Raw genomic sequence first — 144,179 nt, forward strand, 5'->3', positions numbered from 1 at the left:
AGCACCATTATACCGTGCAAACATAATATATTCAAGTGATATAAAAATTGTCCTCACTGTTACAGAATATCTAGTGACTATATTTTAACATCCCTAGACCTAGAAAATATAAACTAATCTGGAGTTGTGTAATTATATTCAATATGATTTTAAATTTTCTTAATAATTGGAAATACATATTTGTACTGCACTCTTCATAGCTCTCGTTCATCCCTAAGCGACCATCCTATCATCTCTGTCTCTCATATCCCTAACCAGTTTAAGTGAATTGGCAATTCACTAGTTAGTTATTCTCTAGTCGTCAAAAAGGCTTCTTCCCTGTAGCTTTGCATTTGGGACATAGTCACTGATTGTTCCTGTGAGTGGTTTTAGAAGCGATCAGAAGGAAAGAAAATGCTGACCATCATCCCCCAAATCTTTCTGCATTGATTGCATTCTGAGTTGCATCCATTTCAAATATGCAAATGAGCGCCAGGTGACAGTGGGGGAGGCTCTGTAGAAGTGTTGTTGTTCTCTTCAAATTGTCGTGCTTCCTGACTCCCTCAGTTGAATGGTAAAGTATATCTCCCTTGTTAACTCACTGCCCCTAGTAAAAATTATGTGTATTCTTGAATCTCTCTAGTTTTCTTAATAAGAGGTTAATTAGGCTCAGTATTCTTTATCTCACTAAAAAATGACTCTAAGTCCCACTGGGAATGCTATAACTCTAGTTTAAAGACAGTGAAGAAAGTAAAAATACTCACTATTTTAATTAATAAGAAAGGTGTGTTACTTACCTCCATAGATATGTGTTCTCGCCTCATTTTTTCACTTCAATAATATCATAGCCTGGATTAACCCCTGCTTAGCATCCTCCTTCACATGAGGTAACCTGTTAACTATTTCATCTTCGTTGCTAAATTACGACTCGCCTTTCACATCTTCCTTTGCCTGATTTTTCATCCACGCAACGCTGTCACCTAAAACGTTGTCATATCTCTGTATTTAAAGTGTAAACAGAGGAAGACTAGTGGTCCTCTCCCCACAAAATATGGCAAAAATAAGATAAGTGGGATGAGAACTAGAGGTGTACAGTGTCACAGAGGCTAAGGGAAAAGACAACTCTAAGAAGAGAGGCGTGGAAAAGCCCAGAGATGTGAAGTCAGACAAGAACCAGTGGTGAGGCGCAGGCAAGGCTTTGATTCCCATTTAAGTGATAAATAGCCTACTGGCACTTTTATCAGGTTTTTTACAGCTGGTTCTACACAAGACTCCTTTTGAGGAAAGGTTCCCTTGAATTAGAACAAAACAAAAGAAAAGTTTGTAAATCAAACCCTTGGTAAAGAGCATGTGGAGGAGGTCATAAGATTGTGGCTGCTGCACTGCCCCCATCTTCATTAACTTTCTATTTCATTTTGTGCTTCAACCACATAATGACGAATTTGAGATAGGCCAGCCTTTACACGTCTCACACTCCCGATTTTGACCACATGAGATGCAGGATAACAGCGGCGAGTTGCACAGACCTTAGAGACAGTGGACTTGGATAAATACTTTGGTTTTAAGACTGGCTGTGTGATTTTGAAACATTTACTTGACCTTTCTGTGTCTCAGTTCCCTCATCGATAAAATGCTGACAATAAAAGGACACAACTTATAGGCTTGTTGTGAGAATTAAATGAATTAATACAGAAAAAGGTTTGAAATATTCTGACATGGCAGGGGATATGTATATATAAATGTTTAAGTCATAAGCTATATGATTTAAAAATTCAGGTCCAATAGAAAGGCAGTGTAAACACCGAAGTCAAGGGTGAGTGGAGTGAAGGGAGCTTGTCCCTACTTCTGTGAATCCCTCTACACAGCAGATCAGAGGGATACCCTCATATCTAAACTTGAGAGAGGCCGGCCCATTGGTATAGCAGTTAAGTTCGCACGCTCCACGTCGGCAGCCCCTGGTTCGCCAGTACGGATCCCAGGTGCGGACATGGCACTGCTTGGCAAGCCATGCTGTGGTAGGCATCCCACATATAAAGTAGAGGAAGACGGGCACAGATGTTGGCTCAGGGTCAGTCTTCCTCAGCAAAAAAGAGAAGGATTGGCAGCAGATGTTAGCTCAGGACTAATCTTCCTCAAAAAATAAAAAAATAAATAAATAAACTTGAGAGAAATTCAGAGTTGGAGGGAATGAGTAAACTATAGTATGAATTGAAGAAATCGTGCATTTCCTCACAACAGTCCTCACCAATGTAAGTCCAGCGTGTCTGAGCACAGACAGTGAAAATTAAATTACGATTTCTTAAGGAATGGAAATGCATTTACAAATAGTTTACAGAACTAGCTGGACCACAAAAGGTGAAATAGTGAAACAATTTTGTTTTTCTACCCACCATTGCTTTTTAAGCCTACTATGTTGGATTTCTTGTCTCTGATGTTGGAGAAAATATGGGGTAGAAGGCAAAGCCCCCAGTCAGTCTCAATCACATTGTGGAAATGAACAACCTAGCCCAATGTAAATGAATTGTGATTCACTATTCCAATTAAAAAGTCTCCCTTCCCTCAGAGTTCCCTGACACATCAATGCTGAGAAATCAGCAGTGGAAAAAGTAGTTATAATTTCCTCTTTCTTCCTTCTTCCACCTCAACCCCACTTCCTCTACCCAGGGTCAGGGCAGCACAATTTGAGGCAAAAGCATCAAAATTTATTGCTTGATTGTTGCTATTATAGTCTGAGGTTGAAATCCCCTGTTTGGTAGATTTCCAAATACTGGCTCCTTCTTTCATGGGATGCTCTCTTGATTCTTCAGAGGTGCCCCCTTGTGTAACAAAGAACACGATTAAAATTTGTTCCGGGTTTCTGCGAGGTAACTCTGAACCCCTGGAATTTTCCAAGTGATTGGAATGTCTTTGTTATTCCTGGTGGGCCCCTCAGACCACAATTGACAGCTTTTACTAATGAGGCCATCCATGGTGAGCCCTACGTAGTTTATGCTAAGACAATGACTCAGGCTGAGGTCTGGCCATGCCAGAAAGACCAACTACATGATTAGAGGGTTGGGGCTGAGTGATATCAGCCAGACCACGGCGGAGGGGAGGAGACTTGGAGATTAAGTTCAACAATATGGCCCCTGATTCAATTAATCACACCTATGCAATGAAGCTGAAACTGGCAGAGAGTTAGCCATTGATGATTAAGTAGCTAGGAACTAAAGTTTTTCTTTTCCTTTTTGCAACTACTGATTATAGGTTTTAGCTGTTTAACTTACTATTGTTAACTGTGCTGCTTAGGCAATATGCTATCTGACTCCCACTAGGCTCCTATAAATAACATCTCCCTGGAGCCTGGGTCATCATGGCAATGTGTGTGTGAGCTGTTTTTCAGGAATTAGAAATCCTTGTCCACTTCAGGCCAGTTGAGACCACCAACTCATCAGCTAGCCCAGGCAGATGTCCAATAGGTGAACTTTTGATGTCAAGAGGCTAAAAACTCCACCCTCAGATCATGCTAATGTCACTATTTTGTGAACATAGGTCCTATGAAGAGGCGTTAAGTCTGACCACGCTTGCTCAGGTCATCAATTGCCTCACGTCTCCTCACCTCCAATTACCTACCTCCACATTTCAGACCACCTTACCTGCCTATCCTATAAATATCCCTGAGTCCCTATTTTCAGGAAAGCAAATTTGAGGCTCATCCTCTCGCTTCCTCACATGGCTGCCTCGTGATGAAACTCTCTCTCTGTTGCAATCTCGTCATCTCAGTGTTTGGCTTTTTGGGTGGTGGGCAAAAATGAACCTTGTTCAGTAACAAAGCCTCAATAAAACTCTGGACTCTGAAGCTCTGAAGCTTGAATGAGGCTCTCTGGTTGGCAATACTCTTTTGAGTGTTGTCACAGGTCGATGCTGGGAGGGTAATGCATTCCTGAGCATGACAGAAGATTCAGGTTTGGAACACTCCCAGACTTCACCTTAGAAATCTCTCTCTTTGGCTGATTCCAATTTGTAACCTTTTGCTATATTAAAACTGTAATCATATAGTACTTTCCTGAGCTCTGTAAGTCATTCTAGCAAATTACTGAGGCTGAGAGCTGTTGTAGGAGCCCCAAATTTGTAGCCAGCTACTCAGAAGGGAGAGTGGCGCTAGGCACCTGAATTTGTAGCTGGTGTCTGAAGTGAGGGCAGTCTCGTGCCCTTAACTTGTGAGATTTACAAACTCGTCTGTGAGCACCTCCCATTGACACCATTTCTGGTACTGGCGATGTACACTTTGGGACCTTGTTAGAGTCACCTTACTCTAGGAGTCTGACTTCTTGGCTTGCGCATATATCTTTTTGCAGTATCAATTCTGGACCACATAAGACACCTACTGCTTTCAGCCTCCAAACTTTAGAAGTGTGGACCACCTCTACAGGAGTCCTGCCTCCTTCCTCTGCCCTCGAGGTAAGCTGTAGTCAGAATCTCATCTTTATCCCTTTTTCATGAGAGCCTTCTGTGCCTTCTGAACTTAAGGGGACATGTGTCAAGTTCCACCAGTTATGAAATTCTAGTCTAAGAAGGAGCATTCCTCTCCACCAGGAGTGACGGGGAGGGAAATGCCCTGAACTCTTACAACACTTTCCAAAGAGATAACCATTCACCCGTATTCTTCTCATTTTCCTGACTTTTCTATATATTAACTAAGAGGGATGGTGGACTTTGGCCCCTAAACTGACTTGTGCAGCAATCTAGCATATTTCTTTAGGAAGCTAGAGAAGCTGAAACCCAGTATCCTCAGATTCTGGCTCAGCAAGCACAGAGACAAAAAAGAAAGTCTCATTTCATTTCCTGATGCACTTTGGGCTAAGTCCAACTGTTAGAAATAAAAATGGACCTGAGTTTATTTAAAGCTCCTGATTGTTTCACAAATTATTTCAAGATATACTAATTCCATAGGATGTTCATGGTTGCTGCATAAGTGTACATTCCACAGCCTCATAAGCTTGGAAAATTCCGGGCTAAACAATATCAAACAGTTTTCATTTTGACCCAACGTCCCAGATTCTTTAATAAACAAATAAATTGGAAATTTCTGAGAGAGTTTGATATTCCATTTTCTAAAATTATTCCATTTTCTAAAATTACCTGATTTTAAGGACATTTTTAAAAGTAACATCTGATGGGACAATTCTGTGGTACACCAAACTGAGAAAAAAAGAGATATACATCTCTGCTTATTTACCTTTTTTTAACTCTTTGTGATTATGCAGCTTTTGTTTATTAGAACTTCAATTGATTGAAGAACTAAGTTATGCATATTCCAAATGTCTTCTTTGGCCCATTTTTCCTTTGAAAGATTTTGAGTGGCTTCACTATTAAAGATTTCCTCTTTTCTTAAACGAAACACAGATATTACAGTATTCAACTGTGCTTTGGCTGGTATAGGGTAGGGTGATATTAACAAATCTAATCCTATATAGTTTATATTATATGTATAATATGTTTTATTAATTTATTATTGTTACATAATTATAATTAAAAATACTTATATATTATTTTTAGAGTGGGATAATCCCTTTACCTGGTTGCCTGTTAATGAGCTTCCTATTAACTAGAAAACTCTAGGCCTTTTATCGTCCTGCGGCTAACAATCATTCATCTTTCATCCTTTTTTGGTGCACGGTACTTATGTCTACAGCACTAATTTGGAAACAGTTTTTGAAGCCTGAAAAATACCCAGTTAAACTCATTTCACAGATGAGAAAAAATAAGTGACAGAATTTTAGTTGTCCAGGGCCGTTGAACCTATCCTGCCTGGTCCAGTGATGTGATATTCTAGCAGGGCATGGCTTTTCATCTTAATTACATTTTACATTTCTTGAAGTCTTGGAACTATATTTTTTTTACTTCACAGCTTTAAGTCTTATAATAAGTGCCAAATTCACATTTTCTGTATAAACGAACAAATAAAAACTTTTTTTGCTCTAATAAAATTTGACCACTTATTCAACACAAATGATAAATGGTCCTTTATAAAAACACAAGGATAAACTGAATTATATATATGGACAACTGCTTAAGTTCATGTTCCAAACAACTAAATAGAGGCAAAATATAAAGCTAAGACTTCAAAGTCTGTTTAATGTATTATTTTTATATTTAAATATATGAGCAGATTAGAAACACTGCTTGAAGGTCTTGCAGTCTCAAACCACCTACTACATTAATCGACAGTATGTCTAATTCTCAATATTAGCACATACAGTGGTTGTACGAGTTCAATTATTTGTAGCAGGTAAAACAACATTTAATATGCTTGGTAACATCAGGATTAATAATAGATATGTTCTTTTAATCTGTTTGGATGGTATGCTCAGGTTTTGTAATAACATCTTCCTACATTCTGCAGCTATTTGTGTTTGAATTATAAACAAAGGATGGATGAGAACATATATTTAATTTTTATGTACATGTGGAATCTAAAGAAGGACAATGTTAATCTTTGTTAACAGGTATCTCAGAATGGTACTGAGTTGTGTGTGTCACCAATGAAAAAAACGATGTAGAACCATATGTATGGTGTGTTTAATGTCTTCCTGATTCAGTATTTTATAAATTTTCATCAATATGACTGATTTTTTTCATTGTTATGATTAATAGGATGAGCTATATATCTCTAAAATAGCATGGTCTTTTTTTGGATTTCTATACTAAAGGTAATTTTTAGAAAATGAAGTACTGGTGGTTAAAGCTAAACTTTCATTGCAATATATCTAAAAATTATTTTCTCTAGAAAGGAAACTGTTGATATTAATTTTACTCAGTTTCATAGTCTGTCAGCCATTTCCCATCAAGTAAGACTGATTCTATTTTGTAAAAATATCTTCAGGGGGACAAATAAAATCTTCAGAACCATCTGACTCGTCAGAAATTAAAATCCCTCAGGGCTGGCCCAGTGGCTTAGGGGTTAAGTTCGCATGCTCTACTTCTGCGGCTGGGGTTCGCCAGTTCAGATCCTGGGCACGGACCTACACACTGCTCATAAAGCCATGCTGCAGTGGCGACCCTCATAGAAGAACTAGGAGGATTTACAATTAGGATATACAACTATGTACTGGGGTTTGGGGGAGAAAAAAAAAATTACCATCTCTATACTGGGATTTTTCTGCTTCCCACATGACAGGATATGTCCACTGTGGGCTGTCCTTCCTATGGATTACAACTAAAGACTAGATAAAATGCAAAAAAGTAATTATCTGAGGGGATGGAAAAATAAATAAGAGCAGGTAGATTGTGGAAAGGAGTCAAAATCAGGAGAAGTGGCCTAAATAGGTGAGAGTCTTCCTTCTTTTCTGTGTTTTTGTTCTCTTCTCTCTTATGACTTTGCCCCAAAGACAAGAGTCAGTAACGTAACGCAGATGCGCAAAGTAGCAGCAAAGTGGGAGGCTAGGGGCTGGCCCGGTGGCACAGCAGTTAAGTTCACACGCTCCACTTCTCAGCGGCCCAGGGTTCGCAGGTTCGGATCCCAGGTGGGGACATGGCCCTGCTTGGCACGCCATGCTGTGGTAGTGCCACATATAAAGTAGAGGAAGATGGGCACAGATGTTAGCTCAGGGCCAGGCTTCCTCAGCAAAAAGAGGAGGACTGGCAGCAGTTAGCTCAGGGCTAAGCTTCCTCAAAAAAAAAAAAAAAAAAGTGGGAGGCTAAAACTCAGACAACCCAGTGGAACTGGCTAAAGGGAACTGTGTGGGCCAGAGAGCATGGGGACAGCTAGAAAAGGCAGTCCCCAATTATATGCATGAATCCACACCAATCTCAGCCTCACCTAGGAGCTCTACATAAGTGCAGTAGACCCAATGCAACATTGAAAAGGCTCTGAAAAACTGAGATTGTCAGAACCAGCACTTAAAGAAGCTAAGACCAACCTCGTGGTTTGAAACCACCTGGGTTTATTACCTGCAAAAATTTTTAAAAACCCATTCTCCAGGGTCTGGCCCAGTGGCGCAGTGGTTAAGTTTGCACTTCTGCTTCTCCATGGCCCCGGGTTCTCAGGTTTGGGTCCCAGGTGTGGACATGGCACTGCTTGGCAAAAGCCATGCTGTGGTAGGCATCCCACATATAAAGTAGAGGAAGATGGGCATGGATGTGAGCTCAGGGCCAGTCTTCCTTAGCAAAAAGAGGAGGATTGGTGGTGGTTAACTCAGGGCTAATCTTCCTCAATAAAAAAACAAAAACCCATTCTCCAGAGGATCATAACAGAATCCATCATCTAAACGTAATATTTAAAATGTCACTATACAACCCAAAATAACTCAACTCACAAAGAATCAGGAAAATGTGGCCAGTTTTCAGAGGAAGTGAAAATCAATAGATGCTAAGATCAAAATGACATGGATCTTGAAATTACCAGACAAGGACTTTAAAACATCTATTATAAATAGGCTCCATAATTAAAAGATAAACATACTCAAAATAAATGAAAAGACAGGAGCTCTCAATGCAGAAGTAAAAACCATATAAAGAATCAAAAGAAAATTTTTGATCAGGAACAATCCCGGTTTGCAGACATGGCACCGCTAGACAAAAGTCATGCTGTGATGGGCGTCCCACATATAAAGTAGAGGAAGATGGGCATGGATGTGAGCTCAGGGCCAGTCTTCCTCAGCAAAAAGAGGAGGATTGGCAGCAGTTAGCTCAGGGCTAATCTTCCTCAAAGTAAAATAAAATAAAATAAACAGAGCCTCGGGGATCTGTGGGAAAACACCAAGAGATCCAATATACATGCCATCAGAAGACCAGGAGGAGAGGTGAAGAGGTGACAGAGATAAAGCAGAAACATATTTGACAAAAATTCCCAAATTTGGAAAGAAAAATTTAAACTCACAGATTCCAAAATGTGACCAAACCCCAAATAGGATGAACTGGAAGAAAACCAGCCAAGAACCATCTTAATCAAACTTTAAAAACCAAAGATAAACAGAAAAAGTCTTGAAGGCAGGTAGGGGAAAATAAGATTTGATATACATGGGGAAAGTTAGATAAATGACTGGAAATGTCTCCCCAGAGACCCTGGAAACCCATGGATAATGGAAACATATCTTTAAAGTACTGAAGGACGAGAACTGTCAGCCTAGATTTCTATATTCAGTAAAATTATATTTCAGGAATCAAGGCAGTATAAAGACACTATAAATGAAAGAAAAGTAGGAAAATTTATCAGAAGACCTGTCCTAAAAGAATGTTAAAGAAATATCTTTAGGCTAAAGGGAGAGAGAAATCTGGATACTCAGAAATAAAGGAATAGTAGCAGAGACAGAAAACATCCAGGCAAGTTCTTCGAAAGATAAACTTTGAAAGCAAAAATTATAATATTGTTATTATAGTATTTTCTAGTGGTGATATATGTAAGTATAAACACATAAATTTACATTTATAAAATAATTATGACAACTATGACAAAAAGTTCATGAAAGGTCAAAGGTATCTACATAGTTGGAAGGTTTCTAAATTTTATTTGAAGTCGTATAATTTTAAATCTAAGTAGGGAATGAAAGATTAGGCAAGTATATTATAACCTATAAAGGAACCACAAAAAATAATATAAAAAGATATGACTAGAAAAAAGTTAATATAGCAGCGTGCCACTTAACAATGAGGATACATTTGTAGAAATGTGGTGTTAGGCAACTTTGCCATTGTATGAACATCACAGAATGTACTTACACAAACCTAGATGGTATAGCCTACTACACACGCAGGCTGCATGATACTAATCTTATGAGACCACGGTTGTATATGTGGCTCATCATTGACCGAAATGTCATCATGCAGCACAAGACTGTATAGCAATCAAACAGAGTACAAAAACTATTCAAACAAATGCAGAGAAGAGAATAATGAAAGTAAAAAGGACATAAAGAAAACAAATAATGAAATGATAAAGCTAAATATAACCATATAAATATTTGCTCTAAACATAAATGGACTGGGGGCTTCGGTTCCAGTAAGATGAAATAAACGCACAGCATGTTGTGTCTCCCATTGGTTATACTTAAAAACTCTGGACAGGGGCCAGACCAGTGGTGTAGTGATTAAGTTTGTGCACTCTGTTTTGGCAGCCTGGGGTTTGCAGGTTCAGATCCCGGGTGCGGACCCAGCACTGCTCATCAAGCCACACTATGGCAGCATCCCACATAAAATAGAGGAAGATTGGCACAGATGTTAGCTCAGCAACAATTTCCCTCAAGCAAAAAGAGGAAGATTGAGAACAGATGTCAGTTCAGGGCCAATCTTCCTCACAAAAAATAAAAAGAAAGAGAAAAATCTCTGGACAGAAAATGTAAAACAACTACCTTATGACTCTAAAGAAAATAACTGCAAGCAGACTGCGGAGAGTAATGAAATGTAAGAGAGCAAGACAGCAAGGAGTCTTCTAGTTTATTTCCCTTCTCTATCTTCTGGCTGAGTGTCAGTGCTGCCCTAATATCAGAACTGCCTAACAAGCATGACCAATAGAAACTCTCCTCTCTCTCTCTCTCTCTCTGCCTCTTCTGTGACTGCAAAGTGTTGTGGTGTTGTCAAACAGGAGGGAACTGAGAAGGTATAGTGTACTGAATAGTATTCTCCCAAACTCCTGTCTACCCAGAATCTCAAAAAGGATCTTTATTTGGAAACAAGGCCATTGCAGCTGTAATTAATTATGTTAGATGAGGCCATAGTGTATTAGGATGTGCTCTAAGTGCGATGACTGGTGCCCTTTTAAGGAAAGGACACAGAGATATTCAGAGCCACATACAGTGAAGAAGGCCGATAGAGGTGGAGGTGGAGATTGAGGTCCCATAAAGAGAGAAGAATGACATTGCTGCAGAAAAGGTATTCGATGAAAAGATATAAATTTAAAATTGAAGAAACTGGCAAAACTCAAACAAGACCCACCATAATCAAATTACTGAAAATCAAACATAAATAAGATAATGTTTAAAGGAATCAGAGAAAAATGACACATTTTATATAGGGGAACAATGATGTGAGTCACTGAGGATTTCTCCAGAGCAACCCTGGAAGTCAGAAGACAAGTCTAACAACATTTGTAAAGTGCTGAGCCAAAAAAAAAAAAAAAAAAAATGCTTACTCATAATTCTGTAATAAGCACAAACATCTTTTAGGAATGAAGGCAAAACAAATTTTCCTTCATTCTAAGATGGAGGAAAATTAAGAGAATTTATCACTAGAAGAATACTTTAAAAGAAATGTTAAAGGAAGTTCTTCGGGCCAAAGAGAAGATACCAGAGGGAAATAGGGAACTTTAGAAATGAAATCCAATGGAAATTGTAAATATTTGGGTGGACATAGTAGACTATTTTTGAAACAAAAATTATGAAAATGTCTGGTGGTTTTTTCAATATATACAGGTGATGACATATGACACCTACAGAAAAAATCCACATTTTATTTAAATTAGGAGAATCTTAACTATAAGAACACTGCGGAAAGTTACATGTGAATATTGTGAACAGAGCAACCACTAAAAAATACACAAAGGTATATTTTAAAAAAAAGACTACTTAAAACAGAATTAAAAAATATTTCAATAGTGCAAAAGAGAGTATAAAAGGGAAATCAGAGAGATGAAAAGCAGAGGAGAAAAACAGAAAAAACTGCTATCCCTAATCCAATAATTTAAACATTTAAGTATATTTACTCATCTAAATATACTAATTAAAAGACAGGGATTACCCCTGACGTCCACTTCTGGGAAGATGGTATAAATATAATTTTTCCCTATTCCTCCCATTAAATTCAAATAAGAACTCTGAGTGTTTATATATAAAACAACCACAAGACGACTTTGAAAGGTGGCAAGCAAGGGGTCCTTGGGATGCAAGAAACGACATGGTGGTGAATTTCCCAGGTTTTCATTTTCTTCATACATTCCAGATTTGGAGATGAAGCAGCCAGCAAACTAGAAATGCCAATGAGCATAGACAAAAAAAGACCCACAAAAGCCAGATTCTCTCTAGACAAAGGACCAGGAAACAGACTTTCTAAGGGGATGGAAAACTTCTGTGTAATCTATGCACTAGTCCAAATAAACGCTGCGGAAGAAAACTGAGGCCCCACGCCGACCAGAGCCCACAGCACTGAGTGAGGAGCCTAGACGTCCACCCTCCCCAGGCTGTAATGAGGCAGCCCAATGGGTTAAAGGGATATTTTTCCCGTTATGCAATACTTTGTAATAAATCACCCCAAATTTACTATATTAAAATAACCATTTTATTATAGCTTCTGATTTTGTGTGTGAGGAATTCTGATCGGGTTTAGGTGAGTGAATCTTCTGCTTCAAGTGGCACTGGGGTCACCTGGCATTTGGCTGATGGCTCGTCTGCAAGATCTGTGACAGCATCTCTCATATGTGGACCACTTCTGGGAATAGCTGGAAAGCTGGATTCGTCTGTGCCCCTCTCCTTCCTCGAGGCCTCTTCACATAAACTCCTCAACAATATGGTCAGCCATCTTACATGGTGGCTGAGTGCCCAGAGAGAACAAGACAAACGGTCAGTCCTCTTAAATGTGCAAACAGAACTGACAGTAACATCACTTTCACAGGGTGTTGTTGTGAAAGCAGTCACAGGCTAGTCCAGATTTGAAGAGAGTTGGAATACATCTTACATCTTACAAGAAAGTGTGAAGTAAACTACAGCTATCTTTAATCCACCATTAAGTTGATACTAAATATTTCATCATAATATTTGCTTTTTAAAACTGAGAATAATCAAGAAAAGGGGGAAAATGTGAAGCATAAATGAATATATATTAAAAGAAAAGGAAATAAAATCTTTTTTTATCATATCAAAAATTAATAGGAGCTTAGAAGTCACCACTCTGTCTTAACAACAAGTAAAAAGCTGAACAAATTGAAAAATTAACAACTCGTCTTAGATCCATCAGAGAAACGAGGTCACAGGACAAACTGCTGCCTCAGTAATTGGAGAGACAGACAGACAGATACAGAGAATCATAACTTATTGGAGCAGAAACCCATGAGCAGAAACCTACTTAGAAACTAGCGCTGAACTGTAGCTGAAGAATTGCTGGAGGCTCAGTGTGGACAGGTCTGAGCGTGACAAACTCCAGGTGAGCACAGGCATGGAGGCCCCCACACTTCAGTGAATTTTGCCCGCAGATGCTCTCCCAGGCCCTTACAGCGAATATCAAAGGAAATGCCCCTCATGCTTCCAGCCAGGGGTGGAGTGGGGCAAGTAAAGGAAGCGTCTTGAAATCCACCAGAGCATTCTGTCCTTCTGAACAACACCTTCGCTCAGGAGAAACTGCTTTAGCAGAGCCTAAGCTGCCTGGGGGGAGGGAAGTATCCAACTGCAGCCCCTTCCAGCCGCCCTGTCCAACTGAAGCAGGGAAGAGAACTGAGGAGCGTTTGTGGAGTTCACAGTCCAGGGGCACAGACTCAACAAAAGACTGAGACCTAATCATGGGGCTATGGGCGATCCCCCTGCCACCCGCATATTACTAAAGGCATATTTATTGCAGTTCCTTTTACTCAGTACGTCACATCCACCTTTCAACAAAAAGTTCCGAGTCATGCTAAAAGGCAAAAACACAGTTTGAAGAGACTGAACAACCATCAAAACCAGAGTCAGTATGGCAGGAATGTTGAGATTATCCAATCAGGATTTAAGAAAACAACAATTATGGGGGCTAGCCCAATGGCATAGCGGTTAGGTTCATGCACTTTCCTTCGGCAGCCCAGGGTTCGCCTCTTCAGATCCCAGGCTCTGACTTAGCACCCCTCATCAGCCACGCTTTGGTGGTGTCCCACGTACAAAATAGAGGAAGATGGCATGGATGTTAGTGCAGGGCCAACCTTCCTCAGCAAAAAAAAGGAGGACTGGTAGCAGATATTAGCTCAGGGCTAATCTTCCTCAAAACACCAAAAACAACTATGATTAACATGCTAGAGTTTTAATGGAAAAAATAGACAACATATAAGAACAGATGGATAATGTAAGCAGAGAGATGGGAATTCTATGAAAAAACAAATGCTAGGTGGGGCTGGCCTCCTGGCCTGGTGGTTAAGTTTGGCACATTCCACTTCAGCAGCCCAGGTTCGATTCCCTGTCACAGACCTACACCACTCCTTAGCAGCCATGCTATGGCAGTGACCCACATACAAAATAGAGGAAGACTGGCACAGACGTTAGTGCAGGACAAACCTTCCTCAGCAAAAAAATAAATGAATAGAAGAAATAAATGCTAAAGATCAAAAACATTGCAACAGAAATGAAGAGTGACTTTGATGGGCTCTTTAGTAGACTGGACACAGCTAAGGGGAGACTCTCTGGGCTTGAGGATGTGACAATAGAAACTTCTAAAACTGAAAAGTAAAGAGAAAAAAAGGTCTAGAAAAAGAACAGAATATCCAAGAACTGTGAGACAACCACTGAGTTGCATGTATGCCATGGGAATGGCGGAAGAAAGAGAGAAAGGAACAGAAACAATATTTGAAGCAATTATGACTGAGAATTTCTCCAGATTAACGTCAGACTCCAATCCACAGATCCAAGATGTTCACAGAACATCAAGGGGGAAAAATGCCAAAAAAAAAAAAAAAAATCCATTAAAATATTTTCAGTAGGGACGTGACAAGATCGTATTCTCCTTTTGAATGGTTTACCCAGGGCTTCTGTGGAGCCGAGATTTTTGAGAGTTGAAATTCAGGAGGCTGTGTTAGGAGGCTGTTTCAGTTGTCCAGGTGAAAAAAAATGGGGCCTGGAATTAAGACAAAATGAATAGAATAGAGAGAACCAGGTTGGGGCATTTCTACTTTTTGAAAAGCTTCTCAGTTGATCCTAAAGTGCATCAAAGGTTGAAGATCACCCTACAAGAAGCTGATAGCAGCAGGTGAAGACTGCCCGTGGTGAGAGACCCAGAGAAGTGAAAGCAAAGTAGAAATTTCAAAGAGCTCCTGGTCCAAGTAGCAAATGGCACAGACCTGAGACAAGCTTGCGACAATTTTTCAGACCACTTTCCCCTTTTTAAAGGTTGCAATTCTAACCCTACTTGAGACTATATCCTACCTGACATCTACAACAAGGAAGAAACAGATGAGATACTATGAGTTTTGGGTTTGAGTGTAGTTTTCCCGGCATTGTAAGCAATGAGTGTGATAAGCCCTAGGCACCCAACGATATCTTGAGACACAGCTCTTAATTCAAGGATCCTTAGAAATCCTTCTTTCTTCTCTCTCCTTCACTATCAAACTTCTTAAAAGATGAGTCTGCATTTGCTGTGTCTACTTCTTCATCCCCTTGCACTTTTAAGCCCCCCACATAAGGGTCCAGCCCCCACCTCGCAGACAAGCTCTACCCTCTCTCGGATCAGGTTAATCATCTATAAGCAGAGATCATTCCTTGTCCTTCATTTCTAGTCCCGACCTTGTTCCTGAGTCTAACTGCTCTGCAGTTCCAACCGCCCACTGAACTGATCTTTCTGTATCCTGTTGGCATTTGAAATTCCATGTTATGTGGCTGGCCCACGGCCTAGTGGTTAAGTTCAGCAGCTCTGTTTGATGGCCCAGGGTCTGTTCCTGGGTGCAGACCTACACCACTGTCAGCAGCCACGCTGTGGCAACAACCCACATACAAGATAGAGGGAGATTGGCATAGATGTTAGCTCAGGGCGAAATCTTCCTCAGGGAAAAAAAAAAGAAAAAAAAATTCCATGTTACTATATTGAATGATCAGATTCAATATTTTTATCTCAAATCTGCTTTTCTACCTATGTCCTTTCATCTTGGTTAATGATATGTAGTCAGTCATTCAAGCTAGACTCCTTGGAGTCATTTTTGACTTCCCTCTCCCACACCAGTTTTTAGCTCTAACATATGGATAAACGGTTTCTGAACTAATACCAAAATTTAAACAGTATATGACTAGAAAATAGTTTAAAAAATGAAAATGTAATGGAAATTACACACTAAATTTCCAAAATTGTTGTACTCTCCAGCATTATTAAAGTAACAAGAGGAAACAGTTCTTTATTATTCCTTTTACCGAAAACATATTATGATATATGTTTACTGTGAGGTACTCAAATCAAACTTAATTAATTCTGTTAAGATAATTTAAAAGTATATGTTATAATCATTGCAACAATCTGGGTGCTCCAAACCCTGAGAAAGAGCACACTGTAGAAAGCACTATGGAAATTGTCAAATTGTTATTTTATATTTGGTGTTGGCATTCAGTTCAGAACAGAAGGTACACTAAATTCATATGTTAGTTTTAAAAATATTTTCCTCTTTTTCTTCACACTGAAATGAAAACAACTATACTCCCGTCTCCTTAACCTTTAATATAAAGCATAAGTTGCTGTCAGTGTTTGTTGATGAATCTATACAGTTTTGAGAGGAGAAAACCTGAAATTAAGCATCGCTAAGACTCAAGTTCACATTTTCTTCAACTAGGCCTACATCCTTATCCCAAGCCACGTTATGAACATGGCGTTGGGAGAACTGAATAACGTGGGGACACAGTGATGTGTTCAGAGGTTAAGTATAGGAGCTTCTACAAGCACTAATGAGCTCTCACTGCCCATTCCTGGGGTGGCTCGCTGCAAATGTACTGTTCTATGTCTGCAGCACTGTCCTTCTCATACAAAGTGGAAGCAAATGAATAGTTGCTGCTCCATAAAGCTTAATATCTAAGTAAGGCAATCCCAGGTCTATTTCAGACTCCACATCCAAGGTGATCTCTGGGAATTGTTGATTGAGTAACTATGGCATGTTGTACATCATTTTTATTAATAAGGGAGAAGTCATGGATGCGGCATCAGTAGTTTTAAGTTCTAAGTTGCTTTAAAACAGTATGTTTTAAAATAATCTTAAACATTCGGTTACACATTTATTCAAATTATTTTCTAGAATACGATTTTCCTGTCACTAGCCGCCAACCCTGATATCAAGACTTTTGGTGTCTTTGCATTATTCTTTTAAAATGGTGAACTTAAGTCTGAGAAAGGATAACAATACTTTTTGTCAATCTGGCATAACAGTCTTTGGTGATACCTGGATTTTCTCTATAGTCCTTGCTTGAGCTAATATTATTTTAAAGAGATATTTCAGAAGAACATAAGATTTATTCTTTTTATACTAAATAATATAATGTCTTTAATATGTAACTTTAAATATGCAAATAGATCATTACTTTACCTGCAGAGTTTTCTTTGATTTATTCATTGCAGGCACGTGCCAGGCAGTTTTAGGCCCTAGGTATACAAACTCGCTGCCCTCGTTGAACTTAGTCCCAGCATGGGGAAAATGAAAAAATAAACATACAATTGATAGCAGGTAGGGATAATGGTTACAGAAAGAAAATAGGATGATGAAGGAAAAGGATAATGATTATGCAGCTCTCTAGGAGGGGATGATATATGAAAGAGGGTAGAAGAGAGTGAGAGAAAAATCCATGAAAAAATCTCGTATAAGACCACTGCAGACAGAACAAACAGCAGGTACAAATGCCAGAGACAAGCCTGAGGCATGACTTCAAGGAAGCCATTGGAACTAGAGAAAAAGGAGACAGATGGCCATTGGTAGGAAGCAAGCTTGGAAAGATAAACAGGTGTATCAGTTAGGCATTGCTCCATAACAAGTCACTGAAATTTTAGTAGCCTAAAACGACCACCAGTTATCATTTCACATGAGTCTATAGGCCTAGTTCAATCAATCTCTGTTGGGCTTGATTACACATCTGCTGTCATCTGGTAAGTCGCCTGGGGCTAGTTAGTTTAGGTCGGCCTCCACTGGGATGGCTCATCTCTGCTCCATGTGGTTTGTCATCCTGCAGTGGGCTGGCTCAGGCTTGTGCTTATGACAGAGGTAGGGGTCTGAGAGGGAGCAAAGTTGCAAGGCCTATAGTGTTGTAAGTGTGCAATTGTCACATATTCAACTTCTGCTGCCTTCTCTTGGGTAAAGTAAGTCACAGGACACCCCAGGTTTATGGGATGAGGAAATAGATTTTATCATTTATTGGGAGGATTTGCAAAACATATCGTAAAAAGAGAGATGAAGTTCTAGGAATATTTTTGTCATCAACTGACCACAGCAGGAACCAATTCATTAAAGATCTCATAGACCATGAGATGAATTAAGATTTTTCACTCTGTATCTATTGAGAAATTATTATGGTTTTGAAAGAACAAGGGAATGATTTTATTTCTGTTTGAGTAACATTACTTTGGTGAATGGAGAAAGAATTTTATGTGAGGTGGGATGTGAGTGGGGGAGAAAGATCAGAAATGAGACTTAGTGGTCTGGAAGGAAAAGGATGGTAGCATAGACTCTGCTGATATCAGTGAAGATAGTGAAACTATTTCAGTCTAGGTTGTATATTGATATCAACACTGACATGATTTGTTGAATGATTGTGAGTGGATTAGGAGTGAAAACAGTATCCTAGGTTTTTGGATTGAATATTTTGAAAAGTAACTTTTTTTCAGTTTGGATACCTTTATCTTAGTTCTGAATTGTAACAATTTTGCTGCTCATTCTAGTCAGTGAGCTGATTCTGATTGAGTTATTTATGCTTTGGGAAGGATAAACACCTCCATTTTTAAGAGACTGTCTTTTATAGAATCAGCTTTATAATCTTGAGTAGTAACTGGGTTTTAAAAAATATACATTTTGAAGATGATATGTAATATCTTTTACATTGATGTTAAGGTGAGGAAATAAAATATAAAAAAAGGAGGAATTCTCCTGGACAGTTCTAAAGCTTTTTTTATCTCAAGGCCCTTTACACGCCAAAACTTTGAGGAACCCAATGATCTTTTCTTTATGCAGATTATATATATCAACAATTACCATAAAAGATGTTAACGCTGAGAATGCTTAGAATATTTAATTAATTCAAAATAAACATACGTTAACATAAATAACGTATTTATGGAAATAACTACAATTTCTACGTTTCTAAAAATGTAATGAGAAACATGGTGGTATAGTACATCCTTGCAAATGTCTTTAATGTCTGACTTAATAGGAGATAGCTGGATTCTCATGTCTGCTTCTGCATTTAATCTGTTGCCAAAATTGTTTTCCTTTAAGTTGGAAAAAGAAGACATCAAAGATCCCTACCAGGGTGTCATGGATCCCCAGCAGTCTTCAGATCCCGACCCGAGAACTCTTATCCTAGAACCACTCTTCTGGAGAATTCGGCTAGTTAGTCAAGTTTTGTGAGGACACATTCCTTTTCCTAGAGACCCTAACACAGCACCTCTTAGTTTAGTCCTCAGGGCACTTTTTAGTTGTTGACACGGAAGAGGGGTGTTTGAAGGCTGGCGTGGCACATGATTAACTTCCTTTGACATGTATCCTGAATCCTGGATGAATTTGTCCTTATTGTCAGAAACCCTTATATTATTACAAACTTGTATTCTGACTCCGGTGTTAGTTTACTTGGGTTGGAAAACAAAATGCCACAGACTAGGCAACTTAAACAACAGAAATGTATTATCTCACAGTTCTGGAGGCTGGAAGTCCAGGATCAAGATGTCAGCACGCGTGGTTTCTCCTGAGCCTCTCTGGCTTACAAATGGCCGCCTTCTTGCTGTGTCCTTGCATGGTCTTTCCTCAGTGTGTTCTCATGCCTGGTATCTATTTGTGTGTCCAAATTTCCTCTTCCTATAAGGACACCGTTAGACTTTATTAGGGCCACATTAATGGCCAAATTTTAACTTAATTACCTCTTCAAATGGCCATCTCCACATGCAGTCACATTCTGAGGCATTGGAGGTTGGGATTTCCATATGAATTTGGAGGGGGTCACAATTCAGCACATAGTACAGTTTCAGTCTCCAGTGGGCTCTTGCTCATCTGCCTCCACCCATCCATAGTATTTTACTTGGTTTAGAAGTACAAAAGAAAAAGAGAAATTATTCTGTATTTTGTGCCAGAAAAAATCATAGTCTTCAAGATATGTAATGCAACTGCAACATTTTTTTGACTAATTGAAGCTTATGCTTTGACTAAAAGATGAAATGATAACATAGCAGCAAATGTCTGTAGAAAACTGCTTGTACTTGCATAAAATTTAGTAACTGATGCTGATAGTAACATTATGATGCATAAGGAATTCCTAAACAATTACATCGGTAAAAAATAAAATTCATTTATTTATTCATAAGACATTTATTGAAATTCAGCTGTAATGCTGTTCAGATTCCAAGTGCTGGGTATTTGTTCATAAGTAGAAGCAACAAGGTCCTTGTCAGAAAACATTAACAGTCTAATGCAGGAGACGCTCCATAAAAAATGGAAACGAGTACAAATTGTCATGAGCGCTGTACAGATACTAATGATCTATGCTGTTCAGCTTTCTTTTCAACACAATCTCAATTAACAAAAGATTTGATGTATTTATATTTTTATATATTTATGTTTGCCAGAAAGTTCCAAAAAATATAGGTTTATTATAAAATAAAGATGTGAGATCTCTCACGCTTTTAGGTGAGTGTTGAAGGTGGCATAGAATGTTTTCTTTGAAGACGACCTAAAGGAGGCAAAAAAGAATCGTTGATTACCAACCGGAAATGTGAGTGTTTTCAACTTAAAACTCCCTTTTTTAGAGAACTTCTCATATTTCTACTGATACATATGTATAGATATAAGGGAAAAGTCAGGATGGACAATTAGATGTAATTTTTTTAAAATTAAGCAATGTATGTCATGGTAATAATACAAATAATGTACTCTGAATAAGAAAAATAATTCATTTGTTCATATAAATGTGTGAAATATAATGAAATAAAAGTATGACATCATGCATTGCCTTAGTATTTTGTTATGATACCTATACTTATTTTTTTTTGACAAATCTTTTCACAAATATTGAGAGCACAGGTGGAGAATACTAAGAAATTTATCCACAGCACAGATTAATTAGAAATACACATCTGCGAATGCATTTTATTGGCTCTAAAAATATAATTTTCATAATATTACCAAAGTTTCATTTCATATATTTAAATTTTAATATCTGTCATCTATTTGCATATTTAAATACTGCCATAGCTGTTCCAAAAATTTCTGCTGAAACAATTTTGTTTCCATGAAAATCACATTAATTGGAGAAAGAAAAGTAGAAAGAAATGCGTTAAGTTAAAGTACATTTTTTCTGTGTCATAACGTTTGAAGACAGAAGGAAGAAAAGGTTATGAATGACATTTAATTTGGAATCAATATGCTCAGGTGAGAAATCTTGAGCAAAATTGATTGAAGGCCACTTCACCTAAAGGGAAGTAAATTAGTTTGCCGTTCTTTAGTTCCCTGGTTAAAGGAAACATTAGTATTTGACAAAAATACCCCTCAGAAATATAAATATGAATCTTGAAATCAAGATAAACTCAGGGACATCTTAAAAAATTGGATTTATTGGTTCTTATGACAGTAATTAGCTTTTGATATAGAAATTTTTAGTGAGAGATATTAAGAAATTATAAAATTAGTAAATACTTAATTTTTAAATGTCAATTACATAAGACAATATTTCATTCCCATCTCCACCTATTAGCTAGAATTTCTTTAACAAATTATTTAAGCACTTTAAATTCAGTTTGTTTTGCATTTTTAATTTGGAAAACTGGGGGGTAATCTTTTTCTTCCTCACCTATGATGCAGAGCTGTTTGGCAGATTATTTTGACTTCATGAAATAAAAAAATGCATCACTGGACATAAATAAAGTCTTATTAAAAGCTATCTCTAAATGCATAACTATGTTTGAGAAACCATTCTAGGTGATGCAATGATGACTAGATTTACTTCAACACTTATTGATAGAGATATTAGTAGATGTGATAAGAATGATAACGTGTGTGTGTGTGTGTGTGTGTGTGTGTGTGTGGATGGAAGGGGGTTGTTTGTCATAAAAGCAAATTGGCCATCATTTTAGGGTATTCTTCCATAATAAACATAAAAACAGTTTCACATTGAAGCATGCCGAGATTTCACTTCAAAGGCTGGCCCATAATCAGAGTTTCTTTTGATCAGAGAGAAGGAGACACTCATGCAGAAAACAGGTGCATCTTAAGGTGGAGACAGTGCAGAGGGGATAGGCAAATCACGATGACATCTTTTTCTTTATTTTAGAGGGTTTTGTGACCTAAATGAATCTATCAGGGTGGGTTTGAAATTTGCACTGGCAAATAAATTAGTTTATCACAGCCTTTTCTTTAAGACCACAGACTGAAAACATATTTCATTATTACAAGAGCTTTGAAGAAGGAAGTGGCCACTCGGTCAAGCTCTGGAAGGTTGTGGGAGCAAGTGATGCCCTTTTTTGTTGTCTGAAGTTTCTATGAGCTCATCTCCACTTGTCACACCTTTCCCAGGAGCCCTTCCCAGGCAACCTTAAAACTGGGACAATAATGATGTAGTCAGCTACTTTATGGATGGAAGAGGAAATGACGCAGCTTTTTAAGAGAGTAATTTAATTACCATAATTACTAAGACATATTCTACCATTTCTGACCCCTGAAAAGATGGGAAAAATGGAGATGATATCAAGGAGAATTTACTTCTGTTTTTCAATGAAAATGGAATGTCTAAACTCATAATAAGAGAGACGAAGACAGAAAACGTGCACAAAGTATGCAAAATGCAGTTGAGAAATCCAATCAGGAAGAGAAAACCTAATTCAAGGAATGGAAACAGATTCCCCAGTTGTGATTTGTTTCATAGACAAATTGAATTTAATATGTATTCGGTAAATCATTTTGTTCAAATACAAACTGATAAAACAAAGAATGTGTGGAAACAAGATTGCAGAGCTATGAAAGTGAAATGAGAACCAACCTAATACTATTATGGTACTAATGAACAATTTAGAAAAGAGGGACAATATATAATGTGTTTAAAATGAAACTAATGGGATGGAAGAAATGACTGATATGATATGATCATATTAAAATCAAGGAATAAAAGACAATTTGATTATAGTCATTAGAGGTAACATAGTTTGTATGGAGGACAGAAAAGACACTTCAACATTTCCTGAAGGGGAGACTCCCAAAAAATTGGCCTTGAAAATCTATTTAGAGGAAACAAGAAGTCTACCCAGAAATAAACGTCAACTGGGAATAATCGCTGTAGACCACTGACCTTGAGGCATATTACTTTTGAGATACTGACGCAAGTAAGAAAGACAAACTAATTTAGACATCTCATACTAAAAGCAGCTCATTACAACTGGCCTATATATATAATTTAGGAATACAAATAGACACAATGAAACTAAATAAAAAGAGAACAAGGCAATAATGAACGTGGAATTCAGGTAGGAGTAGATAAAGCAGAGAGCTGGGATGGTAAGGGGTGGCATGATTAGATATATGTCATTTTCAAGGACCTGGCTCTGTTTTGGGTGATGGATTTGGAAGCACTTAACACATAATTATGGTTATTACTATTATCATTGTACTTTTTAATTGGGGTATAGCATAATGCAGGAAAGTACTGTAAAATCTTAAACTTGAAAACATCATATATCTATATATAAATATTCTCCCACATGTAACCACGCCTCAGATGAAGATAAAGAACATTTCCAGCATCAGAGAATGTTCCTTTGTGCCTGAAAATGTTATTTCCCTCTGCTGGATAAGGCAGAAATCAAAGGTTTCATCTACCTTTCTGGCCTAGACAAGGCTCTTCCTGGCAGGTCTCTGCTTCCTGGGCTCCGAAAATTCGAATCTGCTGTGATTTTAAGTTTAGCATTTTTAGCTAGCCTTATGTCCCTGCAGTTTCAAAATCCGGCAGTTATCTTTCATTTGTTTGCTAGAACTCCCATACTCTAAAGGAGCTTTTCTTCTTAAATCTCTGAGTCTGCCCCAGCTCTTTCTCGAAGCTTCCCCACTTCCTGTCCTCTATAGATCCCAACTGCCTAGGCTAGTGGCTTTCAACTGGAGAGGATTTTGCACCCCACCTCCCTTTCTCATCTCCATATTTGTCAAGGTCTGTTGTGTATTTAGACCCGTCTTCCTTTTGTAGGCTTCTAATCATGTAGTTGGATAAACATGATTATGCTTATTCTATCTGTAACCTGTTAGCTTCCAACCATTAATTGGGAAAATTATAACGAGAAAAGTTCAAGTTGCTTATCTTATTCAGTGACAAGGTTGGAAAGGTATTTATTGCTAAGTAACAAGCTCATATTAATGAAGATCTTTAATGGTGTGAGGAAAGAAAATGATGGCACAGGTCGTAAAGCATCAATTCTACATACATGTCTTGTAGTGACAGGACATTCTCTGCATGAGCTTTTAATTTACTTAGATTTGAATTGTATAACAGTTGATAAGGAAGCGTTACAGGATGTTAGGAATAGATATCTGGATAAATCAAATTTTTGGTTAAAAGAATTTATTTTTAACGAAATTACTGCATATCTATGTTTGTGATATGGCTGCTTTGCTGAATAAGTTTGGGCAACTTTATTCTTGTGACGAGAAAAATCTGAATACCTGACACTTGACTGAACAAGCTCACACTTTATTTTTATTGCATGAGAAAAACTATAAAATAATATTTACTCACAATGATTAAAATATTAGACAAAGATTTTCATATATGAGAATAACAAGAGAATAATAGAATATGCTCTACTTTTATATGATGTCTAAAAGCTGACTGCTCTTAATTACATGCCAGTAGTTCATTGAGATGTGGAGATGAGGACATTCAATTTGCACTTTGCAATAATCTACACTCCGAAGGTGGTATGGGGAGTGATGAAATAGATATTTTCTTAAAAATCTGTATTAGCTAAAACACTTTAATATTACATTATTCTTATACTACAGGGAACGAGGTTGAGTGATGAATCTTTTGTTCCTTCTTTTTGGTAATCAATGGCACATGAAACAGTCTTACTTTAACGTTACCAAAACAGGCCTGTTTTGCCTGCTGTGCAGTATGCCAATCACTGAAACAACGAGTTTTGCAGTGGAGAAAAGGTTTATTCAAAAGGCAGCCAAGCAAGGAGATGGGCGAATGTCTCAAGTCTGCCTCCATGAAAATGAAGATTGTGGACATTTATGGGATACAGGGGCAGGGTGGTCTGATGTGTGTACGGATAGATGATTGGAGGTGAGGAAAAGTGAGATAATTGATGATCTACGCAAACATAGTCAAGCTTCACAGGACTCACGTTCACAAAATGGCAGTGTTAGCATGATCTGAGGGAGGAGTTTTTGGCCCTCCCAATGTCAATGGTCAGCTACTGGACGTTCATGCAGGCCCAGTTGATGGGTCGGTGGCCTCAACCAGCTTAAACTGGACAAAGTCCACTCTCAGTTCCTGAAAATCAACTTAAGCAACGGTTACCCTGGTGATCCAAGTGTCAGAGATGTTATCTATAAGGAACCTAGTGGGAGTCTGATAATATATTTCTTATCCACTTGACTTTTGAGAACAATTATTAATGGCTGTCTGGCCACCAGCTTCTTTAAGAACTTCCCAACATGAGACCACTTTACTGTCACCTTGCTATCCTCTTTTTAGGCCCACCACACATATGTATTTGTTGCCCCTTCAAGTATGGAATTACATTAGAAAATAGTAGCATAAATTATCAAAAAGGAAAAATATTAAAACACTTAGAAACGTAATTATATTTTAAAATACTGGTTGAGTGGAATCCATCAATATAAATTTCAATACTCAAACTATGTAATCTTCTATGTCTTATTGTTTTTGTTGATTATGTATAAACACAAAGTTGAATTACACTACAAACTTTGTGATCTCGATAATCAATATATTTTTTCATTATATCATCCTTTTGCTTTTCTGTAGTTTTAAGATTTTGCTGAACTCCAAGTTTTTCTCATGCGTTAAGAAGATAGTAGCACCCTGCCCTCAGGGAGCTTCTTAAAGTTTCCAAATTTCACTCTCCAGCTGCCAAGTCATTTCCATAGAGAGCAAGAATGGAATTCTTCCTGACTCAAATCATCTCAGGAAGAATTAGCCCAAATGCTTGTTGAATACTATATGCCTGTCATAGGAGTGGAGTGAAGTTTAAAATTATCTATGCCACAAAAGTTATGAGAGTTCTTGAGACTTGCAAATATATCAGCTACAACTCTCCGAAACTGACTACACATTGGAAAATGATATGAAAACACATGATCAGACTTGTAGGTAGCAATGCTGTGTTTATTTTGTGGGCTTAACTGCCATGGAGATGAAGCCATCATTTAAGTTTGGTTTTGTTCCCTAAAATTAGCAATGTTCCTCCTTGGCATTTTTATCCCAAAAGATGTTAATTGTTCTTCCAGCACTTGGTTTAATTTCTGTGGGGTTTAATATTCTGTATGTCATCTGTCTTCCTGAGGCTCTGTCAGTGATCTATGAGGCAACTGATTGTTCCTGTCAGCCCACCTTAAAGATCCAATGAAAATGAACACCTCTGAAACCGTGCTCAAGCAACGCTGGCTTCTGATGTGTTCATTTTCACGCCCTTCTTTGGCTACACTCTATTACTTTCATCTTATGTGCTATTTTATAATGTGACCTTAGTCATAAAAAAACTCTACTTGAATTTTAAGTGGTAGTTGAGAGAAAGCAATGTTGTGAAAAAGGAGGAAAAAAGGAAAATAGGTTTTCATTTTAAGGCATTGCCTCTAATATGCAAGCATGTTAATCACAGCTGGAATGAGACTTTCAAATCTCAACAACATAATACATCAGGGTCCCTGAGTCTCTGGTGGGGGAAATTTGTTTTTTATTTTATAGAAAACATAACTTCTTTGATAACCTTGTTTTTCTTTGTTGTATAAAATCTGATTTTACATATTTTTATTTAGTTTCTGGTTGACTTAGCTTACTAAAGTGTTGTAGTGTTTTACACGAAAAGAGCACATGCTATTAACAATATTGTCACCTCTAAATAAGGGAGCATATGAGAATATATGTTTAAAGTATTTCAATTAACTTCCTAAATTTTCTTTTGAATGACTTACTGCTAACTGGTATGTGCATTAAAATTTGACATTTTCCTCTTAATTTTACCCATTTTTTGCATTAAATGTATACCCAGCTAACATCTGCTTTAAAAATTTTATGAAGTTAAAATGGTTACAGAGTAATTTATTAAAGGAGTAATTTGCATTTTGGTCTTGGTATTTTCCTCTCCAGCTTTCTACAAATTGTGGTTGTTTTTAGGCATCACTGCTTCAGTAATGTTTTGGCAGGACAGGATGCAGTACAAAGTCAGGGTTTGTCCTCTATCTTGTAAAAGCCCAATCCCATTGAGAAAATGAAGCTACTGGGTCTGAGAAGGAAGGCAGAAGGAGGAAGTCTTTGAGGTCAAAGGGGTGGAAAGAAAGGGATTTGATTTTAAGAGACAAGGAAGAAGAAAGTCTTATAGGATCTGGCCCTGCTTCTTCTCAGAGGTGGGAGAAAGCAAGACTTGAGATGGAAGTGGAAGTATGGAGCTCTCAGAACCAACTAGGCAAAGGCATACATACCCAGACTCATCTAAGAGTCCCATGTCCCCAGAAGGCACAGAAGATGACTGGAAGGGGCCACACTAACAACCCAAGAACCAAGGACCTCCCCCCACTGAAGTGGGACTATGTAAGGCCTTTTATAATCCTAGTGGATGTGGAAGGCAGAATACGGCTGTCACAGTCTATTCGGGCTGCCATAACAAAATACTATAGACAGGATAGCTTATAAACGGACGTTTATTTCTCACAGTTCAGAGGCTGAAATTCAAGATGAAGTCACCAGAAGTTCCAATGACTGGTGATGGCCAGCTGGCCACCTTCCTCACAGTAACCTCACGAGATGGAAGGACCAAGGGAGCTTTCTGGAGCCACTTATATGGGTACTAATCCCATTTGTGAGGGCTCAGCCCTCAGGACCTAATCAACTCCCAAAAGTCCCACCTCCTTGTACCATCACCTTGAGGGTTAGGATTTCAACATGTGAATTGGGGGTGGGGGGTGGGGACACAAACATTCAGAACGTAGCAATGGCTTTTGATTTTAAATCAAGTGGATTTAAAGACAGTAATGAAATGCAGTATTTCTCACACCTGAATATAGCTAGATATGGAGATAGTGGGAGAAAAATGGTTTGTGCATCTATATTTCTATACCATTTTTCATTTCAATAGCATGTACCACTTCAAGTTAATGCAAACAAATGATCAAAAGTGCTTTAGAGGTTTTGAAAATACAATGCAATAAAATTCTACAATTCTGGTTACTTCTGTAATTGTTAACTAAGTTTTAAATATTTTCTTTGTAAATATTTACAGTGAAAATATATGAGGCTAGTAATCAATTTTCCAGAGAGAAATTGTTGCTAATGTCATGAAAAAGTCCTTAAGATAAGACTCAACATAAAGTTGAGGTGGGAACTTGTCCATGTTCCCTCCTGTAGTTACTGTGTCTTCCGTGATACTGACAGCCTTACCTATGGCTTATGTCATCCTGTGATCAATTTCCCCTATAGAACATTTCCTTGCCTGACATTAGACTCAGCACAATAGTATTAAAGTTGTTTAGTATCTATTATCTAAGCAATGAAGTATTTTTCGGTTAGTGTCTGTCCATTTGCCAGTCTACACAGGAGTGTGCATGGCACTCACATACAAATTAAAATGATTGCATAGGTTCGGTTCCTGTTTCCTGGTTTTTCTATTTCTCCTCCACTAACTCTCCTGGATTATTCAGGCCAGGTTTTGCTGCTATATCCATATGTGACTTTCTGCATTTGTGTCCTTCCGTTCTGCTAGGAATATTTTATCCTACAGCTGTATCAAAAAACCCAACCTCACTACCCTTTTCCTTCAGTCTTCAAGAACTTAGCCAAAAATCAAATGGCATTAGGTCTGATGCAAGTTTAGAGCAAAACAGGCCATGACTGTGGGCTGACTTGGAAACCTGATGGCTGACACTCACGCAGTGATTGTCAACTTGAACACAAGCCTGAAAGCCATCACAAATGTCAGTTTAATCCTAGAAATTGAACCCATAGTAAGGGATCAGACAAGAAAATTCTTATGGACAGGAAATGTTAAGTGGCAGTTACTAACAGAGTGTAGTGTGTATATATTCAGAAATAACTCGAAAAGTATAATGGTTCTTACTACTGTCAATTTTTACCCTGCGGGTCTTTTATGAGTTTCCTCCCACCACTAAATCATTGTTAAGATATCTGCTGGTATGAGATGCATTACGATGATACAAACATTTAACATTTTGTAAATGGTAGTGATTCCAAAGTGATCCATAACGTTATGACTTAGGTTGACTTGGGGTACTACTATGGTGTTATCGGGGCCAAGTACCTAGGAATGTCAAAATTCCATACTGTAATCTCCTTCTAGTGCTTTCCAAGATATGATGTGTAGATGAACGCAGGAAAATAAAACATATCAAAGAATTGTTTGTTACAATTAACAAAAAGCCATTTATTCCAATTTACAAAAAGCTTTCTGTTAAATCTGATAAAACTTCCATTCAGGGCTACCTAGTGAAAGATCTATCTGACTGAGAAAGAAGGCAGGAGGGAGGGAGAGGTGGATATGGAGTGGAGTGGGGTGAGAATCTCTCATCTACCCTTCTGCATGGAGTAAAAGGAAGAAAAAAAATAGCTGTGCTGCATTAAGAGGCCAGACCCCACCTTGGTCTGAGTCAGGGCAGCAAAGAGCAAGATTATCCCGTGTGGCTGTGTGTTAAATTAGAGTGTCCTGAACTCAGACCCATTAGATAAGTAACTCAGAAGAGTTGGGTGTCTTTTTTGCTTACATTTAAGAATTAGGTAACAAGGGAAACAAAGTCCTGCCTTTAACATCTAAACAGACAAAGTGTAAATGTAAGTGAAGTATTTTGTTAATTAAGGGCAACGAAAAAGAGATTATAAATATCTACCTGGCCAGGTGAGGAACATCCTGTCCTATACCAAATGTACTAAGGAGAAAACTTATCGTCTCCATCTTACCTTGTTCACCCCTCAAATTCTGCAGAGAGGGGTGAGGATGGATTCCTCTGGGACCCCAGAGAAGGGAGCACAAGAGGCAGAAAGAAGGCAATTACCTTCCAAGCACTATTTATGCAACGTAGTGGCGAAGTCACCACAGCACTCAAATGCTTGTCGTAGACACAGCTCTCCCGTGAGCCCGTTTACTCTCAGTCCCGTTCAAGGGTTACAACACACTCTTTTGATTCTTTTTCTACAGTTTTCTATAGTAGAAGAATATTCCCCTCATACGTTTTTTTTTCTATTTTCACATTCCCCTACTTTCAAATATATTATAGTTTGTTTTGTGTTTTGCTAACATTAGGAGAAAAAATGGAAGCACATTGTCCAGCTGGCAGTGGTAATTCTCATTTTAAAAACAGATATTATTTATAATTAGATGGGGATCTTGGTAAGCTTTTTCTCCTCCCTGCAAATGTATACACGCCCTGAGTCTTCAGGACAGGAGAGCAGACTTCCATCAGTGTAGTTATCACAGAGGTCAACTCTGCCCTGTGAAATATCTTGATGTATTAGTTTTCTGTCAATGCTGTAACAAATTACCACAAATTTAGTCGCTTAAACAACGCAAATTTATCGTCTTCTGTTGTGGTGGCCAGAAGTCTGAAGTGGATCTCCCTGGGCTAAAGTCAATGTGTTGGCAGGGCTTCATTCCTTGTGGTGCCTCTTGGGAAGAACTGTTTCCTGCCTTTTCTAGCTTCTAGAAGTCACTTGCATCCCTCTTCTGCCATCTTCAAAGCCAGCAATGGGAGGCCTCATTCTTTTCACACTGCCATCCCTCTAGTTCTTTCTCTCTTGACTCCCTCTTCCACTCATATGGATCCTCATGATTACATTGGACCCACTCGAGTAATCCAGGTGTTATGACATTGTTAAATTAACATTTGTTAAGCGGAGAACAGGGTGCCAGATGGTGGGTTGAAGTTCAACAACAGATCACAAGAAAAACTGAAATAGAGAAGTTTATTACTCACAGGTCCTGGGGGAAGCACACAACACAACTCAGGGGCCACATAGGGATTTCAATGTAGAGTGCAGACAGACAGAGAGGCGGGACTTGGCGCATTGGTCTTTATTAGGGTCCATGGATAGAATAGTGTAAGGTTCTGGGCTAACGCAGGATTAGTCAATCCATACCAGAAAGAGCAGGGTTTTGAGAAGCTCCATAGGGGTCTTATCTAAGGAGCAAATGGGAGAAACTCCCTGGGAGGTGGGGGAGACCTCGATTACAAAGGCGGTCGGGGAAGTCACATCAGGAACTTACATTTGCTGTGACTCTGTGGCTGCTGTCTAGGGTATGTGCTTGCATGAGGGGGCTAGTGTCAGTTTCAGGCTCCCACCAGCCACTTGACCAAATAAAATGGATGCTGAAGCAGCAATACCATGGAGGAGCTTAGCTCAACTCCCTGTGACCCAGTACTCGCCTCACTTCAAAGTCAGCTGATTAGCATCCTTAATTCCATCTGCAACCTTAATTGCCCTTTGTCAAGTAACTTAACATAATCACAGGTTGTAGGGATGAGGATGTGGGCATCCTTGGGGGGCCTTCTCTACCCAAACTGTGTCAGAGAACAATCACATCATATACAAATCTAACATGGAAGTAATCATTTATTTCTCAATAGTATTGATCACAGTGAGCAATTTTCACTCCAAAGCTTAAGGTGTTGATTAGAATTACAAAAAGGTGTGCAAAGTAGGTGATGAGAGAGAGAAAGACAAGTAGCTCAAAAGTGAAATTAAAAGAAAAAGTATCTCTAAAGAAGCTATCAATATAAAAACCCTCAGGTGATAGAGATTAAGTGACCTAGGTCGTTGGTGTCACCTGGGAGTGGGTGGAAACTGCAGAACCTCAGGAGCCACCCCAGACCTACAGAACAAGACTCTGCATGTTGACAGATGCAGGTGATCTGCGGCTCAACAACAGGTGAGGAGCCCAGGCCTAGATAACAATGCTGCCCTCTCTACAGTGCATTGTTTAAACTCGCAGGCTCTAGGGTAAAGGATACCTAATTTGAAATCCATCTTTGTATGTAAAATAGGCTTATTAATTACCTACTTCTATGGAGAGTTGAAAGGATTAAATGGACCAGTTCATGGAGAATGATTCTAACACCCGATAAGTCTTAGCGGTTTGTATTATTACTTCTTCTGTAGAGGAACCATGATGTAGCTGAAAGTGGATGAATCCAGGAATTTAGATTCTTAGACTCGTGTTTAGATGCTTACTGGCTATGGGAATTTTGACAAATTGAATATCCATTCTGAGCCTATGTTTTTCTCAAGTATTAAAATGGAATATTAATGTTTATGTAGAGTGTTTTAGAAAGGAACACTCTAAAGTGTTCTTAAAATGATACTTTTTAAAGCACCCTTTAAAAGGATAAATAATAATATAAATGCAAGCCAGCCCTGATGGCCTGTGGTTAAGTTCAGCACACTCCTCTTTGGCAGCCTGGGTTCAGTTCCTAGGCACAGACCTACACCACTCGAGGGTCAGTGGCCATGCAGTGGTGATGGCTCACATGCCAAAAGAGGAGGATTGGCAGTGGATGTTAGCTCAGGGTGAATCGTCCTCAGAAAAAAAAAAAAAAAAATATATATATATATATATAAATGCAAGCTATTATTATTATCTATGCTAATAATAGCTACTAGGTTCTAATCTGTTTCATATCAGACAAGGATTGACTCCAACTATAGGTGGGTCAAGTGACATTTTAATACAACTGTAACTTAAGAAAAGCACAGGCACTTAGCTAACTCATATCCGTGTTGTCTGTGATGCATGGAGGAATCTGAACATGGCCATGGGCTGGTGAAATCCAATTTGGGACACTCTCACAGTACAGAGTCCAGACATCTGGCTCATAATTTTCAGAATCCTCAATGGATAGAATGTCTTACAGCAGATAATGCTATAAACAATTTATATTTTTTCATACGTGAGAGGAAATGACCTTGATAACTTCCTTGTAGCTTCATTTCTTATTACTTACAAGTCATTCAATAAATGATAGGAATAAATTATATTGTTCAACTGCCCTTTGTTATATATTCCCATTGTAAATGGATATTTTTCATTGTCCTGACATATTTGCAACAATAATGTGTTTTCAGGCTATAAATATTGATAGAGCAAAGACGTGTGTGTTTGCACTTTGAATATTTGATAAGTTTTGCGAACACCTATAGAATGAACATTAGCAGTTCTAGGAGCTCTACTTATCCCCCAAAGGACAGTTCATGCTGCAGGGGTTTAAAAAATATCCCTCATTAAATGAGTTGTTTCCACTAAGCAATTATTTAATTTTAACTGATTTTTAACTAAGCTTGAACTTTATCCTGAATATTAATCATTGCAGGGAAATTTACAGATATGCCACATTATGTAATCCCTTGAGTGAGTAAAATGTTTTAAAATTTAATCTAGAATTATATAAAGGCAATTTTTATGTGGAATGATGTCTTTGCTCATTGACATTTGTCTTTAGTCAAAACATGATGGAAAGGTAGCTGTATGGTCTAATTGCCGAAGGATTTGGTCATGTGACGTGTGCAAAATAGGCAGGTTGGAATAGAGGAGAGGGATTGAGAAGAAAAATGGAGTAGCTCTCTTTCACATCATAATTGCTGTTATTTATTTTGAAATAAACTCAACCTTTCCGTAATTTTTTAAAAATAAAAATTCTGTAAATTCTGTCTGTTCCTTTAAATGGCCTAAGAGTGGACTTTATTAAAAAGCAGATGGACATCTTTCCCTGGTTAAACTTTTAATTTTTTAGGGCTTTGAGCAATTCATCTCTCTAACCAATCTCACCTCCTTCTTACACTTCTTCCCCTCATCCTCCTATGGCTTAAACACACAACAAGGAAAACAATTTATTTGCCTTCTCTGCCCTTTCTTGAGCCCACTTTTGTTTCTGGCTTTCACAGGTTTTTCTGTCAGTAACATTATTTATGAGATGGTACTTGAAAGATAATCCAAATGTTTCGAATAAACTAAAAATCCACTGCCTAAATTTAACACACTTTCAAAAAAGGCAAACAGAATATTTTACATTGGCGCCCCATGGAATTACTTGTAATGCATTTCAATCTCTGCCTGTATTGAGAAACGTTAAAAGACACATCATTGTGAAGATTTCCACTTTAATTATTGCAGGAATTTCATTCGTTATAGGCAGTGTCCCCTCCTGCTTCTAACCATTGGAAAACTTTCCATTAGTTTCAATATCGTTTCCTCAGTGGTCATCGTAGTTTTGCCTTTTGAAAGCTATCATGAATATTTCTGTCTGTGAGTTGATTACCAGCAAATGAAATCAAATTTGGGGCTCTTTTCTATGCAAGTTTTCAGATTTTTATTGCAAACTCTATACAGTCTGACTTTATCCTTTCTCTATCTTGCTATTCTATCCACAGCTTTCCTTTCCTCCTGACTTTACATTTTTCTTGGCATATTCTGTGCATATTTTAAAGCTGCCCTCCATTTTTTTCCCACAAAGGCAGAAAACAAATCTATGTGGCAATCATCTCAAGAAGTTTCAGGTATAAAAAAGAAATGGATTCATTTTCTAATTTTTTCCCTTTCACTAAACATTTTACAATTACATAATATCCCAAGAATTGTGGGAAATACATAAACATGAGAAGTAAGGGGAATTTGGAAAGAGTTGAAAACAACTTGTTGAACTTGGAAATGATAGAATTTTGTTACTTCTTTTCAATGGAGCTTCGCTTGACAGATTTTATGTGTTGCTCCTGGAAAATTGTGATGTGTGAACTACAGCCTTCCATGATTCTTCATGTATTTAACCAATAGAAGTGGTGTTATTAACAGCTCTATTTGAGGAAGCTAGCCCTGAGGTGTACTTCTAAGATAAATATCATTTCAGGGTCTGTTTATCATGGCATTGGGGACACTCGATGAAAGTTTAATAGGGCCAATTCTACAGTCAGGTAGGCCTTTCCCTTCCCCATTGGAGGGGGTTGGAGTTCACTGTCTCCCAAGCGCACGGTTAAGGAGGCAGCTGCCATACATCCAGGGCTTCACTATAATCCTGTCAAAGATCATATTGGAAAGTTTAAAGGGAACCCAGCAATCATTTTTCCCAATAATAGCACTTTGTGGAAAAAGGTAGAAAATTCTCATTCCTGCTGTGAGATTTTTTCCTCTCAAGGTCAGGAAAGGTGATTCTAAGGTACAATTTCACACTGTGGTGGCTGAATTGAGGAATTAGAAAGTGTCCCAGTGGAGGCATTGAGGAAAAGGACTGAGCTTGACAAAAGACCACTCACGCTTAAGACAGAAAAACATGGAATGTGTGAGGCTATCGAGATGCCAACAGTCAGAAATCTCCCTATTCTCGTCTCCTAATCATGGCTTCAGGTTGAAGCAGAAAGGAATAGAAAAAAAATGACTGATCTAATGTCCTAACGGACAACATCCAGGTCTCCGCTCTTGAAATTTTGAATAAACATTGAGAAATGAGATAACTAATAGAAATAGAATTGGCCCAGATATTAAATTTAAAACAAGAAAGAAAAGGGGCCAGCTAGTGGTGAAGTGGTTAAGTTTGCATGCTCCGCCCCGGTGGCCCAGAGATTGCAGGTTCAGATCCCAGGCATGGACCTATACACTGCCTGTCAAGCCATGCTGTGGCAGCATCCCATGTATAAAATGGAGTAAGAGTGGCACAAATTTTAGCTCAGGGCCAGCCTTCCTCACTGAAAGAAAATAAAACCTTTGACTATATATTTAGTTACTACATCATAGCAATTTTGCCCCCGAAGAAACCTGAAATCATCCTTTCCTCTTCACTCCCACTGGCACTGTCTAGAGTAAACTACCCATCAGCTTTTACCTGATGCTTGAAATGGCTTCCTAACTGGGTTCCTTGCCTTGAGTCATGTTCCAATTTATTCTCCCTACTGTTTAGATTCTGAAGGATCTAAAACAAATTTCTTATAATTCCACCTTCAGTTTTGAGACATCCTTTGACGTCTCCCCCCAGCTTTTGACAGAGCTGGCAAGATGTTTCCTGACCTGGACCTTCTCTATCTACCCAAGTTCATTGGAAGGCTGCCGTAGCACAGGGGTTGTGAACACGTACTGCAATCCCCCTGCTGAGGTCTGAAGTCCTTCAACTCATGAAGCTGCATGTCCTTGTCCCTTAGTTTGATAATAAGTAACAGAGGGACAGGAATAGTATGTGTCTCATACTGTTGCTATGAGAATCGGAGAGAACCAAGGCAATATGTGTAAATGCTAAGAGCAGTGTTTGGTATTAGGAAGCACAATTCTACCCATTTTTTCCCTACTCCGTATAGTCAATCTCCCAATGCTTAAGTCCCATTGAATTATGTCTAGCTCCCTGAATGTGGCACGCTAGTTCCCTGCTGGTGCCCTTTCACTTCTGCTGTCTGCATTTCCGTGCCAGACTTCTCCTCCATCTAGTTTCTCTACAGGCCCCCATTGTCCCCAGTGTTCACATACATAACACATAGACTTGGACATTTCCCACTCATCTTGCCAGACTCATCTCAATCCTTCTTAAATATCCCAATTTTTCATAGAAATTCTTTAGCTTAAATAACAGACAAGGAAGATGCAAGTGAGAAACTGGCTTCGCAGAAAACCGAATCCAGGAATCATCGAAGACTTCTCTCTTCTCTTCCTCATCATTCTCTCCCAAGGCAGATGGGCTTTTCATGGTACACAGCTCAGGGCTGATATCCCTCAGATTTAGGGACCCCAGTAAACAGAAAGTGTCAAAACACAAAAATCACAATGGCATTATCGTAAGAATTCACTACAATTGACATTTTAGAGCCAGCTTTAAGCAATGGGTCTTATTGTAATAACATAATAAAAGGTGTATATGTAATTAAGCAGAGTTCATTTAAACTTGTCAACACTTGTGTTGAAGTATTAACTCTTTCACAGGTCAGTAGCCTAGGCGTCAAAGGGTCAAGAAATGGTTAACTCTTGTCCTGCAAAAGGAACATGCACACAAAACACTTACACACAGGATATAAAATAGGGTTTATTCGAGGAAAGCTTTTAAGCAGAGATGTAGTAAAGTGTATACGCTTCCTTGAGATCTCTTTTGCATAGCGATGTCCTCAGGCTGGATCTGACCCTGCACATCAGTGGCCAGTGTCCACTCTAAGAGTTCTTTCTCTAAAGATCTCTATGTGGAAGTGGATAATATAGAGACTTTCTGTATGACTATGGAGCAATGAAAGCTCCGTGTTCTAGAAGGTTAGACCTTGTTTGGTGAAGTTTCTATAGGCCAGCGTCTGTGCTTCTGTAAGCTCTCTTTGACCTGCTATTTCTGCTAAGCTGCTGAAAAGGTAAAGAAACGAGCCTCCAGAGTCATTCTGATCTGTCTCTCCAATTTTCCACAAAGCTCCAGGTGACCTGGAGTGCTTTCCAGCCAAACTATTCTCAAAACAGAAGATTTCAGGGGCCGGCCCGGTAGTGCGGTGGTTAAGTGCACTAACGGTTAAGTGGTTAACACCTTCTGCTTCGGCTGCCTGGCGTTTGCTGGTTTGGATCCCGGTCATGGACATGGCACCACTTATCAAGCCATGCTGTGGTAGGCGTCGCACATATAAAGTAGAGGAAGATGGGCACAGATATTAGCTCAGGGCCAGTCTTCCTCAGCAAAAATAGGAGGATTGGCAGCACATGTTAGCCCAGGGCTGATCTTCCTCAAAATAAATAAATAAATTAATTAAATTAAATAAATAAATAAAAATAATAATTAAAAACCCAATAGATTTTAACATATTCAGAGGAGTAAAAACTTACTGAAAGTTGACCTAAAGGTTAAAAATTATTGTTGCTTAAACTCTTAGTTAAGATTGTGCTAACACTATTTCATTTATCTTTACAATCAGTCAATCATTAACTGAAAGTGGACTCTTAGAAATTTGCTCTGCTTCCATTTGTATATTTTCCGTCATTTTTGTATTTTTTTTTATTGCATTTGTATGTTTCAATACTTGCAATCCTATGCCCACCTTACCTTATTTAGCACTGGCTCTTTCACACTTCCTTCAAAACAATCGCAATCATGCAATCAAATGACCTTTCCTTGAGAGATTGTATATCAAACTCAGGATGCTCAACTGACGATACGGTTTCCATATCGTGCTCTACAACATATCAGGTTTAAGCTCTGCTTCTCAAAAACTAAAAGGTTTTGTTTCCCTTGCAGCCATTTGCATCTAATTAATACAGTCTTTGTAAAATCCATTGCTATGGTGATAGAAGTTCTGTGCCGAAAAAGAAACTTTTAAAATGCCAGCTCAGTATGTCATATATTTACAACTCTTTGATAATGTCTCCATCTTATCATTCTAACCTTTTTATCATCCCCAGATAAAGACAAGTGTATCTTTTACTTTGAACTTGCCTGTAGTTGCCCTAAACAACAGATTTTATAATGAACTGCATTGATTACTTTTGATGTGACTTGTAATTGTGCACTTCAGTTTTAGCAACAGCTCTGTCATGTCATGTTTGCACCTTTGACAAACTGACCCAGTTTCCGAAATGCTTTGAAATCTATGGTTGAGTTAATGACCTAAATCCCTGTCTTGATAGGTTCAGTGCATTTGACATCTTTCTCATGGAAGCAGGGAGCTGTGATGGCTGGACATTATTCATAGCTGCCTACCCTTACTAGGAAATTAACTGCAGCACGGTTTGCAAATGAGAACAAGGAATCAACTGAAGAATGCTGTCTTCTCTTAACTGTATTCATGAAAGTTTAACTATAAAGTTTACTCTGAACTATAACTTAGCACATATCAATTTATCTTAGAAGCAAATTATTTACCAATTAAAATGCACCCAAGCACTTTAACTATATTTAAATTGCAGGAGATCTGGGGATGTGTGCCGTGCTACCAGTTTTACCGCGATAATGTCATAAGGATCTTTAGCATACAGAATTACAATGAATGTGGTGGTTCAGGGATTAAAATCTCCTTAAATACTCATTCACATGACAGACTGGAGCAATTAGTGTATAGTAACAATGGTGCATGGATAACAAGAGTGTCTCATACATTTCCGCTGAGAGTCATCTTCCATTATAATCCTCCTAATGAAAAAATCACAGTGGTTGAATGAAACTGCTATTGGTATAGCATTAAAAAAATAAAAAGAAATGAACACTAAAAAACGTCATTAAAGTCACATTAAGGAACTGATTGAAATTGACCAGAAAGGGGATAATCATGGAAATGTCATTACTACCAGTTTCTCAAAGCTTTGCGTCCAGGTGTTACATAAATCTCATGTCAGTGGGTGCCTATGCTATTATATCTTCACTGAGAATTGTGTGTAGAGAACGAAATGACAGACTTAATGATTCTCGTAGCTTCAGTTTGTCAGCTCAAGTTTAATCTCTACCGTGGAATCTGTTCTCCATGTAGAGCTTCCATCCATGTTTGGAAACTTACATGAAAGAATTGAATAGAAAATCATGCTATTGTTGGCTATGTCAACTTACAAAAATTGTTTTTCCTTTGGAAACTGGTTGTATTTAGCATATTCAAACATATTTTCAAGTGATTTCTCTTCCTGCTCCTTTAATTTTTCTCTTTTCATAAAAATAACAAATAAAATAAAATCTATGCCCCCACTGAAGATAAAAAGTCAGAAGGAGAGATTTTACTGAGATTGATGTCTAGAGAAACAGAGTGTAAATCAATATATGGGGTGGACTTGGTTTGTTGTAACATTCACCCGATGTGCTAGCTGATGGAAGAACGATGTGTGTGTGGACTTGGGATGAGCGGGTTCAGGCCAGGAAAGGCTGATGATGTTGCAATGAGAGAACATGTTGACAGGTAGGCTCATTTCGCACCACTTTTCCCCTGATCCTTGAACAATGGGCCCGGTGTTCAGCTGCCACACTTGACAGGTAACAAATCGAATCAAGTTCATCTGCAAGTGAAATAGCCTCACGGAATTAGCCAATCTGATGAGGTCCTTTGCAAGTGTATTACTCTAGTATATCAAAAACCTGCTACTGATGGTTAGAATTTGAAGGTGATATTTCTATTGGGATTCTAAGTTTGGGCAGAGGGAAAAGTGGGGATAAGTTACGTAAAATTGATAAGCCACAGAATATTTAACATAAGTACAATGGCTACTTTTTTCATGTATTGTGGTTGTTGTGATTGCTGAATGGGATATTTGAAATATTCAGCAACTCAGCCAAAAATGCTTTGAGTTCAGGTACAGGGGCCTTGCTGTATCATTTTGGTATTCACCCTCTCTTCTTCCAGCAGGTTTAGGACCACCCTCAGGACGTTCCTGTGTTCCTCACCCTTTATAAAAAGAGCAGAGTAAAGATTTTGATGGAAAGTTTCCTTTCTTACCACCTCTTTGACTTCTTTGTTCATTACTACACTACTTCCTTTTGCACAAAACTCCAATTCCACCTTCATCTGACACAATTGAGTGGTATATAACCTTGGAATGAGCAAGCGATGTCAGCATATATCAGATAAACAAGAGAATTCATGTTATAGAAAATTGGAAAATGCTTGCATATAAAATCAAGGACCTTAATGTGAATGTAGTGAGAGGTCCAGAAATCAAAATACGTCTGTCCTTTAAAAGTTTATGATTCCTATTTGATGCCCTGCTGCTTGACTGCCTGTTTATAACAGCATTGCGGAACTTACCCAGACTATTATTATGTTGGTGATCACTAATATGAAGCAATCAGAGATTTTACAATGTTTCCTTAAAACATTTGATATCAATTTTATTTGTCAGTGTGTCAGTTTCCTAGGATTACTCTACAAATGGAGTGGCTTAAAACAACAAAAACGTGTTGTCTTACAGTTCTTGAGGTTAGATATCCAAAATCAAGTTGTTGGTAGGGACATACTCCCACTGAAGGCTCTAGAAGAGGATTCTTCCTTGCTTTTCCAGCTTCTCGTGGCCCTAGGTGTTCCTGGGCTGCATAACTTCAATCTTTGCCTCTGTCTTCACAAGACCGTTTTCCTCTGAGAAAACTTTTGGGGATGATGGAACTGACCTAAATTTTGATTATGGTGATGGTTTGAGATGGTATACATTTGACAAAACTCATCAGTTGATGAGTTTCAAGTACACTTGAAAAGAATGACTTTTACTTTGTGAAAATTATACCTGAAACTGACTTTTTAACAAAGGAAAAGAAGTTTACAGCTATTGAACACCTAGTATGGGTTAGATTTGAAGTTGTCCAGGTAGGCAGGGACTCAATTTATTCCTGAGTTCATGACATTCACAAGAAAATGAGTTCCTAGATAAAAACATAATATTGAAGCCTGTCATAGGCTCCAAATAACTTTGGGTTTTGCTGATTTTATAGTTCAAAATCTAGATCCTTTACAAAATATATATGCGAAGTTTAAAACAATGCTGTCAAGGGTTTGTAAGAGTCACTAATGTTTCTGCAAATCTATTAACTTAGCACTGCACTTTGAATTCTCAATTACCTATTTTTTTCTTCTCCTGCTACTACTTCACTTCAAAATTGCATGATTTTTGTTAATTTAAAAGCCATTGTATAGTACATTGGAAGGTAGATTGTATGCGTCTTTTTTACAAAATAAATGTGTATTTTTTCCTTTATATTGCTACACACTTTTATTTCAAAACTCCTAAATTCCTTTTTAGCTTAACTTTCTGGAACATAAATCGCTATGAAACAGTATTTATTAAGCACTCAGGGACAATGAGCACTGTGCCTGAAGTCAAACATCATCTTAGACCTCTTCTTTGGCCCCATCAAGGAGGTTCTTTTGTGATGATTTGAAGGATATGTGCCTGGTGGTTATGACAGCCACAATTTAACCATTTTCAAGTGATGGTTTTAATACTGCACCTTCTCCAGAGAGAAAAGGAAAATGAAATCGGACTGAATCCGAGAAAGCAGAAATCTTCGCACAGTCTAAATTGGACTAACTCTCTAAGATTTCTATCATTTAGCCATTTCCCCGCATTTGCTTATGTGATAAATATATAAAAGATCTTTATTTCTTCTCTCTCTTCTTTTTTGATGTTACTTTCAGAATGTTTTTGGTTTTTGTCTCTCTTACTCTAGTCTCTGAGTCAGGTACTTCATACTCTATGAAACAATTATGTGCATTAAGGATGTTTCTTTAAGGAAAATGCGTCTATTGAAACTGAACTCAGAGAGAGAACAAATCCAGCCAGGAGTTTGAAGTCCTTTATTTTTGTCATATTTCTTTCACCACTAATGTGTGGGTTCTTGGATAAATACCTCGTCATCAGTGTCCCTGTTTGCTCATCTGAAAAATTAAAGGATTGAGTCAAATGACCTCTTCTAGCCCTTCAAGCTCTAAAATGACTTTATATTTGGTGTGGGATAAATATATATATATATTTTGTACTTGAACTTTTTGGATAAATTGTAGGTTACTGCTATAGAGATTTTTGAAAAATGACTATATATATACATACATCGAATATATCATTTTTTAAAGAATTTACAAAGGAAATGGCAATTTTGAAAGATACTGATGGTTTGTGAGAACATATCATCTCTCCATAACTCCGCTATAATTTTTGGATATTTATGCAAGCATGTTAAAGTGTCTATTTTCTGTTTTAGACTGTCGCCACTTTTGTCATTTAAATATTTAGCATTTTCTCTTTTGATTAAACTCACCATAGTTTTCTTTACTTCTATTTCTTTGTTCTTTACTTTATTTCTACTTCTTTGTTCTTACCCATTCTTTCATCTTTTCTCTCTCTGTTTTATCCACTCCCCAAAGTCTTTTGCTATCTATGATTTGTGTTTTAAACACTGAGACAACCTTAGGGCATAGATTCTTTCATTCCATATTTTGCATATTTTGTAGACTATAGAAAGAATCTTGGGGCTTTTGCACTGGAGGGAGCCTTAAGAAATCAACTCATCTATTTCATGTTCACCATTTGGCCGTTGTACCACTATCTTCTACATTTTGTAAAACTATTTCTATGCAGCACAGCCTCGAGCCTGGCCCAATGCCCTACTGAGGAAAATCATGCCATGGCATCCATTGCCAATCCCTTCCCATGTTAAATAAAATCTACTATTCTGTCATGAACACAGTAAGCTGTTAAAATATACGAAGACTCCATGAGATTACTTGCAAGAGAATCAAAGTTTGCTTTCACAGGGACTTCTGTTGTTTTGCAACTACCTTTCTTATACAGTTGTTTCCCCACAATTCAACAAGGAAATAAAGATTTCTTGAGCAAGAAATGAACCAGAAGTTTAAGGCTGAGCCTTAAGGCCAGTTGTGGAATCTAAAGAGTGATGACCTCTAAATTCCATTAGTCCTCTTTTCAGCTACACAACAACCCAGAGAGAAAAGAGGTTGACAATCAGAGAAAACTATCACTGGCTTAACCCTGGCCTGCAAAGGAAGTAAATATTTCATATAATCAGATTGTATTAGAAGTGCAGCATTCTTCAGAGTTTCCAAAGCACTTTCATACATCCACAAATAAATAAAACAATCTAAAAGAAAAATACTGAAATATTGCATTATCTATAAAACAATGATGTGTCATTTTTGATTACTAATGAGTAACAGAGTAAAACTGATATCGACCCTGATATCAGTTTCCCCACATTAAACACAGCATATATAGGGTTAAAACCAAAACACTCATTCCCTACTTACTCTCTGGCTTCCTGGCTCCAGAATCCACTATCCTCCATGGAGACAGACACCATCAAGGACAAGCACCTGGATTATCTCCTGCCCACAAAGAGATACAGACTAGTGGGAAAGCTGCTGACCAGCAAGGTCACAGGCTTCCTCCTCTCTGTAAGTGTCTCAAGGCCATAGACAGGCTGGTGGGAAAGCTCCCACCAGCAAGGCCATATGCTCGCCCTAACCTACCTAAAACCCCAAATAAAAACCCTTCCTTTTAGCTTTTCGGGGAGTTTGGGATTTCAGCGTTAGCTGCCCTTTCTCCTTGTTCAGCGCAGTGCAAAAATAAAATTCCTACTTTCTTCCACCACCCCCAGTGTCAGAGATTGGCTTGCTGCGCAAAGGGTGAGCGAACTCACTTCAGGTTCGGTAACAAAACTGGAACTTGAGTTTCATATACTAATTCTTTCACAATTATGTCCTAAGATCTTTCATGTAATCAGATTGGTCTATTCCAAAGGATAGAGAGGAAGTGCGGAGTACGGAGAGGTAAAAACACTGTTGTAAAAATCATGAGAAGTGGACTCCCAACTTTGGTTTTCCATCAACCTACCATGTGAGAAACAGGGGACAGAATAATTTTGGTCCTTTTTTTTTTTTCCTGAGTTTCTGAGTATTCACTTAGAGTAGACATGTTAAAATTCTTGTTTTTCTTAAATTTGATCATTCTATCAACTCATAGAATAACCACATTTGGGCAATTTTAATTTTAGACTCTCAGTACAGAGTTTTTTATCTAATGACTTTGCCACATTAAAATTAACCTATTTTGACCAAGATGTAAACATGGTTCTGAGCATTACTTGTTTGGTCCATTATTCTTTTCAAAATGATATTGATTCAGATATTAGAAGCTTAATGAAGCTTTTTTTTTCAAAATTATATTTAATGGAGAATTTGACCTGTACTTTATTTAGATTTCTAAGACATAGAACATGACCAAGAAACCTTCATTTTCAATTCTTTTTGCCCTCAAAGGATGCACTATTGGAATGAGACTTGCACAGATTTATTGAAAAGACAACATGTTATTTATTTCCAGTCACAGCAAGGGGATAATTTTGAGAAATAAAAAGAAAAAAAAAACACTTCACTATAATAATGATATTAAAAATAAATGATGTCCAAAGAAACAATACTGAAGAAGGGACAAAATGTTTGGCACAAAGAAAACTTTTCAGTGGTTCTCAACTAGTATCGCTAGCTTCCCAGACTCTGACTGTCAAAGTTCAGGCAGAGATGAAGCTGCTGGCACGGGGGCTGCAGCCTGCCTTGCCGAATAATGTCCTTGATGGGTAGTGAACTTCTAGGCTCAGAGCTACAAATGTGAAGACCAGCGGCAATGCCTCTGCCTTATTACCACTTCAATAGCTTATGCAGCAGGAATTAATATGTAGTTTGAACTGAGTCTTTTCCCCCTTGGCCACAACACCCAGTCTTCTCTTTTTGAATCCTTGACTTTCTCACTGTAAATTTCATTACATGAAAGGGATATGTCAAATGATATCCTTGATGGTCTAACCACTCTATCTCATGATAAATCAATAGTGCTTGCTGCTTTGGGGCAATCTCTAATTTAATATATAAAAAGGTACATTTACGTAATGCTGCTGAGCATGATAGCTCTAAACAAGTCTTTCTTGGAACCAAACCTCTTATTTCTCCCAGGAACACGAAAGGCCTTAAAACATGCGCACATGTACACATGAAATTGACTTTCCCAAAAAGACCTAGCTTGGCAAGTAGTGCAAGAAAACATCCATTTCTGATTTTGTTGTTGGCTTTTCCTTTCTGTGATTTATCAACAAAAGAAGTCCACAATAATTTGAGTCAGCAAGATTTTCCCAATCATTAAAATATTATATTGTAGCCATATTTGAAAGCATTTTTCAAATGTTCATTGAAGAAAGAATGATAGTTTATTATCTATACTGAAGTCTTGAGTATTAAGTAAATTAATGGCATGTTTTATAATAGTAATAATAATAATAAAACTTGGAATTGCCTACTTCCCTAGCATAGTGGTTAAGCAGGAGACCAGGCTCTGGATTCAGATTACTTGATTTCAAGTCTTTATTTAGCAATGTGCTAGTTATGCCATCCTGGAAATGATATTAAACCTTGCTGTCTTCATTTTTTTTAATCTGTAAAATGGGAAAAATAAATGACCTAACTCATATGTCATAAGACTTGCCATATAGAATGTTAGGCAAATTGCAAGGACTTAGGAGGTATTAATCAATTCTCACCACAACAATTTTATAACCATGTCAGGGTCTTTTGTAACTGCAAAGTCCGAACTACTTGTTTTCAAACTCTTTCTCACTTCAGTACTTCTGCTTTATGTTTTGCTCTTACAGATTTACCTTTCCTCATTCTCTTGGTAGCCTGGAAAACACTCATTTAATGCCTCAAACCAGAACTACCCCATTGTGAGATGCCTTTGGGGACACTCATCCCGATAAACTTGACCTCCCTCTTTCATTGCCCATCATTCTCCGTATGTAAGCCTGTCATAGAATATAGCGTATTTGCTTTCACTGATGTATTTACTCCTCTTTCTTCCCTGACCAGTTTTATGCTAAGTTCCTTAACTGATCTCTTTCGCCATCGCAAAGGCTAAGGTGGTTAGAATGAAGTGTAATGCAGGATGAAGGACTGGATAGTAACTCCATCATTATTAGCTGTGTAATTTTAAGCAGATAACGTAACTTCTTTTAGTTGCCTGCAGAAACGTGGGACTAATGCATTGCAGTGTTGTCCCACAGGCAAGAAAAGATACTCACCAAGTTTTTCATATTCCAAATTCATTAGCAAAGTGGTTGTTACTTTTGTTTTCTTTTAGTAACTAAATATCTTATTTAAAGAATCCTTATTAGATACTCAACAAACTAAATTGATGTTGCAAATAATACAAACATTGAATCCATTTGTTAGTTAAACAAATAGGAGCTAATAGCTACCAATAAAATATCAGCTAAATAAACCAGAATTGAGAACATAAAAAACAACCAATTTGTTGCCTATTACAGCTAGTATTTGCTGATGGAAATTATTATGTATGTGTGTCTGTGCCACACTCATAGACACATACAGACACACACACACATTCCCGTTAAACTCTTGTGTAGCTAAATCATAGAGTAAATCCCCAGTCACATGGAATTTAAGAATTTCTTCCTCCCTCCAGCCCAAATCCTTTGTGGGGCTAATGAAGCAGCTCCAGAGCACTTGGCAGTGAGAGACCATTGGTCAGGAGCACTTAGGAGTCAGAAGTCCTGAGGCAAAGTGTGTTCTCATTGACTTGTAATCACACTAGCCTATGTGTGCACAGTGCCTCCGCTTATCAGAGGCTTTCGTAGATACCATTCTGACTTGGTTCTGTCCTTCGAGCCTTTTCACATGCAACACAAAATGTCTGTAAAAAACAGTCAGAGGTTTGAAAGGAAGGAAAAAGAAAAAAACGAAAACAAAGGAGGAGAGTAACAAAAGCAGTAACAGCAATTAAAAGTTGTTATAGGATTAGTAGGCAGTGGCCACTCCGAAAGTAGAAAGGAAAGCCAGCTATTAAGAGAAAGGATAGAAAAGAGCTCTGGCAGGCAAAATACTACCTAAAATATTCTTAATGTCGTGGACCCAAGTAAATCCTGCTTCCATAATATAAATAAATTGATAAATGAATAGCTGATTGATTGATAAGTAGACACACAGATACCATACACTACAGAGTAGCAATCACTATTGAAGGATACTGTATGGTTTAGGGAATATTTCCACACGTATCATCTCATTTTATATTAATGACAACACATTAAGTGTATCACTTTAGGCTTAGTAAACCCATTTTATGGATGAAAAACTACTGTTCAGTTATTTGAAACGGCTTGCATAGTTAGTAAACAGCAGGCAAAGATTGTGTGTACACCTTCTGATCCCATAAAATATTCTTTGCAGAGAAACCTTCGAAAAATTTTACTTAATATTCATGAGCCATACTAGCAGCCCTCAAAATTTATCGAACTGCAGTAATTAACAAATTCTAATAGTTCAGCCAGAGAACGTTCCTAATCTGTGCTGTTAAAAGCTAGTGAACAATCATGATACAATTGGGTAGATATGGGACGATACACTGGATCTTCACATACCCACATCTTTTCAGGGTTGCACACAATGTGTTTGGTTCAAGTGCGGTTAACCTAAACAATCTGCCAAATAGAGCAAGCGCCCGAATGGGCCAGTGAGTACTAGCAAATACATTTTTGGATCAAAAGGATGCTGATCCTTTTTGTGGTCATTGTCAACTTTCACTACTGCTGACATGCAAAAATCAAGAGTGGAAAATATTCCCATTTACTCTCATTGTATTAAAGAAAGAATTTATTGTAATTAAAGAATTTAAAGAAAATAAAATGTTTTAGATACAAGCACTGATTGTATGTTAAACATGTAATGCTTCGCTAAAATTGGCAAATCTTATTTATTCCCTGGCTGGTTTTCAGTAAGAAGAGAAATTTAAGTGGGTGTATAGAAGGAATAAAATAAAATTAAGTATTTGTGTGCTTAGAGTTACAGGTGAAAATTACTTAAAATGTGAAATCATTGTTATTCCAAGGTCAGAAACATTTCAGGTTAACAACAAACCCTATGCAACTAGTCGTTTTGTATTTTCTATTGTACTCGATAGCTAATGGAAGGTAATTTGGAAATAAATTCTTGGAGCTTAAATACATGTTTAAAAGGTTTTCAATTATTTTCTTTAGTTCTTGTTTTATTTTGATACCTACAAGTTTAATCAATGTTAAACTCTGGTGTTTATGGTGCAGAGTCCTAAGGCACCAAACTCAGGTTTTCTTTTCTTCTCAAAGGATTTGGTCTGGTTTCCTCCCTTCCTTCCCTCTGTCCTTTCTCTTCCTCCATCACCTCTGTTCCTCCTCCTCGTTCTTCTATAATTTTATCAGAGAGACTCTTCAGTTGGAATAAGCAGCCTTAGGCTTGGGTGCCATTATTGTCTTTTTATAGACACAGACCTTAAGCAGGTCACTTAATCCATTTAGATCCCAATTTCCTCAACTATGAAATGGAGCTAACACCTGTCTATTTCTTAGAGTTATTTTAGAATGAGATGAGATCATTTGTGTGTAAACATGGGCAAATTCCAAAGCAGTGAGTAATTTTTAGATAATATCAGAACAGAATATCTTAGTTCAGAAAAGTGAGCAAAGTGCCCTGTGCTAGAGTTGGGCCAACAAGATGCAAATAATATAGTTTAAAAGATCCTCCAGTAGTTCTAATTTCCAGGTCTGCATCTGCCCCTGATCTGTCACTGACCCCCTTGAATGGGAAACTTGAGCTCTGCTCTGTAAGGATATCCCAGATTAGACTCTAGGGTTTATAGTAGCTCTGAAAATATATGACAGTTTGAATATAAGAAATGGAAATTTTAAAATATTGTGTTTCTAAATTGAGTGGACAAGAGACTTCTTCAAATTTAAGTTCACTTCATACATTTAAAATAATGCTTTTGTCTTCTATAAACTTTCCTTGTGTGTTTGTCTTTCCTTTATGTATTTTTTAAATTTCTTACAGTACTGTCCATACATTTTCATCATTCTGTCACTTCTTTTACTTTTTCTCATATCTTATATTTAGAGATTCCATAGAGCATATCCAAATGCTTCTAAATCCATGTCTCATAGAGTGATTTAAAAAGGCTTCATTATCAAAGGATCGATTATAAATCAGGAAAATCAGAGAGGATAGACATTTTGCTGGTAGGAGAATATACTCTGAGTTGATAGATTAAGCTGGGCACACCTGGTTGGCCTTTGTGATGATTCAGTGACACATTTCTCTTGGTTTTCATCTTGCTTCAGGTACATACACGTCTACAAAGGTGGAACATCCCATTTATTTATCCCAAATAACTGGCCCATATAATGATAGCATTTATTGACCATAGTTTCGAATGATCATGAAATAAATCACATATAATCTTTTATAAACTTCTTTCCACTCTCACCCTAAATACTTTAAAGCTACTCTTTGGATATCAAGCATTCTGATGAATTATTCTTTCATCCCTCTCAAATACCAGTTTAATTTACTAGGAAATCTCCATTTTTATATTCGGGATCTTTTGGGACAAAGGATGTTAACCAGTTGGTATAGAATACTATTTGATATGCATTTGACATCTACAGTTTTTCATGGTTCCAACAAACTGTTACTGCATCGTGGGTTCTGTTCGCTCGCCAGCTGCTCCTCCTGCTTGGAATCCTCCGCTGTTGAGGAGGGAGGGTTCACGTCCAACCTCTGGTGGATTGCAGCTGTGATCCGCGAGCTCATTGTTCTCTGTGAAGCTGGTTATGGCCTTCACACTATGCCTATTAATTAGAGCATATGAGCATTTACTGGCATTTTATGAGGAATTTAACAATAGATATTGAATATTAAATGTGGGACTGCAAAGATACGCTGTAGTGCTAAAGTACTAAAAGGAGAGACAAGTGAAGCCCATTTTTAACTCTGATTTAAAAGAAACAGAAAAAAGATTTTTTTAAAGCATTAGTAGGCAACATACGTATGGAAGGAGTGGTGTAATTTTGAGAGAAGAATGGAAGAAAATTAATTTCTATAATGGAATCAAGAGTTGAGAACAGTAAACATTATTATTAGAAATATGTGACTCAGGTTTGTAATCCTAATGGATCAAGAGTATAATGTGAATTTATAATGTGTTTGGCAAGGTTGGCAAGGACTTGACAAGAAGCTTTTCTGTACATTTTGTAACAATAAAACATAGTTCAAACTTTGAAGTTCCTGTGATTTTAGTGTGCAGCAGCTAAAAAATACAACTTACAGTTACTGCTGTGACTGCAGTAGGACTGTAGCATGAATACATAGTTTATATACGGCAATTTACCCAAACCTTGCAGAATGCGATTGGGTAGAAGAAACTGAGTTTTGATAAACAGTGTTTTTTAAACCCAGAGGTTTAATCTGAGTCTTAACAGTGGCCCAGTAGTCCATAAAATATTCATATTGTTTTTCTAAGTATATACATTATTTACTGAACAGTCTATAAAGTATTTAGGTTGTTTTTCTAAATACAGTATACATTATTTACATTTCACTGTACTTTTTCCTCATTCAGGTAGAATAGAATGTGTCTGAAGAGGTTCAACTGGAAATTGGAATATGGGTGTGTCGAAACATTCAGTGTCATTCTTTGCCTCTATTTCTGCTTACCCACCAAGCGTGGGGTTTTCCACTTGGTGGAGGTCCTGGAGAAAATAATATTTGAATTATACTATACAAGAATAAGGCTATAAGTTCTGTACAGATAGAACATAGAGGGTGACTCCTCCATTTTAATAAAATCCTCGCTCTCTCTTACCTAAACCATGAGTTTTATGTCTAGCTTTCCTTAAAAAGCTTTCAAATATTTAATACTAAGCATTAACATTTTAATTAAATAAAATGTATCTCTACAGAGCTTTTTGTTCCTTAGTGTTCCAAAGGACTACTAGGTTCCCACAGCAGTCATATGGTGCAAGTCGTAATTGAATACCATGCTTATATGTGGGCACATCATCATAAACATACAATATTCAATTCCATTAAAATATATATATTTATATAGCTTTTAAAAATGGTACGTAAATAATGAGTAGTTTAAAGTATTCTATGAAATGCTATAATTTGATAACCCTCAGGATTGCAGAGCCTTTTCTGAATTCCTGCAACTAAAGCAGTACTTTTAAGGCTAAAATAAGAGTTTGAAAGGGGCCTCTGAAGTTAAGAAATATGATCTTGGCCATTTTAGAATGTAACTCCACAGCCAGACTGCTCTAGGCCACACTGATGGTTTTCTTTAGAGTGACAAGTTTGGGAAAAATTTTTCTATTTGAATGTATTCGAAAGAGCGAGATTAAAACCACTGCAAAACAAGTCATCCTAACTAGGCATTAAAGGACGATACAACATAATCACAATAACTGGTAAAAGTCCAATAAATTTCTTCTAAGCTTTAATATTTGATGTATAAGGTAAAATCATTGAAACTACAAGGACAAATAAAATCCTACAGTAAAATGGTTAAATCTTTCATAGCTGGCAGACTGCTGGTCTTCAGTCGTTTACTTGGAAAAATAAAATATTTCAGTTCAATTTTTATCATTATACAAGACTCATCTGATAACTGCGCTTAATCCTTATGAAGGGCACAGTCTGTCAAAATAGATCATCTGGGTAGAACTCTTTGCTTCATGAATACTTAGTTCTATGTTACTCATGTATATAGATTTCGCTTTTTCTCCCTTACAAACGGGAGTAAGAAATAGATTTGGTGAACATCTCTCTCAAGTCTGTCAATGTCTTAGCTTCCACATGGACCTTCCTTCTGACCTCAAGTCACTATCAGGATCTCAATCTTGACCTTACGTACACTGATGTTTATTCCCACTAGAGCCAATGAGATGATGAGATGAGACCAGTCTCCCTTCCCCTTCATATACGGCCCGTTAGGCAACCTAAAATTGCAACTCCAGAATATTCAAGGCTGGGTAAAAATCTTTGCTGTGGAGGTGGGGCAACTTCAAAATGGAATTAAAACAAAGAAGAGGAAAGCTGAAAGCCTATGAAATTGGCCATTGCCCAAGTGTCCAGTGAAAGGAGGTAAAAACTTAGCGCTGCCCAAGGAACTCAACTGTCAGGGTTGCTCCTTAATCCCTTGTCTCCCTCTCTTGTCTCTAGATTCAGTCTAGATCAGTCACAAACTGCAATATCATCTCTCAAAGTTATGAAAACACAGTACGAAGAGCACTTTCCTTGGGTTCGTTGTGTGTTTCATAATGGAATGTGGATTATCGGAATACATGGAATATATGTGAAATAATTCCACAATTAAAATAATCACATTTTAATTGTTTAAGGATCCTTGGGTACTTTTGATAAACATGTAGATTCTTGGGACTCACCAGAGAGAAAACAGATCATATTGACAATAGCATAGTTACTTTGGGGTGCAGCTCAGAATCTGCATGTTTTATGAACACCCCTTATACTATAATTCTCATTCAGATGGGCTTGTGGCCAGAAGCTCCAGAATATGCACTTTGAATTATATGTTATGGATATTAAACTAGAGTTACAACCTATGAAAGTAATCTGCAATTTTGAAAAGTATTGTCAGCTAATATCAGCCAAATAGGTTTTGTACCCTAAAAGACTAATAAATACCAGGCATCACAGGAATGCATCTAGAGAAAAAAACGTACTATTGCTCTGACTGTTGCATGGTGGTTGCCAGGAACTGAAAGGAGGGAGGAATGGGGCCTTGTTGGTTAAGGGATGCAGAGTTTCAGGTTTTCAAGACAAAAAAGAGTTCTAGAGATTAGTTGCACAGCAATGTGGATATTCTTAACACTTATGAACTGTACACTTTAAAATGGTTAAGAGGGTAAATTTTATGTTTTGTATATTTTACCACAATTAAAAATGTTTAAAAAATGTAATGTATGCACATTAATGTTTTCTGCAGTACAGGTCAGCATTTCTCAAAAACACTATAACAGGTCTAGAAAATAAAATCAGACAAAGGCTAATAAAAACTGAAAAGGAATGTGGATTAAAAATAAACCAAAATGAGGGCTGCTCCAGTGGCGTAGTGGTTAAGTTCGCATGCTCCACTTCAGTGGCCTGGTGTTTGCGGGTTCGGACCCTGGGGATGGACTTACACAAGCCATCAAGCCATGCTGTGGTGGCATCCCGTATACAAAACAGAGGAAGACTGGCACAGATGTTAGCTCAGTGACCATTTTCCTCAAGCAAAAGGAGGAAGATTGGCAACAGATGTTAGCTCAGGGCCAACCTTCCTCACACATACACATACACAAAAACCCTAAAATACGGCAACAAATCAAAAAGAAACAAGTGAGATGACATTAAACCAAAATCCTACCACACAGCAAAGGAAACCATCAATAAAATAAAAAGGCAATCTACCAAATGGGAGAAAATATTTACAAATCATTTACAGTCTTGAGCCTCATAACAACATTAGGGTCAATAACAGGTCACATATACAAGGGTACTCCCATAAGATTAATAACGTATAGCCTAGGTGTGTAATAAGCTGTACCATCTAGGTTTGTGTAAGTACACTCTATGATGTTCGCACAATGATGAAATCACCTAACGATGCATTTCTCAAAATGTATCCTGTTGTAAAGCCACATACGACTGTATCTGAAAGAACTCATACAACTCAGTAGCAAAAAAACAACTTGATTACAAAATGGACAGACATGTTCCAAAGAAGGCATGCAGACAACCAACAGGCACATGAAAACATGCTCAACTTCACTATTCACCAGGGAAATGCAAATCAAAATAATGAGATATCACCTCACATCTGTCAGAAGGGCTATTTCATCAAAAAGACAAGAAATAACAGCATTAGTGAGGATATGGAGAAAAGAGAACCCTTGTACACTGTTGGTGGGAATGTAAATTGGTGCAGTCACTGTGGAAAACACTATGGAATTCCTTAAAAAGTTAAAAATAAAAAACAATTTTGTTTCTGTGTATCTTCCAGAGAAACTAAAAAAAGTAATTCAGAAAGATATGTGTACCCCCATGTGCACTGCAGCATTTTTACAATAGCCAAGATATGGAAGCAACCTAAGTGTCCCTCATGGATGATTGGATAAAGAAAATGTGGTGCGTATATATACATATGTATGTATGTACACATACACAATAGAATATTATTGAGTCATAAAAAAGAAGAAAATCTTGCCATTTGTGACAACATGAATGGACCTCAGGGCATATGCTAAGTGAAATGTCAGACAGAGAAAGACAAATACCATATGATCTCACTTATATGTGGAATCCAAAAATGAGCTCATAGATACAGAGAACAGATTGGTGGTAGCCGCACGTGGGGAGAAGAGGTGGGTGAATGGGTGAAGAGGGTCAGAAGGGACAAATTTCCAGTCATAAAACAAATAAGTCACAGGGACGTGATGTAGAGCGTGGGGGAAAAAACGAAAATAAAAAACAAACAAGGATTCAGAAGGTAAATGTGATCAACAGTTTTTTAAATTTTAGCATTGGAGTAGAATGATTGTAACTTTACCAACTTAATTAGAATTCATAATTTGGTCAGTAAACAGTAAATTAATATAATCTTTGTGAAATGATTAGTTGTGACAGAATATTCAGAATCCAAATCTTGGGACTGAGAATGCTGTCAACCATGCTAAAATATATGCACACAGTGAGAAGGGATAGCTGAAAAGCAGTTTATTATCCTTATTATTATCCTTATTATTATTATCAGGAAACAAGAAAAAGGCAGTGGATATAAGGTTGATAACCAAGGATCTCTGCCGTTATCTCTCATGAGTAACCGAGCAAACTAAAGAATGGAAGCAAACAGTGCCTGCCCCAAGAGAGAGGATGAATTAGCAGAAAGATATGTATGCATCCAGATGGATTTTCCATATTGTTGTTTGCCCATTGAACCAACCTTATTAGCGATTATCTATCTAGCTATTATTAATTATTCATTTATGATATTAGAACTTTATGCCGCTTAGGTATGAATAAAAAAGAGTCTAGGATCACTTTCACTGAAAGATGGCATTTTTCTTTTGTAAATAAAATAATAATGCAATGGAAATAACAGAGGATGCGGTTATTCCAATGTTGTCTATTTTGATGCCTTTAAGCCAACACTTTAAAGTCTTTTTTTGAATTGCCTTAAGAATCTTTGTCACAGTTTCACTTGATCTCAATATTGGCAGATCTTGGATCTCTGGGACCCTAGGAAAAGTCACTTTGCATCACCTCCTTTCTTTTTTCTCATATCTGTATCTTCCCAGGTTTATTGAAGTTGGGTTCATTTATAGAAACCCAACTTTTTCAGTATTAGAGTGTAGAGTAATAGAATCCATTTCTACTTCCTTCTCCATCTTGCCGTCAGCTGCTGATGCTGGCAATAGGTGGATTTCATACTGCTACTAATAATAATATGAATACTTATTTAAAATCTCCTCTATCTTTGACAAAGACTTCACAAAGATCATCTTATTTAATCTTCACAAGAAGCTTACTAGGTAAGAATTATTGTCTCCATTTTACAAAGGAGGAAACAAATTTAGAAAGTAAAATACACTTGGTTAAGTTCACAGAGATGGTACATCCAGGAGCTGAGATTTGAAATCAAAAGGTTAATTCCAATTCACATGCTCTTCAACACAGTACTGCAACTGGTAGCCAATCTTTGTCTGAGGAAATCTTTTCCCTCGTCAACTTCCTTGCCCATCAGACTGTGTATCTCTTAAGCTTTCATCACCATGGGGTACTCAGGCAGGTCTAGCCTGAGCTACTACTCCTCAGCTCTAGGAGGCCCAGTCATGAGGACTAGAAGTCAGGTAATATCCCTTCCTTAGTCCTAACCAATTCCGTAAGTGTAGTTCCAGTATCTTTGTCTTTGATCCCCAATCAAAGGCCGATTCCATATAATGAAATATGGAATTCCACATAATGGAATCCCTAATTCCATATAATGGAATATGGTATCACAACCACTTCTTATCCAGACTGACCCTTGCAAAATGTTTCAAATTGTTGCTAGAGTTTGAAGACACATTTTGGTTGGTTTCTCTAAGTTAACCTATGGAACCAAGACAATTCTGCCAACTTCATTCTAAGTTATTTAATTAATTTCTGCTGTTTCAATTTATTCATCCCCAAAGAGATTTTAAAAAATTATAATGGAGGATTGAAACAACCTTATGCCAATGAACCAGCAAACTTGGTAGAAATAGACAATATTTAAAAGAAAATTATCAATTAGCAAAATTTCAAGAATAACTTGAAAATTGGAGTAAACAAAAATTAATTAACCAAAATATACACTCCTTTGCATATCTGTTTTTGATAACCCAGTGAACTATGTTCCCTTTGCATTTCCTTCAAATGCTTGATGTTCATATCTGCATGTCGGTATTTCTCTCTCTTCTTTTTTAGTTATTTTGTATATTGAACAATGTCTTTATTCCGTATTATCTGGTATTTATCTGTCTTTGGAGCAGAAAGGTGTAAATAAAACATCCAGTCTACTATAGCGACATCAAATCATTAGATATATATTTTTACTCTAAGTTTTCTAAATATTTTTAATATGTTAAAACTCTATCAGGGCTCTCCAATATTGTTTGGATTAAGTAAGTGCATTTCATCACAGATCCCCATACTTTTGAAGCATTTATTAACAGCTGTCAAAGTAATATTTATATAATTTATTTAAGAAATGCTGATGCAGACCTTTTCTATATTTAAGAATTTCCCAAAATTTTGCGCAGCAGCATTCCAGTAGAATTTACTAAAGAAAGAAAAGTTCAGAGTCAAGTGTGTGTGTCCAGCATATCCTCCCTTGGAGATTCACAATGCATACCAGTATCCTGAAGGCTAGAGGATCTCTTCCAGGAAAGGAACATGTTTAATTTTGCTTTAATTCAGTTCCTGCTTATCTGACCGTGGAATTCTCCATTTATTTTGAATAACCCCTCTGAAATATTATGTGGGAAATACTGTTACCTTTAAAAAGTATTCATTGCACACGAGACTGGTTCCTTTAATGGATGTCCTTTTGCTTTTCTCTCAAGCTCATTAAATTATTCAGAAATCTCAGATCACGTAACCATCCATGAGGAAATTAGATATCGTAGAATTATGCTTCACTTTTGTATTCCTAAGGGCCCATTTTAAAAGATATTCTTAAAAACACCATCCAAGACATGGAATATTAAGAAGGCTAGCTTCCAGGAACATGACATACACAGTACATGGTTATTGATATTTTTTGATACATTTTGTTGTGCCTTAGCTTTTCAACAGGAACAGTGAGTCTTGTTGAAAGATATTTCCTTTTTATAAATTTTACTTACTTTCTTCTGAGAAGATACCCCAAAACTTAGAGTAGTATGGTATGACAGTTAGGAGAAGCTGTAAAAGCTTTTGTTCTCAGTCTGGCATAAGTTAACTCTTAAATTCTTCAGTATGAAACAATCTCTGACCCCGACAGAATTATTGCTTTAGTGATTAGATGAAAAGGTGACTGATGAAACTGTTCCCTGTGGTAACAGTACTGGAGACACTGGTGCCATATACCACCTGGGGGGCTTGGTCCCAACAGCTGTGCAGAGGCTTGTTTTCAGGGAGAGAAAAGTTGCCTGTGAGTAACTACACACCACACACCCCACTTACAACAGTCTGAATGCTGAGTACTGGTACACTTTCATGTATTACTCCCTTATGTAGCTTTCCTTTCAATTTCTATTTTTCCTGACCTTGATAATCATTCTGAATAGCGACCGCAGTGTAGAGCATCTTCATATTTTATTAGTAACAAAATGTTGCTTATCAAGGTAGCTAAATAAACTCTTATCATATTTAAACCAATTTGTATCAGTGCCAGATCCACCCCCTGGTCATAGAGTGAGATTATTTGGATGACTGCCTGGCTGTAAAGAAAGCTTATGTATATCATTGATTCTCAAATGGAGAAAAAATGTGCAAAATTTGCTTAGAACTAAAGGTTTGTCAAGAGAAATGGTGTCTGTGAGGAAAAGACTGCACAAATAGCCTCTTAGCAGCCAGAAGTATTACATACCCAGAGGAAACTATAAGCTTTTTGTACAGATGCTAGCTAAGCTTGCCAAGGCACCATATGCTGCCGCTGGAAGGATATTTTCACAGTTTGGCATCTGGATTGTGGAATTACCATTCAATAGGGAACATAAGAAGCATATGAAGATGGGGGATAAGATAGTGTCCACGCTGCATGAAAATTCAAGTTGTACAAAAGTGAATTTCAAATGTCATTTTAATGGAGAGGAAATTTAATTAATTTCTATGACTATTGCTTGCAAGTTTTAAGTGGATACAAATGCTCTCCCTTGTGGAAACAAAGGAGTTAGATAGAGGAATTAATATTAATAAACTTTTTGTATTTAGGGGATTTTGAATTTGATAGACCAAAGACTGCAAAATAGACAGATTTAGTACAAAAGAGGATTTTTTTGTATTGATTTTACTGCTTTCCTTTGATTATTTCTGTACTCCATCTTATTTTTTAATACAAAATAAGCCTAATGAAAAAACTGATTTTTCACTGGTGTTTTATATCCAGGTATCTAATAGAAAATGTAGCCCATCATTGTACTAAGAGCTCTGATGCTCATTTTAAAATGGCATTCAGAAACAAGAAAAAGTGAGTGAAAAAGAAGGGATTTGGCTGACATGTTGGGTGTCAAAATCAAATCAAAACCCCATAATTATTAGAATGTGAGATCAATGGACCCATTGGCAAAAAGCCAACGAAACAAAACAAAAAAATTGCATCATGGATTTAATTTAGTCACATTATACTGTTATAAATGTGTCTATTTGAAAGAGAATGCTGAGGTTTATGAACTGTTGTGAGAGGAATCCACAGATATCCTAGAATTTATTCTAATTGTCACCTTTTGACTACTGTACTCTAGTGGCTAATTAATAGCACTTAAAATTTTCTGTAATGGTTGTATTAGCTAGTCAGGCATAGGTCAGGATATCTGCTGAAAACAGCTGAACCATTTTCACGTCAAGAAATCTTGGGATAATGTGTGGAAAAGGGCAGACCTTTCTTTGCCCTTTGCCTGGCCATTGCTTTAGAAATAGATCCCATGTTTTTAATTACAACATAGGTTGTCACTACAATAATCAGTTCTCCATCTGCATTTGGTTTCAAATGCAGATAGATAATGGAGGTTAGAGAAAGTTAGCTTTTTCTCCCGCTGTGTTTACGTGTTGCCAAAACAACACATCTTTTCAGTAAATTTAGGGGGAAAAACTCAGCTTGTTAATTTATTTGTTGTCAGGTAGCAACCAATTGACAGAATTTCTTACCTCTGACCAGTTTAATATTGTGAAAAACACAATTATATTAGGTGGATTATTTCAGTTACTATTCTCCATCTATCTTGTTCATAACCAGTTCTAAAAACAGCTAATTAATTGCAAAACACTTTATAATTTTCACTTTGCATTCACATATATCATATCATAATGACCTTGGGTGGCCAGTGAGTCAGATCTCGGAGTCCTCATTTTTCAGATTGAAAATACTGACCCAGATAGAAGGTAAATGACTTACACAAAGTCATTTATCTAGAAGCAGAACCTGGGTTGTCTGATCTCCAGTCTGATACGCACACACACACACACACACCTGCCTTGCACACACACTTCATTTTCCCCTTTCAGTAACTCTACACAGCCCTTTCCTTACTGGAAAATTTAGTCAGATTTTCAATTTTTCTATATAGTACCACATATGCACCTTGCTGAATCAGTCTTTTAAACTTAATTGGCCAGTTTAAAAAAATAATAATATAATATGACTAATTTAATTTAATGAAGTGTTTGTTGTGCTAAGTGTATGAAAATGCAGGATTTTTCCTGATAAAATAATTTTATAGAGTAGATTTTTGGCATTTCTAGGATTTATTATGTAACAATGTCAAATGATATATTTAAACAGGGTCTAAAGAGCTCTACATCTAATCATTATAATGGTTAAGTGATTATTAATAACATTTAATCTTTAATACTTATGTGAAGAGTAGGAGAATAAGGACAGATTTAAAGAAAATGAGTTTAAAAAAAAGGATAAACAAAATATACAGATGATAAATCTGATTTCACCAAGCTAACAATCAATTCCTCCTACAAAACCTTTTCGACCAGAATTAGACATTTCAATCGTTTTTCTGTTGTCAGTCTCCTGCCTAATTCATATTGGGGTTTATGATAGTCATGTACGTGAAGACACAGCTTGGTGACTCTTGCTCAACTTAGGAATGGACGTTAGAAAGCTAGAAGTAGACATCTAAAGTTGTTTGTTCTTGTTATTGTTTTCATTATTCGAGACTCTTTTCATACTGGCCCAAAACTGTATATTTTTCTAAGGTTAAGGTAAAAAAAAATTGTGTCTAAGGCACAAAAAGCAGCCCTCCATTGAAACGCTTTCAAAGTTTTATAATTTTGTTTCTCTCTTAGTATATCCACTTTGCAGCATCCAACAATTATGCAGTACATCTCTAGGTTATATGCACTGATGTTGGTGTCATAGGATAGATGTTCAAGGACTTCTAAGTGTCACCAAGAGCAAGTTTAAAATTGTGCTCAGGGATCTTTCACTCTTTTTTCCCCTTGTAAGCCTTTTCACACAAACATGTATTATATTATTTATATATAAAGAGTATATGTGATGAGCTGTGCATGTTTTATGTATGTCACCAAAGAAAAATGTTTATTTAAAGCATGTAAAAATGAGAATATTTGGTATATTATTGTTATCTGCATAATGCTTTCCTAATCTCCTTGCTTCAAGGGAGAAGTTTGGTCATTATCATAATATAACACATCTTTATCTTTAGAATTCAATTTTAGAAATCCTTATACATAAAAAAGCAACAAATTTATCCACTTTATCACCAATACTCTTAATATTTTCTTATTCTATTACAATTAAAGTCCCTGAAGAAGAGACACGACTGTCTACCTGGGGAGAATAGACTTCATCTTCCCATCTAAGCTATGTCACCTTTCTTTGTGGCTGGCATTTTGAGGTAGGAAGGCTGCTGGGAGATTTGCCTGTCAAAAGAAGGCAACTCATGACCCCTCCCTAAAGCTATCCTTGAAAACCATTTTTTAGAAAAACGTTAAATGCATTAACCTTGTTCTGATCTTGGGCACATCACTGCAAAGCCATTCCCAGGCAGGGATAATTGAAAGCATGAATTTTGATATAGGTTTAGCTGTTAAGTATTTTTCTGGAGGCAAAGCTGAAGGCAAAGTTGTGCCACACATTCAGTTATCAGAACTGCGGGCTGGCTCCACCGCCTGCGCTCAGTGAGCCACACGTGAGCAAAAGGCTCATGATTTAGCTCTTCGTATGGTTTATATGTCTCTTTTTCCCTTCATTTTTACTAACGCTGTATAAGTTCCTGTTAGGAAAGTTGAGACTGCTTCTAAACTTCAGTTTTAAGCCAGGAATAAATAGAAGATGTTGTTAACTCGATCTTGTTTCAGATATTTCTTTCTATGTATCAATACTATAAATTCGCGTTACTAGTAATATATGACATGGCAAAATGTTGTTCATATAGAATTAAATTACACTCCTAACAGGTACTATGAAGATAGCCCATGTAATGTGGATCAATTGGATGATGCAAACTTACTGGTTTCCTGTTTTAAATGAAAACACATATTCACCAGAAGGATCACAAATATTCCAAGGTAAGTTGTCTGTAGTTTGATTTACTGAAATGCCAGTGGACTTCACCTAAAAAGACCATTACAGTGAATGCCTATTGTGTTTCATGCACACATTGGTTGGATGGAATGCAAAGGAAAGCTCCAGAGACATGAAGCTGCCACTGCCTCATAACTCTCAAAAGGGTAACACCATTGACAAAACCCACTAGAGGATTCCTGTCTCTAGTGAGGTTTTGATTCAGGAGCAATTAATAAAAGTTTTATTGATCATAACAACATCCTCATCGGAAATTTGGCTCCTTGAAGACTCAAGCACATCATATAAGAGATATATCTTTTGGAGTAGATAGAGTCAATGTGTTTCCTCCTAGAAAAATATTAAATAACAAAAAAAAAAACACCACACACACAAAATTCTATCGTCTTGCCGTATTCCTTTATTATGCTCTACGTGTTTTGTCAAAGGGTACATTTTAAGAGTGAAAATCTGGCTTGTATATGCAATAACCTTAATATTTCAAATATTCTTTTAAAAAGAATGGCATAAGAGTTTTAAATATTGTTTTGATTAATCATTAGCTATAGGCATAGACAGATTTGTAATCAGTTTAAAATTAAAGTGGTAAACTGTTGATTTTTTAAGTTAAAAAATATTCTCTAAAATACCTATAGGATTACGGAAACCATAAATCCATTGAAATACACTGAATTGCAAAGTAATAATAAACACAACATTTTCGTAATGGAAGCTGTGTTTGTGTCACTTGTACTGTAGGACAAAGTTCCTCATTGAGGTTCACACGCAATTGGTGTTGAATATTTCTTGATGGAAAATGGGCTCTTGGGCTGGCTAACGCTTTCTCATTCTCAAAACATTTGAGGAGTTGTATGAAAGAGTTCTCACAGAATAAACTACAAATATTTTGAGAAGAAAGTAGAAATTGTTGGTGCAAGTTCAAATTTTATGCTTGACTAATAAAACGCAGATAACAAAAATTGGAAGACATCATATTTTAATGCCATTTGTATTTTGATTTACTAAAAGAAATTAAGTTCTAAAAAGAATAAAAATACTATTTTGGTAAAAATTCCCATATCACTCAAGTCAGTAATATAATGGAAAGCTATATTAATTATACCTACTTCATATTCCTTCTTTAAGCTATATGCAAAGAATGTAATACCTGATTTGTTTTCTTATTCTAAATGCTTGGGATCGGTTTTAACCAAGGATCTGTGGTAAGGCAAAATAAAACTCCTAGAAGTAATCAGGACAGGATTTAGTGGGTCCAGATGAGAACCAGAAGAGTGGAACAGACTAAGTGACAACACAGCTGGCCAGAGACAGTTGAGGGTGCAACAAGACTCTCCTTCCTCAACCAGGCACTGTTTCTTTCTAAAAACTGGGAGCTGACACTTCATTGACTAGGTTTTTCTTATTGTCCTACAATTATTAATACACTGATGTTGTTGGAAATCCTATAAAAGCCCAAAGGTATTTCACTATATTTCAGTCCAAAATTGACTGGTGCTATCTTCAAGGAACACCCCCTCTGGTGAGATTATTTGTGATTGTATTAGCTCCCCAGGGCTCCCTAGGGCTGCTATAAGAAAATTTCACAAACTAGACTGCTTGAAACTACAGAAATTTATTTCTCAAGGTTCTGGAGGCTTGAAATCTGACATCAGGGTTCTGGCAGAGCTGGTTCCTTCTGGAGGCTCTGAGGGAGAATCTGTATTGTGTTTTCCCCCAGCTGTTAGTGGTTACCAACAATCCTTGGAGTTCCTTGGCCTGTAGCTGCATCACTCCAATTTCTTTCTTTCTACACATAGAGTTCTCCTCTTTGTGTGTGTCTGGCACTTGACACGGCCTTCTTATAAGGACACCAGGTGTTAGAGATAGTTGCAGAAAGAAGTTCCAATGCCATACCAGAGCTTTTTCCAGGTAGCTGAAGTAGTACCCACAAAACTTGCCTGCATGTCATTGTGATAGAGAGCCAGTCAATGCCATGGTGGGTTGTGCTTGAGTGCCCAATTGTTAAGACACAGTAGGAAATGTATTGTCCCATTCTCCATTGAACTACCACCTATGTTACAGTTGGTCTTAGAACAACTGGTGAAATATAGATGTTACCCCCATCTACCCTATGTCTACCCTACCTCTTCCATCAATCATCTTGGAACAGGAGTGGAGTCTATCCAGGTTTCTTTTATTTTCTACGGAGTCAGGCTCTTGTTTCACAAAAGGAAGGCATCATTCAAGTCTGTTCTTCATTCATTTCAGTTTGAACTGGGTTATATCAAAAAGTTTCCCTACGTCTTTAAAATATGCACGCCATCCTTTTCTACTTTCTGGCATTGAAGCAGCTTTTACTCAACAACCATTCATTCACTTATTCATCCACTCAGCAAATATATAAATACCTATTGGGGCTGGCCCCGTGGCCGAGTGGCTAAGTTCGCGTGCTCCGCTGCAGGCGGCCCAGTGTTTCGTTAGTTCGAATCCTGGGCGCAGACATGGCACTGCTCATCAAGCCACGCTGAGGCAGCGTCCCACATGCCACAACTACAAGGACCCACAACGAAGAATACACAATTATGTACCGGGAGGCTTTGGGGAGAAAAAGGAAAAAATAAAATCTTAAAAAAAAAATATATATATATGTAAATACCTATTATGTGCAGGCATTGTGAAGCATTGGGGGGCTTGCTGTGAAGCACAGAATCTTTACGTTGACAACATGCCCCTCTCTTAACGAGCCATATAATTGGGATCATTTTAGGAGTAATAGAGGTTTGCTTTCATAATTGTCTTGGGAAAAATTAGGGGAGAGAAAGGGGTCACGAAGACACTGTCTTTCTCAATCATATGTTTCTCTGTGACTTTATTGCTGTATAATTGTAGCTTAAGGGTTGAGGGAGGAGTTCGGCTATTATTGTTACTATTATTATTTACCAATTGAAAGTATTTTGTTTAATAATGATGCAAGCTGAATAATGGGTAGAGTCAAGATAAAAAATTAAAATAATAATAGCAAATGGTTTAAAATGGAATTACTTAGGGGTTTACTGAATGTTTGAGAAGTTGGGTGGTATGTTTTAGTTGAGGTATGGCTTGATGGTCTTAAATCATACACACAAATCCTCACCTTCAGCATATATTAGTTCTGTTTATTTGCCAAAAGATACCAAACTTGTTGGGAAATGTGCTAGCCCACACAGACCAGGTACTGGTGAGTCAGTTTCATCCAACTTCCAGGCCAGTAGGTATACAAGGAAGGCCTGCATCTGAGGGATACACTACTTCTTGGGGGTGGAGTCTTACTCAGTCTGGAACTCTGGAGTCACCGGGGCTGTTTGAGCACACCTGGACACTAACTCTCCCTTGCCATATCCTCTATGCCCAAGGGAAGAATATGGCTTTGCTGTGTTTCAGAACGTGATAGAACAACACTTGCAAGTGTATCTGAAAATGAGTTATATAAAATTCTAATATAAAAATATTACATAAGTGGAATGGCAGCATGAGGAACGCTGCAGAATCAGTCCTCAGTGAGCAACCATAACTGATGGAAATTATTAAAACCACCACCATTTAAAGTCTCTGGAAATTGTCCAAAGATCATACAGCAAGTGAAGAAGCAATTATTCAAGAAAGTCTAATAAATTTCAGTAATAACAGTGAGATTGTGGTGCTTGAGTGACAACATGCTCCTTCCCCAAAACCTCCAGCTCAGATTGATGGGTGCTCCACTCCAGGAACACATGGCCCAGAAGGTGGGGCTCTGTGTGCCCCCAGCTCAGTCAACTGCCATAGGATACCCCCTTTAGGGGCTCGTACCCAGTATTTCTTATCTCCCACCCATGCTGTGTTTCAGGGGCTAAAACCCAGGCAAATATGACCTAAAGTAGGGGCTCCCTTCTTCCCCCCAGCTCCAGCTCATAGGGCATATGCTCTACCTCAGACACGGCAGGTTGAAAATACAGGGTCTCTGCTGCCTTTGTCTCAGATCGAAGGGCAGAGGTTCCACACCAGGTGAGGCAAGCCAAGACCAGAGGCTACTTCCCTTGCCCAACACCTTGCTCATAAAACAGGAATTTCTCTGGGAGAAGCAGGCCACTGTCCAGCCCCTAAGCTCCAAAGCAGTGGCTTAGTGACTTTTCCCAAGGGAAGGAGCAGGTCATAAGACAGAGTTCTGAATCTCTCCCCAAAGGAACTGACTTTATTTAGAAAAGAGTATGGGGAAGTTCAAGCCTAAGGGCGCTCTAGAAAACAATGAAAGTGTTGCTGGTAAACAATTAAGAGGAGGCTGGTAGCTTCATGAAGGCCATAAGGTAGACTATAGACAATCTAGTTCACCAATGAAAACCAGGAAAAGAGATTGCTGAGGCAAGTCTTCCTGGAGGCAGAATAACCTTCACAGACTGGCCAAAGATTCTATTCTTGCAAAGAGGCCCAAATTTACCCAAATCAGACTGTGGAGTAATTTATACCGCTATTGTTGAAAACAACAGAACCAGTATTATTAATGGACGCCCCAGTTGAGGTAGGAGCTCAGGCTCAGGCTTCATACCTTGATCTGAGTACAAGCTGAATCAGTGCTGCAGGAATCTGTTCAACAGTAAACATGTGGAGCAGTCTCGGTGCCAATATTTAAGAAATACACATTTCACTCAGCACAAAAGGAAGGTCGGTTTCTTCGCAACTTCATTTACAACTTAAAAGAATTAGAAAATATGTAAAACGTTGAGTGCTTCTATTAGAATTTTGTGAATCTTTTTGGTTACTTTCATTTCATCGTTGACGTCTTTCGTTATCACTGAAATCTAATTGAAAATGTTCACTTTTGAGGGAATTTTGAGATGAGAGCACATTAAGAAGACCGCAGTGGGAAAAAGATTATTTTGTAACAAATAGTTGTGATGACCGTGGTACTGGCATCCATTGAGGGATTTCAATAAGAAGAGTATAGCTATACTTATGGAAAGAGTGACAGTTAGGGGAGAAAGGAATGGCCGTAAATATCTCTTTAATTTCTAAATTAAGAAAGGAGCAAAAAAGATGAACTGACTACATTTGAAAAAATAAACAGTACTACTTTAATAATAATAGTCTGTGAATTCCAAAGTTGCTTATCATGTATATATACCTTATGTTTCATATCTTGACCTTGGATAAATTGCCTAAACTCTTTTTTATCATAATGTCATCTTTAATAAAATTGTAATAACTTTTACCTCACAGAATTGCACTGAAAAATTTCCTTTGATTGAAATGTAGACATCTTTTCAGTCTGTTTACAACCAAAGCCAAAATAACAGATTGGTTAATTTAGTCATTGCAATAAAACACCTGTAAATTCAATAAAAAGATAAAAATTGCTATTTTAACTTGTCACTATTGAAAGTTCATGCTTTTATTTTCACTTTCTAACAACCCAGAATGCTAGATAGCACTTTGAGTATGTATTTAACTTATCCAAACTCGATGCTACACACGTGTATTAAGTTTCTGTATCTTTTAAGTCCTTTAAGACTGAGTGGACTAATGATAGTGAAATATCACCTAAATTGTGATTTTGGGTTTTATTGGCATTTCAATTTTTGTCTCAATTAATTCCTTACTGGAAGCATTGCATTTCTTTTCTTGTTGAGGAGACAGGAGAATCACAAAGTAGAGGGGCTGGAGTCAGCAAATCGTGCAGCAACACTATTTTGGACCATACGTGAAAGAGAAAAAATCTTAATCATATTAAGATGAAAATTTTGGCACTTATGTTAACCAACACACATGGCAATAAATTAGCAAATTTATGAGAATTAAAATAAAATAAATGTCTCAGTTGTGGGCATACAACCCAATTCTGGGCGATGCAAACTGAGAAGAAGTGGCTTGAAAATTTCATGATAAAATGAGAAGGCCGGACTCACCAAGAACAATTACAATTTTGATGTTGTGTATATTATTATTGCTAAAAAATGTACTTAGTCAAAATTATTATGGATCTCTCAAACCAGAAATAAAAATTATGTGATTAATTTAGGCCATAAGAAATGAACTTTAGTTTTCCATTCCTACCTATAAAAACATAACCAAATTTTACTGAGACTATGTTAACACCAGTGATTATAAATTACTTTGAAAAAAATCAATAAATTTATATATATTTGAAGTAACTTTTGTGTTTACTAATATTTGACATGCATATTTTTCCCAACTATTTACAGTAAGTCACTTGTTCCTACAAAAGTCTACTACTCAAAAAAAAAATGTCTATTTTGTGTGACTTGAATGAGTATCATCTTACTCAAATATTTTATTCATTTAAATTTAACTAATACCTCACTAGTTTAAAAAATCAAGAGTATAGAATGGCCCATTTGGATACTCTAGGATTATCTTCCTGTCTCAAGATTCTTAATTACGTTGGCAAACTCCCTTTTGCCATGAACAAATTTCAGAAATTAAGACACGGCCATCTTTGGGAGGCCATTATTCTGGCAAGTCTTCTCCTGTGGATGAGTTTTGATTTCCAAATATTGCGCACCTTTTGCCTCCCTTTTTCTCACTTCCTGTCACACTTCTACTCACTCCACTTTGGTTTTATGCCCACCTTTTCACTGTCCTGTTCATCCTCAAATCCCTAATGACTGTCTTTTACTAACTAGGATTTTAAAATGTCAGCATTCATCTTACTTGATTTCTCATTAACTTTTGGCACGGTTAACTCCCATCTTTGTAAAAATTTCTTCCACTATTTCTGCAACTCTAAAGCTCTGACTAGGTAGATGGCTTTTCAGTTTTAATTGCTGGATCTGCCTTCTCTCCCAATAACAAAATATTGGATCTCCTCAGAACTTGTTCTTGGACACTCTTCAGTTGTTATCATGTACACACTCCCCAAGGAAATATTCTCTATTTAAATATTTAGTATTTAATATTAAGTATTTAAATGTCAGTCTGGGAGATATGTTGGTTGCCTACTTCACTACCATTCTATGCCTTTCTCATACTGGAAGAATTCTTTTTTAAATTTAGATTTTAGTATCTTTCATGAATGGATGGCCTTCTCCCAAACCAGAAGATGGGTGAATCCTCATTAGTGTAACCCAAACGTGACAATTCCAGTTCCCTTGGCACCGATTGGTTTAGTTGTAGACATATAACCCAATTCTGGGCAATGCAAAAGGGAGAAGTTGGCTTGAAAATTTAATGGTAAGTTTTCTGCTTTACAAAAGGGTATATGGAAGGTGACACCCCTTTTTCTGTGTGAGGAAGTGATGGCTAGAGTGTGACAACCGTCTCAGGAACTGCATCCTTGTGGATGGCATAGTAGGTAGATAAAAGAACCCTGATGGAGCTCTGATTTATCTGCCATGCTGCCCTTCTCAAATGTCTTGTTATGTGAGATTATTTTATTTCTTGCTTAAATTTGTTGCTCGTACCCAGAAGGATCTTAAACAAACAAAAATTGTCTTACAATCAATGGTTCCCTATTAATATCATCAGATACATAACATCTTCAGAGAGGTCATGACTATATGGGCATGATTGATTAGTGTGTGTGTGTTTCTCCAAAAAAAGGAGGATTTTTCTAAGTATACAGAGAAGATATTTCTTGGGAAGAAATGATCTTGAGCAGTTTCTAAAAATATCTGTGATGGACTGCCAGTTTTATTTTTTCCTAATTCTTTAAGTCTAATATTTTCTTAATATAAGAAATCACATGCACGGAAGTCACTGTAAGTTGCATTGCTTTAAACACTTTCAAAATGTCACTTTCAAATTTTGTCCATATTTTGTAGCAGACTGGCAACAGGTTGCTGACTGCACTTTAAGAGGAACTGATCTAGTGTGTCAACGTTCAAAGTAGTTATTGTACACTTGAGATTTAAACTCTTAAAATTTCTTCCATAGCTTTGGGGGTGTTTTTGTTTTTGTTTTTGTTCTGCCCAATAGATTAATAACGTTCTCTAGAAACACAAATTCTTAATCTGAACAAATATACATAGTAAATCCAAGTATGTTATTTTTTATCTCCTCAACCGCTGATGCTGATATAAGCAAGTGTTATTTTTGTATTGTTCATACACACGCTTATAATGTGTTATTACTTTGTTTTTTTTCTCAGAAACATTTTATTAGAAAGGAATTATACATCATTTGCTCTAATTCCTCATGTAGAATTATCTCACAGTTCTTGGAAGTAGCCCTAATTTATAGTTTATATCTCTCAAGAACTGGTTGCAAAATGTTTATGCCAGGGCTGGCCCCCTGGCATAGTGGTTAAGTTTGGCATGCTCTGCTTCAGGGGTCCGGGTTCCTGGGGTCAGATCCTGGGCACAGACCTACGTTACTTGTCAGCCATGCTGTGGTGGCCACCCACAAACACAATAGAGGAAGATTGGCACGAATGTTAGCTCAGGGCAAATCTTCCTCAACAATAACAACAACAAAAAAGTTTATGCCATCAATGTTGTTCCAACAATGCACTGAAATCGACCCCATGTGTCAAGTAACTTGTTTTGATCATGCAGGTTAAGTCTTAAAGCTGGTCTAAGGGCCAGTTCACATGGTGCCCTTGAGATGTCTCGGTACATGACCTTTGTTCTAGTTCAGCAGCTCTAGGTTCAGGAAAGCACTTGACCCAGACTGTTAATCTGGGGAGATTGACAGTGATAAAGGAGGTATATATTTATGTCTGAATGTTCTGTATTGTTTGTCCCTCTGTAATGATATTCTAAATTTATAAGACTGAGTTCATAAAATGCTTCCTGGCTCAGATGAGAGCTAGCAACCCACATCCAGATTAGACTACATGCATAACTTTTCCAGCCAGATATGGATTTTTGGGGGCCAATGGAACTTTCTGAAGGTCCGATGTGTCTCTTACTCATTCAGACTTTATCATCTCAATCTGTTTCTTCATGTGTACCACCAGGTCTCCCAGGGGTGTGGCTGATCTCCTTGGCGAAACATTGACTTTGCTCTATCTCCTTGTTTCATTTATATAGGTGATATTTCTTTCTGTTTTTTTTGAGGGGCATTACAAAAAAACTTTACTTATATTTATTCACATTTTGAAAAACACTTATGGTGCTAATCAGTAGGTCAAGAAGATATTAATTATATTTCCCATGTAATTCCCATACAATTCAAGGCACAGCATACCAAGGAAAAAATCATTGGATGAGTAGTTTCATGAAAGGTAGAATTTTGTCTGTAAAATGAAATGTAACATTTACTATCTTGTTCATTCAGTCAACTATTTAACAGGTGTATGTTGTACAATGACTGCCATACAATGTTGAATGGAGAGGTCAACAAGACTCCCTAGAACTTGTTCATTTAATTGGTGGAGAGTAAGGCATGATCTCAGATCCTGAGACTGTGTCATACGGAAAGCATTTTTGTTTTTTAATTAAAAAGGAACTAAGATTTTTTAACATTGTTTCTCAATATATGTGTGTTTTGTTTCAAGGGAAATTAACCCAATTACTTCAAATTCTCAAAGTAGATATGAAAAATAGTTGATTGGGAATGATTGCTCTTTTGGTTGTTTTGTTTATGCCTGTTTTTGAAATTTTTTTGTTACGGCAAGTATTATTAAATACAGGAATTAGTTAATAAGTGGGAATTTATATTGCTATCTTTGATCTTGCCTGCCTTTGTGGTGATAACACCACCAGTCAACAATTACTGTCGGTAAAATTTTTTCTAATAATGCTCCAGGCTGACCTTAAATCTTGCTCATTTCAGGAAATCATCATGAACATGGATATGTTTTTTTCCTCACAAAATCTTAATTTCCATGGCATTTCTTTTTGTGCTATACTTTATCATTTAACTTAAGCTGCTATTTAATTCCATGTCTTTTTCTTCCTAATGAGTTTATGGATTTCTTATATCTAAAGCCTAGATTTTATATTCCTATATCTCATGCTTGCCAGAAGGTGCAACACATGGTAAATGCTCAAAAAGTAGTTTCTGAATGCATAGAAGACGATTCCCTTGGCCAACTTTGAGGAATATAACATGTGAAAGCTACGTGCTCTCTTAAGTGGTGACGATATGAAACAAGAGCACTAGTGGTTCACAAGACCGTATAGATTTACTGAGTTATGTTCATGGAGCATTGATTGTTATGCATACCTATGCATCTGTTATTTTTAAATTCTCAGAATTCAATTGAGTCTTTAATTTTTGGTAATATTCAAGAAGATAGATGTATTTTGTGATATGTAAATAAGCACAATGATTTGAATTATTATGGGATCTCCTGCAAAAGCCTAGACATATCTTTAACCCAATAGGTCAAAAACAAAACATCAAAAAGGAAGATTCCTTATTAAATGTAAATTGGTTATACTTTTCTATTGACTGATATTCTTTTCCCGTATTATACAGGCTCAAATCAGTTTCTAAGAGCAAAATATTGAAAGTGGTTTGACTTTTGTGGTTTTTCCTCTGGTACTAATTAGATGAACTCTGTGAAATGTGGCATAAGGGTGAATTGTATGCTGTGTTTTTATTTTAATTCTGTTTCAAAATATTCTGGAACTTTGCCACAGCATTTTTTATTGGGTGGGAGTGAGTAATTTCACTGAAATCTGTACTCTCATTTTGAATGCATGAGGTGTTTAAGTTATAAAAATTGTAATCAGTAAGTATCTATTAGTATGCTTTCAGGAAGTGAAACAATACAAATATGGATATTTTATGAATTCACTGCCTAGAAATAAGTTTACCTGTGCCCTGAATTTCAACTAGAAAGATCTGATTAATAGGTTTTGTTTATATACTCCTTTGGTCATTAAAGCTGATAGTTTGCAATTTTCTTGTGGTTTTTTAAGTACTATAGTTATTGGATTATGGGCTTGCTCATCAGAATGGCTGGGCTGTAATAATGAGAGCAGTGGGTAATGCTCTCTGCTGCCCCCGTATACAATGGCTGCCTGGGGCCATCCATTTACTCCTTCAATGGCAAGCAGTGATGCCAGGACCCTTGTGAAGATGAAGCCACCACATCCAACGGCTGCCACGGATTCTTTTTATACCCACTTAATTGGCAGTTATACCACCCTTCAGTTTCATTTTGCTTATCAATTTGTCCTAGGTAGAGAAATCAAAATAAGTCCCTTGTCCTTGCACCCAATCTTTCACGTAGTATAATTAACATCTCGTGGATGCACAAGAGAATGTATCAGCCACACATAATTTGAAGGAACCTTACCTTTAGTTAGAAGCATATACATCACTCTTTAAAAAAAATCCCCAGGAAAATCCATCCTTTAGAAGATTTGAAGCCCTCTTACTGAGTAACTCAGTAAATATATACTCCTAAATATATAAATAGTAAATTTTTTTCCATAACTGATTGGTAAAACGTATTTAGGCCAGAGACTATCTTTTCCTCCCTTCATAGTTTTTGAATCTAGATCACCTACTGGTTTTTTATTGTAATTAAAACATTTCTAGGATGTTTCATATGAAGGCAATGAGGTTTTTTGGTCACTTTACTCAAATGAAGTGAACTCAGAGAAAAAACTATACAAATAAAGTGCAAAATCCGTGCATTAAGATCAATATGCATCCTATGCTTAAGCAGCAGGAACAACCATAGTGATCGTGGACATCTTAATTTGTTTTGGGAGCTATAATACATATAATACACCACACTCCACTCAATATTTGCTGAAATCTATAATTAATTAATTAATCTTGTGTTTATTCTACCTTTTAACATACTCAGCCAAAATCAAAAACATTGGACTTTGCTTCCCCTTTGACCCCATAACAGATCAGACTAATAAAGGATCCCAAATGTTTGTTGAGTAGCTGTCATGTGGGAAGAACTGTTTCAGATGAAAATAGAGTCTGTGCAGATCCCCTTTCCCCTGTGCTGTGAGCATTGGCTAGTCCAGGCTCACTGCCCATCTTCCCTGGAGAATGTGCTGGCTTAGCCTGGGAGGTTTCAGACCCTGCTCTCTCCACCCCTCTCCACCAGGGGGCAGCCTGATGCACATGAGGTGGCCATACGGAGGTTGCCCTCAGTGCATGGCGTGCAGGGTGGGGCTGGGTGTGGCGATTCTGTGGGGCTGATTTCTGCTTCGGATCTGTCTGTAGTTCAGGCCAAGGCTACACTTTACCCGGGACCACATCTTCTCTCTATCCTCTCATCTATCCTACTTTCCTCACTGCCTCACAGGTTTTTCCTAAAAGACATCCCCACAATAAACCGTGTGCTCCTGAATCGTCTCTGAGTGTGCTCCTAGGGCACACAACCTACGGAAGAAACTTGAATGCAGGAGCTAAACTGTGCTCCTCACAGTGGTGCAGAGTAGCTCTTATGTCCTTTTATAGATGAAGATGATTGTATGCACAGTGAAGCCGACTGTTTCCGTCTGGACTCCGCCACTTACCAGATATGCGACCTCAGCAAGTAACTTAACCCCATGTGCCTCAGTTTCTTCATGCATAAAATGGGGGTAAAAATAGTTACTATGAAGGTTACATATATTAGTTTGTTAGAATATCCTTAGAATAGTACCTGGAAGATAGAAAATATTGTGTGTTGTTTAACATTAGGATTATGATAATGAAGGTTCAGAGAGGTCAAATAAATTGCCTCAGGTTACACAGGTAGTAAGGGGCAAGATTTTCTCCTAAAGGAGGGCATGCTTCCTTCCAGACTGTTCTTTCCATTCACCACTGTATTTATGAATTGAACCTTTCTTCAGATTAGTTCTTTTCTGTCTATCTTGCTTATTCAAGTTGGTCTTCAAATCTCTTGTCTTAGTATCATACGTTTCACTGGAAATAACTGTTTCTAGTAAAATTATAGCCAAACCCCCACTCATTCAAAGCCTGATCCATAGCTGGAAACGATCTCATGAAGTTATGAAACTTAAGCTTCAGAGTCTCTTGCAAGGTCCCTTCCTGAAATGGCCGTGGACTTCCTCCATTCCTGATTTTGGACTATTATTCTTAAAAAGTCCACTCCCCCATTTTATCAGCTTCAGGAGTCACAAAACCTGGATACACACGTGGTGGAGAGTACTATCAAGGAAGAGCATGTTGGACAATGGTTGTAGTGGTGGATTCGTTGACTTACTGCTGCTTAATGTCTTCAACTCCCTGCAGGAAAATCACCCATTAGTATGTCAGCTCTGTCCCTATGGCGCTCCGCTGTCTTTCTATTTGTAGTTCACTGATTTTTAAAAATCCAAACCATTTATTGGTGACTTTCTAAGTAAGTGTTAGAATGTGCTGGACACCAGGGGATACAAAAATGGCAATAAGTCATCTGGGAGTGTATTGGAACACAAAGAAAAGATGACAAGGGTAAGATATATTCAATAATGAACTTATTTTCAAAGAACAGTGAAAATATAGGAGAATATGCTTAAATGATCTTGGGGGTTACAGAAAGGGGTGTGTAGAAGTGGAGGGAGCACTCGAAGGAAGCGTGAGGTAGTGGGAAATAGATCATTTTGTTTAAAGGAAATAGCAGGCATAATGATATGGGGAGAGGAGAATAAAGCGTGGCGTTCCTGGCCTTTTTCACTTTGGTGTCACTGGAACACAGAGCCCGGGCTTGTGTGTACTGTCACCCAGGTAACGTTCTGCTGCAGCAGGAGAAAATGTACCTGCGTCTGGTTTAAACAGAGCCTGGTTCTCTGCGGGTGGGTGTGAAGGCCTGTGGAGGATGGTGGCCGTGGGCTCCTGGAAGGAGAAAGGTGTGTAGGGCAGATGGGCCCCATCAACTGGATTTGATAACTCTCTTCTGTTCTGCGCATGTGTAAACTCCCTTCTCTGTTCTGGAGGCCCATATATCATTGTGAACATAACTGAGGTGAAGACCAGAAATGCCCGTCAAATATTTAAGCTTTTTTCCTTAAATTATTTATGTTATGTTAAATTAGATTCTATCCTGAATTGTTTTTATATATAACAATAAGAATTTCCTCAATAAGGAAATATCTATTGTTCTAGTATTCTATTAGAGAAGGTGAGCGCCTTTTTTTTAATTTTATCGACTGCATAGATAATAGTAATATATCCAGCCTTGGAATCTTTCGTAAAAGTGGGGCCCACCAGTAATGTTCATTCTGAACGTAATGTTATGACACATTTGGCAGATGAATGCTAAGTTGCTATAATAATTTAACAAGAAGTTGAATTTACTTTAAAAATAAAATCGTGTTATATATGTACATCTGCATGTATAAATGTGTACACGTGTTTTATTCTCTGCGATAAAGGTGATTTCTGGGAATTGCTTGCTGAATATCTCTCTAACAAGATGTATATCATTTTTATTGATGATTTGGGAAATGTCATTTACGAAGCCAGGGTACATTATTTTCTTATTTGGAAAATATAAATCTATTTGACTCACAGAAAAAAAAAAACAGACTTTTATCAGAGATTTAAATAGAATTGGTAGTAGGTTATGAAATGATCCCCAAACCTGCTTTTAAGAAAGGGTTTAGCTGCATATGTCTATATATGATAATGTGTGCATCTATCTATATCTATCTAGTAGGCTGCATAATAAGTGGGAGTAAATAATTTTTCTCTCTTCCAAACTATATACATTAGTTTTAGCTTTTCATGAAATGCACAAAATGAGAGAATACTATCACTTTCTTCTTAAAGAGATCATAACTTTTTCTTCATATTTTACTCTGTTCTCTATTATTTTAATGACCTTTATTTTATATCATGTTGTTAGTAACGTCTCTCCTTCTCCACATCTTCAGCAGTTGCAAATTCTTACATTATGTATTATAAGACCTATGTGATAGGAGCATCAATGAATGGAATGAAGTGCTGAACAGTAGGAAATGTGCAGTCATATGTATATTTTTTCTACTGGTATATATTACATGCATTTATGTTTATCATTGTGCTTCATTTGAGAAGACACTAAAGACTTTTATCTTTCCACTGAAGAATTAGAAAGAATTACATGAAAGCAAAGAACTGCGTGTTGACTTGTGAGAAGATGCTAAAGGAATGAGGAAAGCTGCATCTTGGAGTTAGTTTCCAATACCTTTTCTGGTACCTAATCATTTAATTCATTCGTATGTGTATCACTTAACTATGTAGGAGTAAAAAAAAATGAAAATACTCAGATTAAGAAAAACAAAGGTGACTGATCATGAAAGGAGAAATCTGAAGGAATGGGGCTAGGGGAATTCACAGTAAACTGAGACTTGTTCCCTTTGTGGTCCAGCAAGAAATATACTGTGTTCAATTGCAGTAGAAAAGGAGTATCAGGCTGATTTGTTTCTGCTGTTACAATATTGATGTCCTGGTTATTTCAGAGAATGGAATAGTTTACAAAAGTAAGTGCAAGACGGATTGATTAAACTCCCTCTTCATCCTTGTTTTGTTGTTCATGGGATATTAGCTCTAACGTCTTAAATGTGATACAGGCTGAGTAGGGAATTTCTTCGATATATCTGTGCTAAAATCCTTTCATATTTTTGATGAGTCAATTATCCAAAGGATTTAAAAATATATTTATAATAGATATCATATCTATTGAGTGAAACATCACCAAAACTAATGCTCTTTTAATATTATGCTTGGGAGTACATTGTTGCCTTTGTGTAAATCCGACATCCAAAACAGGGAGTTGTACATCTGTTTTATTCCCCGTAATAAAGGTGATTTCTGGGAATTGCTTGCTGAATATCTCTTCCAAAAGATGTATATCATTTTTATTGATGATATGGGAGATGTCGTTTATGAAGCTTGGGTACATCACTTTCTTATTGGGAAAATATAAACCTGTTAGACTCACAGAAAAACGAAAAACAGAAAAAATACCACTGACTTTTATCAGAGATTTAAATTGGATGGGTAGAAGATTATGAAATGATCTCCAAAACTATTTCTTTTTAAAGGTTTGACTGTATCTATCTAAAGATAAAGATTTAGGTCTTGTCAGTGCAGAGAGTAACTCCATTATCCCTAATTAAGATGCTAGAGCCAGAGTGCCATTTAGTTAATGATCTCCATAAGACAAAAAAAAAATTGTCTACCAGTGCCTCACTTGTTCTGTGGTCCCTGCATGTTCACATTTTTAAATGAACATCCACGACAAATTAGTAACCAAAAGTATAGTATAATCATATTGTACAGTTATAGAAGCTAATGTTTTAGAATATAACATGAAGCATACTAAAATGATCATTTCAGAGAAAATTTCAATATTTCATCAGGTTGGTACGCATCAAATTATGCAATTAATTGAAGTTACATTCATAAAGACTTGTTTTGATATTTATATCTACAGTGTCCTATAATTTGACTTTTATACAATAAACACTGAGTTCTTAGTTTTGAAGAACTTACATTAATATACATTAGCATGTGCTGTATGCATTTGTTAACACCGTAAAGTATACCATTAAAATATAAAACGCTCATCAATTAAAATCTATTCCTATCTCAACAGACTTATTTAATGGTAATCAACCTATATTCATAAGCCAAGAAGATATCAGATGATGTTTTAAAATTAACAGTCTGACTCCTATGTGGTACAAGGATATTAACTGTAAATAACTAATTTTACTATTAAAATACTACTTTTTAGGGATATAATTGCCATAGTATGTTTAAAATTTCAGTTATTAGAGGTGATGATAACTGACATATAAATGTAACATTGTCAAATGAGCCAATTGAGAAAGAACGCGAATTTGTTTCTGTCAACACGTATCGATAGCCTAATGAAAAGTGCCAGAAGATCTTTCGTGTGTTCTCTCTCTCCCTTCCTCCCTCTTCTCTCTCTCTCATGCTGTGCCCAGAACAAAAGCTGAAGAATGGTTTTTCAACAAAGATTGCTGGAGCAATAATAAGACTCTTGTCTAAAGAAATGTTCCCTGAATACAGCTAATAGATCCCGAAGCTATTTCTTATTCAGTTCACTGTTTTAAAGGACATGGAAATCAAATGGTGTATAAGACGTGCCTAATTCATATAGTCAGTAAATTTTTGTTGCTGTTTGTACATCAAGCCTATGTTCGCCAATTTAAAATTCTAGTGCTTTAGATTGTATTTGATAGCAAAAGGTAATTTCTTCATTTAATGAAATATTAAATTTAGGAATATATTATTAAAAAGTTCAATACAACTGGATATCGTAGCAGTAGGAAACTCTATCACTATTTTCCAAATATTGGTGATTATATTGCCTCTTTGTCCTTACATAATTTTCATTTGAGAAAAAAATTGTCATATAATTTCATACATTATTTAGTGAAACTTGATTAAGAAAAGACAGTTAATGCATAACCTCATATTATGATGAAAGTGACATGGTTAATGTTCTTTCTTTTAACACTGCTGTAAAATTTGGATGGAACTGTCCATTTTTAATTAAATTGTAATCAGGACTCACAAAGGAACTCATAAATAATTCTTAGTAGCAAAAGCGCTATTGACACATTTGTGAACAGGTGTTTTATTTGATGACGCACACTAGTTAGGTCAAAAATATGCTGAGCTTCTTTAGTAGTTTTGAGAGTTCACAATGTGCTAGGTGCTAAAAAACTAAATCTGACTTCAAAGTCTCTGATCAGCAATAACTCTGTGGATCCCAAGGAGAAGACTATCCTCCTCCATTGGTTTTTCTTTCGAGTTTGTTTCTCCCGGCCTCACCCCATATCCATCCGGGGTATTCCTTGTCTTACACCAGCTATAGTTAATGGTCATTTTTCCAACTTCTGTGTTCTGTATTATTAGCCTACCATTTAAAAATTCTCTTAAATTCGATTGCCATATTTAAAACTTTTACCAGTATATAAAACATATGAAGTATTTATCTTATGGAATGAATGTTACTAAATAGTTGTGTTAAAAAGTATTCACTACTTTTTATGATTACACCAAATCAAGTGTGACCTTACTTTAAATTGCGTTTTCTGAATGTAATTAAAATTGTATTTGTTAGTCTTTTCTCACTAGAGAATTTAATTTGGCTATTTATTTGTAGCTGGTTTTGCTTTTCCTGTGCCTTTCATCTACTTTCTGCAACAATTTATTGGACCCATGTCTCTGAGGAGTGGCTGTCATCTGGCAGAAGAGCAGGGAGCTAGCATTTGTTGAAAGCCTACTATGTGCTAGGAATTTAGTGTACCATTTCATCATTAATGTCATTTTCAGAGACACACCTTCCTACCACTTTTGGAGATAAAAAAAATTCAGCTCAATGGTGTTGAGTAACTTACTCCATGGCACACAGTCAATCATCTAAGAAATCGAAATCTGAGTCCTCTTTGCCTGATCTTAAAGATCATGGTCTTTCCCAGTACTCTCTTGAGTAACCATATATATATATACCCAGTTATCCCAATATATGTTTTATGTCAAGCAGGCGCTGACTGGTTTAAGGACAAAAAAATACTGAATTGTTCAGGATAAACCTGTTTATATAACCCTATCAAGAATAGTTTTCATTTGAAGTTAAGGCTTTAAGTTTTTATACTGGCTTTGACTTTTCATATCTTCATTGAATCTGCTTATATTTAGCCTCTACCTTTAAAAGGAAATATTCTTTAAAAACTAAGCAACAGGATCAATTTAAAAAACAATTTTTTGACGACCCAGTGGCACAGTGGTTAAGTTCGCATGTTCCGCTTCTCAGTGGCCTGGGGTTCGCTGGTTCGAATCCCAGGTGTAGACATGGCACTGCTTGGCAAAAGCCATCCTGTGGTAGGCGTCCCACATATAAAATAGAGGAAGATGGGCACGGATGTTAGCTCAGGGCCAATCTTCCTCAGTAAAAAGAGGAGGATTGGCAGCAGTTAGCTCAGGGCTAATCTTCCTCCAAAAAAAAAAACAGTAATTTTAAAGGGAAAAAAGTGGAAGAAAAAACCCCTCTGTATATGTTCAATGATTGAGCTTAAAATTGTTCTGCCCATGAGATAGGTTTGTAAACTATAATTGTATACACTGCGATAAGTAGTTTATATGTATTAACTCCGTTTGATCATTGCAACGCTATGTGGCAAATATTATTATAATGCCTAGTTCACTGTTGGACAAACTGAGGCACAGACAATGACTCAGTTACTTATGTGAGGTAGCAGTGTAGTACTGGTAGAATTGGGTTTCAAATTCAAGTTGTCTAGCATCAGAGCCCATGCTCCTTCAATCTATTATTATTAAACACAACTTCTCACCTGAGAACTTTCTTTGTGCCAAATACTATTTTTCAGGCTTCCTTCTATTTCATGAAATCCTTGCGACTACTCTATCAAATATGGACTCTTATTGTTTCCAGTTTCAAAGTGAGGAAATAAAACCTCACACAGAGGAAACCATGTGATAAAGGCAACACAGATGGCCAGTGGCCGAGCTCAGATGCAAATCCAGGACCATTTGATTCTCTTTTCTTAAGGAATTTGTTATCATGAAGTTTTCAAGCTAGTCTAAAGGAGTTTAAAGACTCCTTCTACCTCTCGACTTGCCCAGGTTCCTTTCCAACGAACTCTCAGTCCCTTCTTACTGTTCTCAGGATCTAGCATAGGTCTTGATCTTTCTTTCTTTGCTTTTTGTTTTTTTTTCACTTTGCTGGGTGATTTCATCTGCTTCCATGATTTTCGTTGCCATAAAAGTGCTGACAGCTTCCAGAGTCCATATCTGAACCTGAAATTGATGGGATTTCCAACTGCTTTCTGCACATCCCTATTTGAATTTCCTAAAGACAGCTCAAAGTTTAACATCTAAACTCATAATCAAGCCTTTCTCTCTTAAACATGCCCTTCCTCCTGTTTTCCTTCCCTCAGAGAATGGAGAATGGTACTATTTTCCACCCAAATGAAATTGAGCGGAAACCTTGCTAAAGTATTTGACTCCTCCCCAAATCCCATGCATGGTCCACTCAAACACTGTGGCCTCTTAATTTTATCTCTTCTTCACCTTGCCTTGAAGATAAAGCCAAACAGTTTAGTATGGCTAGTAAAGACGCCCCTCCCCATTTTGCTGAGAAATATTGACCCTGAGCTAATATCTGTGCCAATCTTCCTCCGCTTTATATGTGGGTTGCTGCCACAGCATGGCTGACAAGTTGTGTAGGTCTGTGCCCAGGATCTGAACCCATGAACCCAGTCCGTTGAAGCAGAGTGTGTTAAACTTGACCACTGCACCAAGGGGCCAGCCCCTAACAAGGCCCATTTGGATTGAATCTCTGCTTATCTTGCCAGCTTCATGTTCACTGTTACCAGTGGCTAGGACTAGGGCGAGCCAAGTGAGGCATTTGTCCCACGTACACACCTTCAGAGGTCACAAAAATCTTAGTGATCAACATGAATAATATTTAAAGACAATAATTTAAAAAATAAAAATCAATGCAAAAAGAATCCTTGATGAACAAATGTCAAATTTTAGATAAAGACAGGATAAAACAGGGTCATAGTTAGGGTAAGGTAGATGGATGATTTAAGAAAAAAAAATATTAAAAAAAATATCAGGGCTGGCCCCAAGGCTAACTGGTTAGGTTTGCACACTCCACTTTGGTGGCCTGGGGTTTCACTGGTTTGGATCCTGGATGCAGACATGGCACTGCTCATCAGGCCATGCTGAGGTGGTGTCCCACACAGCACAACCAGAAGGACCTACAGCTAGAATATACAATTATTTACTGGGGGACTTTGGGGAGAAGCAGAAGGAAAAAAAAAGGAAGACTGGCAAGAGATGTTAGCTCAGGTGCCCATCTTTAAAAAATAAAAAGTGTCAAATTCATGGAAATTCACAATCTGTTATTTATTTGGATGGCTTTGGTATTGCGACTATAGAGCTAGAAATAATGTGATTAACAACATCGCTACTTGAAAATTACAGGATATGTTTTCTAAAAACTTGAGAAAACTAAAAATAATATTTGACAGAAAAACGGACTTTACGCTACAGGCCTCTATGGTGAGCAAACAAAAAAAGCAAACTTTCTGAGGCTCAATTTTCTCGTCTGTCAAGTAAGCAGTAAAGTAAGCAGCCAATTTAAAAATAATGTTTGCATAGTTCTTACTGTGTGCCTATCAATGTGACAAATCCATTACACACAATAAAAATTCATTTAATCCTCAGTGACTCCATTTTATGGATGAAAAAACTGAGGCTTAGAGAGGTCACTAAGTTCCCTAAAGTTCCAGTTTACTTAACAAATGTTAAGTTCTGGGTAACATATTTGCCAGCTAAAGTCTCTCCTTTGGTTAGTGCCAGAGCTAGGGCTTGAACCCAAGAACTCAGGTGCAAGAGTTCAAGGTTTTATAGGCACAGGCAGCTGCCTCTCCTGGATCCATGTGAAGATCAGAGGAGAGCACACGTCCAACTTCTACGCTTTTCTTTCCTTCTCCGATCCTCCTACGAAGAGTATTCAGGCGGCTGAATTGTGTTTGCAGTGTTACTGTACTCCTCTACTGATCAGATCAGATAGGGTACTTAGTTAAATACGGTCTTCCTGCTGAATCGTTCACATATAAATGTAATTAATGTTACTCATTTAAACTCAAGGATGTTAGGATCTGTTATTTATTCAAATACTCTCTGTGGTATATTTTCTTCAATAAATACATAAAATTTGAAAAACATTCATAGATCTGATTCTAAAATGTATATACAAAGCAGAGGATCATTTATGTTTGCTTCTATTATGATAATATTATATGATACATTTTCTGAAAGGATTTATGCTTCTATATTAATTGCATCTGACTGATGAGGCTATAAAAATAATCTAAGAAAAATAATCTAGAGGGAGAGAGATAGCTTTGGTGAAAATTGTCTCCAGAGCTGTTCAACTCTTGAAAATATAAAATGGATTTTATCTCTAATTTGTATTGCTTTCCACTTTTTCCTTTTCCATCAAGTAAACATGCTATAACAATATACAAAATGACGCACTGTATTTATAATTTTTATTCATTGCTTTTACACTAGAATATTCAAAAAGAATGTGGAAGAATTCATATAAAGGGATTGCCAAAAATATGTGTATACTGCTGCAAATCTTGTTATAAATAATTTCAGACATAGTGTTCATCCAAAGAACATTGTCTTTTATTACAGATTAAATATTTACAAAGGAGCAAAATAATGTAACTGAAAAATACCTTGACCTAATATATTGAATTATTTTATGTCTCTTATTTACTATTATCTACTGAACTTACTTTGCTTTCACTGATTTAAAGAATTACTATTTACTTCTTATAAATATTGAACTTCATTTTCCTTCTAAAAAAAACATATTTTGACATATCCTGTTCTTTTCTTATCCTTCTCAGATCACGATCTATACACATTTTAATCTTTTTTGAATGCTTTTTGCACTTTTTTTTTTGGTGAGGAAAATTGGCCCTGAGCTAACATCCGTGGCAATCTTTCTCCATTTTATATATGGCTGCCACCATAGCATGACTTTGATGAGTGGTGTTAGGTCCACAACCAGGATCCCAACTGGCGAACCCCAGGCTGCCCAAAGCGGTGTATGTGATCTTAACCACTATGCAACCAGGCTGGCCCCAACTTTTTGCACTCTTTTTTGAAAGGTGAATATATATAAACTATTATAACTTATTTCCTCCTCCATTTCCTCCCCACGCTGAGATTTAACAGATTGTTAAGAACACAGAGCACATTGGAGTAAGAATTCTAACTTGAAGAATAACTCTATTGTTAAATCAGATGGTACTTTGCATAGAATATACACTTGCATTAAAATATTTTTCAATCAATAATGGACTTTATAAAGATAAGGAAAACTCAGAATAATACAGCTTTGATTGCTTCATCAAGCTCCATAGTTTATGACCTTCCTTTCTGCATCATTTTCCAGTACATTTCAATGGTGTTTCAATATCTAATTTCCCATTTTCAAATGAAACAAACATTTTCAGATGACGGAATCATCATCTACTGGAAGGAAAAAAACCCAATGCCTTAACATCATTTTTAAATGCAAATGTATCCTTTACTCCTGACTACTGGGGATCTGGGATGAAGAATCTTGAAGACCATTAGGTTCCACGTATTTCCTCTGAATCAGCGCAAACTCTTCAGCACAGGTGTTTCTGTAATTATGATACATTGGAAGAATTCTCTGTGCTCAATGGCCCTCACACTCGCACTTCCACCTCATCAGTCACATGTCAGTCTGACTCCACCCTGTGCCCTAAATTTCTGGTGTCATTAAGAAGCTGAAAACTTCAGAGGGCAGATTTGCAGCTGTGATGTATAATACAGAACATTTCATGAAAAATGTATGAGTATGAGTTTTTTTCTAATATTTCCTCTGTAGTGATCTGCCAGAAGCATAACCATCTAGACATGTTTATTATACAGATTTTTTTAAAGAGGCTTTCATTGCTCTTTGCGATGTGATGTTCCCTTGTTATTTCATAAACACTCCATTGATATTCTTTCTGCAACAAAGTGCTCTAACCTCAGGAACACAGCTGCTGCTTCTTTCCATGGAAATCTGTATTTTCAATCAGAGAGAAGCCTTCACCTTGATATAAATGCAGTCTTTGGTATACTTTCTGACTTCTTAACCGAAACCAAGTGGCTTATATATATATTTGAGAGGACATTGATATCCTTTAACAAACATTGGATGCCTGGATAATCAGACATTTCTTGAAAATTATGTTAATGAAGAATATGGTAGTACTTTGAGTCACTAGACTCTATAATGAAATAAGAAATATGTATGAAATATTTAGCATTCTTGGCTGTTTTCTCTGAACTCCAATAGCATTTGTAGCCTTTTCAACTCTTGATGATTGAATTATATTATTTGTTCTATTGTTTATTCTTTCACATCTATTTACAAATTTATTGTTGTTAGTGCCCTTAAGTGGATTCTGACTCCTAGCGACCCTGTGGACAGCAGAGCGGAACCTTACCTGATCTTTTTGCGCCATCCTCTCACCTTCTGGTGTTCTATCAGACAATGCTCTGTCATAGGATTTTCATAGCCAGTTCTTTTGGAAGAAAACTTTCTTGGAAGTGGCCATGTCCTTCCTCCTAGTCTGTCTTAGTCTGGGAGCTCCACTGAAACCTGTCCACCACAGGTGACCCTGCTGATAATTTGAAATACCAGTGGCATAGCTTTCAGCATCACAGCAACATGCAGCTGCCGCAACATGACAACCAACAAATGGGTGGTGTTGTTCCCTGACCTGGAAATGAACCCGGGCTTCATGGATGACAGCACTGGACCTTAACCACTAGACCACGAGAGGTGGCCTACAAACTTATTACTTTGGGGGCAACAAACATGTCATTTATACTCCTTTTGCTTTGCAAGGACTGTAGTAAGTACTCAAATGTCTCCTTTCTTCTTTCCTCCTTCCCTTCTTTCTTTTTTTCCTTCTTTTGTTTCCTCTTTCGTACCTTTATTCATTAGCTGTTTCTTGAGAACCCCAGTGAGGCAGAAACTTCACACAGATTTATTATCCTAGTATAAGTTTTTGAAAGAACTTTTTAATTTTATGGTGCTTCCATATTTACTATAAACATCTGAAATTACTAGGCCGATCCAAATATAATGGTGACCCCTGAAAAGAGAAAAAATGTGTACCTTGCAGAAAACTGGAATATGGAAATAGCTCACCACTGATACTTTTTATCAAAGACATATCCATTCCACGAGAAACTTGTATTCAATGAGAAGTAAGAGTTTCAAGGTTTATACAATAGGCAATTATTCCCATGATAAGTAGCAATATGCAAAGTATTATTTGTTTCTTTTTGTTTGGATTTTTACTTTTTTGGACAGGAAGCACAAAATCTAAGAGTAGCTTCCACAGTGAGAATCAGCAGTAAACAACACATGCGAAAAAATACAGATGCTGTATTTGAGGCAAATCCCAACTTGTTCTAATTCACCTCCCGCAGCGTACAGCAACATCATCTTCACACACCATTTCGAGAACCGTCTCACTAGTTCTGAAGAGTAATCATTAAATGACAAATGCAGCCATATTGCCATTGACTAAGAACAAAAAGAAGCCATGATTTTCAAGGAAAAGTAATATCAAGTGGTTCTTTTTTGCAATACTGACTCTTTAAATAAAAATATTAATAGAATTAGCAATAGTGAAGTGACATCTTAGCCTATATAATAGAAATTCTAAAATAAGTTTTTGGCAATGATTATAGCATATTGATTGGTCATGAAAGGGTCATAAGGAGGACTACCTTTACAGGTACCTCCCTTTATCGCATCCAGCTTTTGGCTTGAAAAGTGTTCAAGTGATCACTACGTGCCTGAATTCAATCAAAATTGATGAATAGAAGAAACACTTCTGCTGAAATTCACCATCAGTTTAAATAGCAATAAATATGAAAACAGTTGAGAATGCTGGAGTATTTGTTTTATTTTGAGATATGATCTCGTAGCTACTATTTCTTGGACTCTTGTATGAGTCGGGTCTTATGTTCAGTCCTTTACTTGCCTCATTGTGTTGAATCTGCTAAAGAAACTTGCGAGACGGGATTTTTAATCTTAATTTTAAATATGAAAAAACTAAATTTAGAGTTGCTTATTTTACCCTGTAGTTTTCTTTATCGGCAAACTTATGAGAAATTCTTGAATGGCCACAATAACAAGAATAGATATATTTCTCCTAGGATTCGTATTTTTTATTTATTAGATATTTGCATAAGAGATTCAGTTTTCATTTTTAGTTTTGCTTTTTTGAGGAAGGTTAGCCCTGAGCTAACACCCACTGCCAATGCTCCTCTTTTTGATGAGGAAGACTGGCCCTGAGCTAACATCCATGCTTATCTTCCTCTACTTTATATGTGGGAGGCCTGCCACAGCATGGCTTGATTAGTTGCGCATAGGTCCACACCTGGGATCCAAACCAGTGAACCCTGGGGTCCTGAAGTGGAATCTGTGAACTTAACCACTGTGCCACTGGGCCAGCCCCTCAGTTTACATTTTTATAGTGTTACTGACTCTCATTTTGTTTTTAAATATGAATCATAAACACTTGATTTGTAAGGGTATTTATGTAAGTTACAGAATTGGATATTCAATATGTACTGTTTGCCTGACTACATTGCATTTACCAGAATTCCACTAATTAATCCCCTTCACTTGAAAATACAATTTATGTAAAATGATTATTCAAAATAATTACAGTATTCATAATGCAAATACTACCTACTTGTCAATTTTCAAGTAAAGTTTTGCCATCTCAATATACAGAGTTGTGGTTTGTTTTTCGTGACATTTTTCTTTGAGAGTAGATTTGGACTAGGACTCTAACATGGCACACTTTGTCTGCAATGATTTGTATATTCATCATTCCTCACTACTTTCAGCTATAATCAACTATGTATATACCTGTATTTGAATTCACTATCATTTTGGACTTTATTTTTGTCTTAATAAATATACCAACCTACACAAATTGTTGCAATACTAAAATTTCCTGTGAATTATATTTTTATCTATATACAGTCATGTGCTACATAATGATGTTGTGATCAATGAAGGATCTCATATGACAGTGGTCACATACGATTAGTATCATATGACCCAGGTATGCAGTAGGCTGGAGCATCCTGGCTTGTGTAAGTTTTGTTGGGGAGGAAGAAATTTTCTTCTACTCTTCCAGCTTCTTCTGGCTGGCCTAAGAATTAAATGGGCATGAGATAGATTAACGGGAAAAAAACAAACAAAAATTTAATACATAGCAAAAACCCAGGAAAACCAAGTAACTCACCAAGATGGCAAAAGTCCTCACCTTAAATATCATCTTCAGCTAAAGACAAAAGAAGATGTTGGGAGTAGGGAGAGTCAGGGACTCAAAGGAAAGGAAAGCAATTCACAGGTAGGTGAAAAGGAGCAAACATTTGGAAAACAAACATTTGGCCACACAGAAACAGAAGAACACAGAAGGGAGCCCAACAAACTGTCTTTCCCAGGTTCCTCCCTGTCCACCACCTAGTTCATGTTATGCTAGGGTGATAGCTTGCTTCCTAAAACAGCTTTTTTCATCTGAATTCTTTTAGGGATTTAAGGGGGAAGTCACAACAAAAACTTTCTAAGTTTCTTGTTTCTTAAAACTTACCAGCCTAAAATAATACTCATGTTAAAGAGACACATTCTGGCGTGGCTAATTTTGTTCACCTTCAGTATGCTATATGACGTTCATACAACAACAAAATTGCCTAATGACGCATTTCTCAGAATGTATCCTTTTTGTTAAGCAACACATGACTGTATAAGTAGTTTGATATTTTAAATTCAGTTTTGAAAAAATAAACTTTCTATCTAAAAGAACAATTTTAAAAATAATTTACTGTATAGGGGCTGGCCCAGTGGCACAGTGGTTAAGTTCGCACGTTCTGCTTTAATGGCCCATGTTGTGGTAAGTGTCCCACATATAAAGTAGAGGAAGTTGGGCATGGATGTTAGCTCAGAGCCAGTCTTCCTCAGCAAAAAAGAGGAGGATTGGCAGCAGATGTTCGCTCAGGTCTAATCTTCCTCAAAGAAAAAATAATAATTTACAGTACAAATATTCTCTCACCAACTTTCAGCTTGATAAGTTTGAATTTTCACTAATACAGTTTTTTTAACCTTGGATATATCTGAATTGTCATGTCTGTTATTTGAAAGAGGACTAAAGAAAAGAGGGCTCCAAGAAGCAATGCTAATTCTTGCAGAAATTTCATATATGAGATAATTGTTTTCAAGGAAAATATGAATAGTTTTCTTCATTCATAAAGAATTGATTTTTAAAAGAACGTGGACCTAAAGAATTTTACCAGGAATAAATAGCATAACTTTCTTTTCTCGTCATTGGAAATGCTACTTATAGAATGAAGTTAGTCATCTGCTATGTAAAAGATAAGCAGATCCCACAACTTCTGTCACTTATATGCTCTGGTTGGAAAGTAAAGCTAGGCTTGTTCAAAGGAACAAATTCAATATCACTTTTTATGAGAAACTTGGTAAGTTTCCTAGAACACCAAAACCGACACAAGAGTTTTAATGTTCATAAGAGTATTAATCAGTTCACGAGTTTACAAAAACATTATTATTTATATAATATTTATATAATGCTTATTTTTCAGTCATAGCAAAGCAGATTTACATTTATTAATAAATGTCTAGTGAATGTGTACAATCATAACTTGTGATTAAACTGTTAGCAATATGTTATAGGAGAAAATAGGGAATAATTGCCAAGCTAAAAAGTATTGCTCCGTCTGAGGTGTAAACTATTATTTGTGTTTTTGCTTGCTACTTTGGTGAGAAGTGGAAACCACCTGAAATTATCTGATGTAGAAATCCTGGGTACTTAATCCTTTTAGGCACATTAGATTTATAATATCAGAATGATTGTTATCATATTCAGCAACAGCATGAACAATGTAGAGTAGATATCCTTTACTAGTACTGACATTTTAGATAAATTATTATTATGTTCTTACCTCAAGTCCATGGCAAAGTTATTATTTTCCCAATATCATGCATAGGAAAATTGCTTCAGGAAGCTTGAGTAGTTTTCCAAAGTAATAGAAATAAACACCATTTACAGCTGAGATTTGAACTCAATTCACCCTGGCTTTGATGTCTGTATATCTAGTCAAGACAACCATTCCCTTTATTGCTCTACAAATCAGATGTTTTTCAGGAAACATTCTTTATAGTATTAGTACACTGTAGAAGATTTTGAGGATACAGGAATAGATCCATTAAATATATTAAAATCTCATAGTGTATTGACTTGGCAATAAAATAAACCTTATTAAGATGAATGAAATAATGTTCTACACTATATATTTTTGTTGTTTCTAAAGGGCGAATGGCAATTTCTTTAAATATTATAGAATCAAATTAGTATTGAGCGCCATTTTAAAAATCAATATTTTGTCAGTAAATTTCATATTATATTAATCATTTCCTGCAGTTCAGTACATGTGGCTGAACATTGCCACTTGTACTCTTTTTAACATATCTGTGAGTTTTTATAGCTCAAATTACCTATTTAGAGTGAGTTTCAGGTGAGACAAAATTAAAAATTGAGTATATGTTATGTTCCTTATTTTAACTTTCATTTTGAATATGTTCTCTTTATCCATTTATTTTTTTCTTTTCTTTTTCTTTCTTCTTCTTCTTCTTCTTTTTTTTTTTTTGGTGAGGAAGATTGGCCCTGAGCTAACATCTGTTGCCAATCTTCCTCTTTTTGCTTGAGGAAGGTTGTTACTGAGCTAACGTCTGTGCCAGTCTTCCTCTATTTTGTATGTGGGATGCTGTCACAGCATGGCTTGATCATTAGTGCATAGGTCTGTGCCTGGGATCCAAACCTGTGAACCCTAGGCCACTGAAGCGGATTATGGGCACTTATCCACAACATCACCAGGCTAGCCCCACCCTTCATTATTCCTGATGATAATAATAATTAGTACTATAATTGAGATCAAATATGATTTACAAAATATCTGTGAAATTGTATCCCTAGGCACATAGACTTAGTGACACACCTTTATACCTGAAATGCAATGATGAAATGGAAGATTCATATTTGTGAACTAACATTTGATTGGCTTGGAGTAAGCCATTTAACCTGACATCTCTACACAATACAGTAATTGTTCCTTATGATTTGCTTCCTCCAGTAGAAACTAAAAGTTACATACAGGAATTTGGTCTTATTATTTCTTAAATCTCCAGAATGGTACCTGGCACTTTGTTGATATACCATAAATACTTATTAATTGAAATGAATGAATGACTCTTCTAAACATTAGCGAAATATAGTATATCCTGTAACTGAAACAAATGCTATATAAACTTTAGAAATACATTATATAATTATATAAAAACACAAGCTACTTTAAATAAAAAATAATTTAAATTTATGGGTTATTGGTTTTGGGAGAATGCTGAGCTAAAGTATTATATTATGAAGAAATTGAAGAACTTGCTTTTGTCACTCTTGGAAGCACTAATTACAGAATGGACTCAATCATTTGCTGCACACAGTCTTTCTACATGAGATAAAAAGATGTGCTGATCATACGAAAATTTCATAGTCCAAAAGCCTATTTCTAAGTTAGTTAAAAATTCAGAATATATTTGTTTCACTGAATAAAGATCTGTTTAGGTTCCTAGGACATTCCACAAAAGTCGATTGTCACAGGGTAGCTGAAATGTTGTATTTTGGACTGTGCTTTACCAATGTTGGAGGCCAATGCTGGCGGTCAAGAAATACTTGATTCTAGTTTGGCATCAGTTAAGCCAACAAGGGAGGCATCCCCTTAGCAGCTGATTATCATGAACAAAACAGGCATTTATCAAGAACATGAGTTGGCAGAAGCACAGAATCTCCAGTAAGTACAGGCAGTTCATGCTTTTCACGGACTCTGCAGGACTCTCAAAATGACTGTGCAAGCAGAAACGATGGAAAAAAATCCTAGTCATTGATGGGAAAATTTACGATTGTTATTAACTGTTAAAGGTTTTTATCAAAACCTTAAACACTCTCTTGCTCTAGGTTATAAATGTATAGGAAAATGAAAAAAATCCTAAGACTATTATACAGTACACTGTAATTTAAGACATCAGAAGCATTGAGAACTAAAGTTTTTTTCTTTGGTAAAAATATTATCAGGAGCAGTTTGAACAAAGCTTGCCTTTATCTTCTTGTTATAGAGCTTACAACGTAGAGCGTGAATCCTTTCTCCACTCGGTGAATTGTCATACCCCTTTCTAAGTATGAATCAGTTTAGAACATTTTATCCTTTGCATTTTCAATGCTGTGAAATATTTCTAAGAATTCCTTTAATGTCTAGGCTTTTGCCAGTGTCACTTCCTTTGGGACATCGTCATCCTTTTAGTTACAACCACTCTCCTCATTTATGTTGATCTTTGCCTCACTAAGTTCCTCTGGCTACATTTCTAGTGTCTCTTGAATGGCAGCAGTGTCATCATTCCAGGGTCAGGAACTTCTTTTATAACTCCATTTAAGCTCAATTAAAATTTCACTTCCAGCATTATTACTTGTCAATTTTTGTTACACTTTCAATTTTGTTCATCAAATTCCCTCTTTCAGTTACCCATTTTTGTAAAATATCACGTGGGAGACAAGGAGGCAACACAACTGTAAGCTTTGCTGTTTGCACATCAACTGAATAACAGACGCACAGTGACCAATCACAGACAGACGTTGAAAGATGTGATGTGACTGTTCATTTATCATGATGCATCTCTGATATTTATGTAGTGATTGGAGAACTGAAGAGCTAGCAATGAAGTTTGCTCTTTATGAAATTCTAATAGTTAATATATACCATGGTAACTGAAATTTGAACCATGTTGGTGGAGGACCAGTGCTATGTCACTAGACTATGACAACGGAAATTCATGTGTATTTGAACCATCCAAAAACGACTGTCTGTGGGGCCAGCCCAGTGTTGCAGCGGTTAAGTGCACACGTTCTGCTTCTCGGCAGCCCGGGGTTCACTGGTTCGGATCCCGGGTGTGGGCTTGGCACGCCATGCTGTGGTAGGCGTCCCACACAGAAAGTAGAGGAACATGGACACGGATGTTAGCTCAGGGCCAGCCTTCCTCAGCAAAAAGAGGACTGGCAGTAGTTAGCTCAGGGCTGATCTTCCTCAAAAAAAAAAAAAAAAAAAAAAAGGACTGTCTGTAATTATTGTTTGAATATACAAAAGCTATTAATTTTGTGTGTCAATTTTATATCCTGTTACTTTATTGTTCGTTTAGTTTTGGGTGTTCTCCTAAGTATCCTTGGGTTTTCTGGTAAGTATCATATTATCAGCACATAGACATATTACTACTTTTAAGCATTTCAAACTTTTCTATTGTCTGATTATGCTTATTTCCTTCAATAGAATATTAAACAATGGTAAAGAAAGTGGACACCCTTTACTCATTTCCACTTTAGCAAGGATGCAGAGTTTTTCCCATTAAAAAAGATGTTGGCATAGGATTTGCTAAGGAAGAGTCCATCAATTCCAATGCTATTTTGTGTTGTTGGAAATGGGTGATAAGCAACTAAGGTGGTCATATGGCTTCTCTCCTTAGACACCTTCATGAGGTCACGATGCATTCTTTTTTTCACATGCTAATAAATTCTTTTTGCTAATATGTATTTCAAATTTCTATTTTGACACTTCTAAGAGAAGATGTTCTATATTTTTGTTTTCTGTATATGTGTAGTATTTTCAGATTTAGATGTCAATGTCATACTCACATCACGACATTTTTTGGAAGATGTTTTCCTCTGAGCTGTGCAAAGTTTAACTCGCAATAGAATTACCTGTCCCTTAAAAAGTGGAGGAATTCCCCCTTGAAGTCTCTGTGCCTAGGACATCTTTGCAAGGGTTCTTTGAAATTTTTTTCTACAACTGCTAATGTCATTGGTTTTTTTAGACTTCCCATCCCTCGTAGGGTCACATTGCATGAATTATATTTTTTGAGACTATTATTCACGGCATCCAGGGTTTCAAGTTTATTTGCTTTGAATTGTAAAAAATAGTCTTAAGCTTTGCTTTATTTTATTTTTGTTGGCTGTGCTTTGGTAGTTATTTCTCCTTTACTATTTCTCATATCTTATTGTGCTTATGTGTCTTTTTGTTGCTTCTCTTTTTGTCCTTTTTTGTCACTTTTTAATACTACTCTAATGTGGAAGTCTATCCAAGTTATATTTTATAAAATTCTTTTTTGATATTGTAGTAAAATACAGATAACATAAACGTTACTATTCGAACCATTTTTAAGTGTACAGTTTAGTGGTATTCAGTACATTCACATTGTTGTGCAACCATTACCGCCATTCATCTTCAGAACTCTTTTCATCTTGCAAAACTGAAACTCTATACCCATTAAAGATGCACACTCCCCCTTGCCCCCTAAAAAGAATCATTCTACTTTTTCTCTCTATGATTTTGACTAATCCAAGTACTTTAAGTAGAATCATATAGTATTTCTCCTTTTCTGATTCGCTTATTTCAATTTTCTTGTCTAAGGCTGAATAATACTCCATTGTATGCATATTACATTTTACAAAAACTTTACTCCTTTAATGGCTCTATTCCTGTTCCTATCAGTTATTGATGCCAAAAAGTTACATCTTTATACACTGTGTCCAAAAATATAAACTAATGACTCTTTAATGCATTAGTCTCTTCAACAAAAAAGTAGAATTACATGCTGTTATTATAATAATACTAGTTTTTGTAATTGCCCATGTATTTACCTTTACTGAGATCTTTATTTTTTCACATGGCTTTGGATTACTCTCCACGGTCCTTTTATTCCAACCCACAGGACTCCCTTTAGTATTTATTGCAGGGTGGGTTTAATTGTAACAGACTCCTTCAGCTTTGTTCATTTAGGAATGTCTTAATTTCTTCCTCACTTTTGAAGGAGAGTTTTGCTAGTTATAGGATTCCTGGTTGACAGTTTCTTTCTCTTAGCACTTTGAAATATATTGGCCCCTGGCTTCTTACACACAAAGTTTCTGATGAGAAATCTGCTGATAATTTTATTGAAGATCCCTCGCATGTGAGAAGTAGTTTCTCTCTTGCTGCATTCAAAATTCTCTCTTTGTTTTTGGCTTTCTGTAGTTGATTATAACATGTATAGCCATGGGTCTCTTTGAGTTCATCCTATGTGGAGTGTGTTAAGCTTCTTGGATATTTATATTCAAGACTTTCATCAAATTTGTAGAGTCTTCAGTCATTATTTCTTCAGATAGTCTCTCTGCCCGTTTCTCTTTCTCATATCCTTCTGGGATTCCCACAATCCATATGTTGGTCGGCTTGATGGTCTTTGCTCCATATACCTTCTAGACTCTGTTAAACTTTCTTCCATCATTTTTCTTTATTTTCCTCAGTCTAGATAATTTCCATTGTCCTACTGTCAAGTTTGCTGATTCTTTCTTCCACACGCTTCAAACTGCCTTTGAATCCCTCTAGCGAATTTCCCATTTCAGTTATTGTAATTTTCAGCTCCCAAATTTCTCTTGGTTTCTTTTTAGATTTTATATCTCTTTACTGATATTTCCATTTATTCATACATAATTTTTATGACTTTTGCTGTGTCTTCCTTTAGTTCTTTGAGTAGCTTCAAGACATTATTTTAAAGCCTTTGTCTAGTAAATCAGCCATTAAGTCTCTTTCAGCAACAGTTTCTGGTTGTTTATTTCTTTCCTTTGATTGGGCTCTCTTTTCCTGTTTCCTTATATGCCTCAAGATTTTTTTTGTTGAAAACTGGACATTTGAATCTAATAATCTGATAACTCTGGGAAATCAGATTCTCCCCTTCCCCAGACTTTGCTTGTTGTTTTTGCACTTTTGATTGTTGTAGATTGTCTCTGTGCAGAGGATCAGACTGATGTGTAAACAAAGTCTTATCAGGTCTTTCTGAGCCTGCTCCTTCCTCTGGGTATGTGCAATGATTTTCTAGTTTCCCCCACATATGTGGTTGCTTTTCAATGTCCTAGTCTTCAATGTCTGGCTTACAAAAGGAGAAAAAGAAAAAAATGAAGGTATGTGGGGGAAAGGCTTCAGCCTGTCAATATCCTGAAAGCCACTTTGACCAGATGAGGAGGAGCTTGCAACAAGGGGGGAGGTGCAACAGCAATGGCCCTCTCTGATCAGAAGCAGCAATTAATGATCAGAGTACAGGTCCCTAATATTTGGAGGACAGGGTCTTTTTGCCCACACTGGCCCCATAAGCTATGTGTAAGCTGTTCTAGAAATATGTGCACAGCTACTTGCCACAAGATTGAGGATGGAGGATGGAAAGCTGGCACTGTGCAAGAGCTGAAATTGACCAAAGTTAATCATAATTTACTGTCCAAGCCTTCTCCTGGAAGTTGTGAGCCTTCAATAGAGTCCAGAATCCAAAAATAGTTGTGTTGGACAGATTCTGTCAGTACAGATTCTGTCAGTGCAATTGTTGACAGGTGCTTCCTACTCTGCCGTCTTCCCAGAATCCTCTATCCAAAATTATCTTCCATATATAATGTAAAATATTAACTAGCATGTGCATTTAATATGCATTCTTTTTATTATGAAACTTTATAAAATGTCATGATTTTGAAAAACATTATAGGTAGTTAATGCTTGGTTGTAAATGAGTTATTTGTACCTTTTGGAGCAGGTAGTTTCTTATATAGCGTTAGTATAGCATACTGCTGTCATTGATAGTTCCAAATAAAGTGTTGTGGGTGAGAATGTTTATATTCCCTAATGTCATTCTGTATTATCATCCAGGTGGGTCTTTTGTATTGTTTTGAGGAAACAATTACTATTTTTAAAAAGTAAATCTGTGTTGCTATTCAGCCTGGGACACCCTATAAAGAATCATGCATTGTAATTGCACGAAATTGCAAATAAACATCTGCAGCTACTCAAAAGGAGGTGTCCCTTAGGATCCCCTAAAGTGAATTTCTTGAATGCCGTGTACCTCATGTTTTAAATTAGTTCATCAGAAATATATCCTTTAAAATTGGCAAAAATCTGCTAAGGTTTTATTTTTCCTTTTTTTTTTTTTCACAAGGAAGACAAATAGGCACTTTGTTAAATTTCTATAGATAAAATACTCCTGCCAGTATGGAAGTATACCTAGTACCCTGTGGAACTGAGGTGGCTCAATATGTATATAAAATAGAAAAGAGAGTCATAGTTAAATAACTGATTTGTAAAGGCATGAAATGAGATTAATAGAACTTAGAGAAAGTTGATGTTAAAAAAACACCATTGTACAATCTAAAGTATCATGAAAAAATATTTGAAAACACCACCAACTGCCAGTTTACTTGATGGGCTATGATTACACATGAGGTGGTTCGTTCTTTTGGGGGAAACATTTTCAGTAATTTGCCTAGCTTTTCTTTACTGCTTATTCTTTACAGATAATTATGTCCTGGGTGCTAAGTAGCATAATAACATTTCTATAGCATTCTACTATTTTGCAAAATAATTTTTGCACATAGTTTATATTTTTATCCAAATAATTATTTCAAATAATAATGAGTATTATTAATTTTACAGATGAGAAAACTATTGCCTGGCTGGCTTTTTGACTTTCTCAAGGTCAGCCTCAATATATGTACACCACTAGCCTAATTATATAAACAGTATCCAGTTCCTCTCTTCAATAAAATTAGAGCATGAAGAGGAAATACAGAATTCTAAAGAACTAGTGATTCTATTAAAATTTAGTTTTGGCTATGAGACAAAAGGCTAAACTTCCGTGTCAGCATCCTCTGCCACAATTCCTAAATGAATAACAGCCATTAGCAATATTATCTTTGACTACAAATAACCGTGCAACATGCAGGTTTCTCTGATGTTGCCAAAGTCACGATCACACCTCCCTGTGGATGTATAAATATACAATTGTGTAAAGACAAATGTCTCAACCTGGAGAATTGAAACATTTTGCAGATAACCAAGACTGTCGGGGCCAGTGCTTTTAGGGTTTTTCTCCATGTGAAATTGTCACTTTACTTCAGTTTCCTATGGCTTTTTCTTAAGCTAATGTATCTCTGTTGCAAGTCAGCATGTCTCGTCCAGCAGCTGTCACTTTGCAGCTATCAGTGGACATGTTTTATTGCTTTAGTTTGTATTTCCTTGTAATCATTATCTCTAAATTCAACTTTCACAAAAATCTGTCAGGTCTCTTGACAGAATATTATGCTGTTGAAATTAACTGAGGAATAGCAAAATATAGTCCAAACCTGCCCATCTAAGGGCAATAGGGGATTATATGGCAAAAATGAATTAAATGAGTCAATGAATAACATTGATAGATAGAAGAGATATGTAATTAGAATACATGGGTTCATTTTGTCAATAAATTCATATGGTTCTACAAATTACATAATATTTTTCCAAAATAATGTTCAATACCAATTTGGGGAACAGTCATTACAAATATGTAAAAGTTCAACTGATTTCTTTCATAAATATAATAACATACATAGTATGCCAATATTATCTATTTTTTTATTTAAAAAAAAAGAGGGGCCAGTCACTTCTTAGAGATGTTCGTTCCCCAAGTTGGAATTACCAGGTATCTTTACGGTGGTGATTTCACCTGACAGAGTTCAGAACCCCACCATCAGCTTTCCAAGAGCAGAAATTCAGTTTCATCTGTGATCTTGGAGTTAGTAAAGTGCTTAGGCACTGACTGACACAAACAAAAATCTATATCTGTGTCTATATATCTTTAGCTATGTCTATAACCTCTCTCTCTCTCTATCTGTATATTATAACATCACATTTTAGTTTACAGAAGATGCATAAATTTCATGGATCGAGGATACCCACACCAACATATCACAGATCCCTTAACTGGTAGCAAAGTGCCCAAATGGCCAAATCAGAAATCAGAAGATTATTTAGTATGTATGGAAACAGTAATAGGAATAACATAGATTTGATAAACCTTTAATTGAGGCTATGAGAAGCTTAATAAATCATCCTGTCTGCTGAATGTGGGACTCGATTCTCTTTTTCCGAGTACTTCCATCTCTCCTATGTAGTACTCTGTAAACACTATAGGGTTTTGGCAATAGGCTCCACTTCCTAGATTTCACTAAGAAATGCTTCTTTACAAACAATTTTTTTCTGCATTTTAATATTAATGAATTAGCTATAGTTTTTTTTCCTGGAGTCAGCTCTCAGATATGCCTGCCTAAGATGTATATTCCACTTGTATGTTTCTTAATTTCTCCTACTACATTTTATGCTTACTTACATCATGATGTCTTGATGTGTGCTAGTTCTATATTCTAGAGTCTTTTTCAGTTCCATTTTTCTAGTTAATAACTGTAAATTATACCAGATTGACCAGGCTACATTTGGAATTCGGATGGCTTAGAGATATTACATTTATGTTTATCACAGTTTTACATGTTAGCTCTGGATTGAAAAGAGAGAAAGTAATGTAAATTTACGTTACAATATTTTAAAAAGCGAAGTCCGTGACATTCTTTCAGAGACAGCACTGTGTGAGTGTTGAGCTAGGTGAGAAAAGGTTTGCAAAAATTGAGATTTTTTCCCCCTTATGCTCTTTTGCAATAAGACTTGGGAGTTCCTTCTACAATAGGTAGAATCTATTTCTCACACTCTTGAATTTGGGCTCACCTTGTGGATTGCTATGGCCGAGATGACTTTGTGCCCATTCTGAGCCTAAGCCTCAAAAAGCCTTTCACAATTTTGCTCCTCCGTTTGAAAACTTGCCCAGTTGCCATGTGAAAAATTCTGGGCTAGTCTGTGGGATGAGGAAAGATTTGTGGCCCAATTGCTTTAATTTTTCCAGCTGACGGCCAGCCAGCCCTCAAATCAGAGCTGCCTCGCTGACTGGCTGCTGAATGGATGAATGAAAGAGATCATCTGAGGCCAAAAGAACTGCACAGTTGAACGCAGCCAAAATTGCTGACTCAGAATCATGAGCTAAAAAAATGGTTGTTGTTTTAAGCCACTAAGTTTTGCGTGGTTTGTCATTGTCATGGGTTGAATTGTGTCCCCCAAAATTCATGTGTTAAAGTTCTAACCCCCAATATCTCAGAATGTGACCCTATCTGGAAATACAGTCATGTGCTTTACAATGGGGATATATTTTGAGAACTACATTATTAGACGATTTTGTCTTGCAAACATCACAGAGCATACGGAAGGAGAACAAAATTTGCCACCCCCAAATGTGAGTCTTTACAATGAGGATTGTTTTAGGCTGATAATTGTTATTAAACTTCTTTTTGAGGAAGATTATCCATGAGCTAACATCTGCCACCGACCCTCCTCTTTTTGCTAAGGAAAACTAGCCCCGAGCTAAAATTCAAGCCCATCTTCCTCTACTTTATATGTGGGATGCCTGCCACAGCATGGCTTGATAAGCGATGTGTAGGTCCACACCTGGGATCCAAACCAGTGAACCCTAGGCCACCAAAGCAGAGCATGTGAACTCAACCTCTATGCCACCTGGCCAGCCCCTAGGCTGATTATTTTGAAGAAACAAAAGACTCAAAGGTTTTCTTGTTACTTTCCCCTTAACTGCCTAAAACAATTCAGATAAAAATACCTGTCTCAGAAAGCCAGCTATCACCTTAGCATAACACAAAGTAGGTGGTAGACAGGGAGGAACCTAGAAAAGCCTGTTGGGCTCCCCTCTGTGTTCTTCTGTTTCTGTGTGGCCAAATAAACACTTGTTTTCCAAATATTTGCTCCTTTTTGCCAACCTGTGAATTACCTTCCTTCCCCTTGAAGTTCCTGACTATCTCCACCCCCAACATCTTCTTTTGTCTTTAGCTGAGGATGGAATTTAAGGTGACGGCTTTGGCCATTTTGCTGAGTTAGTCAGTTTTCCTTGGTTCCTCTCATGTATACATGTTATTAAACTTTTATTTATTTTTCTCCTGTTACTGTGTCTCATCAATTTAATTCCTAGACCAGCCAGAAGAACCTAGAAGGGTGGAAGAAAATTTCTTCTTCCCCCACAGTACTCACACAAACATGGTATAGCCTACTACACACCTAGGGTATATGGTACTAATCTTATGGGATCACTGTGTATATTCAGTTCATTGTTGACAAAACATCATTAAACGGCACATGACTGTAGTCACTGCAGATGTAGTTAGTTAAGATTAGATGAGGTCATACTGGAGTATGGAGGGCCCCTAATCCAATAACCCAGTATAACTTGTGTCGTTATAAAAAGGGTAAGTGCGGACACAGATATGCACCAAGGGAGAATGCTATGTGAAGATAAAGACAGAAATCAGGGTGACACTTCTACAAGCCAAGGAACTTTGCCAAAGATTGGCAGGACATCACCAGAAGCTAGGGGAGAGGCATGGAACAGATTCTCTCTCACAGTCCTCAGAAAAAAATAAACCTGTCAATAGTTTGATCTCAAGATTTTAGCCTCCAGAACTGAGACAATAAATTTCTGTCGTTTAAGCCACTCAGTTGGTGGTATTTGTTTTGGCATCAGTAGCAAACTAATACAGCCGTGCAGTAGAGGCTAATTAATTCAAGCTGTGTACTTGTCAATCAGGAAATATACCATAAGACCTTTGCCCTCAAGGTGTTTGTATGTATTTCAAAATCAGGTCCTGTTCAGAAAATTAAAAATATCATTGCTGTCTAGTATTGTTGGTGACAAATGAATGATGAGGGCTTTGCATTTTGCCATTATTTAGAGGAAGGGGATGGACTGGATAAGTTAGGCAAGTCTTCATGGGAGGAAGACGCTTGCATGCCTGTACCGTAAAGAAAGACAGATCATGAAAAATGGAAGAGAGTCGAAGAAGTGGTAGAAATAAAGGTTCAGGAGCTTGAATGAAGGGATGTTTATGGAAAAATGCACAGCCAAATCAGCTGAGTTTGGAAGTGGATCATATTATGGAATTGCAGAAAACGAATATGCAATGTGTAGGCAGAGTAGAAGGGGTCAAGTTCCCATAATGCCTAACCACACCATTTGGACATTATTTATGAATACTGAATGTTTATAAAACTATTGTGAATGGAAACTTTATAAAAAAACTTTAAATAGTGGTTAAAAATGGATAGGATTGATAGAGATTAGAGGAAGAAAGACCGTTTAGAAGCTTCTTTCCATATTCTTGCTGATGTAGCCCTGAACAAAATGTTGACAACTTATAAAAAAGGAAAGGCTGACATAAATATCCATTAAGAAAAATATTTGCAGAGCTTAATCAGTGATGAATGTGCTTTAATCCTGGGCGAGTGGTTGAATTTTGCCACCATCAATTTACAAAAGGGGGGCAGATGTTTGAAGAGAATCTTGGGTATCTTCAAAGATTTTAAGTTTGGATTTTAATTATTCTGAAGTTAAAGTGTGAGCAGAACATGTGAATGAAAATATTTCGTCCTTAGTAACCATAGGCTAAAGAGAGAAGTCACAATTTATTATGTGTATTTGTAAGTCTTTTAGTTCAACTGCCTGTTTCCCCAAGGCAATCAAAGTTCAGGTGGTTAAAGATAAAACTGCTACAGGAGAGTTCCTATTGGAAAGGGCACTAGAATTTAGATCACCCCTGGTCATGTGTCCTTGACCAAGCAAGATGGTGCCCTGAGCAGCCAGGCACATTCTTGTGTAGTTTAAACCAGTGGCCCTACTAGCATTGTTCATGAGAATCCTAAATACCTTGCAATAAATAGGCATATGGTGTCATAACCTGGAAAATGATGCCTATAGCTGCCAATCATAAAAGTACCTTTATCATAAATCAGCACTTACCTATTATAGTGCATAAAATACGAGAAATAGCTATTTATTTTGCATGTCTCTCAAAGTTGGAAGTCAGATATATTTTCTATTTTATCTCGGTTTTACCCAGTCCCAAGGATGCTTTCCTTTACTTTAAAAATACCTTCTGAAGCTCTCCAATGTTACTTTGAACACAGGATCAGCAATATAATCCTAAACAATTCTTTCCATTTTAGTAAGAATAATCATCTAATGATATTCATATTATGCAGTAACAAACATTCTGGCAGAATCTTAATTTTACATCATCAGTATATCTCAGAAATGGTTGGGATCTTTTTGTATCCCCTTTTCTCAATGGTTCTGATGAACAAGAAGACACAAAGCACAATTGGAGAAACCAGTCATCTTTCAAAGAAACTGATTTTTTAAAAAAAGAAAATGCATGAATACTATATGAAAATATATTCTGAGAATTCCAACTGCTGTAATTCTCTCAGAAATAAAAGCTTAAGCTCTAACAGAAGTAGAGATTTCCAAAGAAAGAGAAGAGAGCAGAACACAGGATATAGAGAGAGAATCAGAAAAGAGAAGTGGTAGCAAGATAAAGATCAATTGATGTTTTAAAAACAGAATATGCTACCACAGCTAGAAGGACCCACAACTAAGAATATACAACTGTGTACCAGGGGGCTTTGGGGAGAAAAAGGAAAAAAAAAATCTGGAAAAAAAAGCCAAAAAACAGAATATGCTTCCAAAGATTATGGTAAGAGGATCTGGAATTATTCATACATTATAAATTTTAAGACAAAGAGGTTTATATTATTAAAGCTTTCGAGCTTCAAATTCTCATACAGTAGAACTTAGAAGAATATAGGCACATGCATCAATGTTCTGTCAAAATCTTATTTGTGGAAAAACACACATATATATAACAAAATATGTGTATATATCATAAAATATATGATATGTATATCAATAAAATAAAGCCACATTAGAGATACATGTAACAGTGGTAATCTTTTAAGATTCTTTTTTTAATTGCAAAGCCCCAAAAGTGAATCATGGAACTGAATCAGAAGTTGAATAAATATCACATGTGTGTTTGTTATACATAATGGGTGCTTTCTGTTTTTAACATTCTATGTATAAAGATAAGTTTTAAAATGCTCCAGAATATTATCAACCCATGTCATTTGTTATCACCAGTGGTGAATTCTTTATCCTGATTCACGCGCACTGCGTGCTCTCAAAGAAAGGCATTTCACAGCAAGTCATTTATCCTGTCTTATTTGTATATACCAATCTCTAATGGAAGGCTAAATTTATGGTTAATAAGCTATGCATAAAGAATTTTAATTGTAACCATTACTATTCTGAATAAAGAGGAAATAAAAATTGAACTGCAGAAATCAAAACAACTATAGATTTTAGTTTAAATCAGATATCATAGTACCCTAAATAACATGAAAAATATTCTGATGGATATTCATGAACATGCTTTTAAAACAACTGATTTTCTCCAGAATTTATGGTAGTTTATGGAAATATAATCAAATGTTTCATCTCTCCATTGAAAAGCCCTGTGTTCCTTACAGGTTTATTTTACTGGCTTAAAAAAAACAAGAGTTTGGAGGGGGCATCTCTCTGGTGATAAGCTAGACATGTTGTGCCAATAAGCTGCAGAAAAAATAATGAGTTGATGATCAAGGGAACTCTGTAATTTTGGTAACAAAGATCCAATTATGAGTAACTTTTATCTGTCGTATTTTATCTCTGACAAGTTTATTTAGGATTAAGGAAGCAGAGATTACATATGAATGTTTAAGCATACCACAGAGGTAGTGGGTATTATATTTTTGTTGATAGGAGGTAAAGAAACTGATGGTACTCATAGCTTGAAAGGATATTTGTGCCTATCCATACATTCATCTGGCTAAGTGATACAGAGGAGTATTGCTGTGTCCATAGCAAGGTTTGAAAAATAAAGCAGTTCAATTTCAATTGAACCAAGCCTCTGACTATCAGCCAGTTTTTCTTTTTAATGAGTTTAATATCTGTTTTCCCCCAAAAAACGGGTTTTACAAATGGAGATGCAGATCAAGACAGCAAGAACCTGTGGTGTAATATTCGTGTTATTTTTACATTATTGTTTTGTTTCGACATCTCATTGCCAAAGTCATGCAGAGCATTGAGGTCATTATGCTTACCATTTAGAAAATTAAAAAAAAAAAATCTGGAAAATAGCTTCAGTTTCCATGTAGCTTTGGCAAAAGAAACCTGGATAATTTGTGCTATTTTGTGCCAGTATCATTTCAGAGCTGGAGTCACATCAAGACTATTAAACATCTTTCATAAAAAACAAGAAAAACTGATCCTGTAGCCTTTCTTTCTGTACTGTAGCTTTCAGAGCTTGACTTTCAGTGATGCCAACTTGGATGTCAAAACATGCAGCTGAATGTTCCTCTGTTACAAGAGTCACCAACTTGTGTTGAAATTTGGCTGAATTAGAAAACTAAATATGCCTACAGTTAAACATCTTGAGTCCTTTTTTTGTACTGAGCTCCTGGAATTTAATTTTGATGGCTCTGTCATGTGCCAATTTCCAGCCATGACTACAGAAATTTTCGTTTGTCAACATTTTGCAATTCTATTTTCTACACATTTTATTCATCAGCTTATTGGTTGTTTCATTCATTTTTTCTAAACCTGTAAATGCTAGAAGGACATATGGATAGTTCTGTGGGATATAATCCCCCTTTCTCTTACAACTAGATATATTTGTTTTAGAACAGGAAAAGACCCTGGCTGCTGGTTTTTAACTCATAATTTTTATTTGACTTTAGGGGTAATGCTGTGAAAGACTATCATTCGCCAAGGTTCAAACTTTGAATCGAATCTTCTCTCCAGTTACTATTCTTTTGCAAAAGGAGAGCCTTCAAGATAATCATACGGGATAAATTACTACAACATTTAAAATTCCAATAAAACTTTTAGTAAAGCAATTTAAACATTTCTTTCAGTAATAGCAAGATAATTTAACAATTGATTTCACCTTAAATAACATTATATTATGTTGTCTAATTTTTTCATGTGTATATACGTCATCAACTTTACTGTAAGTTCCTTAAGGACAATCTTTTTTTTAAAATCACAGGTAGTTTTAGATAGAATGTGACCACATTATGCTCAAAATATATTTACCAGTTAGGTGGTTAGTTGAAGTTTTAAATAATCTTTTGAGGGATAAAACTATTATATTTCTATATTACAAAAGTAAAATTAATTACCAATTACAAATCTGTAACTAATTTTGTAGCTAGTCATAATAGCTATGAAATATGTAAGAGCAAAGTTTAATTTCCTCCTGTTTTTTCATTACACTAATTGTAAAAAGTTAAGTTAGTAACCATTTAAAACCAATTCAAATATTTGACCTGTTTTTCCACAAAACATTTATGAATTTAAGGAGAAAGTGGTGGGCAATTGAACATGTACTAATAAGCAAAATAAGAAAAACTGTCGAAATCAACCCTGGAATCAGAGAAATTTGAGTTTCAATTATGACTTTGTCCCTTAGGAACTTTATAAGTTGATATAATAAATTACTTAAGTGTTTTTAAGCCTTGTCCATGCCTCTTATTATCTTTTTAAGGTAATTTGGTGAAGTGAGTTATATAATAATTGGCAAAATATACTTAGGGGCTCAATAAGGATTTATCCCTCCCTTGAGCTAACCAGAGGTCTATAAGCAACAGTTTAAAAAACACAATAGCTCTCTTAGCATTAAATAAGATTATCTAGGGGCTGGCCCTGTGGCCGAGTGGTTAAGTTCACATGCTCTGATACAGGCAGCCCAGTGTTTTGTTGGTTCGAATCCTGGGCACGGACATGGCACCGCTCATCAAACCACGCTGAGGCAGCATCCCACATGCCACAACTAGAAGGACCCACAATGAAGAATATACAACTGTGTACAGGGGGCCTTTGGGGAGAAAAAGGAAAAAAATAAAATCTTAAAAAAAAAAAGATTATTTACAAGAACATTATATTTGAGACAGTAAAATACTATTGAATAAATCTGTTTATTGAAATGCCATGTAGGAAATTCTCAATAGCTAAGAATAATCAGTACAGGAAAATATGGCAGCTTAAAACAAGGACGAACATTTTACAGGAGATGGTATAAAAATGACTTGTACGTTTTTCTCTAGAAATAAAACTAAAAATTATAAAGAGAATTTTTAATCTTTTACTAAAAATTATTTATTTACATTGAAATGTTAACTCAACAAAAATCACTCAAGTGGAGATGTTTTATATACTTTTAAGATAAAATGTATAGTAAGGGCATGTTGTCATTCATATTTGACTTTCACCACGATCATAAAGGGTGCCGTTTCTGAAGAAGCATGTTGGAGGGTTTTGTCAGTTCTTCCAAGTGTCTAACTTCATCTTTGAAGTGCACGTCATTGTCTTTCTACAAGCTTCATCGTCTTTTTTTTCTTTAATGGTTCACTGATCTCACTCTGCCAGATAAATATTCATTGTCAATGGCTTTAAGTGTAATTCTATCAGTTCTTTAACACTTTCTTTGCCTTTTCTTGAACTAGATTTTAAACAATTTAAATTCAAAATTTGTATTTGCAATATACTAGTTATATTTTCCATTGCCATGACAGCATGGTAAATATGTTAGTATTAAGTGGCGTGTGACTGTATCAGTCAGGATTCTCCAGAGAAACAGAAGCAATAGGATTATCTATGTATCTATCATCTATCTATCCGCCTATGTATCTGTCTTTCTCTCTATCAGCTGTATCATCTATATATCTATATAAGGAGATTTATTATAGGAATTGGCTCAGGCGATAATGGAGGCTGAGCAGTCACATGAGCTGCTGCTGTCCTGAAGAGGGAGAATAAGGAAAGCTGGTGGTGTAATTCAGTCTGAGTCCAACGGCTTGAAAACCAGGGGAGGCCAATGGGCTAAGTCCTGATCCAGGTTTGAAGGTCTGAAAACCAGGAATCCCGATGTCCAAGGGCAGGAGAAGATGGATGTCTTGGCTCAGAGAGGGAGCAAATTCACCCTTCCTCTGCCTTTTTGTTCTGTCGGGACCCTCAACAGACTGGTTGATGCCCACTCACTTTGGGCAGGGCATGTGCTTTTACTCAGTTCACAGATTCAAACGCTAATCTCCTCTGGAAACTCCCTCACAGACACACCCAGAAATGTTTTACCCGCTAATCTGGGCATCCTTTAGCCTAGTCAGGTTGATACATAAAATGGTGACTAGTTTTACGAACTTATTAGTGGAAATGATCTGGTTAAGACAATTTTTCCTTCTTATGTATGCTTCATAGTTGTGGAGACTCAAATACTGTATATCAAGGAAGGCTTACACTACCCAATTACAGTCAAGAGCTAAATTAGAACTACAAACTCGGAAGCACTGGGGAGTCTTTCAACTTTGGTTTAAATTGTTCTGGAGATGTGAGAAAACTGGAATATCGTGAAATAATGAGAGAAGTTTGATCTTTTACCTACATACACCTAATTTTCACAGTGAGATGCCAATCTTTGTACTGAAATCTTAAACCTTAGCATGTTTTGAATACAACAATAATATATTTTACTTATTAAATGTCTTTCTCCTCATTAAAAAAATTATTTTTACTTACTGGAAGTAAATTAAAGCAAAGTCAGTCAGTCAATGTTGACTGAAGGCTGTACCTGAAGCCGGGCACTCTAATTGGTGCACAGTATACGTTTTCACAAAACAAAGATGCACATTACTGTCATGGGTCATGCAGAATCAAGAATGGAGAGCTTCCCTTCCAGCGCCAGTTTTACGTCATTTATATCTCTGCCCAAGTCCTCACGTGGCTTCCCATCTGCCCATCAAGATGAGCCTCATCTCTACTCACACTCCACTGCTCTCTAACCTCATGTCTTCTTAGTTCCTTCCTGTTCTATGACCCCCAGTTCATGCAGTTTTCTTTTTATTCTCAAATACACTGGTGTGCTCCTGCTCTTGCAAGAATGTGGTTCCGGCGTCTTCCTCTGCCTAAAATACTCTTCCCACATAACATGCAGATAACTCACTTACCTCCTTCAATTCCTACTAAAATAACACCTTCTCATTGGGTTCTTACCTGACCATCTAATTAATATTGCAAAACCTACACCTTCCCCCATCCCTGTGTTATTTTTCTCCATAGTACATGTTAACTTTCAAGATGCTTTATGTTATACATCTTATTTTCCTAGTGGTCTGTTTTCCCCAGCTATATTATAAGCTCTCTGAGGACAGCGATTTCATCTCTTTGTGGGCTAATGTATCCACTGCACCTAGAACAGTACCTGGCACTTAAGAGGTGTTCAGAGAAGAAATGTGAATGGATTGACAGAATGAATCAAATATCCGTTCTCAGAATCACTTTAATTTTGAGCATCTGACTTCACAACAGTCATCAGGAGCTTACAGAAATGGGAAAATTGTGAGTTTCTTCTTATATATTCGAAAAAGGAAAAGAAAATTCTAGATTTAATCTTAACTGAAGAAAATGGTCATTGTTCTACTTCATTAGGAAATGAGCAGAACAGATTTTGGTGGTGGCTGCCTGAAGGATCCCATCACATCAGAAGGGTGTTTGGTGAGCATACAGAACGGGCCGTGCCCAGGGAGAACTGCTCGGCCGTTGGGCTCATTCCTCTATCTCCTTGTGATCTGCTGTTTTCAGGCCTGTGTTCCCTCTCATGAACCAACCCAGGAAGTGGTGTCGACGTGCTCTGTGCATGTGCAGAGGTTTGTAGATGTCAAATTCGTTGATATTTGATTTAGAGAATGATGTGGCTCGGTACACGGCAGAGGCAGCCGTTAGCTATTGTCTGTAACACAAGGAAGCAGGAGGGCCATCAGTAGAGATTGAAGAAGCAGTACAGACCTGTTGCTTCCTGAAGAAGATCAGAATTGACATGGATGTCTCATATTGACCCTACATATTTCCCTTTTGAAGAAATGTTTAGCCCTAGTGATAGATATGGGTTGAATATACGCATATACCCTCCCACACACACTCCTGTAGAATGTTATGTGTGTATATATACATACACATACACATATACATATTATATATAGAAAAATAAAATATCCATATAAAATAAATGAAAATTAAAATATAAAATTATATATGCTATAGAAGCATTGCCAAGGATCAATGCCTCTGCTTGCATACTTAAACCCGATTACTGAATATTAGAAGAGAAAAATGCCCTTTATAATTAAGTGAATTAAAAAGCAATTTGCAACTAAGGGAACCTAAACAAGATAATAATTCTTTAAGGCTGATTGTACACAAAGTGGGCAGGAGAAATATTGGAAGGATACATTGAAACGTAATTTAAAGCATGCAATTATAGCATAATTATCTGGGAAGCAGCAAGAGCAGAGTGACAGCTTGTTTGCAAAATCTGGAACGGGCACATGGGGAAGACGGTTTGCCTCTGATCCAGGAGACGCAGGTTCTCTCCCCAGCCTTGGCGCTCATTAGCTGTGTTCCTCCTTGAGTAGAGAATGTTAGCATTACTTCTATTTGTTTAATAGCACAATCTATAAAATAAGAATATTTAAACTCATTCCTTCTATCTTAACATTAACATTTATTTAAAATTATGGCAGCTCAAAGTGTGGTATATATACCACACTGCACTGAGCCTGAATATCCTGGGTTTGAATCCTCATTCTTTCGTTTATCGCCTGTGTGACCTTAAACCCAGGGGAACTCTATTTCCTTAAAATACTTCTAATAGGGGGCTGGCCTGGAGGTGGAGTGGTTAAGTTCGGTGCTCCACTTCTGGGGCCCAGGGTTGGGATCCTGGCGCGGACATGGCACCACTCGTTAGGCCATGTTGAGGTGGCATCCCATGTACCACAACTAGAAGGACTCACCAGTAAAATATACAACTATGTACTGGGGAGATTTGGGGAGAAAAAAAAAGCAGGAAAAAAAAAGATTGGCAGTTGTTAGCTCAGGTGCCAATCTTTAAAAAGAAAAAAAAAATACTTCTAATAGATATCTTACTCATAAGGCTTAGTAAGGACTCAGGAAAATAAAATTTTACTTATTACACTTAAATATTTAGAAAGTACTTGGTACATTCTAATAAGATTTTTATTTTTACTTTGAGCATTTATAATTACATTTTAGTCTCTTATCTATTCTATTTCTTACATATGCATATATTGTATATGCTAATTTTATTTCATATTAATGGACATATAACAATATTTTATCACTATTAACAGCTTGCTTTATAAAGATATTGATAGAGTAAACCCAGTTGATGGTACTGTGCTGGTTACCCTCCATTTCCTCCTCTAGATCTGTTCTCCACCTTCCTTTGCCCTTCTCTGTCCTCAGTTGGCTTCTGGGTACTTGGGTAATGGGAGTCATTAACAGAGAAGCAGAGGGTAAGAGTTTGTATTTATTCTACACTTAGCTGAATACATGCCTCTAAGACAATAGCCAACTCTGGGCAGACTCTCCTCAGGTTCTCATGTCTCACTGGCTTCTGCTGTTACTAGTTCTTCCTTTTATCCCTTTATTCCTGGAGCTCCTAACAATTTCATACAGTTGACAGTCTCTCCGGGCAATAACAACTCTTGTTTGATCCATTAATGCTTCCCACAATTGTGTATGTAGTCCCTTCATTAATTTACTTTTATTTGAACCATATGGGATCAACTTCATTTTCTGTGGGCCTCTGATTGACACTGCTCTGTTCTACAAGTAGTCCTCAAGATCAGATTCTGTATGGATTGGGAAATACATAGATGGCATGGATATCCTTGGCAGGCGTTATCATCAAAGTCATTCAAATTATCCTTATCATGAGGCGGAAGAGAAAGCTTTTATAGATCAAATGCCTGTTGTACTTGATTGCAATTGAGATTATTAATACTGTGAATTTGACAAGCTGCCTTTGACTGCCCTAGGGAGGTTTTGAAACAATAACAACAAAATGGATCTTGAATTCCCAACTTAATGGTAAGTGGAGCGGAAAACTTCTATGGTGATCTTGAAAATAATCCTTATTGTTTCTTATATTGGCAGGCCAGATATGACTGAAGATCAGTTCTAAAATCTAATTTAGTGGTTGCAACGTTAAATACAGTAGTTCACAAGTCTTATGTTCAAGTTAAGCACTGATTTGGAAAAAGTGAAGTCTTGAGATTTGGAATAGAAATATTTGGATAGAAAGATAAAACAGAGAATCTCAATCAACCTAATATCCCCAAACCTTCATTGCTGAAGATTGTTACTTCTTTCTCCTGTCTGATGATCACATAAAGATTGTCCATGACTTCACATGGGTCAAGTACCTCTTCCCCCTTTAAAGTCTCTAAGTACCAGCCTTTCTCAGTCCGGATACATCAAGAGAATTAAACCTTATACAAAATTATTTTGGTGACTATATTTTCAATTTTCCCAAGGATTATACATAGGTAGTACAATTCTAGTTAGGTAGGCAGCAAGTTAATTCATTACATACAACCCATTCCTTACAGTATTGGAGCTTAGTTTTCTTATGGAACCCCATATGTGAAGGACTCGCTTTGGATCCTAATGAGTACTAAGTAATAGCCCAGAGGAGAAATCAAAGGTCTTTTCAGAGAGGAAATGGTGTGGTATGCCAAAGGAATTGCAAGACCCCACTACTTTGTGTCAGCAAGAACCAGAGAGCATGTGTAGGAATGGATTCAAAGGGTAGTAAGCAAAAATTTGCAATTTAAATTTGGATTGTGTCAAATTCATTGATATAGTGCATTCATTCTGGATTATCCATGTAATTTCTCAGCTCTAACAGAGAGATCTAATAATTTATTTTGTGATTTCCTTGAAGTACAGACTTCATAGCCTACTTTTTTTTCCCCAAAGATTTTATTTTTCCTTTTTCTCCCAAAGCCCCGCGGTACATAGTTGTATATTTTTAGTTGTGAGTCCTTGTTGTTGTGACATGTGGGACGCATCCTCAGCGTGGCTGGATGAGCGGTGCCATGTCAGCGCCCAGGATTCGAACCAGCGACACTCTGGGCGGCCGAAGCTGGAGTGCGTGAACCCAACCACTCGTACACGGGGCCAGCCCCTTCATAGCATACTTTTAACGAGATCCACATGCTAGAATTTCCTTGTAATATCATACAGTAAGGAATAAAAAGTTTAAGGAAATTGTAATATTGGGGTAAATTTATTATGTGTAACTTACTTATCAATCCTATGAGCTGCAATGCTCTGAAGTATCACTGAAAGCTCTATTTATCATGGGATTAGTGTATCAATAGATTTGAAAGCTCTGATTTCAATGGTTTAATCATCAGAGACATGGTGGGTGCAATTATTGCCATAGAGCACAAGGATAGTGTAGCAATGAGAATGGTTTGACCCACAGGGACCTGTGGAATTGGCAAATTGATCATGGGTTCTCTAAGAATGAAATATATTATCAGCCTACTGTGGTATTCTCATCTATATAATTCTGTTGGGTATAAAACTGATTCGAGTTGGTGTAGTGGGAATTTTTAGACTTTTATATGTTTTATATACTTAAGCCAATTCTTAGACTTGGATCCACTTAATGGGGTAAAGCTGGATCAATTGGAGAAGGCTCCTACAATGTGGACACAAGCGTGTACTGTAAACCTTTCTTTAACCTGCACCAGAGAGAGCTGTGGCCATTTTCCACAGTGAATGTGCACTGTGCATAGGATAATACTGAGATCTTTTAGATATTAAATATTGCTACCATATGCCACTGGTCAGAATGGAGGCTTATGGAGGGCAATTGATAAGTGAAAACACAGCCTAAATTTCTCAGAGATTCCAGGATGCCCTCACATATTATGGTTGTGTTCCTAGTTCCTGAATGTGTATTTGTAATAACCACCATTAACAAGTTGCAGAATATTCACATTGGATTCTTGATTCACTTAGTGAGAGCTACTGTAACAGCAAATGCTAATTGGAATCCCATGGAACTGCCCCTCCCCTGACACAGGGGCGCACACACACGCGCTTGCGAGTGCTCGTGCACGCACACATAGTGCCAAATAGGAAACCATAGCAATATGCATCACTGGAGGAATTGCAAAGATCGATGCCATTATCAAATCTTGACAGATGAAGAAATGATGCTTCCCTAGTTTGTCCTGTGTGAAAGGACACGAATAGGGTGATGACTCCAAAGGTGGCTGCCATTTCTGATGTAATGGAATAGAAAGAAAGCAACACAGCCTGTGGTACCAGCTATGCAACTCTTAAGGAGGCAAATGTGTCTTTCTCAATTCCAGTTTGTGAGAACAAAGAGAAGCAGCTCACCTTAGCCTGGCAGGGAAATCTGTACAGCTTCATCGCCTTGCCTCTGGGCTATGACAACTCTCCTCATTATAATACTATGGATTTGATGGGTCTTTCTCACCTTGATCCCACAGAACATCACACAGCATCAATATGTTGATGCACTCATGCTGATTGGATCTAGTGGGTAGGGCGTATAAAGTACCCTAAGTGGTTTAAGATGTACGTGTGTAGAGAGTGGGAGAAAAACTCCATGATAGATAATTCAAGGGCCTGCCATATCGTTCCTAGGCAACTGGGATGAACTATATCATGATCTGTTATCTCCTCTAAAGTTAAAGACAAAGGGCTGCACCTCACACTGCCCACTATGATGAATGAACAAGGCCTTTTTGGTGGGCTTTTGTGTGTGCTGAACTAACCCATCTCCTAGGTAGTGTGGCTGACAGCTTTGAGTGGAATCCATGGTAAGGGGAGAACTCTCCAGGAAGCCTGGGCCTTATCACTTGGTTTTTTAACTCTGCAGATCAAGTGGTAACTGTGGCTGGGTCATTTCTTCCTTAATCTCACCGAACTGTAGTGGTTGTAGCCATTGCTGTGCCCCTCCAAGACTATAGGGAAATGCTTACATGAGATGGATAATTTTTTGTGTCAACCTGGCTGGGCCACAATGCCCAGATATTGGTGAAATATTATTCTGGCTGTTTCTGTGAGGTGTTTTTGGATGAAATTTACATTTAAATAAGTGGACTTTGAGTAAAGCAGATTACCCTCCATAATGTAGTTGGGCCTCATCCCCTCAGCTGAAGGTCTGACTAGAACAATCAACTGACCTCTCAAGAACAAGAGGCAATTCTGCCAGTAGATTGCCTTCTGACTTGAACTGCAACTGTCTCCTGAGTGTCTAGCCTACCAAACTACCCTGGTAGGTTTTGGACTCCCCAGCCTCCACAATCACATGGACCAATTCCTTAAAATAAATCTCTTTCTGTCTCTCTCTATATCTCCGATTGGTTCTGTTTCTCTGGAGAACACTGACTAATACACTCCTGTTCTCACTGAGATTTAGTAACATTATTTCCTCTCTTGTTCCTTAAACCTAATGTGCCATACCAGCTTCCTGCTCTGGGTGGCCTGGTGTCTCACATTCCTTGTTTGTTCCCTTAACCTTGCCCATAATCATGTAAGTACTTCTTTCATTAGTGTCTTTTTGAAACTATTTGGGGCGAATTCCTATACATATGGAGATCCTGACTGACAAATAACTCACTTTAATATTACTTTCTTTTTTTTAAGTTTCAAAGTGTTTTCTGTGGGGTCCCTCACACAATCATGCCTTGGGTCTTTTATGAATTTTTGATGAAAAGAGTCATATCTTAAAATGAATCTCTCTGTTTGCAGAGATACGAAAATTCTTTCATGAACTAATTAAAATTCCTCTAGGTGACATGTGCCAAGCATTATATTCACTATCATAAAACTTATGCAGTAAGAGTTGAATTAATTTGTTAATTTTCCATTTGCAAATTGGACAATTGACTTGGCAGTCTCAGGTAAATGAGTAATAAACTCAGCAGTTAAAATTTATAATAAAATTGTATAAATAATTAAAATACTAATCTAAGCATGTTTACAATATAAAATATGTATACATATTTTTTTATAAACCGATATTCTCCTTATTGAATAATAATTTTATTTGGAAGAAAAAAATGATTTCAAACGGTGAATGCTACTTGAACCTGGAAGATGACAAGAATACACAAAAATACACTGAAGAGGCATAATTCTTTTATTGCCATATGTTTTAAAATAATTATAAGAACATAAAATACATCTGGGAACTTGTCTCAATTAGAAGTCTTACTCCTGAGGGAAAAATGGTAATTTAGAAAGCAGGAGTTTCTTATAAACAGAAAAGATTCACATGATTTATTAATGTCCATTATTTCCCAAGTAAAGAAAATAGGTCTTTAGGATCTCTAATTGAATGGAGACTGATAGATTTCCAGGACAAAAACAATAATGTTTTTGAAGAACTATGACCATGATCAGGTTTTTGTAATAAAGTTGCATGATTAACTCACTCCCTATAATGTAGCCAGGAGTATATTGAAGTCTGGGATGGCATTCTATCTCTGCTAATCTGTGTGCCTTCCGGGTCATTCTTCAAATACCAGAGACAAATAATTTTCCCCTTTTGCTATTTATTCATTCATTCATTCATTCAGTTAATTAGCTGGTTATGGAACAAGGTCCTCCTACTGGAACTTGGCTGGCTTTATAACATAAAGTAAGAATAGGCAGTCTTGTGGTTTATCAGTTAGCATAAGACACTAATCCAGGGGTATGCAATCACCCTGTAACTTTTATTTTTATGGACCAACAATATCTCTTCTTGTAGCAATAAGAATTATAAGACCAGGGGCTGGCCCTGTGGCCTAGTGGTTAAGTTCAGTGCACTCCACTTGGGTGGCCTGGGTTTGGCTCCTGGGCATAGACCTACACTACTCATCAGTGGCCATGCTGTGGTGGTGATCCACACACAAAAAAAGGAAGATTGGCTTGGCACAGATGTTAGCTCAGGGCGAATCTTCCTCAAGCAAAAAGAAGAATGGCACCAGATGTTAGCTCAGGGCAAATCTTCCTCAGAAAAAAAAAAAAAAAAACCTATATATATATATGTACATGTATATGTATATATATATATGTATATGTATATATATATATAGGACCACATAAAAAGATTTCTAATGGCAACACTGAGTACTCCTGGCTTTTTGCCTTAGAGTCTGGCGTTATTGATAAAAGGAAAAAAGGAGAAATAAAGACTATCTCACAAACAACTTTGAGAACTCACGTGTCCATCTAATTCCCCACATAGAGAACCACAATTAACCTTTCCAAGTGGATAATCCTGACCCATTTTGCAGAAGTAAAGACCCTGGGGAGACTTCATGATATACTTCCCCACAGACCCTGGTCCTGCCCATCCTGTCTGCATCCAACCATTTTCTCTGGCTGGGCCAGTGGAGCAGCAGTTAAGTTCCCATGTTCCACTTTGGAGGCCCAGGGTTCGCCGGTTCTGATCCAGGGTGTGGACATGGCACCCCTTGACAAGCCATGCTGTGGTAGGCATCCCACATATAAAGTAGAGGAAGATGGGCACAGACATTAGCTCAGGGACAGTCTTTGTCAGCAAAGAGGAGGATTGGCAGCAGATGTTAGCTGAGGGCTAACATTCCTCAAAAATAAAGAGAAACAACCATTTTCTCATCTTTGTTCCCACCATCTCTATCTGGGCCCAGCTACCATCACTTCTGATTTGAACCATTTCTGTAGTATTATAATTGATATCTTCTGTTAAGTAAAACTTCCATATAATCTACTTTCTACTCCAGCAGAATATCTTTTCAAAAAATATCAATAGCTCCTACTTTAAAAACCCTTTAATTCCCTCCTACAATCCCTCTGATTAAGAGTAAAATCTTCGTGGGCCTGAAGTACTTTTTCCATTCAGTCTACTTTAACCTTTCCAGAGCTAGCCAATCTCACTCTTTACCCTCAAGCGGACTGTACTTGTTTCTCACTTTAGAGTCTTTACACAAATTGCTCCCTTAGTCTGGAGAACTCTAACATATTTTTCAGTCTTAGCTTAAATGTCATTTCCTCCAGCAGGTTTTCCTGACCTTCAGTCTGGGATAAAATTTCTTGATATAAGCTCTAGTAGCATCCTTAAATTTTTAAACGTGACTTTCTGAGTGTATGTTTGATGTACGCCTTCCTCCCTGAACTATTCCTTGAGTACCACAGCCCTCTGTGCTGTCTCTACTCCTGCACCCCCTGCTTTCAGCTCCATGTATGACATCTAATAGGTATTAAATTTCTTTTTTAATCAACGAAGTCTCCTTCAGTTCCTGTTAGAGCTGCCTCACACAACTATGATGTAAGGAGTCCTTGGCTTTTGGTGAAAATTAATGTAAGAAATGGCCTTTTGAAGAATACCTCTTTGTAACTGAGAGGTTGAATTTGAATACGATTGTATTTCCACGTGAGATTTTCCACGTCCTTTATATAAGATCTTTAAAATATTTAAAATATTGTGCTATTTATTATATTACTTAGGCTATTTTACCCTCTTTGCCAGTAAGCTTAGATATGCTTATCATTCAGAAATAATGGTTATTTTTAGTGAAGATTTTTTTAGCACAACTCTTTTCCTCTTTTTCCTCCCTTCTATGCCTTTAATGACTACTCAATTGTTTTAATGGGCTTTTTGAATCTTGTCTTTTATTGTACTCAGCCTCACATTCTTTTTGGAATTAAGCACAGTATAAACAATAAATTAAGAACAGTTGAAAGCCTATTTCAGTATTAAACAATTCTTCCAGCAATCATCTCTCATATTTTTCACTCTTCTTTAGAAGTGATCCCTTAATCTAACAATTGAAACATAAGGCAAGGGAGAATTTCTCAGGTTCTCTAATGTTATCACAGTTTACAAAAACAGCAAATACATATATTTCTGCTCACCCAATATAAGATTTCTGCAAAAGAGTACATACTACAAACTCACACATTAGCAATTTCAAGGCTTAAGACAAAACAAGATCGGAGTCTACATAAGCAGATAATAAGTGGAAATAATAACAATTCTAAGAATAATGCCAGTACTATTAAAAAGACATGGTAACTTGGGGCTGGCCCCGTGGCCGAGTGGTTAAGTTCGCGCGCTCCGCTGCAGGCGGCCCAGTGTTTCGTTGGTTCGAATCCTGGGCGCGGACATGGCACTGCTCGTCAGACCACGCTGAGGCAGCGTCCCACATGCCACAACTAGAAGAACCCACAACGAAGAATACACAACTATGCACCGGGGGGCTTTGGGGAGAAAAAGGAAAAAATAAAATCTTTAAAAAAAAGAAAAGACATGGTAACATTCTGATAAATAAAGGAGTGCAACAATCAATATATGATTTAACTTTAATTATAATATGAAAGTAATTTGATGGAAGAGGGCATAAGAAAGGGTTGAGGATGCTGATTATGAAAAAAAAGTGAAATTTATAAAGATCAGGGAGAACATTCCAGTACATTTTTCCAAGACAAATCACTGGGCAGCACTGAGACAAAGGGAAAAATTCCGAGTGAAATGGCATCATGCAGCACTAGAGCCCCACGCAGCGTGCTGAGTTTGGTTCTCTTAGGACACACGGGGCTGATCTGCTGTTCCAGTAGCAAACTAACAACTATGTGACACAAAATATTAATGATAACCGGCTGGGAGAGATTTTGTATTATTCACTGCAACTGGCATGTTAGACATCATTTCCCTATTTACCAAACTCTCATTTTCAGGAGAGTTTCAAGCCCTAATTTTTATTACCAAACCGTGTTTCGAAACCGGCAGCATAGACTGCATCTGATCTTTGCTTGAGAGAAACTGATGAATATGAAAGCAGTTTGAAGCCGTTGCTTCTCAAAGCATAACATTCATACAAATCACCTGGAGATCTTGTTAAAAAGCAAGTTCAGATTCAGATTCAGTTTGTCTGGGAGGGATCCCTGATTATGCATCTAGATAATGCATATGCTATTATTTCAGAGAGCATACTTGGAGTAGCAAGAGTCTAGAGCAATATCGTTTGATAGAAATGTGAGCCATATGTGTAATTGTAAACTTTTCAGTAGCAACATTAAAAACAAAACTAAATAGGTAAAATTAATTTTAGCAATATATTTTATTTAACCTAATATATCCAAAATAGTGTTATTTCAACATGGGATTAACAGAAAAATTTTAATGAGATATTTTACATTCTTTTTTTGTGTCTCCTTTTGAATGTTATGTTTTTATCGGAAATAACCTGATTATTTAGATTCCATAAAATTTACGTTTGAAAAAGTAGATTCACATCTCCAGTTGTTCCAAACATACTTCAAAGATTTCCAACAACTGGCTCAAACATCACTTTTTAAAATTAAATTAATTAAAATTAAATTAAATTAAATTAAAAATTTGCTGCCTAAATTGCTGCATTGCAGACACTCAGCTACCATATGAAGCCAGTCCTACCACATAGGACAGCACAGATATATAGAACATCGTAACAGAACACTTTATGGCAGGTTTCAGAAAACAGCATCCTATTTCTCTTTCAGTAATTATCGTTTGGACTTTTAGTATGTGCCAGATATTTTACTGAGTGCTTTAGCTAGATAACTAAAGGGGGAAAGCTTGATTTTAAGGATATAAAAATGCTGTATAAAATACAAGCAGGAATTCAACTGGGTCTCAAGGGTTGGAACTTGAAAATGGAAAACCAGGAGGAAACACATTTTCATTTGCTCCGTCTCCATTTGGAACCAACACATTTCTCCTTCTCACTCCCTGCAAGACAACATCGGTCTTCTCTGTTCATCCACATCATGTGTGAAGGGTGTTTATCCCTAAAGTCCTCAGCTTACATACTGTACTGGCTATTGACCTGCTGTCTGTCCTTCAGTGCCAAGGCCACTCTTCTTTCTCCTCTTTGTGAGCCTGGAGCTGAGGTTTGCAAATTGCATTCGTCAGGTTTCCCAGCTAGGTGGCAGTAGGTTTTTGCCTAGAATTTGGAGGGAGAGGGAAAGGCGGGAGGATGGGAGAAGGGACTTTCTGTTTCTCCGTCCTGTTACTTCCCTTTGGTAGCAGAGGGCAACTGCGGTTCTCTCTCTCTCTGGAATATTTCAGCACCCTTCTTACCAGGTCTGCTCTGAACAGATGTTACTATCAAGGAGATGCTCCTTTCCTCTTTTGAGAAGCAGACACGTGGCGCCCTCTTCAAGGTATGAGGTTCTTTGAGCTCCTAGATTCAGATCGTGCCATCTCTTCACTTTTGTCTTTGGGTGGTAGCTTCAGGGTTAACTCAGTCTTACTGGTGGTAGTTCCTTCCTAGTTACTAGTACAAGAGCTAGCTCCGCTCCGCGGGCAGTATCTGTTTTGTTCAGTTGATAACATCTATGTTACTTCACCGTTTTGTTATTTGCTCTTTCATTCTTCTAGCATCTGAAAGCCAATCTGCTCCATTAACTCTCCTCTTTGCAGAAAACGTTACATGGTTTCTATTTTCCTGACTGGCCTGACTGATACACTTGGTACAGAAACACCCGCTGACATGCCTCAATTACAATTCCAAATGATAGGAGAGAGAATCCCACGTGTCTATATTGTGTCGGGGGTCCATTCTTGATCTAATCACCTACGGCAAAGGGAATAGTTTCGTGTATTTCAAAAAGAAAAAATGCTGCTGGAATTCACCTGTATGATGTTGTGGTTTGAGAGAAATTGTTCCCAGAGAAGAGAGAAAATGAGCTGTGCAGATACCTCAAAATATTTCTACCCAAAGGATAATCATAAATTCAAAACTCTGTATACATGGCTGTATTCATTCGATAGCCTTGATTCACTTGACTGTCTTTCTAGTTAAACAAATTTAGCAACTCTAACCTGTTACAGTACTTATCTCCAGAAATTATTCCATTTCTTTCCCTTGCATCATCATCAATTTAAAAAAATCTCTACTGGGGTCTGGCCCTGTGGCCTAGTGGTTAAGTTTGGTGTGCTCCACTTCAGTGGCCTGGGTTTGCTTCCCAGGTGCAGACATGTACCACTCATCAGCAGCCATGCAGTGGTGGCAACCCAAACACAAAATAGAGGAACGCTGGCAATGGATGTTAGCTCACAGTGAATCTTCCTCAAGGAAAAAGAGGAAGATTGGTGACAGATGTTAGCTCAGGGCAAATCTTTCTTAGAAAAAAAAAAATCTCTGCTGGATGTTTTCTCATATCATCAAATCATGATACTATTTTTTATGTGAATAAAATATCATTTAGTTTGCTTCCTCCTTTAGCTAGTATTCCTTTTCTTTTTATTTTTACATAAATATTCCTCAAAAGAGTTTCCAGTCTGAGCTCTTTCGAAGTCTTTTCTTTACAGTTGCCATGGAACTCACTACTTTTAGAAATTCATCCCCATAGCTATAAAATTGTTCATGTCAAAGTCAACCATGACCTCTCTCTTGTTAGTCCCACGGCGCAGTCTCCTTTGATTCATCACAACATGTGTACACTCCACCACACCTTCCTGTTGAATTACTCTCTTCACTTGGCTTATAGGCCACCACATTCCAGTGCTTTCCCTTTCCTTTATGGATCCTCTTTGTCTCCCTGACATCTAAATACTGGAATGCCCCAGAATTTAGTCCTTGGACAGTTTCTCTTCCTACACTCACTCTGTAACCTCATCAGTTCTCTTAGCTTTAGATAGGTGCACAAGTCCCAAATCTATACCTTTGGCTCTGAACTCTTCCTCGAATTCCAGACTCCCATATGTAACCAATCTTTGACATTTCTCTACCTGAATTTCTAACAGGAATCTCAAACTTTAAAAGTTACCAAAAAAAAAAAAATCTTGCAAAAAAATTCAAGCAAACTTTTAAAACATAATTTATCTTACTCGATCACAGACCTGGCTCTTCTCCCCATTGCCTTCCCTGTTTTAAAATATGCCAGCTAATATTTCCAATTGCTTAGCCTAAAACTTTCTATTCAGCCTTCCCTCTTCTTTTTCTTTCATACTTCACATCTAAGCTAAACAGACTCTCGTGGCTCTATCATGACAATATATGCAGAAACTGACCAAGTCCTTCTGCTGCTTATAGTTCTGCTGCCCTAATTCAAGCCAGCAAGATTTCTCTAAAATAGAGCATTTTAATAGCTTTCTAATTGGTATCTTTGCTTTATCCTCTGACCCTCACAGTCCTTTTTTTTTTTTTTTGAGAAAGATTAGCTCTGAGCTAACATCTGCTGCCAATCCTCCTCTTTTTGCTGAAGAAGACTGGCCCTGAGCTAACATTCCTGCCCATCTTCCTCTGTTTTATGTGGGATGCCTGCCACAGCATGGTTTGACAAGCGGTGCATAGGTCCTCACCTGGGATCCTAAGCGGTGAACCCTAGGCCACCTAAGTGGAACAGAAGAACTTACCCACTGCACCACCAGGCTGGCCTCCCTCACAGTCCATTTTTAACACAGCAGTACTGACCTTTTCTTTTGAACACATGCAATACTCCTTACCATGTGCTTTATAAATATTAAGTCATTTAATACTTATCATACTTCTATGAAGTAGATACAACTATCATTCATAGTTCACCCATGGGAATGATGAGCCACAGTAAGTTTAAGCAAATTGAACAAGATGCCATGGTTGATTAATGTCAGAGGTGGGTACCTAGGCTATCTTGTACCAGAATCCATTCTCTTAACCACTAGGCTACGCTACAACTCTTCTTCCAAAGAAAATCACATCATGTCACTCATCTGCTCAAAACATTCAAATGAATTCTCATCTTTACTCAGATTAAAAGCCAGAGATAGAACCTTGTTTAAAAGGCCCTGCATAGGCTGGCCTCTGCTCATCTCTATCTCACTTTCTCTTTTTGTCACTCTTAACTCGTTACACTGACCTCCTTGAAGATCTTGGAACACATAAAATACTCTCATGCTTCAGGGCCTTTGAACTTGCTGCTGCCTCCGCCTGGAATTCTCTCTCCCGACTGCCCACATGGGCCGTTTGCCAGCTTCTATCAGATCTGTATTTGAGTATCACCTTCTCAATGAGGCTTTATTTATCAGTCTAACTAAAATCTGTCATCCTCAACTCTCTGTCCTGTTTCACTCATTTATTTTTCTTTTGGGCACTTTGCTAACAAATCATATGTTTTACTTTTTTATCTTATTTTTTGTCTTCCCCAACCCTCCACACATCAGAATCCAAGTTTCATAAAAGAGGGGAGTTTGCTCAGTTTTGATAATTGCCATATTCCTAGAGCCTGAAAAATAATTGCTCAATTTGCTGAGTAAATAAGTGAACTTCTAAAAAAAGAAATTGGGATTTTTTTAATGGACAACATTCATTTGATAATATCAAATCCAGTCTTGCGCATACATATGATTTCTATCATTATGTTTTAGGCCTTGACTGGTGATTAATTTATTGGAAAGAGGGCCTTGAAAGCATGAAGGAATTGTGACATCTGGACACAAAATACCATTCAAAACAGTGGGTGTGTAGGGAGGAAACATGTGGAAGTGGAAGTGGAAGGATTATATAGGCACAGGCTAAAATAAACACATGCGCTAGTCTGGATTTCACATAAGATTTATTCCAGTTGTCAAAGCAGTACCTGGTTCATGGATGGGGCATTTACTACTACTATTATTTTATTTTTTCCTTAAATAATGAGATTCTGATAGGAAGACTGTGTCTCCAGCAAATATTTTAAAGCAAAAACATCAGGCTTTGATGATCCAAATATGATCATGTCACTCTACCATGTAAATAGTGGGTGATAAAGCAGTATTTTGTAATTTCAGAAACAAAAAGAAAAAAGGGAAGGAAAAGGTGTAAGAAAACAGGGAGAGAGAGTGAGAGGAAGAGAAGACAAGAGGGCCCTATCGTTATGAAATCTTGGGAAGAGACATCTTGGGCCTTAAAGGGAGTTTATATAAACAAAAACAAGTAAACTAATTTTTTCTTTGAATGATTAATTCAGGGTTTTAGAGGTGAAAAATTGCAACGGAAATTGACCATGTTCAAAATCTCCTAATTTTTTTTCAGTTCTAGAAAGCCCTTATGGGTAATCACTTTACGTGGGGAGCAAGTGGGACAAAGAGTGACCTGGGCCATTCAGCTAACAAGAATGCTCTTAAGATTCACTTCCAGACTTGTCCTGGGTTCCACGGAGCAAGTTCTTTCCTGGCTCTGTGTGTTTCCCTCCATGAAGGACAAGGAAATTTAACTCATTTGTGTTTACCACAATTCCAAAATATATGTTTTCATTTTATTTAGGCTAAAAAATTTACAACAAACACATTTATAAAAACAAAATGAAAGCCATAATACATAGGAGTAATTATGGCAGATGAATACCATTATATGCCATCAACATATGACAGCAGGTAATAAGTTAATCAGTGCATTTTCTAAATTTTGGCTAGTGTCCACCAGTGGATGAAAATAAATCGGACATCAGAATATTTTTTAAAAAAGTCACTTTGCTCCTCCATCATTTCCTGTTTAATAAGTCAATATAATTAAAGTAGCTGGGATAAATAAACGTGCTTTTGGAAGTTTACAGAAACAATTTAAGGGCCAGAATAAGAGCACATTTATAGTTTCTCTTGCAGTGAACAGATGTGCAATCAAGCCAGAGTTGTATATTTTTACTTTAAATAGTAGTAAATTTAATTCTTTCCCTTCCTTAAAGTACAAAACAAAATAAAGTCCCTTAGCAAATTTTCTTGCAGCTGCAAGAGTAATGTGCTGTAGCTCCTATCAATGTGTGTTTGCTGTCACTGCCGAGGAACTCAGAATAAAACAAAGGTGTGTAAATAGCTAGACAGTTGTATATTTGACACTTCTGAAAGCCAGCAGGATTTGCTTGGTGCACAGTCTCTATTTTCTCTAGGGATTTGAGAACAGTAGAGGAATTTAATTTTGTAGGCCAGTATAAAAGTGTCTAAAATATGTTTTGTACAATATATATATAAGACAGTCATTGATTCACTGAAATAAGAAAAAGGGATTCACCACCGAATTACCACTGATACAGTTGTCCATTTTGAGGCAGACTCTTATGGCATCCAAGAATGTAAAAATACAACAATCGTCCATAAACTAACAGAGGACATTCTTCATTCTGTTGCAATGACATGTTTGACAGTTGTTGGAGCTACAAGATCTATGGAAGTAGTGTCTACAAGCTCAAGAGCATAAAAAATTGTACAGCAAAGAAGCTGCAAGAGCAAAACGCAATTCTTAACATTGTGTAAATTTTTGTGAAAAAGCCATTTTCTTCTGAACTGCATCTATTTTAACTAAATTTTTTAGCAAAAAACAAGTGGGCCTAGATGTAGTAAAAAGTTATGGCATATCAGAGGATTAATCATTTGAAGTGATACTTGAAAGTTTGGTTGTTAAAGAAAGTAAACAATACGTTGGCGGGATTTTTATGATGTTTCCTAATTTCGTACATAGCACCATTAACTAATATACCCAATAAAGTTTATTTTTCCAGACACTGCTATTTTTCTAGAAACTTTAAGAAAAACACTTCCAGAATTTTGAGATTTGATAGATAATGAGCAAAGATCCGATGAGACCATTTTCAAACTTTAAAAGTCAGCTTTTAAAATACTATATGAAGGAAGTCTTAAAGAAGTCTCATATCTACTCATAGAGTTGGGAGACACTTGATCTCAGGTTCAATAATTCTGAAGTTGGCTCATAATACCATGTCTTTTTCTTTGATAGTTAATAGTACTTGTGTGGATATACAGGATTTTCTTCCCCCTCCCTATCTCCACTGATGAGAGAAAGCGCAAGTGGGAAGAGAGAATGGGAGAAAGATTTTTAGTATGAATAACACTTGAACTCACTCTGAATGGTGGTCACAACTAGAAACATGAATTATTATTATTTTTTTAATAGATGAAGAGGCTGTAAAACTTTAAGCTTATCTCTATAATGCACAGCAAGCACCTGCATCATCCTGCAAGATGATTTTATTTTTGGTAGCTGATTGTGGGCATAATGAGGGTTTCATTATATTTCAGCATGGTAATTCCCCTCACATATGTAATGTTGAGGAGTAATATCCACTCTCAAATTTTTGCAATTAAACCCCGCCTCGGGTTTTTTTTTGTATAGTTTTTCATAAGAACTAAGTGTCTTGGCCACCAAAATACCCAAGGATTTTAAGTAAGATGTCATGGTAAGATGTGTATGTTGGAGAACAGTTTTGATTCAGAGGCAGGAAAATGAACACAAAAAGTAAAAAAAAAAATAATAATAATTTTAAGAAGGCAACCTTTAAAAACTTTAGGAAAAGACAATAATATTGTCCTAATTTTAGTTATGTACTACACTACATAAATCATTTCTGCAAGCAAAAGAAAGATGATTTTCTAGGAATCAAATATATTATAGAATAATGCTTTCCATAAGGCATATAAGGTCTGCATGCTTTAAAAACAAACAGACAAAAATCCACTGAGTACTTCTATTGCTCTGCATCTCTATCATGTATGATTCCCAAATATCTATATCATTTAGTTGACGGGATTGTGCATTGTTTCAGTGCATTTGTTCTGTAGAGCAAGTAAATCTCTAATCATGACAGGAGGTCAAGAGAATACTACTTTCTTTTAAAAAAAAAACCTTTGACCTCACACACACAAATGTATACACACAAAAGTCCATATATCCATAACTCTATCTGTCTTTAGTGTCTCTGTCTTCTTACAAAAAATAGAAATGTCTGGAGAAAATCTATTTTGCTACCCCAAAATAGTACAGATATATAAACCTAAGTAGTTATATTCTTAAACTTAAAAATAATGTGGCTTCAGAAAGGAGAAGTAATCAACTCACAAACTGTGAGAGTTACCTTATTTGGTACAAAAACTTTTATTGGTAATTTTGGTCATGTACTGGAAATGAGTTTCTCCAAATTTACCCAATTTTACTAAACAGATTATAATCTTAGAATTTATAATTTTGTAAATGTCCCAGAATTAAAATGTTCTTTAGAAGACATACTGTGGTTATGTGATTATATTTAGACAGTGACTATTTTTTCTTTTCAATAATTTTCACCTCACCTCAGAATGTCCCAAAGTTTCTTATATTAGTAAAAGAAGATTTACTTTAACTGGTGTGGATTTCATTTCAAGCTTAGTATTTCATAACTGAGAGTGAAACAATTTGCCGACCTGAGCATGTTTTTTATTTGGAACATTTTGTTCATCAAGTGAAATTACAAATAGTATGACTCTAGAAATCAATTACAACATGAAAACTGGAAAATCCACAAAGATGTGGAGATTAAACAACACACTCCTTAACAACCAATGAATCAAAGAAAAAATAAATCAAATAATATTTTGAGACAAATGAAAATGGAAACACAATATACCAAAACTTATGATATGAAGCAAAAGCAATTCTAAGAGGGAAGTTTATAGTGATAAATGCCTATATTAAGAAAAAAGAAAGATCTCAGATGACCAACCTAACTTTATACCTCAAGGCACCAGAAAAAGAAAAACAAACCAAGCCTAAAGTTAGTAGAAGGAAGGAAACAATGAAGACCAAGCAGAAATAAATGAAATAGAGACTAAAAGGACAACAGAAAAGATCAATGAAATTAAGAGCTGTTTTTTTGACAAGGTAAACAAAATAAACAAACCTTTAGATAGACTCACCAAGTAAAAAAGAGAGAGAACTCAAATAAATAAAACTGTAAATGAGAGAAGAGTCATTATAACTGATACCAAAGAAATACAAAGAATCGTAAGAGACTGCTAAGAACAGTTATACACTGAAAAGTTGGACAACCAAGAAGAAATGGCTAAATTCCTAGGAACACACAAAGTACCAAGACTGAATCATGAAGAAATAGAAAATCTGAATGGTTGAATTACTAGTAAGAGATTAAATCAGTAATCAAAACCCTCTCAACAAACACAAGTCCAGGACCAGATGGCTTCACTGGTGAATTCTATCAAACATTAAAGAAAAACCATTACCAATCATTCTCAAATTTTTCCAAAGATTAGAAGAGTAGGGAAGACTTTCAAATTCATTTTACAAAGGCCAGCATTACCATGATACCAAAGCCAAAGACACTAAGAGAAAAAAAATTACAGGCCAATATCCCTGATGAAGGTAGATGCAAAAATCCTTAACAAAATATTAGCAAGCCAAATTCAACAATACGTTAAAAAGATCATACAAAATGATCAGGTGGGATTTATTCCACGGATGCAAAGATGACTCAACATCCATATATCAATCAACGTGATACACCACATTAACAAAATGAAGGATAAAAATCATTTGATCGTTACAACAAATGCAGAAAAAACATTTGGCAAATTTCACCATCTTTTCATGACAAAAATTCTCAATAAACAGAATATAGAGGAAACTTACCTCAACATCATAAATGCCACATATGACAATCACACAGCTCACATTATACCCAATGATGAAATGCTGAAACTTTTCCTTTTAAGATCAGGAACAAGACAAGGATGTACACTCTCACCACTTTTATTTGACATAATGCAGGACGTCCCAGACAGAGCAATTAGGCAAGAAAAAAAAAAGGCAGCTAAATCAGAAAGGAAGAAGTGAAATTGTCTCTATTTTCAGATGACATAATATTATATATAGAAAAGCCTAAATACTCTATCAAAAAACTCCTAGAATTAATAAGCAAATTCAGTAAATTTTCAGGGTAGCAAATGAATATGCAAAGCATCGGCTGTGTCTATACACACCAATAACAGACCATCAGAAAGAGAAATTAAAAAAAAAATCCCTTTTACAATAGCATCAAAAAGAATAAGATACTTAGGAATAAATTTAACCAAGAAGATGAAAGATCTGTACACTGAAAACTATGACACTGATGAAATAAATTGAAGAAGACACAAATCAATGGAAAGATATTCCATGTTCATAGATCAGAAGAATTAACATTGTTAAGATGTCCATACTACCCAAAGCTATCTACAGATGCAATACAATCCCTATCAAAATTCCAATGTTATTTTTCACAGAAACAGAACAAATAATCCTAAAATTTGTATGAGAACACAAAAGACCCAAAAAGCCAAAGCAATCTTGAGAAAGAAGAACGAAGCTGGAGGCATCACACTTCCTAATTTCAAACTATATTACAAAGCTATCGTCATCAGAACAGTGTGGTACTAGCATAACAACAGACACATAGGTCAATAGAACAGAACAGAGAGCACAGGAATAAACCCACACATATATATAGTCAATTGATTTAAGACAAAGAAACCAAGAATATACAATGGCAAAAGGACAGTCTCTTCAACACATGGTGCTGGAAAAATTGGACAGCCACATGCAAAAGAATGACACTGAACCTCTCTCTTACACCATTCACAAAAATTAACTCAAAATGCATTAAAGACTTGAATGTAAGACCTGAAACCATAAAACTCATAGAAGAAAACACTGAGGGTAAAATCCTTGACATCAGTCTTGGCAATAACTTTTTGGACACCAAAGGCAAAGCCAACAAAAGTAAATTAAACAAATGGGACTAAATCAACCTAGAAAGTTTCTGCTTAGAAAGGAAAGCAGCAAAATGAAAAGGCAACCTATGGAATGGGAGAAAATATCTGTGAATGTGTATCTCATGAGGGATTAATATCCAAAAGATACAAGGAACTGTACAACTGAATAGCAAAAAAATCCAAACAATCCTACTAAAAAATGATCAAAGTACCTGAATAGACATCTTTCCAAAGAAGACATACAAAGGCCCAACAGATACATGAAAAGATGTTCAACATCACTAATCATCAAAGAAATGCAAATCAAAAGCACAATAAGATCACCTCACACCTGTTTGAATGGCTATTATCAAAAAGACAGGACATAATACACACGGCGAGAATGTAGAGAAAAGGGAAGGAACCCTTGTGTACTGTTGGGGGGAATGTAAATTGGTACATCCATTACGGAAAACAGCATAGGGGTTCTTCAAAAAATTAAAACTGAAACTACTATAAGATCCAGCAATCCCACTTTTGGGTATATGTCCAAAGGAAAAGAAATCATTATCTCAATGACATACCTGTTCTCCCACATTCATAGCAGCATTATTCACAGTAGCTAAAGTACGGAAACAACTAAAGTGTCCGTCAATGGATGAATGAGTAAAGAAAATATGAGATATATGTATATCTATATCTATATCTAATTATATAAATATAATGAAATATTATTCAGCCTTAGAAAAGAAGGAAATCTTGCTGTCTGGGGACAAGATGGATGAAGCTGGAGGGCATTATGCTATGGAGGCATAGAAAAGCTATTGGGTTTACTGATTCAGAAGAAAGCATCTAAGGAGAGCAGTTCCAACATATTGGGAAGAATGGAGACGAGCCTGGAAAAGCATGAAGTGTTAGCAATTGAGAAAGATACTGACAACACTGAGTAATTCTATTCTGCTTACGATTTTGTACCTTTGTTAGTATTTTTTTCAGTGAAACACCTCCATTTATTGAGTTATGCTTTACTGTAATAATTAATATTCACTGACTATTTTGTGAAGATGGATATTTTACAAAACAGAAAAAGCAAAAGACTATTTTAACAGAATCTCTTCTGTCCCCGCCTGCTGCAACTTCTGCAATTGTTCTTCTGAAAGCCTCTTTACTGAATCCTTAATCAGCTTCATGATACCCTATCACATGATTGACTCCAGGTGGCTTTCTTTTGATTAGAATGAATTTAGGGAAAGCTCTTACCATCTGATACTTTGAACTGTGAATTAGAGATCGTAGTTCCTGGTGGCAGGTTTTTACAGAAAAACTCAGAAGCAGGCATATCTGCAGGAATTTTTTTAAAAACTCTTTTTTGCTTCTTCAGATAGGAATCAACACTTTAACTTTCAAATACAATTTATGATATTGGAGGTTGAGAAAAATGGCATCAGTGAAGCATCAAATGGTTAGACTAGCACACTGTGCTTTTTTAAATGGAGGAATAATGTCACCTGTGCCTGGATTCCCTGTGAGGCACTATATTTAAGAGCAACATATGTAGTAATGCTTGTTAGTAAACTATTTCCAGAGATCATTTTATTTATTTACGGTGTTGTTTGTCTCATATCCTTGCAGTTGAACCACACAGCTTCTCATGATGCACCTTTCCTCACTTGCAATTTGCAGTCTACCAAATCACATGTTCCATTTGTTTAGAAAGCTCCTTCTGGCTCAGTATGACATACTGTTATTAATCCTTCAAAATTCAGACCCAAAGTAACTTTTATGATTGTTTGTCTTCTGAACCTGCCTCAGAGAAAAATCAGTCATTTCTCTATGATGACTTTCTCTCTTCTGCATATGTTTATTGTTTAGTGGTATTTTTTTATATAACTGTCTTCTCAAATAGACTGCAAGCATCTTGAGAAAAAAATGTCCATGGCCTGTCATTTGTCTGTTTCCAGCCCTAAACTGGTACTTGAAACAGAAATAGCCCTCAAGTATTTTATTTTTTACTGATTGGAATGGAGTCACATATTTGGCTCTGAAATAATACTAAAGGAAGTGTCATATACTATCATCTTTTCTGTGTATGAAAACTTTCAATTTCCTCTTAATTCCTAATGTTCCATTAAAAAATGGAGCTATATCCTGGGGCTGGAAGACATGTTTACTTATTGTCAATGTATCAGAACAGCATTTAACTTATGGAAATCATTGAATGCTTCTCCCATTTTTAAAGACATCATGAAAAGAAGATAATCTGCCTCAGTGGATCAACTCATCATGAATCTAATGATCTTGGAGTCAGGAAGCTCCTTTTTTATGCTTGAATAAATGTCCTTTTATTGTAATGTGTATAGGTGATGGGAAGCGTTTTTAACGCGATCAATATCATATATTGAGTACCTACTTTACACAAAGAATTATGCAAACTGAACTAAACTAAAAAATTTTCTTGGCTGGCAGTTTACTTTACATGGAAATAAATTAAAGTGAGAACTATAATTTATAAACATATTTTTGAAGACTATTATGATAAAAATAAGCATCTTCATAATAAGGTAGCTTATTCATGAAAATGCATTGTCTTGAATCAAGTGGAAGTGGAAGGAAGGAGCGAAGGGGCTAATGGGAAAGAGCCAGGATCTGGAAACGTCACATGACTGATATCCAAGAAGAAGTCCTAAAAGAAGCAGAGTAGAAGAGAGATGACGGGAGAGTGTTCACAGCAAGTTTCTGGTTAAGGATCTGCGGTAAAATGTGACCTACAATAAATCAGAAAGCCATGAGTTCTAGAAGATGGGAGTGAAATCTGTGATTTTATAGATAAGAACACGTACATAAGTGTCATGCCATCTCCTTTTTCCCACGTATACAGCTATTGTGAAAGAAATTACCATTTATTGCATCCTTAGCATGTGCCAAAAGGTATGCTATTACTTTACGTACACAATCGTGTTTAATATTCGTCCAACTCTATCATGGCTGTAAGTTCCATATTCTGGATAGGCAGTTTCGTCGTAGGTAAGTAATTTGTCTAAGAACTCGGAGCTAGTGAGAGGTAGACGCAAGATTCGTATTCAGAGAGCCTGATTCCTGAGACCATTGACTTAAGCAAATTTGATATTATAATTTCAGATGAGTTATTCATTAAGTCCCTTATTTATTCAGGAAGATTTCACTAAATGCCTATATGTAGAAGGTATTAGAAGAAAAGGAAAGAAGAAACTGCTTTGTGACTAGCTCAGGGGTATTAGTCACTTAAATAAGAAATAATATGTACAAAGGCCAGTGGCTAGAGCAAGACTGAACGTCAAAACTGTCAGGGAATTTGGGGGCGGGAGACTCATGCATGAGGCAGCGCGATAGCACGAAGAAGTCCTGGGACTAACAAGGGCTGTGTGCAAAACTCAATGTGCGAATGCAATATTTAGATAGCATATTTTGTCAGCATAAGCCTTGCTTATTATATGTTTTTAAAATCTTGCTTCAAGCAAAACTTTTTGTGTGAATAGGACTTAACTTTCCAATTCCTTCAGATGTAGTAACTTAATCCTCTCATCCACCTGGGAAGTTTCCAGCATGTCCCCCATTTTACAGGAGGGGAAATTAAAGTTTTAAGAGTTTCGGTGACATGGCTAGTAAATATCAAAGCTAGAATTTGTTCTCAGTTCTGCCAGCACTAAGTTTATTATTCTTTCAACTAAATCACTGCTTCTCCAACTTTTCGTCTGAAGTTCCCCTTAAAGCAGCAGACAATGTATGAGCATGTCCCTGGGAAGTCTGGGCAGAGAGCCTGAAGCAGCCCTGGAAACACAAAGTCCCTTTGAAATCTTCTGTTTTATATAAAACATGAAAATGAATGATTCTGCTGTTTCTATATGCACATGCAAGTGGAAAACCTTTTAAAAGTGCACACATTCAAAACTTTTTCACCTTTCATTACATTTGCTTCTCAAGGAAGTAGCACTGACTTTCTCCTCTGACCTTTAATGCCTTCTAACGGGCCATCAGAACCTCATGTGGGATGGAAAAATTACAGAATTATACTATGATAGAAATTTTTTATTTACTGTTTAGGTAAATTATGCAGGCAACTACAAAAATAACTATTTTACTTTATTTTATAGAGAAGTTGTTTGGAGTTTTGGTTCCTCTGTATCCCACTTACTTGAAAGATTTAGGGCTAATATTGTGAGTCGGGCTTGAGGGTGGGGTTCACTGTGAGTCAATTTCCTTAGAAACATATAGGAAAGCAAGTTATTAGTTACTCCCAAATCTAAATCAAGAATGGATCTCACTGAGTGAAGATTGAGGACACTGCCAATAATGGACCAGTGTGATGTTAACGACTTTCCTATAAAAAATGCCTTGTTCTAATGGCAGTAGCCAGCTCTGATGGTCTAGTGGTTATGATTCAGCACTCTCACCATCACGGCCTGGGTTTGTTTCCTGGTCAGGAACCAGACCACCCATCTGTCAGTTATCATACTGTCAGGGATGCTTGTTGCTGAGATGCTGAAAGCTATGCCACTGGTATTTCAAACATTAGCAGGGCCACCCATGGTGGACAGGTTTCAGTGGAGCTTCCAGACTAAAGAGACTAAGAAGAAGGACCTGGTCACCCACATCTGAAAAACTGGCCATGAAAACCCTCTGACTACCATCAGAGGATTGTGTAATACAGAGCTGGAAGCTGAAAGGATGGCGCAAAAAGACCAGACAGAGTTCCCGCTCTGCTGTACACAGGGTCGCTAGGAGAGGAGTGGGAATTAACTCAATGGCACTAACAGCAGCAAACTCACTATCGTGTTACCTTCTAGCTGAGGTTGGGATGCTCCAGGCCTTAAGTGAAACTGTGGGCTTAAATAATGAGAGGTGTGGGAAGCATATAGGAACATGCAACAGGCAAAAGAGCAGAAAAACAGCTGCAAGAAGGAAGTCACGAATAACGAATAAAAAAAATAACTGGAGCAGTAAAATAATGTCCAATACAAGAAAGGATTTCCATGCAATGGGGAGCCTTATTTAAGGATATCTGAGCATGGTGTCGAGGATGGTGATCCTCTGAGCATCATAGAACAACTTAGAAAAGAGAGGGAAGGTGACTCAGTCTGGAAGCAGGACTGGCAGGAAGATGCTCAGGATGCTGATGAAACCAGCGATTCTCCTGGCCTCAGCCAGGGGCTTGCAGGCTGCTTCCACAGTGACTTGAGTGGTCAGTGTTTCACTGCCCTATGTAAAGACTATTTTCCAGTCTTGCGTTAGAGCAGGACAAAAATAATTTGCAAGGTGATGCCTTGCAGTCATTTTTGCTTCTATGGAAAGAGAAAATTATCTGAACCTGATTGCAGATGGTTAGAATAGGAAATGGACCACAATTACAGAGCCAGGAGAGGCATAAAAATGCATATAACACGTGACAAAACTGAGGCATTGAAAGGTCAAATAATTTATCTAATAAAATACAGAATCGTAATGCTAGAACCAGGAAAAGAACCCAGTTTTCCCAGATTCTTTTGCCCAAAGTTCCACACAGAGAAAACATGAAAACCTGCCAGATTATTTTAAGTTGACATCAGATTGCATAGCATGTTCTATTTTTTAGGATTTTAAAATTTTGCTTTATTATTTTTTTATTGTTCAAAGTAATTTATGGTCTCTGAGTGCGTGGAATATTGGATATATTATAGAAAGGAAGATTGGCAATGTTTTGTCAATTGCAGATTGAAGCCGGCAAGAAACTAAAATTGGTCCCGGAAATGAATACAAAGGATACTTTATTAGAACATAAATGATATTTTTCCACAATTCAATAATTTAATTCACTACTTTCTGCAACAATTCCAGTTTGGTTACAATCCTACTACCTATTCTGAAATCTAGCACTTAACCATGTACACCACTAATCTCACTTTTGAGTTGCCAATGATTAGAATAAACTCTAAACCACTAATCTGGGAAAATTTATTTTCTGGCATAAAACATCATTCTGCACATTTTAAGTAATCAATTTGTTAGAGTTCTTCCTTTCTTCTAAACCACTTTCCTCAGCATTTTTACATTTTTAAGAACAATTTTTTTTAAAAATATACAAGGCTTGACAACTGAAGATAATTTACAAAGTTCAGAAATCTAGAAAGAAGAAAGTAAAGTATGTATAATCGTACCATCAAAGGATGGTAAAGTTTAACATATTGACATAATCTATGTGCACCATATAACAATTACAATAATATTATGTGCAATTAAAAAATTTTTAGTTAACATGCATCATAAATATTTTCTTTCATCGTTACAAACTCTCAATGAGCGCTGCATATATGTGCCTTACTTTTTTGACTGTCACTTACTTAGAAACATTTAGATTGTATTCAGTTTTCTATTATAGATAGTGTTGTCATAAATATCTATTGGCTTAAATATTTGCCATATGACATTTTCTTGAGATAGAGTTTCGTACACCAAAAGCTTTAAAAAAATGTAGCCTACTTATGTAGTTTCTTCCATCATCACCAACCCCCACTCGCCCACACTTAAGCTCCTAGTGCTGGACCTAGGATAGAATATTTTTATCGTTCAGGCATTTTCCCCCCTTGGAGTTGATGTAGCTTCCAGAGAATGTTATGATAAAGCTTAACTTAGTCTTTAACCGTACAACCCCCACCCATCCCCATTACCTGCTGAAAACATGGATTTGAACTGAACAGTCAAAACAAACCTGTTCTGTGCCCAAATGTTTGAATTTTTATAGTTCCATGACCTCTACCTTCAGCCTTCAGATCTTGTCATCTAAGGACTTGAAGCTTGTTTCTTTCTAGCACAGCCATTGTTTCAGACGGGCATCATTGGCGTATTTCTTTCTAAGACCCGTTTGAAGAATGGGAATCTGTTTGTACTGGTTTAACTACGTAGGAATGTGATTTTTAAAAAATTATCTAAAACAAATTTGAAAAGTTTTCTTTTGTCTATATCTCAGCAGACACCACAAAATTATTTTTATATCAAGGTAGAGGTTAAAAAATATATATATTTTAGCTACTCAACATAAGTAAATATAAGATTGCATATAGAAAAATTTGCAAAGGGAACCTAACATTCCATTTGAACTTTTCTGCTTCATCACCAAAGTAAGACAAACAAGAATACAATTTAAGAAATGACCCTTTGCTATATTAATATTTTTACTCATTTTAATATTCCTAAATAAGATAATATAATAAAAACGCACTTTTTTATTAGGCAATTTTTAATTACCATTTTCTGATTACTGTGCATTTATAATGTATTAAGATTTTCATATATAGAATGTATAAGCATATATGCACTGTGTGTGTGTGTGTGTATATATATATATAGTAGAGCAAAGAAAATACAGAAAACAAAAGAACAAAGAAAAACAAAGGAAAGCACAAGAAACAAAAGCAAAATCACCCCTCAGAAAAGGCAACTGATGTATTTCTGTACCTATCTAATTTATTATTATGTTAAATATGTATATAACTTTTAATTTTTCTTTAGTATGTACATATAGTTTTATTTTAAAATAGCTTTGATAATACACTGCAATACCGTTTTAGCATCTGCTTTTTTCTTCACAGTTGGTAAAAATTACATTTTATGTTGTTTCCTTGTTCTGACAAAACATATTTCCTGATTGCCTAATATTTATTCATTTTGTTCTTGGATATTTGGGTTATTTTTAGTAGTTTACCACTCTCAATAGTGTTTCTAGAATCAACATTGTTCGTAAATTTCTCTGCAGATTTCTGATTAATTTATTAGGATAAATTCCTACAAGTGAAATTTCCATAGATATAAACACTTTTCTAAACATCCCTCAGGAAGGCTACCCCAATATGGATGTATCCCACTGACGCATATGAGTGTGCGTTCTTCTGCTCACAGGCTGAGTATTCGTACTGAAGAATGAATAAATAAAATACCATTTGGGTACGCAAAAAATGATTTCTTAACCAAGTTTCAAAGTTCATTTTTTTGATTATTAGCGATTTTAGATATGTTTACCTATGTTACCGAACATCTGCATTTTTGATAGCAAAGAATTACTTGATTGTACCCTTTACACATTTTATCAGTTTGTACGAATTCTTTAAATCTCATGGTCTAAACTCTCTTGCCTGTGTTATGCCCATTTTTCCTACATTTTAGTTTCTTGTTTAACTTTCGCTTTGCTTTCAAAATAAGTTTAGAAATTTTCTTTCTCTTTTTTTAAAGACAGGAATACTTGATTTTAGAACTATATTTACATTCTAGTTTTTGGGGTTTCCAGTACATAGACTTGTATTAATGACACACCTGGGGCCAGCCCTGGGGCCCAGTGGTTAGGTTCACGTGCTCCACTTCAGTGGCCCAGGGTTTCACCAGTTTGGATCCTGGGCATGGACCTAGCACTGCTCACCAGGCCATGCTGGGGTGGCATCTCACACAACAGAACCAGAAGGAGCTACAACTAGAATATACAACTATGTACTGGAGGAGCTTTGGGGAGAAGAAGAAAAAAAATGACACATCTAATTGTGGTATACCATTAAGAGTGGTTCATTTAAGGTGCTTTCCTTAATTGATGGATGGATTGATTTTCTTTTATCTCCATTCTCTGATTATATTTCTCCCCATACACTTTATGAAACTATTGTGTTTGATATATATCCTTCTATCTCTCCTTGCATTTTTTGGGTGTATTCACTTTAGTTTGCATATGTTGCACAGATTGTACATTTCAATCTGTCCCTTGCATTTTCCACTCAGCAGTTTTAAGATCTGGCCATGTGGCTGTTCTTATGTCCAACCATTGCATTTTTCGGGATTCTAAAGTGTGAATTCATCCACTCTCTCAGTGAGGAACACCAAGATTGCCTCCATCTCTTCATTACAATTGCAATATACATCTTGTGTGACAGCACCATTTCTAGATCTGTATGAGAGAGTGGTGCGTGTGTGTGTGTTCCCAAGAGAGAAATTTCTAGGCCATATGGTACTTATATTTAATTGGACAAATTACTGTCTGATTGCTCTTCAGAATGGCTGGAGTCAACAGTATCATGAGCCGTACCTAATGATTTCTGTATTGCCTACTCTCTTTTGTATCTAGCTTTATAAGTTTTAATGGTCTACTCAGTAAGGTGATATCTCGTTGTTTTAATCTTTATTATCCTGATCACTACTGAATTTTAATAACTTCCATCGGTTTTTAAATTTTCCTTCTTAAATTACTTGATGTCCTTCACCCATTTTTATTAGACTCTCCATTTTTTGCTGATTTTCAATAATTCCTTTATATTTATTCATTCATTAATTCATTGAACAAGTACTTATGGATCGCTTACTTTGTGCCAGACACTGTTCAAGGCTGCAGGGATACAACAGTGCCCAAAAAACCAATCTATCAATAAAATTATATTCTCTTGACACTTCCAATCTTGGTTAGAAAGAAGATACATCTTCCTAATCCATCTTGATTAGGAAGAAAATTAAAAAGATACATTAAAAAAACACAGAATGTTGAAAAAAGGCATAATGTTGCAGAGTAAAACATTTTAAGGAGAAAACAACAAACATTGAAGGAAAAGATGAAATTTCAGCTGGAGGGAGTAGCAGTGGCACTGAAATTGTATATAAAAGGGCTAGAGAAGTCACCTCCCTGAAAAAGATGACTTTTTAATGAAGACATGGAAAAAGTAAGTTCTGATATTACTTGATTTGGGTATTGCTAATATATTTTTCAATATGCCAAACTGTTACATGGTACATGATAGCTTAGTTTACCAAAAATTCTTAATTTGGATGTTATGTGTTGATCAAGTTTTTGGCTTTTGGTTTGTGGTTGAAGGATTTGGTTTAGAAAATGCTTCCCTGGCCCAAGTCACAAATTTGTTCTGCATTTTTTTGTTTACAAAGGTAAAATGAATTGCAATGGGCTTCCCCGCAAGCTACCACTTTCTCTTCCCTGCACCATTACCTCAGAATAGGAAGAAATGAGGGCTCTTGACAATCAGCCTTTTTAGTTCCCATAACATTATACCTCCTTTTCAAAAACAGTGTTGTAGAAATCCATTCTTTTGGTCTTTCTTATTTTTTTTTTCCCCAATGCATTATGTATGGTAGAAATTCCTGAATGATTGCAATACATAGACTTTTGGGCCTTATTAGAAAATAATTAAGGGAGAGAGAAGTTAACTCATATTATCTTAGACAACTGTGTGAGCCAAATCACAGCTACACGCTTTCAATTAGTCTATTTCATTTAGTCCTTCAAGCACTTCTTCGATACAGATATTATTATTAAAATTTTACAGTTGTTACCGACAGAAGTTTTGGGTGGCCCGGTGTCACACATCCCTTTTGGTGTAGAAAGATTCAAACTCAATTTTCTGACTTTAAAGCCTACTTTTTTCCCCACTATCATAATCCTATAAATGACACCTAATATTTATTTAGTGGTAAGTGCATGAGTATATCTTTTCATTTAATCTTCGAAGAAAAATGTAGAATTGAGGAAATTGAGGCACAAAGAGGCTAAATAAGATGCCTAAAGTCAATTACTTATACTCAGTTGAGGATTTCAAACTTAGGCAGCCTCTTTCCAGGACACATAGTCATAATCTTCACAAGCTCTTTCTTACTCTTCTTCTTCTTCTCCTCTCTATTCTTTTAAAAATATTTTCTTACTTTATTTAGTATCTTCCTGTATCATTTAAATCTTCCCAGATTATGTGTGTAAGAAGTTTACTGAGGATTCTCAGTTCATCTTATTGGGATGGGAACAGGGTGTTATTTATTTCTTCTAATATGCATCGTCAAATGTACTTTGTTAAAACTCCCTTTACCATTGGGTAGCCTTTCCAGAAAAGATATATTAATTGATAAATTTCTGTTATTTTTCTGTATGTGCATCATTGTGGTGTTTAAGACTTCGTCCTTTCCTTTTAAACCCCGATATCTTGTTCAGACGAAGACCCTCCCACCTGTAGAGGCTTGCCAAGGCTCTTTCTCCTGGAACTGAGAAGGCAATCTTGTTCTACCTTTCTGAGACTTCTGCTGTGTCTACTGGGAAAGTGAAGACTGAGAAGAGCTCATGACAGATAGCTCCTAAACTAGCTGGACATCATTAAAGTCCTCTTCCTGGTTAGCTGCATGGTATTCATTTGATAGTCCATATCAACAATTCTCTGGGGCCAGTTCTCAGGCCTCCAGCTTCTTTGACTTTAGGAAATAGAGAATTTTGGAGGAAGGAGGGGAGAAACATATACCTTTCTCTCCTCCTGGCCCTTCAGTCTGGCTGTCGCTCACCAAAAAGTAAAAATTATTTCCTCTTTCTCTTTAGTAAAAAGACGAATGTGACCTAAATAAATGTCCAAAGTGGATAGCAAAGGCCAGTTGTTGCTTCATTGTAAGCTTTCCCTTGGCTTCAGTGGAAGAAAGCATGTCTCCTTGCTTCCCCAAAGTTGGCCGCACATATTAAACATGGCACTTCCCAAAGACTGACTTGCATTTATTTTCCTAATCTTCTTATACAGCCTGGATGATGAGAATATTGTGGATGGTGAACAGATTCACCTCTAACATTTGAAGGTCTAGGGCAAGAGGGCAAATTGTGGCCAGCTTACTAGAGGTCTACATATTTAAAAGCTATACATCAGGCAACTAAAGTTATAAATGTTTCCTACCTTGAAAAATGCACATTGTTAATGACATGAAAGCCAAGTTTGAATGTAAAGCGCTCAAGCTTCCACAGTATGCCACACTGGAGCTTGGTATCCTGGAGAGCTGTCACTGTTCATGGGCCCTGACCTCCAGCACTCATTCTCTGCATTCTCTCCCCACACCTTGCAGTCCTGTGGGGACGGTCCAGCCTGCATGTCTAAGCTTGGTTCACCCTTCTTCTCCTTGGCCACCTTTCAGGCATGCTTACCTCCCCACCACTGGGTCAACTCTAGAGAGATCAGACGGGAGAAGAGACACAGACCGGCCCAGGAAGTAAGCTTAGGACCACTTGGTCAAAGAATTCTGGAATCCTAGGAAACAGAAGAATGATCTAGAAAAGGAAGAGAGCATCGTCTCAAACCCAAAGTGGGCGTGTTCCTAGGCTCTTTGTTCTATGGGGAAGTGGAAGGGGGGGTCAGTTCAGGGCCTTCTCAAGTGCAGGTCAATGGGCTGGCAGGGCTGGTTCTTTAATAGGCACTTATCAAGACTTCTTCTTTTAGAAAGGAAGGGCAGGAGTAGGAGATGCTTAGCTCCAAATGTGTCTACTTCTCAAAGTTAGAGTGTGAGATACTTGGTTTCCTTGTCCTCAGTCATAAACTAAAAATGTATTTTCTGGAAAGCCAAGACAGTCTTAAATGAAATCCTGAAACATAGATTTGTTTTTTCTTTTTTAAAGTGTCAAAAACAGGACGTAATGGTCCATTTTGTCTTTCTTGTTGTCGTCATTGCTTTTCTATGTAGCTTTCTGTATTAAATGATTAGCTAGTACAATTATACTAATACAAATATATGTTGAAAGCTAAGATGCTTGATTACTGGTTCTCTGAATTTAGTTTTTCATGTTCTCTCTCCTTCAGGAAATTCTGATTCAGTTGGTATGAAGTGAGCTTCCATTCACACAGTTATTTTGAAACTAGTGGCCCACAAATAGAAATAAAATGTAGAAACACACACCACTTATTTACATTTAAATAGTTATCTTTCTGATTCTAATTAAACATTATTGGCTTCAAACATGTGGTATAACAAGAAATAAATATTTGGTCTTTGTCTCAATTTCCTAGCACGCAGCTCCTAAAACCCTTGGAATCTCTGGAGTGATAAGAGTGTCTCTTGTATGCTAATGAGATGACTGGTGACTAGTGCCCCCTAGGTAGCTTTAGGATGGGGGCTAATCACCAGAAAGTCCAAGACATGATTAGAAGGTTGGAAATTTCAGTCTCACTCCTGATCTCTGGAGAGGAGAGAGGGGTGGAGATTGAGTTAATCACCAAAGGCCAATGATTTAGTCAATCATGCCTACCTAATAAAACCTCCATAAGGCCCCCAAAGCAATGGGGATTGTACAGCTTCCAAGCTGGTGAACACATTGAGGTGCTGGGAGAGTGCTGTGCCTGGAGAGTGCCGGGCTCTACTCCCTGCCTGCATACCTTGCCCTGTGCATCTCTTTCATTTGGCTGTCCCCGAGTTGTATCTGTAGGGGAGGAAGACATGTCCCCTACCCTTTGGGTCCTCCTGGCTGGGCTACAAGTTAAATCCACATGAGATAGAATAACAGGAGGAAATAACACAAAGCTCTATAACGTGTATACATGG

Source organism: Equus caballus, chromosome 27, assembly GCF_041296265.1.
Source record: "Equus caballus isolate H_3958 breed thoroughbred chromosome 27, TB-T2T, whole genome shotgun sequence".
Lineage (NCBI taxonomy): Eukaryota > Metazoa > Chordata > Mammalia > Perissodactyla > Equidae > Equus > Equus caballus.